Genomic DNA, 139,538 nt, shown 5'->3' with positions numbered 1-139,538 from the left:
CCGGAGAAAAACAAAGTGTGAAGGCTGCTCACAAAGGCTTCGCGCACGCACCAGGGCCCTCTCTATGCACCCCTCTGAGGCGCTCACGACATGTACAAGGCTCTCCCGTGTTAACAGGAGCCCGTGTGACGCAACTCGGGGTGTTCTCATGGCTCAGGCTGCTCCGTGCCCCTATTTGATTGACTGTGTGGATGTCTTGTGGCTCTTGATGCACAAAATAATGAGAACACATGGTGGGACTTTGGACAAGTAAACGGCGCAGCTCGGAAAATGCCCGCTCGGGTGCCTTCCATCTGACCTGGCAGTACGTGCTCGGGCCCGGGGAAGCCAGGGGAGCAGCGACGCCAGGAGAGAGCAATGAGCTGGTTATGCCTCACACTTAGTAGCATGAATCCGAATCAAGGAGCTGAGAGAGGCGTGGAGAGGGAAGCATGTGGGAAAGTTAAAGAAAATCCGCAGCCATACTGTGTGACTCCGTGGTGGGGATTTATCCGGTGGGGACATTTCTGGGGTGGATTTATTGCCTGCACAATGCGCTCGGTGCTAGGCACCGTGGCCGGTACGGCCCCGCTCCTGTGTGCGGAACTTGTCTTTCCAGCTGGGTTTGTTTAGTGGACATTTGCTGAGCACCTACTATGTGCAGGGTGCTGAGGTAAGGAGGATGCTGAGAGGAGCGCAGAAACTGCTCCTGGAGGTCGGGGACGTGGCCTTTGCTTTTTTTGTCCCCTCCCTCTTGTGCTAGAACTCCCCAGGAGCCAATGTTTGCACGAATTAAAGGATTTACACGAATAAAGACCAGTGCTTTTCCTTTGGGCATTTAGGAACACTCGCTCCAGGCACTGTTTCCGGGTGCTTATTTGGGTACCAAGCCTGATCCTCTCATACTCCTTGGGATGCCAGGGCCCTACCTGCGGTGGAAATGTTGAGCCAAGGCCTGTTTCTGATGACCTCGGTGGCCAACCAGGATCAAATGCTGCGAGCGGTTGGCTCACCTCTGTACAGAAGTTGGTGTCTGAAAGCCCAGACCTCCCACCACTTTTCAACCCTGGAGCAGTTGGCCTGGCTGCTTGGGGAGGGAGCCCGCGGGGTGGGGAGCTGAGCCAGCCCTGAGCCAGACGCCCGAGCCCTAGACGCTGCCGGTCCTGGCTGCGTCAGTGCTGGCCAGCACAGGAGGGTGAGAAAGGGGCCTGTTCCATCATGGTTTCCTTACTGCAAGCGGGGGAAGAAGACTCACATAACCTCAGCCGGCTTCTGGCTGAATAGCCACAGGACAGGTGCCGGGAGCCGGTCCATGCTTGCTGTTTCAAGGGACCTGGCATATATGGCATACTGTTCTTAATATATTTGCTCACCTTCTTGGCACTATGTGTTTTAACCAAGGTCTCTGAGAAAGGTTGTTTCCCCAGGTAGGGATTTTCCCTTGAAGTTAGGGAGGGAATAAAACCCCTTAACTAAGTGCCAGGCGGGTAATTAATCACTTTAACTACAAACAATCATGCTTAAGCTACATAATCTTTACTCCCTGGAATGGAGATAAGAAACGCCCTAACCTTTGTAATAGAGATTGATAGGATTGAATCAACTGGTATAAATACAGATGTAACAAGACAGAGAAGACAGAACTTAAGAAGAGAGCCAAGAAGACAGAACCTACAGACAGAAGAACTTCGCTGGAGAGAACATGGCAAAAGATCCTGGACTGAACCTGACTACAGAAATTGGCAAGAGAACCTGACTAGAACCTGGTGACTGAACCTGGCTGGAGATCTGAAGCAGAACCTCTCTGGAGATCCAGACCAGAACTTGGCTAGAGATCCTGGCTAGGCTGCTGATCAACTGAACGCTGTCTCCGTGTCATTCCTTCTTCACTGACTCCGTCTACGCCTTTGGGGACCCCTGGACCTGCTGGGGTTGGACCCCGGCAGACAGGGCCCAGTCTGCTTGAAAACAAAAGAGCCACGGGGCCCATTGCACCTGAGGGCGCAGGGGTCCTCCAGCACCTGCTTCCCGTCTTCCTGCTGAAATGCCAGCGGCTGGCATGGCCGCCTCTCCCACCGGGTTGGCTGTGCCTCTCGGGCCTGCAGCCCAGTGCTCACCCCCTCAACAATTTTACTTTTTCTTAAATACCCCAAACACCCAACACGAAGGTTTCTTTCCCCATTGACCGTTTATCTTACTCGGTTGCCTCTTCGAAGCCGTGCAGGTTGGTTTGGCGAAGGGCTCACGAGCTGGCCGCCTTCCCACCGACTCGGCCCCTGCTCACACGCCAAAATGCTGGGGTCCAGCCCCAGCGGGTCCAGGGGTTCCCAAAGGTGTGGTACATCTATCCCGAGGGGCTCAGTTCCCACCACATTCCCACTTGGAGATAGTTCAGGGTCCAATAGCTGAGTTAGGAGCCCCAGCCCTGAGGAGGTGCGCTGGCTGCAACCCCCACCCCGGGGATGTGTCCTCAGGTCCCGGGGGGTGAGCCTCCCCTGTTGGGAGAGGAGCTGAGAGTGAGTTAGATTTAGAGTTTGGGAGTGATCCCCAGCGCGGATCAGGACAGACATTTTCGTGCTGAGCCCTAACCTGAGAGCGAGGGAGGGTTTGCAGTCACCAGGGAGGGCGAGGGAGGGTGCATTCAGTTCTGGAGCAATGACTGTGGCTTCCAAGAGGATTCACTGAGCCGCAAAGTGGATCCATTTTCCCGCTGTTTTTGTGGGTCCGGCGCGCCTGGGTCTCTCTGCCCCGTGCCGGCCTGGGCACGCTGGCTTTCCTCTGTGCGTGTGTTTGGAATGGGATTTAGCGGCACATTTCTTCTCACTCTCACTCTCTTTGCCACACACTCTCTCCGGAAATGGACTTGCTCGCTCCTGAGCCCCTGAACGCAGGGGCCCTTTGAGTCAGAAGGGCTGTCTCAGTTTAGAGACGAGGAAACGGGGCCATAAGTGACCCACCCGGGCACTCAGGGCCGGGCTGGGCCCTCTGTCCCTCTGCCCCCTCTGACGTCGGTCATTCCAGAGAATGTGTGAGAATGCAGATGGCACAGCATTCCAGAGCCACTGGAGCCCGACCGCACAGCCAGTGCCCTCAACACTAAACCTCACAGCGGATAATGGGGACGGAGGGACACTGGTGATTCGGGCTACAGTCTGGGTATGCTCTGTCTACAACATCAACCCGAAGGAGAGAAACCGAGGCAGGGTTGTACAAAATTAGGGCAAATCAGAGTTTTTAATTTTGTATTGTCTTACCCAGACGTGCTGTCCGTCCCTGTCCCCCCAGGGTAGTTGCGCACCTAAGTCACCTCCCCTTTAACCACGGCCTCCCAGCCTCCAACAAGAAGAGAGGCTCCGTAAACACTGTTGCCGTCTTCCAGCGGGCAAGAGGGAAACGACAGAAACCAAACCCGACAGGACTCCAGGGAGGGCAGGGCCTGGGCGGGTCCCTCATCCACCCCGCTCCGCTCCGCACAGGCGAGGAGGGGAACGCACAGCTGCTGGGGAGCTGGCCTGGAGCCACCGCGGCCCCTGAGTCTGGCTTCTGCGTGGACGGGGTATGGAATGTAACCTCAGACGCTTTTGGCTGCAAACAACGGGCCGCCCAACTCAAAACGGCTTAGACAACAAGGAGCGTCAGTCTCTCAAGGCCAAAGAAGAGCAAGCCGGGCACGGAACAGGAGCAGGTCTGCAGTCGGCCTGTCCCGACTGTGGGGGGCTCTCCCTCCACTGACCGAGTCAGCATCCCCCGGCGGCGGCGGCACGACCCTCCGAAGGGCGCAGCCATTCACGGGGTGGGTGTGACGTGCCGCGTTCCCCTCCCACACGTGAGTCCTTTCTGCATAAACCTGACGGAGAAAGAGCCGAAGGAAATAAAGATGATTGTATGGACTCCCTATTTCCCCGGGGCGCTAATGATTGTCACCGGACAGAACCAGCCTCGGAAAAGGTCTGACACCTGGTGGTCCGCACTCACTGAACATATTCTCTGAGCACATCTCTGCCGCAGAAACCACGCTTTATCAGCTCACACCGAGCAGAGTGGTTTGCCTCTAGGTTCATTCTATTTCTTCATTGTGGAAAGAATATGTAAACAAAACCATGACCCTCCCTGGGGGAGATTCCCTAATGATATTAACTGTCCTCTCTGCCTCCCTCGGATGAATGTCCTAAGACATCATGAGGCCATTGGGAGCAGTGGGAAGGATGAGGTCGAGGGGTGGGGCTGGTGGGTGCTTGGAGGGTGCTGGAGACCAGCCTGCCTCCTAGAGAGCGGCCCCCACCCTGGGCCATTGTTCCCTCGTCTTCAAAGGAGCAGATCGGACTACATCATCTTTTTTCTCTTTTAATTGCGGTGAAATTCACGTAACATAAAAGGAACCATTTTACAGTGTACAATTCAGTGGCATTTAGTACATTCACAATTATGCAGCCGCCACCTCTATCTAGTTCCAGAACATTTTATCACCCCCAAGGAGACCCCCTACCTGTTAAACTGGATTAACCTAATCTTTTAAGGACCCTTTCAATTATATAATTCTGTGGCTCCAAACGAGCAAATTGACTCATTCAACTCTTAAAAATGCCCTCCAGGCCGCAAAGACGCAAAGATTACCCCATAAATGTGGAACATCTAAATATTTGTCCCTAACAAACACAGTGCGGTGGACGGCCTGGGCTGCTGGGGGGCAGATGACTCCTGGGCTGCTCGTCACTCAGCTCCACAGTGTCGGCCGTTTCCACGGCGGGGCCAGCCGAGTGCCCACAGAGCCGGCCGCCCCGGCAGCGGAGATAGCACAGACGTGGGATTTACATTGTTCGTTCCTTGTCGCCTCCGGAAAACCACCGTCCCATCTGTCTCTACCAGAAAGGGGCCACGCTTTTCTAGGAATTCAGATTCCTGAGCCGAGGGGCATTTCTGTGGAATGAGCCCATCCCGTCACCCCCATCGGCGCGGGGAGTACAGTGGGAAGGTGATGCTCTCACCGTGAAGAGCCTTAGCGTGGGAAATGGTCCGGCTGCCTCTCCGGCCCTCGGCTGCCCCCCTCCCCTATGAAAGAATGTGGCCGTCCCATGTTTTCACCCAGTGAGATTCCTATTTCAAGCAAAGATCCAACATGGAAGCCCCGTACATACCACAGGCGGGGAAGTCTGCGAGCTCATCTCCCTGGCCTTCTCCCCTCCTCTGTGAGGGGGCTCCGTGGACTCCCCCTGGGGACTCCCCCCATTCCCTCAAGCACAGGATGGAAACCACCCATCCTGGCCCTAAGGGGCTCCAAGCGCTGGTGCTGATGGTCTTTGGACCATCTGTGAATTTCTGCTTTTTTATTGGCCACCGGGTCGCTAAGAAACGTCCATGTACGTCACAATCAAACTTCCCGAGAGTCCTCGGTGAGACCCCTGCAAGTTCACGGCTTTGCTCTCCATTGCTCACCTGGATCACAGCGCTCCCCGCCCCCCCCCCCCCCCCCCCCGCAACCCCGGCTCACCTGCTCACACCTTTTAAGCCTCAGCAGCCCCGCCCGAGTCTTCAGGCCACCTTTGCTCCATTCAGCGTTGCAATGAAAAGATTAGAGGCGGGCGGTGTGACTCACCGCTCCTACGTGGTAATTGAACTCGCTGGCTTCTCTCGCCGACGGGACATAAACACCTGGAATTTATGAGTGGTGTTTAGAACGGCAAATGAGTGCTGGTTTCACAGTTTTGTTTTCAATTTGTGTGCTCTTGGAGGGAATCAGACCTATGACAGCTTTATCAGCCACACGGGCATCCCTACCCATTAGGCGAGATGAACCGCAGATGCGTGTGTTGTGTCGTCCTGCGTTGGGCTGGGAATTCCACGGATGTCACATGTGGAGAGAGTCCCTCAGCCAGGAGCACTATCACATCCTGGTCACATTTAGACAGGACACAGACTTGTACGTGGCTGGCAATGCCACAGATAATGAATTCTAGTGACCGAAAAAGGGAAATAATATAAAACTAAACAAAACCGCTCACATTGCATTTATACTGAAAGGTTCGATTGGTTGAATAAAAACCCAAGTGAACGAAACAGCAGCGGGGGACAGTTTGGTGGAAGGCGGGAGCGTGTGCACAAACTGCAGTGAGGAGGGAACCCTGTGGACAGGCCACTCAGCACGCCGGGCCTGAGACAGCCATTCCGGGGCCTTCCCCCAGCCGCAGCTCCTACGGGCACCGTCAGGGGGTTGTCAGCACACGCTCCCTGGGGAGGCAGGCGTCCCTACCCGACCTCATTGGAGGGAGGGGGCTCCCCTGAGCCTTGGGGTTGGCCGTGGGGAGTCAGGGCCTGGCCCCCTCTCCTGACTTCTCACCCAATGCTCTCGAAACACCAGCAACCGCTCCATGGTCCATTAAATTGGACCGAAGCTCCGACGGCTTGCAAAGCACATTTTTCTAAAGAGCTGTTATAAAGGTCTCATTGCTCAAGTGTAATCTAGCAAAACCGCCAAGCCCCCCCTCTCCCTCCCCTCCCCCTCCCTAGGTGCTCGGACTTGCCAGGGCAAGGAAAAGGGATAGCTGACTCCAGGAGTGACTGCACCCAGCCCGGAGCTCTTTGGAGGGTACACGGAAGGTTCCAGAAGAGGCAATGGCACCCCACAGGGATCGTCTGGGGTAATACTCCAGAGCCCAGCTCGCCTGTCCTCTAGCTCTCCCTCTGCTGCCCACCAGCCGGGGAGCTGGGAGTAGGGCCCTGCCTCCCGGTGCCTCAGTTTCCTTGTCTGGACATAGGGTTGTGCATGGGCTCTGCCTCAGAGGTTGGTCGTGATGCAAGGCCCTGAGGACAGTGCTTATGGTGTGTCAGTAACTGTACCCACAAAAATGAGCAAAATAGGCAGAAACCCCTGCCTTTATATTGGGGTACAGTGAACACTCAGTAGGGTTATTAGCCCCCAGTTAGGTCAGACCTTTGCCAACAAGTCACCTGTTGGCCGGCATCAGGCACAGCCTTCTGGGGCTTTGAGGGTGGCTGACACCTACCACCCTAATGTTCTGCCAACCGGCAGCCATGGGTACACACAATGTGCTGCCAGCTTGTGCCCTGGACACACTCGACGTCCAGGAGGTGCCCCGCCAGCCTGGGCCCGCCCCTCCCGCCTGTCAACGGAAGGGCCATGTGTTTTGCATCAGCAGTGAACTGGGCCAAAGTTTAGTCAATCAGACGTTGTGTAAGGGCGGCTGGCGAGGGGTCGGAGGCCTCTTGGCATGCCCGCGGCTGGCTGTTCAATGATTATCTCCCTGGGGTGGGTCGTGGGGAGCCGGTCCAAAGCGAAGCTGACCGTGGCCCCGATCCAAAGGCCTGCCCCTGACGTCAGAGACGAGCCTCCGGGGTGGGGCCAGGGGGCAGGACCTTGCTTCTCTGTGGCATTTAAAGCCGGCGCTTCTGCCACCAAACACCAAACACCACCTTCCCACCGGGAAAGCAGGCTCACCAGCGGGAAGAGCCCGGAAGCAGGCCTTGGATCTCTGGTCAAGATCGTCCAGAGAGCAGGAAGGTAGGCCGGGCGTTTGAACTTACGTTGCTAAAAACCACGGAGTAAACGCGAGCTCGCTTCCTTATCCTTACAGCTACGCCGGGCAGGTGCGCCGCCAGACACAGCCCCGGCGTAGGCCAGAGGGCGCCAGTTCTCGCTCATGCTCAGGAAGCCCATGCTTGCCGTTGCAGGGAACCTCGGTGTCTGTGGCCCTCAGCGCGACTCTGCAGAAATGCCTCCTCAGCTCCCCAACGGCCTCAACTACTCTGCCAAGGTCGTCCAGGGCACCCTGGACAGCCTGCCCCAGGCAGTGCGCGAGTTCGTGGAGACCCACGCCAGCCTGTGCCAGCCCGAATGCATCCACATCTGCAATGGCTCCGAGGAGGAGAACCAGCAGCTGCTGCGCGAGATGGAGGAGCAGGGCACCATCAAGAGGCTGAAGAAGTACGACAACTGGTGAGTGCACCCCAGCCCCAGCACCCCCCCCCCACACAAGGTGGAAAGAGGTGGATGAAGATCGAGGGGTGAGGGGTTTGCAGGCCTTTGAAAAATTATGTAATGGCCAGAACCATATAGACTTTAACTTAATGACACTCGTAGCGCCCCAGTCTTCAATGAGCTGGCATATGCAAGCAAATGCTCTTTGCAAATTAGACACCGGGTAAAAACAGAAGTCGACCGTCCCTGTCCTCCCAGACTGGCTCACAGTCTAGCAAATGGCTCCTTGACCCTGCCAGCTGGTGTGGCTGTCACATCTGCAGAACGTCGCCAGTGCTTGGCACCTGCTAGGGGCAGGGAGGACACGAGGATGAGTCAGCGGGTCGATTCCTACAGGATGCTTGGCTCAGAGGACCCAGCACACAGACGCATTCAACATGGCTGCACTTCCCCTCCGACCCTCACCTGTGTTATTGCTTTTGCAGCTGGTTGGCTTTCACTGACCCCAGGGACGTGGCCAGAATCGAAAGCAAGACGGTCATCGTCACCCGAGAGCAAAGAGACACAGTGCCCATCCCCAAAAGCGGCATCAGCCAGCTGGGCCGCTGGATGTCGGAGGGGGACTTTGAGAAAGCATTCAACGCCCGATTTCCGGGGTGCATGAAAGGTGGGCGAAGCACTTATTTGAGGGGCAAAATACCCGCAAGCCTTTTATTATGATGTCTGTCCGAACGGTCACTTTAACCGTAATGGAAACTCCCGTGGCCTCGGAAATCTTTAAATTCCATATGTGAGGTTGGCCACGTCTTGAAAACGTGCATCTTAGGATTCGATTTACAAACTGTCTCCTAGGAACAGGAAAACGATTTCCACGCATGGTGGAACCCCAATTGCACATTTATGAAAACGCCTTTGTTTTGGGGGATTCTCTCCACTTCCCAGTGGACTCTCGTGGACTGGGGAGCCGGTGGCGGGCAGGGAGTGAGGTGATTGGAGGAAACGAGTGTTGGTTGTTATGAGTCCGAGGCCCTCTCTCACGGCTCCCCCCGCCCGCAGGTCGCACCATGTACGTCATCCCCTTCAGCATGGGGCCCCTGAGCTCGCCTCTGGCCAAGGTGGGCATCGAGCTGACGGACTCGCCCTACGTGGTGGCCAGCATGCGCATCATGACGAGAATGGGGACGCCCGTCCTGGAGGCTCTGGGTGACGGGGAATTCGTCAAGTGCCTCCATTCCGTGGGGTGCCCCTTGCCTTTAAAAAGTAAGCACATTGTTTCAAAACCAAAAGCTAGAATTTCTAAACGTAAGCCTAGCTCTAAACCCCGGCGTGTCCTCCCGGCCCTAGGCCGGTGGGGCCACGCTGACCGGACGCGCTGTGTCCTCCGCAGAGCCGCTGGTGAACAACTGGGCCTGCAACCCAGAGCAGACGCTCATCGCCCACCTGCCCGACCGCAGGGAGATCATCTCCTTCGGGAGCGGCTACGGCGGCAACTCGCTGCTGGGGAAGAAGTGCTTCGCCCTCAGGATGGCCAGCCGGCTGGCCAAGGAGGAGGGGTGGCTGGCCGAGCACATGCTGGTAAGATGCAGGGAATCCTGAGCGAGCGGGGTCGGGGCAGAGGTCAGCACAGGGGCGGGTGCTGGCCAGTACCGATGGCCTTCCAGTGCCCACCAGGCCAGGCCCAGGACACCAGGCCAGACAGATTCGGAAATGCCATCAATAGTTATGAATGACTCGCGGCTGCTCCTTTTGAAGGACGCCAAACACAGCCAGGCCCGTAGGCGCCATTATTCAAAATATTTGTTTGGAAACTTGAAGAGATAGAAGCTGGGGTCCCGCCCTTCGGGGGCTTCTAGGCACACCCCGAGGCTGAGGCTGAAGCATGGGCTGGGAAGCAAAGGAAGGAAAAGCGTCAGGAGGAACGTTGTCTCTGCAGATCCTGGGCATAACCAGCCCCCAGGGCCAGAAGAAGTACTTCGCGGCCGCGTTCCCCAGCGCCTGCGGGAAGACCAACCTGGCCATGATGAACCCCAGCCTCCCGGGCTGGAAGATCGAGTGTGTGGGCGACGACATCGCCTGGATGAAGTTCGACCAGCAAGGTGACCCTCAGGCCCACCTGTTGCTCACAGTGGACTTTTGCTTTTCAAACATGTCAAGGGCCCCTGAGCTCACACGGTCCGGATTTTTAATTTAGTGATTTCAGATCTTGCAAAGTCTTAGGAATATGTATTCTCTATAAGCAGTCTCACTTACTATCAAATCTGGGTTGAAATGGGAGCCTATGTGGCTGCTTGTTTATGGAATACATATGTTAAAATAGGATTGATGGAAAACTGAGGGGGAGGAGAGCGTTGTAAATATAATTGCTTGGGTGAGAAAAGGAAAATACGTTCTAAGGAGGAGGGGAAAAGGATTCGAGAGTTTGGTGCAAAACGAGCCTGGCAAGGTCTCAGAGCTCAGGTATGCGTTGCTTGGCGCTCACGTTGACGTCTCGGGTTTAAAACTCTCCAGGTAACTTGAGGGCCATCAACCCAGAAAATGGATTTTTTGGTGTTGCTCCCGGAACCTCTGTGAAGACCAACCCCAACGCCATCAAGACCATCCAGAGGAACACCATCTTCACCAACGTGGCCGAGACCAGCGACGGCGGTGTCTACTGGGAGGGCATCGACCAGCCGCTGGCCGCTGGGGTCAAGGTCACCTCGTGGAAGAACAAGGACTGGACTCCCGAGGACGGTGAGCCCGCTGGAGGCCCCGCCGCCCCCCAACCCCGGGCGCTCTGTGTTTGTTCTGGACACTCAGGGGCCTCTCCTCTCTGCCTGTTGTAGGGGAACCTTGTGCCCACCCCAACTCGCGGTTCTGCACCCCCGCCAGCCAGTGCCCCATCATCGACCCTGCCTGGGAGGCTCCGGAGGGCGTGCCCATCGAGGGCATCATCTTCGGAGGGCGCCGGCCTGCTGGTGAGGCTCCCTGCACCCCGGCTGGGCGGGTCTGTGGAATCGCTCCTTTCCCATGGCCGCGTCAGAGGGTGCCCGCGAGGCCAGCTTGCTTTCCCAGCATCTGGGATGACTGGCAAGCCCAAAGGTAGAAGCCCCGCTGGCCACTAGAGGCTTTCAGGACCCTCAACCTAACAGAGCCTTACCAGTCTCCTTTGGCTGTGGGCCTCGGTGGTGGCGCTGCCGCTCTGGGCACACACCGTGAGCGGAATAAGGGAGATGCTGCTCTGCCTTCTTTCCATTTGTGAGACGACAGTGCCGGCTGGAGGGTCTGAGTGTCAAAGCGTTGAAGGGACATCTTTTCTTTCCTGCCACAGGTGTCCCTCTCGTCTATGAAGCTCTCAGCTGGCAGCATGGAGTGTTTGTGGGGGCGGCCATGAGGTCCGAGGCCACGGCGGCCGCCGAGCACAAAGGTAAATCCAAGTCAAAATCTGCAGCCACAGGGACAGGGTCGGCGCGCTCTCTCCCGTCTCTGTGTCTCTCGTCCTCTCTCCTGTCTCTGTGTCTCTCTTCCTGTCTCTCTCTCCTGTCTCTGTGTCTCTATTCCTGTCTCTCTTCCTGTCTCTGTGTTCCTCTATGTCTCTACGTTTCTCTCTCCTGTCTCTGTGTTCCTCTATGTCTCTACATTTCTCTCTCCTGTCTCTGTGTTCCTCTGTCTCTATGTCTCTCTCTCCTGTGTTTGTTTCTATGTCTCTGTGTCTCTCCTGTTTCTGTCTGTCTGTCTGTCTCTTCTGTCTTTGTCTGTTTCTATGTCTCTGCGTCTCTCTCTGTCTCTGTCTGCCTCTGTGTCTGTGTCTCTGCCTCTCTCTCCGTGTGGAGAGAGGAGCCGAGCATGCTGATGTCAGCAGTCAGCACTGTCCTATGGGGGCCTCACTGACCGACAGGGCCCCTCTGTGTTAACAGGCAAAGTCATCATGCACGACCCCTTTGCCATGCGGCCCTTCTTTGGCTACAACTTTGGCAAGTACCTGGCCCACTGGCTCAGCATGGCCCAGCGCCCCGCGGCCAAGCTGCCCAAGATCTTCCACGTCAACTGGTTCCGGAAGGACAAGGATGGCAAGTTCCTCTGGCCCGGGTTTGGAGAGAACTCCCGGGTGCTGGAGTGGATGTTCAACCGGATCAACGGGAAAGGCGGCGCCAAGCTCACGGCCATCGGCTACATCCCCACAGAGGAGGCCCTGAATCTGAGAGGCCTGGGGAACGTCAACATGAAGGAGCTCTTCGACATCTCCCGGGAGTTCTGGGAGAAGGAGGCGGAGGACATTCAGGCCTACCTGGAGGAGCAAGTGAACGCCGACCTCCCCCCCGAAATCGAGAGGGAGGTCCAGGCGCTGAAGCAGAGAGTCAGCCAGATGTAAGGAGAGCGCGGCCGCACCCTCCACACCCCCTCCCGGTCCGCGAGGTGTGCCGGGAGCAAGAGCCCGGATCCCGACCGCTGCCATCTGCCACCCGCAGTGACCACACCCACGAGCCTTTCCGACAGACACACTTTAATTGTTCAGATACAACCACAGGGTACCGGCTAGTAACTAACGAGATTGGGGAGGGAAATCTTAGCACGTCCCCCAAATTCACGATTCCGTGCACATTTGCTCAATCTTCAGGACACTCAGGCATTTAGTCATTGTCACTGTAGCTATCAGTTAGCAGGAATGTACAGAGAACAATACTTGAGCTGTATATATGTGTGTGTGTGTGAGGTGTGTGCTCGTGTGTGTGTGTGTGTGTGTGAGGTGTGTGTGCATGTGTGTGTGTGTGTGTGTGTGTGTGTGTGTACTGTTATCTAAAATGTATTTAATACCTTTGGAAAAAATCTTGGGCAAGATTACCTACTAGTTGTTGCTAGAAAGAAATGTCGCTTTATTATTAATATGTGTGTTTAAATTATTTTTATATACAGTTGTTCCTTACCTTTGCAGAATTTCACCTTTTCTCTGAACACGTCTTGGAAAATTACAAAATAAACTTTTATAGAAAGGTGGATTTGTCTGCTTGGTTTTTAAAAAACTGAACCACCGCCCTGACCGGTTTGGCTCAGTGGATAGAGCGTTGGCCTGCGGAGTGAAGGGTCCCAGGTTTGATTCCCGTCAAGGGCATGCACCTTGGTTGCGGGCACATCCCCAGTTGGGTGTGTGCAGGAGGCGGCTGATCAATATTTCTTTCATGGATGTTTCTAACTCTCTGTCCCTCTCCCTTCTTCTCTGTAAAAAAAAAAAAAAAATCAATAAAATATATTTTTTAAAAATTGAAACACCAAGGAGAGGGAACTCAAATCTCAAATCCCCTCCAAAGCACATGGGGACGTCAGGATCCCCCATAAAGAGGGGTGATTTGGGGGCTGGAGGGAGCAGAGAATGTCACCCAGAAGGGACAAGGCACCACGCTGGGGCTTTTCTGAATCAACCACTGAGCAGTGTCTGAGCCACTAATCAGTGCCCTGTAGCACTTCCGTAAGCCTGTAGAGGTGGGTCTCGTGTACCTGGAATGGAAGCATTTAAAATGTGCTTTTTGACAAATATGTGGTTCTGGGGGCGTGGCCTCCTGCAAGAATGATACCGGAGCCAGTTTCACAGGCTTGTGAAATAAACTCTCTTCTGAGCAGGGCTTTTCTCAATGTCATGCCCAGGGAAGGAGAGGCGAGAGGAAGGGGTCCCTCTGCAGGAGCAGCCAAGGGTGTCTCCGTGGCACAAGCATTGCCTGAGCCTGCGCACACTGAGATGGCCTCAGCAGTGGGTGTGCAGTGTGGCCCCCTGTCAGCCTCACGCCCCCGGCCCTCTGCTCCCAGCGTTTGCGGGGTGCTGGGGAGCAATCCAGACCAGCCGTGGACGTGGCCTGGAGCATGACTTCCTCCGGTAGTTTCCTTCCTGGGCCCCACAGTTCGGGCGGCTTTGTTCCTGCCAGGTTAATCACAGCTTGCTTTCCTTTCACACACCTGCTCATCCCCCCAAACCGCCTTGCACCCTGCAGTGGCTCCAGTGGACGGTTCAGCCGAGATCTCCCCGATTTATAGATGGGAGCTGAGGCTAGGAGTGTCCCCTGGGGCTGGAAAATAGCAAGCAGGGTTTTCTTTCCCTGAAGGAGCAGAGAGCAGACCCAGCTCTCCTGACAGGGTCAGTTCTAATACCAAGACCACTGGGCCGGGGTGGGGGTGGGGGGGGCGGAGGAACCACACTGAATAGCAGGGCGGTGGGGTGATTGCAGCCTCAGCCCCCTGACACCCCAGCTTATCCAACATCCATCCCAGGTCCTTTCCTGGGCCCCCCAGACCTTCCCGCACAGCAGAGTGCAAAGGTATTACTTTAAGTCAGTGGCTTTCCAACGGACTCTACTTTTCTCTACGCAAGCCTGGTTTCACATGTGCTCTCGCTCAGAAACCGAATGTCCAAGGAAACAAACCCGAAGGCAGCCCACCTGGCCGACAGGGGAGAGTGAGGACCAGGCCATAGTTCCTTGGACTCCCAAGAGGGCTTCCAGGACCGAGTTTGGGCACCATTGTTGAAATTCACGCCCCGGGCCCGTGTCCTAATCTAGGCCCTCAGCAGGTTTTGTCCCTTTGCAGGCAGAGCTGGCCATCTTGGGATTCCTTAGGCTCCCACCCAGCATCACCCCCTCACCCAGCAGACTGTTGTATGACCATGTTGCCACCAGGCCATGAAAGCCTGGAGGACAGCCTAGAGGAGGTGCCTTAAACAGAAATGAGTTTTCAAAGGACCCAAAGGACCCAACACTTGCCACTGATTGGCCCCTGACTTAGTTTCCCAAAACTGTGGTCCCTTGTCTGCCCGTCTAGCTCCAAGCCCTAGTCTCTGTGTGTGAGCTATCCGGATACTACAGCGTTGCCTGCAGTGCCGGTTTGCCGAGGCCACGCTAGGTCCTGGGAGGGTGAGTGGCCCTTGGTTGGGAGAATGAAAACCCAGTGTCCTGATTCCTGGTCAGCCCTCCCCACGTGACCTCAAACCAACATTGGGACTGACGTCTTCCCTGGGAAGCCACGTAGGAGCTGCCCCTGACCTCCATGGTGCCCGGAGCTGTGCTGGAGTCTGGGTTAAAGGCCAGAGCACAGTAGGTACAAGGCAAATATTGGACCAGGACAACAAACCTGCCCTGTGCTCACTGGAGCATCGGGGAGCCTGGTGGGTGGGGTGCGTGGGTGATGGGGCCCTCTCCCTTCTCTCTTTCTCTCTCTCTCTCTCTCTCTCTCTCTCTCTCTCTCTCTCTCTCTCTCCCTCTCTCTCTCTCTCTCTCTCTCGCTTCTCAGGCCCATCCTAACCCAGAACCCCGGTCTGGGTGTCGCACGCATGTTCCTTCTGGAGCTTTAAGAATACAGGGCACGGGCACCCGAGGCTCATGGCCTGCCCCCGCCAGAGGACCAAGCCAGAGCGGCGACCGCTGCTGTGTGGCCGCTGTCATCAGTTGCACCAACAGGGCACCAGGTGAGGGCATCTGAGGGAAAGGGCTGGCCACCTGCCTCCTCCCCCCGCCCCTCCCTCCCCAGGGGGTGGTAAACACTGGTGACCCTGGGCACATTCCAGCCCTGCCTCTGGCCAGCAGGGTCACCGGAGCGACTCCTACCGGGGCCGGCGGTAGTAAGGTCCCTGCCGGGTCCCACGAGGATGCGGGCCACAGCCCAGCCCAGCGCAGACCCCGGGTCTCCCCCTCCGGCATTGGTGGGTGCGCAGGTGACCGCACAGGCTCCTGCCTCAGCTTCCCTGGCTGGAAGATGGGTGTAGGGACCGGCATGAGGGTGCTGGAAAGATCCAGTGAGATGGCGCACGCACGGGACAGGACACAGTGGGGCCTCGAGGACAGCAGTGCTGCTACTTTTCTCCGGGCCTTCAGTGTAGCTGTGATGGTGCAACATCAGGGTCCAACATTCAGTGTGTGTATGGGGGGCGGGGAAGCGGGGGCTGGAGGAGAGAGGCTGCAATCACCCCACCGCCCTGCTGGGGACCCGCTGCCCCAGCCCCCTGACACCCCAGCTTATCCAACATCCATCCCAGGTCCTTTCCCGGGCCCCCCAGACCTTCCCGCACAGCGGAGGGGCTCCAGACTGGCTCTGGGTCGTCTCCGAGTGGTCACTGCCCCATCGGCGGTTAAATATTTTGAATGTCACTCCTGCCCACCCCTCCCCAATGCCTTGATGTCACACAAGCACACCCCCCCCATCCCACACTGAACTTTCTTGTGATCAGGGGTGCTGGGTGGAATGGGGGGGGGGGCGGGATGCCCTTGGACTGAGGAAGCCTGAGGCTACGACCTCACCCCGAGGAAATGGATAGAGTTCCCTCCGCGGGTGAAGTGGGGCTTGGGATGGAGACGCGGTTCGGAGGGGAACAGGCTGTGCCTTTTCTGGGGTTCTCAAGTTCGGCCTGAGTTTTTCCTGTCGGGCTCACACGGGAAGCGGAACCCCGAGGGGCCCGGGCAGAGGCCCGCCTGTGCTCTTGCTAAGGACCAGCTCCCGGGACGCTGCCAGATGACAGGAAGACAGCGGGCGCAGGACAGACGGACGGGGATCTGACCGTCACAGAGCTGCTCCCCCGCCCGAGGGGCTGGCCCCGAGGTTTCTCTGACGGCGGAGCTGGGCTTCAGGGCGCCGCAGAGGAGCCGCGGGCGCCATTGGTCCTCAGTGGCCGGGGGGAACAAGAACCCCGTGGCCTGCCTGACACCGGCCCCGTCCCTCCCTGAGGGAGCTCCCGGGCTCGCTGGTCTGCCACCTGCCTGCGCAGCCGGGCCCCCGGCGATGGGGATGTAAACGTATGAATCAGCCGGGCGCGCCAGCCCCAGCGGCAGAACCTTTCTCTAGGCGAAGCAATTTGCAGCAAAATATGCTGTAAATATTTGCTCAGCTCAGGAAAATGACTTTAATTGCATAATTAAACTTGTTGTCAATGCTGCTTCCGGACAAAATGACTGGGGGGAAGCTGGGACCACAGCTGGCCCCCTGAGTTTGTGGAATAGAGGGGCTGACTGTTCGCAAAGACTTTCTCTGGCCCCGTCTTTCCTCCCCGAAATGGGGGTTTTGAGATCAGTCAGCGGGGAAGGAGGAAGGGGCTCAGAGAGAGGAGAGAGGGGAAAAGTTCCCCAAATCAGAGAAGCAGCTGCAAAGGGACCCCCAGGCGCTGGGGCAGAACTGCCCCTGAGTTTCCGGAATGCCCTGTGCGCGCCCGCCTCCCGTGGGTCACGGGTAACCTGAGCAGATAACCCCTCGCTGAAGTAGAACGCAATCGTAGGTTAAAAGAAATTTGCCTTAGAAGAAAACATTGCATTCCAGCCATTAATGAAAAGCCAGGATTCCTTGATAAGGTGGTTAACACACAAACACGGCGCATAGCCAGGCCCAGAAGGCCGGCCACACGCTGGCAAACCCACAAAGAGACGGGTGGTCCCCGGGGTCCGGGGAAGTGGCACCGGGAGTGACTGCCGATGGGAGCAGGGTTTCTTTTTGGGCTGATGACATGTTCTAAAACTAGATTGTGGCAAAGGCTGCTCATTCCTGTGACTATATTAAAAACCTCCGAATTGTACGTTTTAATTGGGTGAATTTTATGGTATGTCAATGACAGCTCCATCAAGTAGTTTTACAAAAGAATAAAATGGAAAACAAAATTGCCTCTCAGCTTGCATTAGAAGCCAGCTGTTTACCGAAGGCTCTGACCGGGGGGCCTGCACCCATCTTGTCAAACAACAGAGGAGCACAGAAGAGGGCGGCACCGGGCGGGCAGAGAGACCAGGAGGATCCGAGGAAGGGGACTGACTTTCTCACTGTGGGGCTCAATGCCAAGGCCCACGAACATCTCCAAATGGTCACTGAGCATCTTAAAAATCATCTCCCCCACCTAGGGAGGAGAAACAGGCCAGGACAGAAACTGCAAACAATCCTGAGGCCAGCAGGTGGCAGCGCTGAGACCTCCAGGCCCTCAAACTCCAGGCGGATGCTCATCAGCTCTGAGTCCATGTCAGGACCCAGGTGTGGGGGGAGGCGGGGGGCAGGGACCTCCCTCAGCTCTGACAAGAGGAGAGAGGGTTTGCTCATGTCACCCCGCAGCAGAGGGGCTGGACCAGGGGCTCCAGCCACGCAGGCGCCCACTTTCCTTCTCTCCCCGCCCTGGTAGCAGAAGCCAGTGGAATGGAGGCTGGGTTATGGAGTGAGTAACCACTGCAGCCACTAGACTCCTGGTGCAGCCCGAGCCTCAGTTTCCCCAGCTCCCCAGGAGAGGCTTGCCTTGCCCCCCAGAGGTCCTTCCACCTCTAACCTGCCCTGAAGTCGGAGCCATGTGGCTCTTCAGTGGGCCCCTTAGAGTTGGGACTTAGTGACCCCGGGTCCAGGTGTGGGGGCAGTGACAAGACAGACAGCGTGGGGTGGGCTGCCTTCAGGCCATGAGCACCGTCCACTCCCAAATAGTTCACCTGGAGAGCATCGCATGCCGGCCGCCCACCCCCTGACGCCCCACTCCCTGCTTGTTCCAGCGATGACACCATCTGCCCCTCATGTACAACTGAGCTCCTCCAACCTGAGGACCCCGGGAAGGGAGGCCGGAACAGGGACTCAAACTCATGGGCACGCCTGCAGGTCCCCGACCCCCCCTCCCATCCCCCACCCCAGGCTGGTTTTGTCTTTAAGGGCATGGCTGAGCTCAGACAATGGGGTATTAGCTGGCTTTGCGAAGCCCTTGGATCTCCTGGGGAGCCAGAGGGGCCCTTCTCTGTGGCCAGGGGCAGCTCCCACAGGGAAGCCAGCACCTGGAAAACAGTGGCTGCCACTCACAGGCCAGACCCTGGAAGGTGCAAGGGTGCTTTCTGGGCCAAGGTTCCCCCATCAGGGGAGTGGGCATAGGCACCTGGGCTGCCGAGACTGCCCCAGAGCACTCACCCCCCGCCCCGTGGACCCCCTAATAGAACACTCTGCCCTCAGAGGTGAACCCAGGTCTGGCCTCGGTGGGCACGGAGGCTGCGCCTGTCTGTCTGAAGCCTGGGGAGGCCTTCATCACCATTAAGACCAGAGACCGGGAGCCGGAGGCCTGCTGACTCATGCAGCAGCTGCCTCCCCGTTATGTGAAGTGGAGCTCAGAGCCGTTAGCCCAGAGGAGATGAAATTTACATTTTGAATTAAGTCGGATCATCAGACCCAGGAAGATTAAACGTCAGTTGGAGGGATCTGTGGGCTGCAGAGGCAGGGCTCAGCCAAGCATCCCAGGCTGGCGCTTTCTTTTTATTTTTTTCACCGACTGCAGGCAAAGGGGACGGGAGGGCACTGCTGCCAAGTCAGCTGGAGGCACAGGGCGCTGGAACGTTGAGACGCTCCTTCTCTCTTCAACTTGGGCAGAAGTCAACTCTGATCTGTCCGAGTCCCTCCGTCTTACTCTCCGCTAATGGCGGGTGTTTACTGAGCACCCTGATGTGCCCACACACTCACCCCTTCTTTATCCCCCGGCCTCTCGGGGAGGGAGGCTGAGGGAGGAAGTTGACACAGTGGTGTTAACAGCTCAAGGTTCTGAGTTACGTTAGGAGTTTGGTTTGTCTTTTAGGTGTAGCATTCAGGAATCAGAGACGCCCCCTCCCGCCCCCACACACATACACGCACACAATAAAGCTTTGAACCCGTCCCCATGGTCTGTGTGAGCGGCGCCCCCTGCGGTTGTGCAGTGCACACCCCCCAGCCACCCCGGTGGAGTCTGCCCCCCCAAGTTGGAACAGGCCCACAGGCTGGGATGGAGACCCAATGGCAAGTGGAGTGTTTGCACCTTCCTGTGGCCACGGGTGTGTCTGACCCACGCCTACTGAGGTCTGTCCTTCCTGGAACGGGACAGCGCCTCGATGGCCTCCTGGTGGAGGGGAGGGTCCTCTATCAACAGGTCTCCCTGCTTCATGGTGAGTGACTCCCAGGAAGGGGTTTTAACTCGAGTGGCCTTGAATTGACTTGATCCAGCAACCTTTGCGGCTGCCGCAGGAGAGGGCACGCTCTGCAAGCAAACGCTGTGCTCCCCGCCGGCCACGCTTCCCCGATGGCCGCTCTCCAAGACCCATCCGTCTCTTCCCAGTGAATAGCGGTTGGACGCCCTGGCTGCCCGGCATGTGGAGTTGGCCAAAGTGCTTAGAGGACCTGATCCTCTAATGAATGGGTCCCACAGGAGGCCCTGTCCCTTTTCCGGGGTCACTGAAACCTTTAAGCCTCAAGTTATCAGGAACAATATTTCCTGCGGTGAGAACCCACAGGCTCCCGTGCTGGTCCTGGTCTGACCCCCACCCCCAGACTGTAATTCTGCCTGGGGAGCTGGGTGCTTTGCATCCTCCCTCCCTCCCTCCCTCCCTCCCTCCCTCCCTCCCTCCCTCCCTTCCTTCCATTGATCCAGCCCTTTACCCTTCCATGTAGTTATCGATTCTTAGACCTTCCAACCATCCATGCCTCCACACACCTCCATCCATGTACACATCTATCCAGTGGACCATCCGACCTGCTCCCAGGTGCCCGTCTAATCTCTGTAGGCCCAGTCAGCTGTCAACTCAGCACCCATCCTCAGTCCACACCTCCACCTTCCCACCAAGGCCAGGCCGCTGCCGAGCTGGGAGAGCCAGGGTTTGAAGGCGCTGGGCCTGGTTTCCCCCCTATCCCCTGTGTCTCCAGGACAAAGTAAAGGCTGGGCTGACGGAGCAGCAAAGCTGGGCGCTCCCAGAGGTGCGGACAGACTGCCTCAAAGGTTCAGAGGACGGGGGGGGGGGTCAGGATGGGGTGCAGGGCTCATTACATGGCGACCCCTTTGGAAGCCAGAGCTAAAGGGCAAAGTGCAGGACCAGGACCAGGGAGGGTCGAGGGCAGAGCGTGTTTGCGGTGGGTGGGTGGGGGTGGGGTGGCAGGTAGATGCTGTGTAGATGGTCGAAGGATGGAGGTGTGGCTTGGTCAGAGTAAAGGGTGTGGATGAGGGAAAGAGGAGAGAGGGCCCCGCTGGCACAGTGAGGAGAAGCCAGGCCAGGTCGCTCAGCTGGGCCCCGTTCTGCTGGCACAGGGAGGTAGAAAGCTTGTTGGTGATGGAGGTACCCAGTGAGCGCAACTTCCACCCGGAGTAGACCCTGAAATTGTATGCCTTCCATTTTGGGGTGCTGGTTGGCACCGTCCTTCTTAGCCTGGGGAGATGGGCCCAGAGCTGTCAGTGAGAAGAGGCCCAGCCCACTTGGCTGTCTCGGGGTCTCCACCGACGCTCATAGCCAGCGGGGACCTGGGGCCTCCCAGCCCACAGAACGGGCTGGCGTCAGGAGCTTGACTGGCTGCAGCTGGGAAGCCACCGCTCGCCTCACCACGGTCCTTTCATAATGGCCGTTGCTGATGGGCCGGGAATGAGGTGGCGGAGGAAACCAACCAACTTCCCAGGGTCTTGCCTCTGGCAAGGGACAAGTGTAGGCCTCTCTGGTTTCAGACAGAAGTGCTAGCCTGCTGTTATGCTAAAAACTTCAGCATCTGTAAAGTTCTGAGCTAATTTTCAGGGGAGAAATTAGATGAGAAGTGGCTTTTAAAACCCAGAGAATCTCGTGTTTAAAAACTTGGTTGCCAGGGAAACGCTTTCTCCGACACTTCTTCGACACCACATTACAAATTAAATCCCCTAAGTGAAGGGTAATGAAGGTAATAGCTGGCCCTGCTGCAGGGAGAGAATGCAGCAAGACAGTTAGGGGGAAGGCGCCCCAACTTCTTAGGGCACAGCCCCCTTAGCCCCGGGAGAGCGGGCCCATTACTGCACGTGGGGGTCTTGAAAGCACCTCCAGAGGAGAAGGCCAGCCAGCGAGCAGCTGCGCGCCATGTTCTGTGAAAGGCCAAGCAAGTGATTGCTGAAAGGCAATCTTAAATGTCACGCTGCTACCCTGTTGGCTTTGAATAGGTGAAGAGCTCCGCGAGCCAGCTAATGAGCAGATTGCGAAGGCTGCAGTGTTCCGGCCCCCCGCGGCCGTGCTAATGTATGTGGTGCCAGGCAGAGCTGAAGCAATTGTTATCTGCCACCTTCGGGAGGGAAGCAATTTAACATTTAGTGTGTGGCCTCAGCCATCTAGCCATCCATCTGTCCATTCATCTCTCTCCATCTGCTCATTCATCTAATTGTCCATAGGAACATCTATCCACCCATCATCTATGCACCCATTAATTTAATCATCTACCCATCCATCTATCTGTCTAGCTGTCCATCCCACTCTCTATCTGCCTAGCCACATGTGTGTGCATACACACGCGGGGATGGACGGATGGATGGACGGACGGATGGATGGATGGATGGATGGATGGATAAATGGGTAGGTGGCATATAGATGGATAATGATGAAGAAATGGATGGTGGGTGAGCACTGAGCTAGGTACCCATTCACTAATCCAACCATCCATCCTCTGATTCACCCATCCACCCAGTCAGTGGGTAAACATTTACCGAGCAGCATATGATAACAGCAGCTCCCACTCGCTGCGTGCTTACAGTGTGCCAAGCCCTTTCCGGGCACCATCTCCTTAGCTCCTTCTCTCACCGCTGAAACTTGTCCCCCTTCCGTAGGCCAGGCAGTGGAGGAGTTCTAACAGCTAACGAGGTGGGAGCTTGGGCTTCCACCCTTGTCTCCACCCTGAGCGTAAATCCCCAGAGGGGGCCATGGGCTTGGGGCCATCCATCGCCAGGGTTTCAGCCCATGAGCAAAAGGTGAAGGAGGATGGGGACAGAGAGTGGAGGAGGTACCAGGAGGAAACCCACATCTGAGATTCCAGAGGCCAGCTGCCTGTGCTGACCTCCTGCACCGCCCGACAGACATGCACGCATGCATGCACACACACACACACTCACACACACACTCTCACACACACACACACTCTCACACACACACTCTCACTCACACACACTCACACACACACTCACACACTCTCACACACACACAAACACACACGCACACGCGCGCGCGCGCACACACAAACACACACACTCACACAGACACAAACACACACTCACACAAACACACACACACGCACGCACACGCACACACACACTCACACACACACTCTCACATGCACACACTCACATGCACACACACACATACACACACTCAAACACACACACTCACGCACACACACTCACATGCACACACTCACACACATACACACACTCACACACGTACCCCCCCCCCACACACTCACATGCACACACACACATGCACACACTCACACTCACAAACACACACACACTATCACACAAACACACACGCACAAACACACACTCACACACACACACGCGCACACACACTCACATGCGCACACACACATACACACACTCAAACACACACACACTCTCACACTCACACACTCCCCTTCCATGCAGCCCCTTCCCACAGGGTAAAGGCTGCCAGCGTGGCCATGGAGCCAGTGCCAAGGTGAAAAGTCCACGGGTTAGAACCTCAGCAGAGAGGCCAAGCCTCTGGGGAGTCCCATTCCCAGAAGCCGAGACTTTTCCCCTAGTGAGCTTTGGTCTGCGGCCTCCGCCCCTTTCCAGGGAATGCCCAGTAGGCAAACTGATGCTCCAGCGCTGGCCTCTGCCTCCCCCTTCACCTCATTCCAAGGCACCCTCGCCCCCCAGAACTGGGCTGGTGGTGTTTGGACTTCTCAGTCCCCCGTTGCTGACATACAGGGGGTCTGAGGTTCATACTGAAGTCGGCGGGTGCTTGTTGAGCACTGCGCCTGCCCAGCCAATGTGCCAGCTGCGAGGGGCCCACCGTTCTCCTGTGGCAGAGGAGGCGGCTGAGGTTCAGAGCGGCGCAGTGGTCCTCAGGTCAGACACCTCATTTCCACAGAGGAGGGTCTCCTTTTGAACCCTGATACCTGGTGCACACTCATGGGGTGAGCAGCTAGAGCCGCTGCACTGGGCATGGGCGGGGCTGATAGCGGGGGCTTCGGGGTCAGACAGCCCCTCTGAGCTGTGTGACCTTGTGAGTCACGTTAGCTCTCTGGGCCTCAGCTGCTCGTCTGCACAGGGGAATAGTAACAGCGTGGCACCCAGGGAGCTCTCTGGTAACTGTGTCCTTGCACCCCGAGCTGGGCAGGGCGGGGCAGGGCAGACTGTCCGAGAGGGAGCCCTGCGGTAGCCGCTGGGCCTGGGCCGGGGCTGCAGTGTCAGAGGGGCTGAAGCCCCAACTACCTCGGAGCCAGCTGGGACCCTCGTGTCCGGCTGATGGGGTGCAGGAGCTGCGTGACTTGCCGCAGTCCCTGGAGGCTCAGGGGCAGAGAGGGGTTCGAGCCCCAGTGCGTCGGAGCCCAGCCACCTGCTGACCCCTATGGAGCCGGGCACAGGTTTCTCTGGACGCTGCTGCAGACACTGCCGCTGTCTTACTGATTGGCGAGGGTCTGATCACCCAGGCCCATCTGCTGAGTGCTCTCCCCAAGGCAGGCGCTGGGGGGCTTGCGGGAAGCCAGCCGTGGCTCAGGCTTGGGGCAGTAGATTTGCATCTGGGGGCTCCCTGGCCAGGGTGGGTGCTGCAAACACTATGGAGCTGCTTCCTGAGCCCAGAGCCAAGCCTGTGACCTTTGTCCTGCCCGGATAAAATCCTCCCATCTGCTCCCCACGGGCCCACCAGGTGCCGGGCACCCCTCCTCGCGTCCCCCCACACGCCCTCGAGGGCACGGCTGCTTTCATTCCTGGCTGTGTCTGAGCACGCGGGGGTCTTGACTGTGAGCGCCCCTCATCTCCGGGTGTCTCAGGAGCCAGACCCCCGCGTTCACTCGGGCTCCCCGGCCACCCGGCCTCAGCCCCCGCCCCCCCCCCCCCCCGCAGCTAGCACACCAGGTGGTCTGTGGTCTCGACCGACAGGGAGACTGAGGCTGAGCGCGGGGCAGGGGCAGAGCTGAGCTCCCCTTCCTCTCTGCAGACAGCCTGTGAGTCATCCAAGGTCGCCTGGGCTCCGGCGGTGGCGGCGTTTTGACTGCCGGTCAGGTCCGCCTCGTCACGACGCGCCGCGGGGAGGGCAGGCGCGGGGGCGAGGGCCTCTTTAATTCATGAGTTACTGGCAGAAGCACAATCTCCGGGGAAGATTGATGACCGGCTGCAGGTATTGGTGGGTGGATTCATAAAGCTGTCGGCAGCCGGCCGTAAATCAGATGAATATTCAAGATTCCGCCTCGGGAGCAATTCTCCGGCTCTGGCAATAACAAGATGGATTGGACGCAGGAAGCAGGCGCCGTGGCCTCAGGAGCCCCAGCCCCGGAAGCTGGCTTTTTCCACTTGCACAGAACTTCTGCTTTAGCCTGGAAAACTTGGGCAGCTGCAAAGAGAGAGGAGAGGAGGGTGTGGACCCAGGCCCCTGCAGACCCCGTCTCACAGACAGTCTTTGTGGAGGCATGAGTGACATGCAGTGACGCATGCAGGTCTCAGGTAGAAAGTGGGGTGCCCACGGCCGCCGGGTCGGGTCCAGTCCTGCCCGACTGGGAGGAGGCTGCTGTGACCCTGGACCGGCTTCTGGCCTGTCTCCTGGGTAAATACCCGGTGGAACAGGTTCGGATATGTGGGTGCCCACTGCACACAGGAGACAGCGCAGGTCCCCCCGCGTGCGGCCTCGGGCCTGTGTGACCCCACCCCAGACACCTCTGTCACGGTCCCACCTGCTGACAGGCTCCCGCCTACTGTGGGTCAGGCCCCACCCCAGGGCATTTGCACTGGCTTCTGCTCCTGCCTGGAGACAGGTAGAGATGAGCCCCCCACTCCCTGGAGATGGCTGTTTCCTCTTCCCTCATCCCTGTCCTCTGTAGCTGTCCCCTCCTGGGGCCCCACGGGCTCACCCAAGGGAGACCCTGAGGATGCAAAGGCTGCAGGAGGCCCCTCTGCCCTCCCCCCTCCAGTCCCACCCGTCAGCAGATGTGGGTCCCCAGGAGGAGTCACCACGGCCTTTGCGGCAGGGAGCTTGCTTGCTTGGGTTAGGTGCTGGGTGCGGTCACCGCTGGTGGTCCCACCGGGAACCTCCTCTCACAGGCCAGGAGGTCACTGACCGCCCACAGCCCCCCAGTCTCTGCCTGTGGGATCAGCCTTTCCTGGGGGAGCCCTGAGCGGTCTGGCGTCTCGCCTGGTAAGGGAGCACTGTGCTGGCCGCAGGCAGAGGGAGGCCCAGGGACTCCTCCCTTTTGGGGCCCACAGCCTCCCAGTGGGGCCCTCCCTTTGGGAAGGTTGTTCCCCCACTCCCCCTCCCATAGGTGAGTTCTCTCCTCACCTCTGTGGCTTCACGGGCACCAGCCAGCACCACGGGCACGTGTCCCATGGGGTTGGGAGCCTTTAGAAGTCAATGCACGAGACACCCCCCACCCCTGGGTCTCCCCATCCTGGTACAAGGCTGGGCCCCAAGATTCATCAACCTCCCTGAAGTCTGAGCCCCCAGGGTGGGGAAGCCCAAAGCGACCTCTGTCCACAGGAACTGCACCCACTGCACCCCATTCTCTCCTGGGGGGTGTGGACAGAGGACGCAGTCCCCTAATCCTGGCACCTGTCCGCAGCGCTGAGAGGACTCACAGCCCTGGTCCTGGGAGAGGGGAACTGTCCCCAGTATCTGTCAGCCGGTCCACCAGGAGCCTAATTTCCTTTTACAGATATTGGTGCCATCCATCAACCCCCTCAAATCAACTCCCCAAAAGGCAGCTGCCCCCGGTGCCCCCTGTTGAGTTAAAAGTTCCTTGTCCCAGTTTCCAAAGCCCGAGGAAGAGCCTTAGCAACCCCGGCACGGCTGCGGGAGCCGAGCGCGTCATGGAAAAGCGGGAGGCTGGCGATTGGGCGGCCTGTGCTGCAGCGCCGAGTCCCCAAACGCCTGGAAAACAGCGTAATGTATTCCTGCCTGCAGCCCTGAGCAAAAGCTCATTTCGTGTCTTGTGTTTCCATTTCCTGAGGATTAATAAGTGTGGAGGGGGGCTTGGGCTTCATGCCGAATATTTATTTAGTCAATATACACATCAATTTAGCAAATTAGAGCTTGCAAGCCATTCCTAAGCAAAGCTGTAAAAATAATAGCTGTACTTTAAACTTGTAATGGATTTGGTGTGGGGGGCGGCAGCTACGTGCCGGCACTTCGTAAGCATGAAGTTTTGTTGTCCTAAAACTTCGCTGAACGTCTGAGTCACTGTGGGCGTCTGCGACGAGAGCAGGCATCTACCCCGCACCTTCAGGGTCCACGGGAGGGGCCTGGGCCGGGGACTCTGGGAGCCCTTGGAGGAGCTGAAGGGTGGGCTTTGGGGCAGGTGACCGCGTGGAGCCCAGGCCCCCGAGCCTTCCGGCTGCGTGGGGCACAGGGCAGGCTTGTCGGCCGTGGCAGTGCTGACCTTTGGGGCTGGCTGATGCCCTGATGGGGGGGCTGGCTGATGCCCTGATGGGGGGGCTGGCTGATGCCCTGATGGGGGGGCTGGCTGATGCTCTGATGGGGGGGCTGGCTGATGCTCTGATGAGGGGGCTGGCTGATGCTCTGATGGGGGGCTGTCTGGGTGTTGTCAGATGTTCTGGCAGCATCCCTGGCTTCCACCCACCAGGTGCCATCAGCAGCAGCCCCCTCCCCAGCTGTGACAACCAGAAATGTCTCCAGACATTGACACCTGTGCCCTGGGGTGGGGGCAAAATCTCCCCGCCCTTGAGAGTCACTGGTGTGGAACAAGGTTCTCAGCCTCTCTGAGCCTCCGTTTCCTCGTGGAGACCCCGTTCTGTGAGCAAGACACCCCCTCCACTCCAACCCACCGAGATAGTGAGTGGCAACGGATCTGATTGGTGAGAAAGTGGGCTCAGAGGGGGCAGGGACTGGCGCAGGGCACGGTGCCAGCCGAGGCCGAGCTGGGGCGGGCACGGCGTTTCCTGGTTCTTGCAGTGGCTCCCCTGGTTCCTCAGGCCTCGGTCCAAATGTCACCTCCTCAGAAAGGCCTGGTCCCCTGGTCAGGGAGGTTTAACCCTCTCCATGGCTCCTTCCTTCACTGTGTGCTCCCTCCAGGCCCCGCCCAGTGGGCCCCACGCTTGTGTGTGTGCTGTCCCGTTCTTGTCTTGTCTTGTCTGTCTCCCCCTCACCGAGCAGTCACCCAGGGTGCCTCAGGGGGCTTCCTCCATCTTGTCCCTGAGGTGTCGCCGGCGCATGGCGCGCAGTAGAGGAACTAAGCAGAGACAGGGCTTCCAGCTGACCAGACCGCCCGATCTTTTCTTATTCTCTAGCAAGCAGGCCCCCACTTCTTAGCTGCCGGGCACAGGGATGTGGACCAAGCGCTGGCCAATGAGATGTCAGTGGGAGTCCTTTGTGTGGCATTACAGGGAGAGAGCAACCTCTTCCTTATCCCTAGTTCCCTTCTCACGCCTGGAATGGGGACGTGGTGGCTGGAGCACCAGCAGCCACTTTGGACTATGAAGTAGAAGCTCTGTGTTGAGGATGAGGGGCAACAAGGTAGAAGGGACCTGGGCTCTGGTGGCTTCTGGTCTCACCCTGGTTTCTCTGTTCTGGGCACCACACTGACTGCTGACCACTGCTCTGGCCTCGGGGAGTCCCCAGGGTGGAGGAATAAGCAGATGACAGTCATTCTGTGCAGGTGGTTCCCAGATTAACAGGTTTCAAGGGGTCCTTCAGCTAGAAGGAGCTCGCCCCACACTGCTAAGTCCAGGCCCGGCGGTGTCAGTGGCCCCAGGAGAGAGGGGGAGCGCTGCGTGTCGGAAGGAGAACACAGGCCTGGGCGGGCTTCAAGCTCAGGAACCCGGGCTCCTTAGATGGCATTGCTGCTTCTCGACAGTCAGTCAAGTTCATTCATTCATTCATTCATTCATTCATTCATTCACTCAATGAGTGCCAAATCCAGCTCCTAGAGGCTGGGGACCAGATGATAACACCACAGCTTCTGGAATCCTCCGGTGAAACAGACTTGTTGGGAGGACAGACCTTGAACCAGTAAACAGGGAAATGGAAGGTTATGGAGTAGGCGAGCTTGGCTGGGAGTGAGAGGGGTCGAGAGTGGTTGAGTGTGGGGCTGCAGATGGGGAGCGGGACTGAGGCCGTGGTGGTGGTGGTGGTGGTGGGGGGGGGGGGGGGGACATGAGCTGCCTGGCTCTCTCACACCCTTGTCTCTGGTCTGCCCCTGGGAGAACCCAACCTGCAACAGAGCATTAGCTCCTTCAATCTTCTCAGCACTGAAAGGGCACCCATCCTTGCTCCCAGTTTACAGAGAAGAAAACCGAACTGAAGCCCAGAGAAGTGAAGTCTTCAGATGAAGGACACACAGGAAGTGGCAGTCTGGTTCCGGTCTGTGCTAACGCCCTGCCCTGGCTCTGCTTGGTTCCACGGCAGCACAGGGCTGGGGTGGGCCAGAGTTCCCCCACGTGGTCCCTCACAGCAGCTCCTGGCCTTGGTACACACACGGCTGAGTCTGGGGCCCCATTGGACCTGCTGAATCTGAGACCCAGGGTGGGGCCCAGGACCCCCCTCCCCCGTGAGAGCCATGGAGACCAGCGGTTCCCTCTGGCTGCCAGCAGGGGCAGATGGGGGGCCACAGGGTGTGTCTCCGTCGGCTCCGGGGGAGGGACGGGGGCTGTGGGGATGGAAAGAAGGTATCAGATTCAGGCCAAATGACAGCCCCGGATGGATAGGATGTTGGCAGTGAGGCCAAGAAGAACCAAAGATCACCCTGGGTCTGGACTTCGGCTTAAATCAGCGAGTGGGTACAAGTCCTGAGTGGGCACTGGGGGTGAAGCAGGGGTGGAATTGGGGTCCACATGACGACGAGTGGCGGGGACACATCTAACGGGTCTGCCACCTCGCGACCGACTTGATCTCTCAAAGCAAGACTCTGGGACCTGCTGCCTCAGAGGGACGACAAAGCCAACCGGTGCCGCTCAGGCCGCAGGGAGGGCGGGGGTCAGGCCGGTGCTGACGGCCCTCACGCTCCAGCGCAGCCCGTGGCCTGTGAGGGGGCAGGGGCTCCGGCTGGCGGCTCTGCTCAGAGGAGCCCTTTCCACGCCATGGTCCAGCCCAGCAGGGAGGGCAGGCCCCGGTGGGAGGATCTTGGTCCTGATACGCTAACCGCAAAGCGGCCGGTGCTCAGGGGAAGCCGACAGCTGTGCTCCAGGATCACATCTGTGGCTTTGACGCATGGCTGTCCGCCGTCGTGCCCTGCCCCGGAGGCTGCTGGGAGGAGGCAGGGCAGCTGCCTGGCACACAGTAGGCCGTGCCTGACCCTGCACCACCCGCACTCAGGGCTGCGTTCAGATGGGGCGTGGCTCTGGGACCAGAGCTGCAGCTCTGAGCTGGGTCCAAGCTGGGAGCTGCCTCCTGACTCCTGGCCCCCTCGGCCCCCACCTGTGCGCCAGCAGCGCCCTCCCCAGAGATGCCTCCGCTTCCAAACCCGCCAAGAAGCAGCCAGAGCAGCCTGCACCCCGGTGCCTTTGAGAAAGACTGAGCCCCAAACAGCCCTTCCACCCGGGGTGCCACCCAGCTTCGGGGGTTGCTGTTCTGGCAGGTGTGAGGGGGTCTGTCCAGGTCCCCTTCACGGCCCCTCCCTGCTCAGACCGGACTCTGCAGGCCTTGCTCTTGACCAAAACCCTGAGCAGCGGGGCCCGGCCAGATGGGTGGGGCTGCCCCCAAACCAGGGCCTCCGAGCTCTGGGAACGCCCCAGCAGGAGCGCTGGCCTGAGCAGGCGGGTTCATCACTGCCCCTGGGCCAACGCCGCCTGCATGGCTTCTCCCGGCCACTGGAGGGCGCCATCCAGCACGAAGCCGGCCATGATCAGTCCAGCCAGTGCTTGGTGACCTGGAGGTCAGGGTCCCTGGGACGGGTGCTCAGGGGCTGGGCCACACCACTTCCTCGTGCTCCCAGAGCCAAGATGGGGGGTGGGATGAGACAAGATTAGACAAGAAACAGGGACCAGTGCGGTGAAGCTAGGGGGCCCCAGGGATCCCCGACCACCTAGAAGAAGGGGTCTCCTCATGGGCTGGGCGCGGCTGCTGGTTCACGGAGCATCTGCGCCCGGCAGTGCGAGCCACGGTGCCCACGGGAGTGAGGGGACGGAAGTGGGCTGGGCAGACGGTTACAAAGTGCTCATATCTATTGAGCGTTTACTACACGCCAGGCCCTGAGAGCTCACCACCTGCCTGCCTCCCGCCGGCCCCAGCGGCTGGGGACGCCTATCAGCCTCTCCGCCCAGGGAACGGGCCCTGAGGCTCCGTGGGGGCAGCGCATGGCTGAGCTGGCTTGAACCCGGCATCCGGCTCCAGGGCCTGAAACTCAGCCCCTCGGCCACGGCGGAGCGAAGTGTGGGACAGGCCTGGGGTGGTGACAGCGATGGGCGGTCCTTAAGAACCCCAGGCCAATTCTCCACCACACAGTGCCGGGTGGGGACTTGGGGGACATGCACCCCCTGAGGGCTGCCCCCAGGGCAGGACCGAGACCCACTAGCACCAGCTGGAGGGGAGGGGCCCGAGCAGCAGGTGGAGTGTGTGCCCACGAGGGCCTGGCGGGGAGTTGGAACCACCCCATCTGGTCTGTCCCGGGGACCCCCACAGCCTCTGTCACCCCAGGTTCACCTTGGCCCAACTCAGCTGTCTCCAACAGAAACCACTGGGCAGCTAAAGGCCAATTCCAGGGCCACACACAGCCCGGAGGCGGTGCCTGGGGCGGTGGGCCCTCGGGGGGAGAGCAGTGCGAGCCCCCTGCCTGGAAGAGGGACACCCGAGCCGAGGCCTGCAGCCACGTGAAGCGGGAAGGGCGTCCATGAGAGGGAACAGCATATGCAGGGGCTCAGAGGCCAGGGCAGGGCTGAGGGGTGCCCAGTCCCAAATGCAGCGGTGATGTCTGGTGCAGAGCTGGGACGGGGGCAGGGAGAAAAGATGGGGAGATGGAGCGCCGGGGCCGGTAGGCCCGAAAGCCAAGTTCAGGGGCAATGGGGAGCCATGGAAGGTTGCAGCAGGGGAGCGCGGCAGGACTGGCATTGCATTTCCAAGTCCCCTGGATGCTGAGTGGAGAAGGGACAGCGTGGGCAGGAGGGGCGGCTGCTGCCGTGTCTGGAGAAGAATGGCGGTGGCCAGGGGGGTGGCTTTGGAAGGGGGGCAGGGCGGGTGTGCGGGCACTAACGGGTGAGCGTGGTCAGGGCTCCTCTGGAGAGATCTCCCTGGGTGCTGGGAGGACCCGATGAGCAGGGGTTGGGGATACCCGAGCCCCCCAGCTGGGCCCTTCCTGTTCCTGGGACACTGGGAAGGGTCAGGACCCAGAAGGCCTGGTTCTGACTCCGCAGGAGGCAAGGCCACCTCAGAGCACAGGGGAGGCAGGTTGCAGGGGGCCGGGGGCCAGGGTGGGTCACAGTGGGGTGCACAGGTGGTGGGGCTGGGGTTGAACTCCCGGCTGAAGGCAGAGCAGCGGAGGTTTGGTCAGCCCAGGAGAGGGCGAGGGGCCAGGAGGTGAGAGGGCGCCTTCCCCACCCTGGCAGGAACCCCCCAGTGCCTGGCAGGTGCCTTAGATGTCCCCTGCCCGAAGCCAGAATCAGCAAGGAAAATCAATGCTTAACCGGTGCCTCCCGGGGAACAGGGCCGCCACACGTCAGCACCTGGACAGAGACCTGGGCCTTTGGCAGTGCCCCAGTCTGAGTGAGGTCCCTGCCCAAAGTCCGCAGCCGTCAGAGGGTTCAAGTCCATGTGCCTGACTCCGTGTGGGGGCGCTTGGCAGCTGGGACCAAAGGGAAGTGGGTGAGGAGACGGAGGGGTTCATAGGGTACCCCGAACTTCCTGGGGCCCCAGGGTATCTGAGATGCAGCCCTGCTGTGATGGCTTCATGGGGGACCACAGTGGGGAGAGGAGACAGAAGCACCTTGGACGTGCACAGGGACAGGAGGGAGGGACGATGAACTAGGCCCCAAGGAGGGCATGGAGGGGCGGGCACTGCCCTGCCTTCAGGAGCCCTCAGTCTATTGGGAGGAGAGGGCCCTGCACTAAGTTCCTCACTTCTGCCCAGAAACCAGGCACAGAGAGGGTGTGACCGTGCCCACAGTTGCACAGCCTGGGAGAGGGTTTGACCTGCCGAGGCAGCCTGGGGCAGAGCCCCTGCGCTGGGCCAGGTGGACGAGGAGGCCGCGATGAACGGCGCAGCCCTGGTCGGCGAAGGGCCCAGGTGGGGTGCGGCTCCTTCCCGGTTCTGTGCCCCTGAAGGAGCAGCTCAGCCTGGGAGGCGGCTGCTGGATGCTGATTCCTGGGCCACACCCGCCCTGCAGGGCAGCACCCTGGCTGGGGGCCCTGGAGTCGGCATTCGATGGCGCTCACGTGGGGTGCTGCCAACCCCCAGGGTGGTGCTGACCCTGGGAGCACAGCAGGTGCCTCGGGCTGGACCCCGAGGGGCCGACAACGTGTGGGTGGAGCTTATAGGACAGGAAGACAGATGCTGACTCCGGGGAGGGCCAGGAAGCTTCGCGGTGGAGTGGGAGCACCCAGGTGGAGGGAGGGCACTGCCCAGCCAAGGCCGAGGCTGGAAGGCAGCGCTGCCGGGCGGTGGATGGACGGGAGTAATAGGTCTGGGGAGCCGGGGAGGCAGTGGAGACAGGTGGGTGGGGCCAAATCTTAAAAGGTCCCGAATGACAGGCTAACTGTCCAGGTTTCCAGCCCCAGCTGGGCCTCAGTCACCTGCAGGAGTGAGTTCACTTGTCCATTCGTTCATTCATGGAATGTACATTTCTTCCTTACCTCGCGCTTGCACTGAGGGGCAGTGCAGAAACCGCAGACAGATCCCTGCGGGCTGTGCTGAGTGTCATCGGGAAGGGGCTGGAATTGCAAGAACAAGGAAGTAGAATGATGGCCGAGTCCCTGGTGTGGCCCAGAGCGCCTGGGTGAGGTGGACACATTGGAAGTGAGACCCTGAAGATGAGTCAGAGGAAGAAAGGAAGCCAGAGGAAGTGCGTGCAAAGGTCCTGGGGCAGGAAGACTTGACTACGTGCAAGGCTGGCGAGGCTGGGGCTAGTGAGGAGACAGAAAGCCTGGGGCCAACAGGGCTGGGCCAGCCCTCCACACCAGGTCAGGGGTGACTTTGAGCAGTGAGCTACCATGGAGGGTTTCAGCAGGGAAGAGTCTAAGGAAATTCACACACAATGCAGGTTCCTGGGCCTCACACATGCCTGCAGGGGTGGGGCCTGGGAATCTGCCTGAGCAGACGCATTGGGCAATAAGATGTGATCTATGTAGGAGGAGGTGGTGAAAGGCAGAGACAGACGGAGACATGGAGACAGAGAGAGAGAGTCACACAGACACAGGCTGAGAGAGACAGGGGCCAGAGACCAGCTGCCAGGGCGCCGGGCACTGACCAGGAGAGGGGTGGGGGTGTAGCGGGCAGGAGCCCCTTGGGAATGAGGGTGTCAGAGACGGCTGCGAAGGGCCGGGACAGACGGACCGAGAAGCCCCTGCAGGGACTGGATGAAAGGTCACTTGGAGAGCACACCTCTGGGTGGGGGGGGGGTGGATGTGCAGGGTGGTCTCCCCTGCTCTCACAGGAGCTGCCAAGTTGGGGTCCACGGAAATGGAGTAAGAAAGGAGCAGGGGAGGTCTTAGAGCCCAAACGTCCAGTTTTGGAAAGAACCCCAGCGAGTTGAGCTTGACGTGGAGGCAGAGAACTGACCCCCTGTCCCACTGCCCAGGCATCGCCAAGCTTGGGCTGTCTGCAAAAGAAGACCAGGGGCGCCACCTGGTGGTCAAAGCTATGGCTGCGGCCCAGGTCAGGGCCCACAGTGTCCAGGGCACAGGAGGCCTGTCCCTGCAGGTCACCCCTGCTTCTGTAGGTGTTTGTAGCCACCCGATTAACATATGTGCCCTGCAGGTCAGAGAAAAGGCCCAGAGAGAGCGGAAGGAAACCGGCCCCCCGGATTTTCCTGAGCAAGCCTTCTCGATTTCTACCCCCACTCAGCCCCCCATATCTTTTAACCCAAAAAGAGAATCGGACAGAGTTCTGTGACCTGCCAGGCTCCCCGAGCACCTCTCGGTGTGGCCGTCCTGCTGTGTTGGTGGATTTTTTTTTTTTTTTTTTTTACAACATAATCTGAGCGGCTGTGCACACACCAGGTGTGGCCAGGGTTGACTCGGGCGGGCTCACCACCCAGATTGGATTTATAGGAGCGAAGTGCGTTTTCCAGTGTCTGCTTCTGTTTCTGCTTCCCTGGAGGAGACAAACTTTAAAGCCCTCAGCACCGTGAGGGGAAGGGGTGCCAACTAATCCGCATTAGGAGACAAGCACCGTGGCGCTGGGTCCCCCAGGGTCTGCCTGGAAGTGGCCCCTGACCCACCCAGACTTGGAGTTGGGGGTCCTGACTGCCCATAATGGACACACAGGGGTTGGGTGCATGGCAAAGTGCTTGCACCTGGTAAGTGGCTGAGCCCTGATGGGGCCCAGGCCTGGCTGCCCTCGGGCTGGGCTGGAAGAGGGCCTGGCAGCGGCCACGGTGCCATGTGTGTGCGATGGTGGGAAGGGGTCACCCTGTCAGGAGGTCTGTTTACCTCTGCCCCAGGCACTGAGCGTGTGTCCATTGGGAGGTTGGGGTGCTGAGGTCTGAGGTGGGGGGTCACTCAGGGCATGTCACAGCCCAAGGGGTGACTGTGTGTCAGCCACTGCCCACCAGGCCTGGACCAGGGCGAGCTGGGGGTGCTGTGACTCCTGATTCTGTCCTAATCGAGCTAATTTTCAGACTAAGTGCTGGGACTATCCCAAGAGTCAGGGACCGAAGCAGGGGCCGGAGAGGGCACAGTGCAGAGGCGGGGGTGCCTCTGAGACGCGGGCAGCTCAGGACAGGTGTGCCCGGCGCACAGTCAGCCACAGAGCTGACACGGGACTCCTGGAGCAGGCCGGGACCTCGTTCATCCTGAAAGCCATCTTGAGGGGAGGAACAAAGATCCCATTTTACGCACGTGGAAACTGAGGCACAGACAGGTGCCTGCCCAAGGTGGGCCAATGTCAGGGCATGCGGGCCGACTGTGCTCAGATGGGGTTGTCCCCCTTCAGGTCCTGCAGCGCTCACCAGGGGGGCCCAGGTGACCCCACGTCCTCACCTCCCAGCCCAGCGGCATTTTCCAAACATGAGACGGGCCTGCCACACAAGAAGGATTCCTTTCACCCCCACTTTGCCTTCCCACCCACTTTGACCTCTGGGTTTAATCCTGGCTGTGTGACCTTGGGAGAGTAGCTTAACCTCTCTGTGCCTCCGTATTTTCTGCCTGTAAAATAGGGTGAGAGCCCCTTTTTTCGTAAACTGGTGTCCTCGGCCAGGGAAGAAAATTCGCCCTTGCCCAGCATTGCATTTTCGATGTTGGGGTGCTGGTATCAGCGGGAAAGGCGGCCCCCTGGGAGGGCAGTGCAGGAACTCAACCTGAGGTCTGTGGACAGGCTTCGGGTGCTGTGCTCCACCCAAAACCACGGGAGAAATGTCCTGAGTCTGGCTCTTTTTGGCGGGGACCCTGGAAGTTCACTTGCTCTGCCGGTGCCGCAGCCTACGGCCAGCAGAGGGCGCTCGGCCCAAGGCTGTGAAAGGCTGGGAGCTAGTTCAGCTGGTGGCTGGGCGGGAAGATGCCGGCTGGGACTTGGTGAGGCTCCTCTTCCCCAGACATGTTCCTACTACAGAGATCAGCCAGATGGTGGTGCTGGGTGGGGGGCTGCTGGGGTCACGACCATGCGATGGTCCATTTACAAATGCCCCTGCCCAGGCCCCCCTCAGAGACTGTGCTCCGTCGGTCTGGGTGGGTCTGGATGATGTCCCAAGGGTGGAGAATCACGGTGCGGGACCTCTTGGCCCTCCCGTTGAACCCCTGGCCTGGCGAGCACTGTCCTTATTTGTACCCATTTCACAGAGGAGGAGCTGAGGCTCAGAGGTGATGGACTTCCCCAGGTCACTGCGAGGTGGGGCCCCGGCCTTCCTTTACCCCCTGGTGTTCATAGGACGGCGTCGTCTCCTGTGGCCTCTCAACCTGGGCACTGCTGGATGTGGGGGTGACTGTCTGTGATGGGGGCTGGGTAATGCATGCCCCCCCACCCCCTGAATCCCAGCAGCTGCGTGGACCGCACCTTAGACGGAGGAATAGACTTTGCAGATGTGATTCAGCGCCCGAAGTGGGATGTCACCGTGGATTGTCGTGGGGGGGGGGGGACCCAAACAGTGAGGGCCCTTATAAGAGGTGAGCAGGGGGGGAGAAAGAGGAAGGGGGATGGGAAGGTGGAGGGGGAGGATCAGCTGAGGGAGGGGCAGCTCTGGGCGCCGGGCAAGGCCGCAGTCTCCAGAGGAACAGGTGCTGCAGACCCTCCAGCGCCCACTCCCCGGGCGGGACCTCTGGCCTCCAGCCTGGGCTTTTAGGCCTCGTCCCTCTTGGCAATTGGCTGCGGCAGCAACGGGAAAGCACCCTTCCCCTTCCTCACCCACCGGTGACAATCAGACACGCCTCCTGACTCGTCGCATGTGCCCTGGGTGAGCGGGATGTGGGAATGTGGGCCCGGGAGGCCCCACTGAACTGAAGTCATTCTTTACTGAGCTTTTCCCACGTGTGGCCTGGCCGGCTGCTGCCCCGCCAGCTCGTCTGACCCTCGTGGAAAGCTTCCCGTGTGCTTGGTCGCCTCCCGGCCACGGCAGGGGGAGGCTCAGAGCCGCCGGGTGGGCGCTGGGGCTGGGCGCACTGACAGGGAGGGCAGAACCGGGGCCACCTCCAGAGCCTCAGGCCGCCACTCCAGGCCCTCCTCGCCGCGCCCACGCCTCCCACCAGTGGCTGGACTGCGTCTCCAGCATCCGGTGGAGACTCAGCTGACGGTGGCCAAGCCAGAGGTTCCTGGGTGGGGGTGGGGAAGGCCATGAATGAGCAAGTCACAACAAGTGGGGCCAGGTGGCGAGAGCCAGGCTGGCTTTGAGTCCCTAACAGCTTCTTCAGCAACATGGTTAAGAGCCCTGGCCTAGCCCTCGCTGGTTTGGCTCAGTGGATGGAGTGTCGGCCTGTGGACTGAAGGGTCCCAGATTAGATTCCGGTCAAGGGCACATGCCTGGGCTGTGGGCTCCATCCCCAGTGGGGGGTAAGAGGGGGTCGTGCAGGAGGCAGCCAATCAACGATTCTCATCATTGATGTTTCTATCTCTCTCTCCCTCTCCCTTCCTCTCTGAAACCAATAAAAACATTTTAAAGAAAAAAAAAGGCCCCTGGCCTAGAAGCCCAGTAGCTGGGGTTCCAACCCTGTCTTTGCCCCTCGGGCAATTGCCTGCCCTCCCTGAGCCTCAGTTTACCTCTCTGGGCAATGGGCTGCTTGAGGATCACCCAGGGCTGATTTATTTGCCGAGGGAACCCTAAGTTCCCGGGACCCCCTTCTTGCAGGAGGAGGGTTTTCACAGAATACAAAATGCTGGGCCTGCCCGCCCTCTTCTCTGGTGAGCTGGTGGCTCTCTAGTTTCCCCCGTCAGATGGGAGGTGGGCGTGTGCCTCTGGGTGGTGGGTTTATGATCAGGGTTGGGAAAATCTGGTTCAGAATCCGGAAGGCTCAGCCCCAGGCCTGGGCGTCCCTTATCGTCTTGGTCACAGTCACTCACGCTCCCCGGCCTAAGTCACTCTTCTGCTGAAGAGGACAATGACGGCGCTCAGGAAATTCTGGGCGCTCAGTGGGTCTTTAGGAGGCTACGCTCCCCCAACATCAGGGGTGGACCTGGATTTGCTACAGAAAATGCCTTATCACCGTGACCAACTGGAGATGATGAGTCCTGGGACGGTTTGGAACAGCGGTGGCCAACCGGTGGTCTGCGGACCACTGGTGGTCCCTGAGGTCCGAAAGGTTGGCAACCGCTGGTTTAGAAGCTACTTTTGTCCCCAGTGAGTCTGGAGCCACGGCAGCCTCTTTGTTGCCACCAGAGCAGAACTCCTTGGGGCTGGAAGATCGCCGTGTAGTGTCTGAGTCTGTGGGAGGGCAAACTGAGACACCGGGGCGGGGGGGGGGGGGGGGGGCAGCTGGCCGCATTGGTTGGGGTGCTGGACAAGGCCTTACCCGAAGTCTGTTTACAAGAGCGCGCGTGCACGCACAGTTTTCTTAAATGTAAAACTTCTAACAGACAGATCTGCAATATGTCCATCAACACTTAACAAACTCATAAATACATATTTTTAAATCTCAATTTCATTTTTCCACTTGAAATTTCATCCCCACGTTCACCCAGCCTCTTACTCCAGGCACGCCCGGCTGCTCTATGGATTTTCTGCTCAGCACGAGACTTCTCACCGCCCCCCGCCCCCGCTGCTGGGGTCTGCCCCATGGACTTCCCGGCGCCCTGGCTTTAGGGGAGAGGTCGGAGTGGGAAGAAAGTCTACGAGCCATTTCACTCACAGACCCTTTCTCCCAAAGAGAATCCCTCAGGGGACAGCACAGCCGGGCGAAGGGCGAAGGCGTTCTCCCCGAGAACCCTGAAGGCCCCCCCCCCCCCCCCGCCCCAGGTTGCTACAGAGCCAGCCTGTCATTTGAAATGCAACATACTTTTTGGCATGTGATCCTGTTTTGTTTAATCCTCAAAGGCTTTTAGCATCTTCTCTTTATCCCTCGTTTTCCAAAATTTCATTAGAGCAGGTCCCTCGGTTGAGGCTTGTAGTCACTGTGCCAAGTATCAGGAGGGTTTTTCCACTTAAAAATTCAGTCTATCATTTGGGGACTCGTTGTGTTTGATCATTCATGCCTCCTACTTTACCCATATTCTCCACTTAGGAGCAATAGGGCTTATTCAGTTAATCCTGTAAATGTCTCACCTTTGTTATTGTCCATTTTATAAACAAATATTTATCTACTTATCTGGGGCAAATTTTCTTGCTGTCTTCTAATCCTTCTATTGCTTTTTCTTTTTAAATTTCAGCTTTCATACTTATAATGTCAAGGAGTTTCTCTTCATTTTCCTAAACTTCCTTTTTTTTTTTTTTTAAGCAAACCATTTTTGTTTCCTGGTTGTGATATACTTTCTTCTTTGGAGGATGTTAATGACGGAGCTTTGGTGTTTTCTTCTGTTCACTGCGTTTTTGTTTTTTCCATTTTTTAAATTGATTTTAGAGAGAGAGGAAAGGGGGCGGAGGGGGAGGAAGAGAGAGAGAGAGAGAGAGAAAGAGAGGCACTGATTTGTTGCTCCACTTGTTCATGCATTCATTGGCTGCTTCCTGTATGTGCCTGTGCCTGACCTGGGATGGACCTGCAACCATGGCTCTCAGGATGATGCTCTAACCACCGAGTGCCTGGCCAGGGCCGCATTTTCTCTAGTTCCTCATAATTCCTCTCTTAGGTTTGTTTGCTTTTTGTCTGACCTTCAAGTTGGAAGCTTATCTCAAATGTCTTGTGAAATATCTTTTAAAATAAAATCTGAGTAGGTTTTTTTTCTGTAATTTACAGGCCACTAAAGACCCCATACCTGCCCACCATGCGCACTCCCCAATTTAAAGCCACATATGCCCACCGATTGCATCTTGTCCCCCCAAAATTCTGTGAAAGAGGCATTCTTGATGTTGTGCAAAGTAGGAACAGACACACAGAGAGGGTTAAATGACGGGCATCCACACAAATCCACGGAGTGACTCCACTCCATGACCGCCCCTCATGTGAAGTGCTTTCTCTTTCCTTCAATAAAGAAAGCCTTTCCAGGCTCAGGGAATCCTGGGAAGAAGCCCCCACACCCCCTTCCTGAAGTGGATACCTGATTTCTGCCAGCTCAGCACCCTTCCTTCTCCTTTCTGAGGACTAGGTCCACGTGGATGACCTCACTTCCCCCATCACATCAGTCAGAGTACTCCATTCTCCCTGATTGGTCCAAGGATCAGCATGTGACCCATGCTCAACCAATCAGAATCTTCCCTGGGACATTCTACCAGCAGTATTTGGCTTGACGAATTCTCTTTCTAAGTTGTCAGATCATAAGCCTTGGGTGACTGGTGGCCACATAGAGAGAGTCAGAGAGATGGAAAGAGAGGGGCCTAACAGTAATGCCTGAGCTCCTGGACCCAGCCATTCCTGAACTGAGGTATCCCGTGATTTCCCAATTGCACGAGAGAATAGATTCCCTTTAAAAAAAATGTATTTTTAAAAATATATTTTTATTGATTTCAGAGAGGAAGGGAGAGGGAGAGAGAGAGAGAGATAGAAACATCAATGACAAGAGAGAATCATTGATTGGCTGCCTCCTTCACACCCCCTACTGGGATCGAGCCCACAATCCAGGCATGTGCTCTTGACTGGAATTGAACCTGGGACCCTTCAGTCTGCAGGCGGACACTCCATCCACTGAGCCAACCCGGCCAGGGCCAGGCTCCCTTTTAAAAGCCCAGGCGAGCTAAGTTTCTGTCGCTTGCAGCCCAGATGCTCTTGAATCACCGCCCAGACTCTATTTCTGGCCTAAGCCCTCCTGGGCCCACCTGCGATGAGGAGGGAAGCTGGGGTGAGAAAATAGAATTGCCTTTGGGAACAGGCCGTGGTGCTTTTGGAAAAGCACTTCTAACTCATGGGGTAACCCGCGCCCCCCCTTCCCCCCCCCCCACTGTCCAACTTCGGAGGCTGCAAGTTCTGTGCACCTGAAGGGTGAGGGAGGGTGGGCGAGCCAGGGGCAGCGGGTGGGGGATGGACAGGCTTAGCCGCTCTCCGCTGCTGACAGTAGCTAGCTAATTTTCTTCCCGACGAGACCAGAGCTGCCCTTCACCTCCAGTCCCCATTAACTGCCGCACGCTTTGTCAGCATGTTTATGACAAATTAATTACACGGAGAGAAGTCTCGCCGGAGCAGCTCTGGTGTGGGGGCCGGGGCTGGGCTCTGAGATGCTTTCTGATCGTGCTGACAAGGACCTGGTTAACCACAGACCTCGGGCCGACGTGGCAGCAAGCTGTGGGTGTGCCGCTCACCACGGAGGGCAGCCAGAGCCAGGAGCAGTGAGCCGAAGCCCATGTCCTCCCCTGGACCCGGCGGCAGGTTCGCAAACCGGATAGCTAGCGCGAGAGTGATTTGGGGCCCAGGCCACCATGCTGGCCAAGATAACTTTGTCCCCGGAAGGCCGGGCAACACCAGCCCGTGGGAAAGGCCCCGGCCCTAGCGAACCCAGGACCTGCCCGTCTGCCTGGAATCTGTGTGCAGGTGGCTGGGTTCGCTCAGAACGCGGTGTCCCGCCCAAGTCCCAGGCGCACGTGGTCCGCTCGTTTCCTCCCCCCCCCCCCCCCCGCCCCCAGAAGGTCAGGACTTAGTGAGGAGAGAGTGGGACCCGATGCGAAGTGGTCCAGCAGGATGCGGGGAGTGCGGCCTGGGCCCTGCGGCTGCCGGAGCACCCCTCCCATCAGCCCACTGCTCTCTGCACCCGAGGGTCCTGGGGGTCGCACTGCAGACCCAGCCTTGACCCAGCCCCCGTGCTCACTCATGCTGGCCACGGGCAGGAGGCTAGAAGGTCAGCAGTGACGTTTATGGGACACAGCTGTACAGTGCGGGGGTCGTGGCGCCGCTGGCTCCCTCCCGGCCTTGTCCACCTTCGGCTCTTGGTTCGGAACCCCACCTCCCCCCGGACCCTGTGCTGGGGCCAGTCCACTCAGGGGCTGTCCTCTGGGGCCTCTGAATCCCGGTCTTGAAGAGTCATGGCTTCCAGGTGGGAGGTGAACGTGGACATGTCGGGGTCAGCACGACCAGCGCCATCTGGGAACTTGCCTCTGGGCTCCGCAGCTCTGGACCCGGGCGCTGGGAAGAGATGGCGCCAGAGCGCGTGAGCTGCCTCGCCTCAGTGACCAGGCGGTTTGGTTCACTGGGGTCCATGACAGTAGCTCCCTGCTTCCCCAGCCCCTGCTCTGTCCCGACCTGTATCCATGGAGACTCTGAAGCGCAGCTCATGGCCTGCCCCTCCAGGGACCAGCTCACTCCAGCTACGTCCTGACCTTTCCTCGGGGCTTCCTGGCGGGAAGGGATCCCCCCCCCCCCCGCCCCCCTCCCCATCAGGACTCTCCCTCTTGCTCCCTGGGCAGGTCCCCCTTGTTCGCACCCCAGGGCCTTTGCACTGGCTGTTGCCTTCACCTGCAATGCTGCCCTCAGATCTTTGCGTGGCTGGCTCAGGTGCCCCTCCTCCCAGAGCCTGTCCCGCCTGGCGCAGGCCGCCCCTCCCATCACGAGGCCGCCGCCCCCGTGTGCCCCCGTCGGGGTTGTTTTGCACAGCGCCCGTCGCTCTTGGAAACGCTTGCTTGCTTGCTTTGTGAGTTGTCCCTGTTCCTCCTGGCCCCTGATCCCCGTGAGCAGAATTGTTCATCTGTTTTGCTCGTTGCTGTGCCCCGGAAGACAGGGCTAGGACCCGTGAGTGCATGAATGGCCGCTGCCTCTCCTCTCGGGAAGATGGACGAGGGCGGCTACACCACTGCTTCTTGAGAAGAACCAGGGGGCTGAGTGGCTAAGGCCAGGCAGGTGAGGACAGGGGAGGGGCCGTGTTCTGGAAGGCTCCAAGGAGGGCAGCATCACAGGCGTGGGGCTGAGTAGGTCCTCCCTTCCCAGGTGGAGAAAGAGGCTCAGCGCCCAGGGATGGGCTAGGTCTCGGGCTAGAAAGATCTGACCCGCACCTCTAACAGCCTCCTGACTCTGACCCTCTATGCCCCCCTCCCCCCGCCTCCGGGAAATGGGAGGCACTACTGGTGAAGAAATGAATGAGAGAGAGAGAGAGAGAGAGAGAGAGAGAGAGAGAGAGAGAACTTTCAGGGGCCCACCAGGTCCCAGGCTCACCCGCGTCCTCGGCCGGCTCCCCTGGGTCCCCGTGGCTGGCCTCTGGCCCTGCCCCTGCCCCTGCTCGGCAGACACTCAGGCTGTTGCTGTTGCCGATGGCGTCCTCCTCCAAGAAGCAGGGCTTGATGGGGACTCTCTGGGCCGCGTCCCCCTCCCCCTCGGGGTGAGGTCCTGGTGCGGGCATTCGGATTTCTTCTGGGCCAGTAGTGGCGGCAGAGACTGTCAGTCAGCCCGAGAGAGACGGGAGGGGGGCGGTGAGCAGCTGGGCCAGAGCCGGACCCCCAGCCTGGCTCTCCAGCCCTCCCTGCGCTGGCGCCCTGGCCCCCACCTCCCCTGGCGCCTCTGCAGCCTGTCTGGGCTGCAGGTTCTCTGTCCTCTGCCCCTAGGGGGCAGCGTGGGTCCCACCTCCTCCTGCTGCCCAGCTGACCTGGTCCTCCATGCTGTGCCTGGGACTCAACCACCCTCTCCCCTGCCTCCTGCCCCTCCTCCCTCTGCCCAGAAGCTCTAGAACAGCGGTTCTCAACCTTCCTGATGCCGTGACCCTTTAATACAGTTCCTCATGTTGTGGTGACCCCCAATTTCATTGTTACAGATTGAACATAATTAAAGCATAGTGACTAATCACAAAAACAATATGTAATTATATATGCGTTTTCCGATGGTCTTAGGCGACCCCTGTGAAAGGGTCGTTCGATCCTCAAAGGGGTCGCGACCCACAGGTTGAGAACCGCTGCTCTAGAACGACATCTCCAGCTTTGGTTAACATCTTCTCGAGGCCCCCAGCCCGTGCTGTGCTGCTCCTGCCGGTCCCACCCAAACTTCGGAAAAGACTGCCCACACTCAGCCGCCTCCTCTCACTCCCCACACTCCTCTGTCCCCTCAGGTCACCGCTGACCCTGGTGGCTGGACCCCATGGAGCCCCTCAGGCCTCATTGGTCTCCCCGTTCTGGAACCTGCATTCCCTGGCTTCCCCTCCCTCTCAGGCCTCTCTGCTGGCTTTCTCCCCAGCCTGCCTCTGATTACCAGTGACCGGGAGGGTACAGCCTAGGCCTTCTGGTCACCATCGACAGTGCGTAGTAGGGCACCAGGTCCTTCGGCGGCTCCTGCCCTCCACCCTCCTAGATGCCATCCCTGTCGGCCATCTCTTCTGTCCCCCCTTCAGCTGCCCCGACCTCTGCTGCTGCACGCCCGTTGTACAGATGAAAACACTGAGGGTTCCTGAGGGGCGTAGTAGGGCTGGGAGCCTGAGTACTAGCTCTAAAAGCCCCACCTGCTCCACTCTGATGGGTGGAAAGGAATTTCCCATCATGCCTCTCTCTCTCTGCAAAGACTGGCTTAGGTTCCACCCATTGAGGAGCCAAGTGGGGTGGGATGGGCGGATGGCTGCATGACCCCCCGTTACCTGGGGGGCTGTGGCCAGGGCCCGTGGCCGGGGTGCTGTGCACGTTCATCTTGTTGCCTTGTCCCAGCTGCACGGATTTGAGCACAGAACTGTCTATGCGGATGTCCTGTGGCCCCCAGGATCCAGCCGGGGGATCCTGACCCAAGGGACCCGCTGCTGGTGGTGGAAGGAGGTAGCAGGGAGCCGTGGAGCCTGGCAGGAAACACAGCAACATGACCTCTGACCCTCCCAACAGCCACACACACCAAGTGCTGGCTGGACAGGAGACAGGCCTCCGGACCCTTCCTGGCCCCATCGGAAAGGGGGGCCCAGCAGTTACCACGGGGTCCCCAGGAGTCAGAGCGTCACCGGGGCACTCGAAACGCAAACAGCGAGCCCACCCTCCCCCTGCGTCGCCTCAGTGCGCCAGCCCCTCGGCGGGAGGTCCTTCTGGTGTAAGCGCGTCTCTGACCGGCTCAGAGCCTCCGGCACTTCTCTCAGCGCTTCTGTTTATGGTGACCTTCCTGGCTCCCACACGAGGTGATGCTGCACAAATTTACTCTAACATACATTTGAGCAGAATGAAAGGGAAACCCTTTAACATGGAGTCAGCAGTCAGACATGGGCCTGGCTGGAATCGGGGGGCGGGGGGAGGCTCAGAGGATTGACGTTGGGCAAACGTTGATCTAGATTTTCAGACGAAGTTCTGCATTTCACAGCCGGGGAAACGGAGGCCCAGAAGGGGGAAGGGTTCTCTAGAAGTCGCAGGGAGTGCTCCCACGTGAGGGCTGATGCTCTCACTGTTGTCCCTCCCACCACAGTGCCTGCAGGGCCGTATTTCCTCACGACTAGGGTGCCACTGGCGAGATGCATTCCGGTGCTAGAGGTGTGACGACGTGGAGAACACAGTGTGTCTCGGAATAAACAGAATGCTGCAGTGGCCCCTGTGGCATCCTCCTGAGGGGAGCGGCCCGAACTGCTTCTCGTGGGAAGAGATCGGTCCCCTGGGAAATGAGGCGAACGGTAGTGGAATGAAAGGGATTAGGAAGGTTCGAGCCAGGCATGGGAAAGACGCCCTCGCGCTCAGGAGGCCGTGCGGAGGACCGTGGTGATCTGAAGGCCGCCCTTTCTCCTCGGAGGGTTGGCTGCTCCCTGTTCCCTGACCCACCCGGACAGAGCAGCTGCCCCAGGTCCTCCCCGGCGTCTCCCAGGGGACTCACCGCTCTCCGCAGGGGCCGTTAGTTTCACGATGGTGTTCCCGTGTCCAATCTGGACGGCTTCGGAGTTCTGGATGGAGATGTGGCTGTGGGGTCCGTTCTGACAGATCATGACAGGGCTTTGCTGGTAAATGATGCGGGGGGCCCTGGGAGTCCCTGTGGAATAACATGCCACTCAACCCCTCCGCATCCCCCGACGGATCTGGGGCTCCAACTGCCGGCTGGCAGCACCAGGTCTCCTGGCAAGCCTGGACATAGAGTCCCAGTGCCCACCGGGGTGCTGAGTCCGGAGCCCCTAGCCAGGAACGGGCATGTCTGACAAATGCTGCCACCGGCATCTCGGATGACCCTCCCCTGGACATTGTCACGGCAGGTCACCCTGCCTGGGTGTCCTCTGCTGCCCCGAGAGGATCGGGGAGCTTCCTGCTCACCTGCCCTCTGCCCCTCTCCCTTCAGCAGCCACACGCTGACCGTGAGCGCCCCCCAACCAAGGCTGGCGGCTGTCCACAGAGAAGCTTAGCTTGCCTCCCGAGGCATTTTTAAGAATTTGCCTTTGTGACCAGTGTCTAAAATCCGGCTGTTGTCGCAGGGCGTCGCTCCCAGGCTGCTGAGGGCCCTTGGAGCAGGCGTGTCCGCCCACGCGGGCCAGCTGGGCACCTGCCCGGGGCTTTGCCACTGCACACACGGGCCACATTCCCACCTCCGTGGGCCCTGGGCTCTTGTGCCTTTGTGGGCCCACTTCCTCCATTAAAAATATTTTTTAAAATTATATGTTATGTCTGCATTGGGATAAAGACATATAATCTAGGCGAAAGTCGTTATTATGATTATAACGTTCACTGTTTTCTTCTGATTTGAAGAGGAATGAGAACATTTCTGTGGGGCTGTAAAAGGACCGTGGGCTCGAGGCCCTGCGACTGCTGCACCTGGTGGATAAGCCGCCCTGGGACTCCGCCCCCTGCTATCTGAGCCCAGCCCGGTCTCCTTCAGCAATGCCAACTCCAAGCTGGGCAAAGTGCCTACGGACTGTCAGCAACCTCAGGCTGAGCCCTGCGCCCGGGCCAATACAGTCAGGAGCGGGCCGCCCCGCCCAGCCCCTTGCCTTCTGCAACTACAGCCTCAGGCCCTGCCTCCAGGAGGCCCTCCCTGGTTGCTCCCCCGTCACGCTCCTCCCTCCTGGAGCCCCTTCCAGTGACTGGTCAGCAGGACAAGTGCAAGCTTCTGGGAGGTTCTGAAGGCGGAGCAGGCCGAGCGCTCAGCAGGGCGCCCAGAAGGAACACAGGTTGGGCATCAGAGCGTGTCTCTCCCTGCCCTGCCCAGGGAGCATGTAAGGGCCTACCTGGTTGATAAATTGTCCATGTTTTTGAATTCTTATCGAAGTCCAGAAGGTGCTTTTCCTGCATGGCATACAGGTATCGGTTGACATCCTTTGACGTCTTCATCCCCAGGGACCGGGCGATGCTCAAGGCCCTCTGGGGCCCGCTGGCTTCCAGCAACCTTAAGATCTGTCCCTGCAGCTCTGTGGGAGGCAGGAGGGTGGGTGGTTAAGGAGGACTCCGGACTTTGAGTCGGCTCCACTGCTTACTAGCTGTGCGACCCTGGGCAGCCGCAGCCCCTCTGAGCCCATTCCCTCGTCCATCGGACACACATGATCACAGTGCCCACGGAGGCTGTCCCGGGGCCGGGGACGGCACCGAGCCTCCGGGCGCGCCTGGCGCACGGGCTGCACAGTGATGTCAGCTCTCGACCGGAGGGATCGATTCTCAGGCCGTTAGCTTCTTCCACCGCAGAGACTGAGCGCGGCCTGCGGGCGCTTAGTGGGAACCTCCCGTGGGGTGGGAGGGTCACGGCCCTGAACTCTCATAGTCTGTGCTGTGGCGAAGGAAACGGGCCCTTGTCCCAGCAGCTGAAGGGAAGCCAGTGCTCTGCGGTCACCCAGCTGACAGCCAGGTTTCTGGGAACGGCAACTGTGTCTTGCAGGGTCCCGTCTGCTGGAGAGAGGAAGACGGCCAGGGGTGCAGGAGCAGGGAGGGCACGGGACTCTACCAGGCGAGCTCTGGTCCTGCCCTGCCTCTTTCCAGCTGTGCGGCTGCCCTGCTGCCTAACTTCTCTGGGAAGAGGCGGTTGAGTGCCGTCTCCTCGCATCCAGGGAACCCTGGGTGCGGCCTGGCCCGTTGTAAGCGCTTGACCAATGTCAGCTCTTTTGGTCTGTGGGCTACAGACCTGGCTAAGAGGGTCTAGGGCAGCGGTTCTCAACCTGTGGGTCGCGACCCCTTTGGCGGTCAAACGGCCCTTTCACAGGGGTCGCCAAGACCATCCTGCGTATCAGATATTTACATGACGATTCATAACAGTAGCAACATTACAGTTATGAAGTAGCAACGAAAATAATTTTATGGTTGGGTCACAACATGAGGAACTGTGTTTAAAGGGCCAGAAGGTTGAGAACCACTGATCTAGTGTGATGTTAACTTTGTTCTATCATCATCATCATTGTCATCATTACTTTCTGTTATTATTGTACTTTGCTGAGCACCTACTATGTGCTGGCACTAGGCTGAACCCTTTGCATCTAATCCTCTCGAAACCCTGCAAAGCAGCCCTGCTCTCGTCTCCATTGGCCAGAAGAGGAAGTGAAGGCACGAAGAGGGGACATTATGCACCCCCGAGGGGCAGAGCCTGTATTCAAACCCAGGCCCAAACCCAGGCTTGTCCGTTGCCAGGACTGCTGGTGCTGGGTACACCGCCCCCACCCAAGGTTGGCAGGTTACCATGGCTGGGCTGGGCCGGCTCTGCGGGAACCATTTCTCCAGGCCCACCCTCTCTCAAGCGCCATTTCGCAGAGTCATCGCAATCCACTTGCAACTTATCTTTCATCCGGTAGAGAACACGGTTGATGTCCTTCCTGGGCACTTGGCATTCCTTTGCCAGCTGGGCAGCCTTCACAGGGGTGCCAGCGCCCTTCAACACCTGCAGGATCCTCTGCTCAAGGTCTGGGAGAGGAGAGAGGGGCAGGGAGAGAGCTGAGTGCCCAGGCTGGAGCCTGGGCTAGAGGCTCGGGGGAGGGGCCTGGGCAGAGCCCGAGCAGACATCCACCAATGACTCTTCTGTTCAGTGAGAGGCTCATGGGCTGCTCAGAAATGACCTTGACTGGACAGCCTGGTGGCCAGAGGAGGTGTCCGGGCCTTTCACGGGTCCTCCACTTGCTGAGAGTGGCTAGAAGGCAGGTGGATGCTTAGCTCTTAGGTGTCCTCAGAGCAGAGGGGAGTGGAGGTGGCAGGATGCGGAGAGTGAGGGTAGGGGGGCAGGAGGACAGGGGAGAGGGGAGGGGGGAGGGGCAGTGGGCCAGTGGCCCGAGGGAGGCATGCCACTCTGTTCCCAGATCCCAGCCACCTCCTCCCTTCAAAATCTGCCCTCCTCAGGCTCGCTCTCCCTGCCTGTGTGATTTGCCCTGGAAATACTGCTCCCGGCTCCCTTGAGTCCCCTCATCTCCTCTTCTCTGCTTCCACCTCCTCCGGGCAGGACCCCCCCAACCAAGGGGGTATGCGTTCAGGATGCAGGGGGTGCTGTGGGCGGCAGGCCACCCATCAGCAGGAAACCTGGGCCCCAGGAACCCCGAGGGAAATGGACGCGGGGCCTTCTTGGGAAGCCAGGTCCCCTTCCAGGGAGGCGGCCCTAGCGGGTCCTCTGCCCTGGTTTATCCGGCTCCTCGGTGGGGAGGACCCTCCGGCTCCGGTGGGCGCTACAGCCCGGCTGCAGCTCGCCTTTGTCACAGCCTTTGTCACCTGCCGGCAGGTGAAGCGCAGTCAGAGCACCTGGGGGCGCCCACTCCTTCACCCACTGCTACCCAAGCAGTCATCAGCCGCCAGAAACCCTCCTCCAGTCAACCACACACGGGCTCTGCCGTGTCCTAAAAAGAGTTTTGTTCTTGGAAAGCCGGCCCCTGCTCAGCCTCCGCCCGCCCCCTCCACCCTGACTGCAAAGGCAAGTGAAGGGAGCGAGTCCCCAGCAGCTGGGAGGCTGTGAAATGGATGAGGTAAAAGGGGCGCGTGATAAGGAGGGGAAGCCACCGGAGAAGACGTAGCCATGGTTACCGAGTGGCCTCGGCTGGTACCTGCCTGTCCCCTCGACCGGTACCTGCCTGTCCCTTGGGGAGCATGTCAGGACCCTGGGAGCCAATCCACCTAGGCCAGTGGTCAGCAGACTCATTAGTCAACAGAGCCAGATATCAACAGCACTTCTTCAAAATAGACTCGCCCAGGCCGAAAACTGACTTCTGCGCATGGGCCACAAAGTTTCAATCACACTGTACGCGCGCCCGCACGTGGTATTTTGTGGAAGAGCCACACTCAAGGGGCCAAAGAGCCACATGTGGCTCGCGAGCCGCAGTTTGCCGACCACGGGCCTAGGCCACACCTGCCCTCCCCTCCCTGCACCCCCTTTGCCTCCTTTGTGTTCTCCCAGGCCGGTTTCCCAGGTGTGAGCCCGGCTCTGCCACCGCCTGGCTGGGTGACCCTGGGCCTCAGTTTCTCCCTGTGAAGTGGGGTAACAGCTGCTCCTTCAAAGGTTGTGGCGAGGATGGAACGAGCCAATGAGAACAGAAACAGCAACTAGAGACCAAAACCCCACCCCCACCCCCATCCCCAGCCCCCAGCCCCCAGCCCGCAGCCCCCAGCCCCCAGCCCCCAGCCCGCAGCCCCCACAACCACCCCCAGCCCCCAGCCCCCAGCCCGCAGCCCCCACCCCACCCCACCCCCAGCCCCCAGCCCCCAGCCCCCAGCCCCCACCCCACCCCCAGCCCCCAGCCCCCAGCCCCCAGCCCCCAGCCCGCAGCCCCCACCCCCACCCCCAGCCCCCAGCCCCCAGCCTGCAGCCCCCACCCCCACCCCCAGCCCCCAGCCCCCAGCCCCAGCCCGCAGCCCCCAGCCCGCAGCCCCCACCCCCACCCCCAGCCCCCAGCCCGCAGCCCGCAGCCCCCAGCCCGCAGCCCCCACCCCCTAGCCCCCAGCCCCTAGCCCGCAGCCCACAGCCCCCAGCCCCCACCCCCATCCCCCAGCCCCTAGCCCCCAGCCCCTATCCCCCAGCCCCCAGCCCGCAGCCCCCACCCCCCAGCCCCCAGCCCGCAGCCCCCACCCCCCATCCCCCAGCCCCCAGCCCCTATCCCCCAGCCCCCAGCCCACAGCCCGCAGCCAACCCCCAGCCCACAGCCCGCAGCCTCCAGCCCGCAGCCCGCAGCCCGCAGCCCGCAGCCCCCAGCCCCCAGCCCCCAGCCCCCAGCTCCCAGCCCCCAGCCCCCAGCCCCCAGCCCACAGCCTGCAGCCCTCATGGGCACCCTAGAACCCAGCGATTGCTCAGTGCCGGCCCCTCTGCTGGGGCCTCAGGAGTGAAGCCCTCAGAGGGAGAGGGCAGCGGGGGAATGTGTGTCTCTTATCAAAGCGGCCTGTGCTGCTTCTCAAAATGAGTCTGAAGACGGCGCTCAGCCCCCAGCATCAGCCGGATGCCCTGAGGTTTTCGCCTCTCAGAGCCTTGGTGGTCTCAGGTGTGAAATGGGAACGTGGCAGCGCTCACCACTGAGGTGATTGCGAAATGCCTGGGGCGTGTGGCCAGGCACCTAGGGCAGAGCCAGCTCCCAGCCCAGCCCACACTCTCTCCTCTGCTCCTGGGTATGGTCGCTACCATTGCTGTAATCAGTCCCCCCAGGTCCCCACCATCCCCTGGGAGGCAGTACTAGTACCTGTCTCATCGATGTCTGCAGACGCCTGGGCCATGCTGACAGCAGCGGCTAGGAGCCCGGGGAGACTTGGGGGCCCTGAGAAGGTGGGCTGGTCGAGCTGGTGTCCCTGTGTGGCCGAGGCTGGGGCTTCTGGCAGCTGTGACGGGAGGCTGGCTTCACGGGCAGGCACCAGCTGTTTACACCCCGGAAACAGGCCTAGAAAGCCGGGACTGATCAGCATTATGGAGAAAAAGAAAACGAAACTTCCGTGTGTGGCTTTCGAAAGAAACAAAATTGAAAGCAGAATCGATGAGTAAGAGGCAGTGGACTAGATGCTGCAGGGTAGAGCTGAGTAACTTCCAGGTGCCCACTGATGTCCACCCGCCCCCCGCCCCCCCCCCCCCCAGAGGCTAGGACCCTGGGTGCCCATGATCGCGTGCACTTCAAAATGACAACTCTCGTTGATGAGCACCTACCGTGTGCTGTCAAATCTCATGGGCCCTCTACTCACCTACAGGGTCGGGACTAGCACTGGCCTCTTCTCTCAGTGAGGCCACTTGTTCAAGGCCACAGACATGCTTGGGCCCTAACCCAGCCCCTCCCCACATGCACTGGCTCTGTGACCGTGGGCACGTTATTTAAGCGTTCTGTGTCCACAGTCAGTCATGAGCACCACTGGGTGCCCGAATGTGTCAGGTGAAACACCCCATCACTTTCCTGAGTGATCCCCAAGCTGTCCAGAGCCATTGCTCTCTTTCAGGTAATAGAGGGGAAACTGAGGCCCCCAGAAATGCAGGGCGCTGTGTGAGGCAGCCACGAGGATCAAGAACGCAGCCCAGGAAGTCCCTGGGCCCCAGGTCCCAGCTCAGAGGCCTGGGCGGGCTAGGGACATCCCCGCTCCCTCGGGGCACACTCACCGGGCAGCCGTTCTGCAAACGCCGGGGCCCGGGCCGGGGCCGGGGTCCAGAACAACAGCGACAGCAGCGAGGGAGCGGGTCCCGGGCTCGCCCAGAGGCGGCCTTTGCAGAGCAAGCAGAAGGCCTGATGCCCAGTCCACAGCAGATGGACGCGCTCCAACCTCCGGGGCGGGGCCGAGCGTCCCCGGCGATGTCATTGGCAGGGTGCAGTGGTGGAAAGCGAGACTACGCCATAAAACCAGGAAACCACAAGCGTGCTTTTGTTTCCCTTTTATGTAAATCCGAAGAAACCCGAATCTCTATATGCACTGACGAGGTTAACCTTAAAGGCAGGGTGGTTGCGGGTGTGGAGGAAGATTGTGGAAAGGGCTATGGGTAAGCCCCGGTGGATGCTGGGAGGCGCCGTGCCGGGACCGGCCACCAGGTGGCGCCCGCTCACCAACCCGGGCGCTGGCCCACCTCCCCCTGGCCCCTCTGATTGAGGGGGGACCTCCCACCCATCATCTCCCCAGGGAAACCCGAGTCCATCTGGCCCGACATCAGCTTTGCCCCCCCCCCCCCCCCCCCCCGTCCTCTCCTCCTCTGGCTCCTTAGCGCCTCCCAGGGTGCAAGCAGCAAGCCCAGGCCTTGACCCAGGTGCCTGGCCTCTGGGCTTGCAGGCCAGGCTAAGGGCGAGCTTCCTCCTGAGGGTCCAGTTGGCTTCTGGAAGGACCACTTGTGTTTCGGTGGCAACGGCTGGCCACCGGGCAGTGTTTGGATGGCCCTTCCTGTCCCCACTGCCCCATCCCGAAGCCACGTGTGGCCTCCGCCCTGGCTCTCTGAGTGGTCCCGGACCCTGCGGCAGGAGCCACTGGGAAAGGCCAGGCGCCTGGGAGGTGCCGCCTGGACAAGGGTCCTGTCTCGCCGTCTTCTCCAGGGCAGGCCCTGCTTCTCGCTGTGGGTCAGGACCGCTCTGAGCCTTAGTTTCTTCAACTGTAAAACAGATGATAAAGAAGAAGAAGCATGTCTATGTGATACTCGGTAGGTTCTCACAAGTTAGAAAATGTGCTGGGTGCATCTCTACCATATAACTTTGGGCCAAAGAAAAAAAAGGCAAGAGAGAAAGAGAAAGAAAAACAGTTGAACATGGGTGGGTTCCAACTTCCCTAGCATTGCGCAGCACGTCTAGACTTCATGGGAGCCATGAACCTGCTGTGAGCGGGATTCTCACTTTTGAAGATTTGGATTATCTTTTATTTCTCTTCTCAGTTTAAGAGATTTTCAAGGTAATTTTGACTTTAAAGATGGTCTTTAACCCAGATATCAGTGGCTTACGCCATCCAGACCCTTCTTTCTTGTTTTCTCCTCAGTCTGAAAGGTGGGCGGTCCAGGTTTGGTGTGGCACATCATGAGGTTAGGACCCAGGCCCCTTCTATCTTGTTGCTCTGCTATTTGTGGCCTCCATTCCAAGATTGGCCTTGAGCTCTAGAATGGCTGCTTACGCTCCAGCCACCACATCTGCATTCCCTCCAGCAGGAAGAAGGAAGGGGAAGAAGGGCACGTGTCTCCCTCTGAAGAACACTTGCAAGTTGCACGCACAGGCCACTGACATCCCGTTCAGCTCATGTCCCGGCAAGGGAGGCTGGGGAAATGGCTTTTATGCTGGGCTGCAATGCACCCAGCTAAAATTGGGGCTTCTAGTACTTAAAAATACGGGACAACAGATATTGGAGGACACCTAGCTATCCCTTCCATTGAGAGGCTCAGGTGTTCTCCGTGGAAAGAGCGAAGGTACCTCCTCTTTGCCTTTAGGTGTGGCCATTTGTGGGGCCTATTTATCGATAGGTCTGAGTTCAAGGGCAGTTTCCACACTCTCAGAGCCTGCCGCCCAGGGTGGAAGGCAAAAGGGGAGAGGAAGGGAGACAGGGACACCAGTTCCCCCTTACCCACCTAGGAAGGGCCTCAAAGGCCACAGGAGATCCCAGATGGCACCACTAACTGCTGGATCCCAAACCTCCTTTTGCCCTGAAAAGAAGACTCGTTTTCTATGGCTTGTGTTTTTCTAGAAACTGTTAGGAACTCTCTGCCCAAACCAGATGCTGATGACACGTTACTGATCTCGAGTCTTTAGATGTCTCCCTCGCTCTCTTTTCGAAGAGATATGTTTCCCGCACATCGTGTTGTTGAAACCCAGTCTCCTTTCTCCCAGGCAGCCTGGATGTTATCTTCACATTTCCCCTGTGCATTCATGTCGAGGGTCAGAAGGCACCCAATGTGGGAAATGACATGTCTTTGGTCAAGGGCAAAGATCAGAGAGCTGGAGGTGGCCAGAGGGGATTGCACAAGGCCCCAGGAGGTAGAGGAGGAGGGGGAGAAACCTAGACCAAGCAAAGCTGCTGCGTCGAAGGCTCCGCTCGCTGCCCTTCAAGACAGAGCTCGGTCACCCATGTCCCCAGAGTCAGGCGAACCTGGGGTTCTGGTCCTGGCACCCCCACCTTTTAGCTCTGTGCCTGGAGCAAGCCACCACTCATCCTGAGCCTCAGTTGTGGGATTGTTGTTCAATGAGATCATGGCCTGAAGGTGCTAGCGGAGCACTGAGCACATAGCATGTGCTCATTACACAGGAGCTGGTTATGTCATTATAGGATCTGCAGCTGTCCCCCTCTCAGGTGACAGAGCAGTCCCATTTATTCAGCAGGTCATTCACCAAATGATTTCTGTGCCTTCTTAATCCCAGGCCACTCCTTGAGGCCTGCCTGGGGAAGGGGGAGCAGAGAAAGGCCCCCTCACTGGTTCCTGGTTCCGCTTCCCACCCTGGCTGCAGAAGAGGCCACATTGCCCAGTCCAGGGATTGACAGGTGGTTCAGGTTGAGTCCCGGGTCCTCCCATCCCCAACTCTCAGCAGTGGTGGATAGGCGGGTGGATAGGCAGGTGGTACTGAGTTAGGGAGCTGGGCAGGGCTGGGAATTAGCGGTGGTAGTATAACGAGATTTTTCCCAGGGGCAAAGGAAGGGGAACTGGAGGATTTTCACCCCAGGGGAGATGGGGATTTGGAAAGGTGTCCTGGGGCTGAAAGTGGGCAAGGGAGAGGGGTGTGGCCAGCACTGGGCTGCTCGGGCCCTTTCCTCTCCCACCAACTCTTTCCGGAAAGCCAACAAATATACTGGAATAAATTCACATCTAACTTTTATTTTTATAATCAAACTAGAGGCCCGTTGCATGAAGAGATTCATGCAATAGGCCTTCCTTCCCCTGGCTGCCGGCACCAGTTTTCCTCCAGCACCTAGGACCCAGGCCTTCGCTCCAGCCGCAGCGGAGAAGGCAAGCCTCTTCAGTCTTCAGTTGTCTTCAGTCTTCAGTCTGGCTGGAGCCTTTAGTCTTTGCTCTGTGCCTGGATATGTTGAGTTGATTTGCATACTCATCCTGATTGGCTGGTGGGCGTAGCAGAGTGACACCAATTTGCATGTTTCTCTTTTATTAGTGTAGATGATTTCTAAAAATAATTTCATTTCCAAAATTATTTGCCTACAAGAAATTTATTTAATTACAATTGGCCACAAATCCTCCACTGAGTGTCCAGGAGTCTTGGGAATTCTCTCAAAGTGGGGTGACTTCACCTGTAAATTTGTTTCAAACAATTAAGTGTAATGAAATTTTTTTATGATGATTAAATGGAACAATTAGTGAACTTGACATGTTAGGTTTTCTAGGCTTTTAGTTAAACACGTATGGATCCCGAATGTGCGATGCTTCCCCCGCCCCTATATTTTTCAGCTCAAACATTTTCAAAGGCTTCTGGAAGCCAGAGGTGCTAAGGCTGTCATGCCCAGAAGGGAAAATGAAGGAAATGGGGAGACACATCATAAGAGAGAGGAGTCCCCGGGGTTGTGGCCCGGGGTGAGTGCTGGTGGCAGTTTCAGAGGGGCGGATTTGAATCTGGATCAGATAGCCACAGCGCCAGCCAAATGGCTCCGCTGCTTGGTGGCTCCGCTGGCCACCCCTGTGAAGAGCAGGCTGGAGGAGCCAAACACCATGGATCTAAAACAATCCGGTTTTAAACTTGTTCACTCAATCAAGTTAGATGCTTTTAAAGACAAATTTAATTATTCTGAGCTCAATGAAAGCCTTTTAATAAGCTGAACACCATGATTCCAGTCTCTGCCCGCAGGGCCACCAGTCAAGGCAAGGCGGGAGCACAAAGCAGAGGGAGGGGAGGTGGTGGAGGGGAGGTGGGAGGAAATGTGGGGGAGGGGCACAGGGTCGCAGCAGGAGACCCCCATGCACACACACACACACACGCACAGGCACACGCACACGCACACAGACACACATGTGCACACACAGTTGGGCATTTGTTTTAGAAATGTATTTGCACATTTAAACCCATCATTTGTCCCAAAGCATCTGATTGTGAAGCTTTTTATAATATTTTGTTTTATTCTTGGAAGCAGCTCTTGTTCTTCGGGACAACTGTACAGAGTGCGAAGGAAAACCCGAGCCGCTTGGCAGGCGCCCTGTGTGCTCTGCCTCCCTTGCTGGCTCACGCTCTCCTCGCGCTCTGAGCGTCCCGTCGATGCCTGCGACAGGAAGCCAGACACACATGCTGAAACCATTTCAACAAACACCAACTCAGAACCAACTCCCAGGGCTGGTGCAGGCGCGTCTGCCTCCCCGCTGGTGCGAAGGAGACAGCTCGGCTGCCCAGTGCGAGAGTTGCCGTGTTTATAAACAGCTTTCTTTTTCAGCATTAGCGCATCCACTTGTCCAGTGTAATGGCCTCTGCTGTTTTTATTTTTAAAATATATTTTTATTGATTTCAGAAAGGGAGGGAGAGGAAGAGGTAGATAGAAACATCAATAATGAAAGTCATCGATCGGCTGCCTCCTGCATGCCCCCTACTAGGGATTGAGCCCACAACCCAGGCATGAGCCCTGACCAGGAATCGAACTGTAACCTGTGTCATAGGTCAACACTCAACCACTGAGCCATGCCAGCTGGGTGATGGCACTTGCTGTTTTTAGCTACCTAGCACACAACCTCCTACTTCTGGTAAAATTGCCCCAATTTTCCTTTTTTATTGATTGATTTTAGAGGGACAGAAGAAGGGAAAGAGGGGGGGGGGGGGAGAGAGAGAGAGAGAGAGAGAGAGAGAGAGAGAGAGAGAGAGAGAAACATTGATTTGTTATTCCACTTATTCATGCATTAATTGGTTGATTTTGTATGTGCCCTGCTCAGAGATTGAACTCACAACCTTGGCATATGAGGATGACACTCTAACCAACTGAGCTGCCCTGTGAGGACTCTCAGTTTTCCTTTTGAGAATCACTTCTCTCCCTTCTCAATCCATGTGGATGGAAAGGAGCTGACCCCACCTCCAGGTTCAGGACAGGGCATGTGCCCAAACCTGGCCAATCAGAGCACTTGCTTCTGTGGCTCAGTTTAGGGATGGGCATGTGATCTAAGCCAAGCCAATGGGATTTAATTCTGGGACTTTTGGTGGAAGAATTGGAAATCAATTTCTTCTCGTTTGATTTAGAGCTGTCAGAAATGAACTGGGGAGAAGACGCCACCAGGACAGGAGAATCTGCTTGAAAGGAGAACCAGTGACAGGTGAGAAGCTTGATGGTGGGGGACAGACACCTTCCTAACGTTGCATGTGCCCATCTGTACCTGGTGGTGTGTGATCTAGCCCAGCTCTGGCCTGTTGCTTTTCAGTTACAAAAGTCAACAATTCAGACCTAGTAAACATGTTCAACAGGGTTGCAGGATACAATATCCTATCTAAAAGATAAAGAGGGAATATGCAAATTGACCATCATGCCATCACAGATATGGTGGCACCCATAGCCACAAGATGGCGGCGCCCAGTCCCCTCAGCCCTGCCAGAGTCCCCCAGTCCTTTCAACCCAGCTGAGGGGGTAGCAGGTGTGCCATGCAGCTGGACCCACCCTCAGCCCCGCAGCCACCCAGGGCCAGCCCGAGGTGCAGGCAAGCCTCGGATGGTGGCTGCCCAGCTGCCCAGGGCCTCCTGAGGCTCAGGTAACCAGGGCCGGCCAAGGCTTGTGCTACTGGCAGTGGCAGCAGCAGAAGTATGATGGGAGCGTCGCCTTCCCCTGATCACCAGGTCGCCTCCCACCCCTGAGGGCTCCCGGACTGTGAGAGGGGGCAGGCCGGGCTAAGGGACCACCCCTCCAGTGCATGAATTTTCAAGCACTAGGACTCTAATTATCATATAAAAATCAACTGCATTCTTACAGACTAGCAGTGAAAGATTCAAAGTAAAATTTGGAAAAAAAAAAATCCATTTACTAAAGAATCAAAAAAACACCAAATTACTTAGAAATAAATGTAGCAAAAAACCCCACCACCAACCATTCAAGACTTATACTGAAAACAACAGACCATCACCAAAAGGAAGTTGAATAAATTCTACATAAGTGGAAAGGCCTCCTGCACTCATGAGTCAGAAGGTTTAATATCCTGAGGGCAGCCATAGTCCCTAAACTGACCTCTACAGATCCAAGGTCATCCTTATTGATACCCCAGATGGCTGTTGTGCAAAAACTGAAAAGCGATCCTCAAATTCATAAGAATCCTGGTATATGCAAAATGATCTTGAAATATGAGAACAGAATTGGAGGATTCGTGAAAGTTCCTGCAAAGTGACCATAACAAGGACTGGGTAGAGCTGATGTAAGAGACGCAGCTCAGTGAAATCGAATTGAGAGCCCAGAAATAAGCCCTACCATTGTGGTGGGTTGATTTTGACAAGGATGCTGAGACAACTGAACAGGGCCAAGAAGAGTCTTCAGCAGATGATGCAAGGAAACCTGGACACCCATGTGCAGAAGAAAGGATTTGCACTCCTTATGCCAAGTGCAAAAATTAACTCAAAATAGATCAAAGACCTAAATAGAAGGGCTAACCCTAGAAACCTCTTAGAGGAAACAGGTGTAAATTTGCATAACCTTGAGTTTGGGCAATGGTTTCTTCAATATAATATAACACCAAGAAACCAATCTATATAATGAAGAGCCAGGGTCATTACCACCCAAGGCTTGACCAGATCAGAAGTCAGATCAGACCAGACTGTGGGCGCTTTGGGAGCCCCTACCTAGCACTGACTACCAAGGGGGCTGCAGATCAGGCCCAGAGAGAGGCCTGCAAGAGAGAGAGAGGCAGGGTCTGATCCGTAGCCTCTGTGGCAGCTGTTGATCAGAACTCGCTTCTCTTTCCCTCCTGGCCTGGCCAACAGCCCTGTCTCCATTTCTCTCCAGGCCTCCACGGGGCTGCTGACCAGCCCCACCTTTCTGATCAGGCGCCATTGATAGGCCCAGAGATGCTGACTGGCATAGAAACTGATCAGTCAGAACCAAATCTGGGTGAATTTAAGGAGCCAATGGCTGCCTAGGGGGTGGAGCTTTTGACACTGACTGGCATAGAAACTGACCAATTAGAACCAAATATGGGTCAACTGTAAGGAGCCAATGGCTGCCTAGGAGGCAGAGCTTTTGATGCTGACTGGCATAGAAACTCACCAATCAGAACCACATCTGGGTCAACTGTGAGGAGCCAATGGCTGCCTAGGAGGTGGAGCTTTTGACGCTGACTGGCATAGAAACTGACCAATTAGAACCAAATTGGCCATTAGAGGAGGGCAGTTGGGGCGAGATCAGGCTGGCAGGGAAGGGCAGTTGGGGGCGATCAGGGAGGCAGAGGCAGTTAGGGGCTATCAGGCAGGCAGGCAGAGAGGTTAGGGGCGACCAGGCAGGCAGGCAGAGGCAGTTAGGGGTGATCAGGCAGGCAGGTGAGTGGTTAGGAGCCAGCAGTCCCAGATTGTGAGAGGGGTGTCCAACCGGTTGTCAGACATCCCCTGAGGGGTCCCCAATTGGAATGCGTGCAGGCTGGGCTGAGGGAACGCCTCCCCCCCACCCCCTGCCCCGCATGAATTTTGTGCACCGGGCTTCTAGTAAATAAATAATTAAGCTGGACTTCATGAAAATTAAAAACTTTTGTGCTTCAAAGAACACTCTCAAGAAAGTAAAAAGAAAACAAAGAATGGGAGAGTTTTCCTGCAAACTATATCTAGCAGGGATCTAGTATCCAGAATACAGACATATTACAATTCAACAATAGAAGACAGGTCACCCAAATAGGAAATGGGCAAAGGGCCCTGGTGTGGATCAGTTGGCTGGAGCATCATCCCTGTTGGGGCACATACAGGAGGCAATGATCAATGTTTCTCTCTCTCCCTCTCCCTCTCCCTCTCCCTCTCCCTCTCCCTCTCCCTCTCCCTCTCCCCCTCCCTCTCCCCCTCCCTTTCCCTCTCCCTCATCCTCTCCCTCTCCCTCATCCTCTCCCTCTCCCTCTCCCTCTCCCTCTCCCTCTCCCTCTCCCTCTCCCTCTCCCCCTCCCTCTCCCCCTCCCTTTCCCTCTTCCTCTTCCTCATCCTCTCCCTCTCCCTCATCCTCTCCCTCTCCCTCTCCCTCTCCCCCTCCCCCTCTCCCTCTCCCTCTCCCCCTCACCCTCCCTCTCCCCCTCACCCTCTCCCTCTCCCTCTCCCCCTCTCCCTCTCCCTCTCCCTCTCCCCCTCTCCCTCTCCCCCTCTCCCTCTCCCTCTCCCCCTCTCCCTCCCTCTCCCTCCCTCTCCCTCTCCCCCTCCCCCTCCCTCTCCCCCTCTCTCTCTCCCTCTCCCCCCCCTCCCGCGAACCTGTGGGTCACGGCCCCTTTGGGGGTCAAACAACCCTTTCCCAGGGTCACCTAAGACAGTGGTCGGCAAACTGCGGCTTGCGAGCCACATGCGGTTCTTTGGCCCCTTGAATGTGGCCACGAAGTTTCAATCGCACTGTACGTACGAGCCTGCATGTGGTATTTTGTGAAAGAGCCACACTCAAGGGGCCTCAGTTTGCCGACCACTGGCCTAAGACCATCGGAAAACACATATATAATTACGTGTTGTTTTTGTGGTTAATCACTATACTTTAATTATGTTCAATTTGTAACAATGAAATTGGGGGTCACCACAACATGAGGAACTGTATTAAAGGGTCACGGCTTTAGGAAGGTTGAGAACCACTGAATTCGGTGAAAACATGCCCGCCATCATTCATCCCCAGGGAAATGCAAGTCAAAACCACAATGAGATTCCACCTCACCCCCACCAGGACAACCTTAAAAATAATAAAAACTTAAAAAGGGAAAGAGCAGATGCTGGTGAGGGTGTGGGAACTGGGGCCGTCATACATGCTGGTAGGATGCTAATCGGGGCCGCTGATGAGGAAGGCGGTTTGGCAGATCTTCAAAAAGTTAAATATAAAACTGCCATGTGACCCAACAGGCCAGTTCCTCTCCGAGGATGAGAAGTGGAAACATATGTCCGTACAGAAACTCGTACATGAGTATTCAGAGCGGCGTTACTCAGACTAGCCAAGCCTGGAGACTACCCCAAGTTCGTCAACTGAGCAATGGATAAACGACTGTAATAACCCACCCAGACAACGGAGTGGTACTCAACCGAGAAGTGTATCGATGCTTGCGACAGCATGAATGAGCCTTGGAAAACACTAGGCTAAGGAAAAGCAGCCAGACACACAGTATAAGAAAAAGATCACATATTGCTTGACTCCACTTACACGAAATGTTTGAAGTAGGCAAATCCGTGCAAACAGGAAGTGGACTGTGGCTGCCCGGAGCTGGGGAAGGACTGGAATGGAGCGAGGTTTTATTTATTTTTATTTATTTTATTTAATTTTTATATTTTATTGATTTTTTACAGAGAGGAAGGGAGAGGGATAGAGAGTTAGAAACATCGATGTGAGAGAAACATCGATCCGCTGCCTCCTGCACACTCCCCACTGGGGACATGCCCGCAACCAAGGTACATGCCCTTGACTGGAATCGAACCCGGGACCCTTGAGTCCGCAGGCCGACGCTCTATCCACTGAGCCACACCGGTCAGGGCGTGGAGCGAGGTTTTACTGGGGATGATGCGAACGGCCTGGAATTCGATCCTGGGAGGCTGCACAACTTTGTGCCTATACTAAGCCCACTGGATGTTAAAGGTGAATTTCAGAGAACGAAAATTTTATCTCAATTTCTAAAAGCAGAGAACTTTTTTTACAGAGAACTTCTGTTTCCGGTTTGAGGTGCAAACAGTGGGGAAGTCATCACTCTTATTCTCACAAGAAGAAACAGGTGGACCAACTAAAAATCAACAACTTTTCTTTACCCACCAGAGAACGGAGGCCACGGGACAAGCCTCCACCTGAAAGCTGCAGGCGATGGAGTCCAGACGGTCACAGCTGAGCTGCGTCCGGGTGCTGGCGTGGGGCCCTGCTCATTGGACCGGCTCTGAGGGGAAGCTTCGGCCCTTTTCCAGGCGCATTCTGATGGCCTGTGCGATGTTCCTAACCATTTCTCGGTGCCCCACTCTGTACCCACCGCCCTCCCTGGTTGTTGTGCACAGCGAGGCTCAGCCTCCCTCCAGGGCATCACTTTGCCCGTCAGCACCGCCCTGCCAAGCCCCCTGGCGTCCTGTGCTCACGCAGCCGCCTGGCTCACCCCCTCCCTCCTTTCCTTCCTCGTGCCTCTGAGCGCAATAATGCAGCCGTCAGCAACCTCCCTCTCGCTTCTGACAGCCCACTCTCGCCCACTCTCGCCCTCTCGGAGTTGTGCTGTGGTCCCAGGTGAGTTCTTTGAGGTCTGGCGTTGGGCCTGATGCACTGGTACCCCAGGAACCTCCTCAGCGCCCCAACGAGCAGCCACCTTCTGTCATGACTTAGCATCACGCTTGTCATCTAATAGATGCTCCAAAAACATCAGCTGTTCTGAGTTCAGTCATTATTCTGGATGGAGACGGCTGCACTGCTTGGGCTGTTCTCACAAGTGTGTGTGTGGGGTCTCCTTCCCATCGGAACCCAGGGCTCCCCTCCCCGCTGGGGAAGGCTCCTCTGTCCTGACTCCCTGGGGCAGGTGCTGCCTGTGTGCTCAGCCCAGGACCTACAAACCGGCCCAGAAGCTCCAGGGGACTGGGTTACAGGAACCCATCCTGGGAGCCTGTTAGTAATAAAAGCGGCTCACATTTGCACACCCTTCTGAGGACTTATCGTATCAGACACCAAGCGCGACCAGCTCACAGGTTCCGCCGTCAACCCATTCTACAGATGAGGTGGCTGAGGGTCAGCAAGGGAGGCACTGGGGCTCTAGAGCCCCGCTGGGCACTGCGCTGCGATGCCCGCCCTGCTCCTAGCGCTGAAGCATAAATAAGCTCTTAGGTTCCCCCAGTCTTTGTGATCTGAGGTTTGTGTGCACCAGAGAGAGGGAGCAGGCAGTGCAGACACGTGCTGAGTTCTGTCCCCACGCAGTGGGCAGCTCTGTAAGCCTGTGGTCCAAAAGCTTGGGGAACCTTGGGGCTGAGACCAAACTGGTCATCGCTGTAGGTTATGGGCTCTGTTTAGGCCAGGGTTCCTCAAACTACGGCCCGCAGGCTGCATGCAAATACAAATACTGTATTTGTTCCCGTTTTGATTTTTAATTCAAAATAAGGTATGTGCAGTGTGCGTAGGAATTTGTTCATAGTTTTTTTTTTTTAAACTATAGTCCGGCCCTCCAGCGGTCTGAGGGACAGTGAACTGGCCCCCTGTTTAAAAAGTTTGAGGACCCCTGGTTTAGGCTGATTAAACAACAACACTTAGACATGAAAGAGAAATAAGCACGAGTTTCTGTCGTGGGCACTGTGGGGTTCTGTATCCACTTCCTGACTCCCTGGTCTCCCCTGGGAGACGACCGTGATACATCCCTTCAGACAGCGGCACGTCTGAGTTTACTTCTAGAAGAATCCTACCTCAGACAGTTTCTTGCAGACCTTATCAGAGCTTTTGTCATGCGTTGGTGATTTAAAAATTTCCCCAGGAGGAAAGGTAGGTAATGTTTTGGAAATTCCTTTAACCCAAACACCACCTCTCTTGCTAAAACCACCTGCCGGAGCTCGTGTTAGCACTGGGCTCCCTGCCCTAAAGCAGAGGAGCAAGGAACTGGCCAAGGTCTCAGGCTGCTCAGCTCCATGGGGTCCTGGGGTTGTTGCCGAGGGCGGTGGGGGCAGGGGAATGACCAAAGAAACAAACCAGCCTCATTCCAAAGATTGTAAAATTTATTGTGTAAGTATTGCAGCTCTTCAGAACGTCATCCTTGCCACTAACGATTATTGATAACAACAAGCAATTTCATCAGGCCCGTGGACTGGCATCGAATACAACGGCTGCCGCAGCAGCGGCGTGAGCACGGCCTGAGTGGCATGGACAGTTTGCAGTTTAACGAACTCGTTACACAGGGCGGCAAAGGCGAGCAGTTCCGGCGCCAGGGACACCCATGGGCGCCGCCATCCGCACACCACCACGGAGTCAGACGGCAAGGGGAGCGCGCGGCCTTCGCAGCCCCCCAGTCACAGCAACATCTGAAGCACAGGTTCCGGAGGATAACAGTTCTTTCCTTGTCATGGGGATGTTCTATGGACCTGGAAGCTTTGCGCTGCACGCAGGAAAAAGAAACTTCTGAAACGGAGAATTCACAGACAAGACAGACAAGGAAAGGGGCGGCTTCGGTGCTCGCCTGGCCCTGGTGCGCGCTGGACGGGGAAGAGGTCACTCTTAGCTCTTTGCACAAACACTGGGCTTTGAGGGAACGTGGACGGCTCACGGTGGACCTTGCTAAGTCCGTGTGCGTGGACCAGGCTTTGTGGGAACGGGGTGCGGGGGATGTGATGACTGACAAGCAGGTAAACAGTGAGCATTACAGACAGCTGAGCTCCACCGCCTTTTCTGAGCCCAACCTGGTCCCCCTCCAACCAGCCACTTCTAAAGACCCCCAACTCCATGGCAACAGGGGCCTCCTGAGGGGTGCGCAAAGGCTTTTCAAAGATAACAGCCTGACAGTCGACACTTAGAGCAGCGGTTCTCAGCCTGTGGGTTGCGACCCCTTTGGGGGTCGAACGACCCTTTCACAGGGGTCGCCGAAGACCATCGGAAAACACATATATAATTACATATTGTTTTTGTGATTAATCACTATGCTTTAATTATGTTCCATTTGTAACAATGAAATTGGGGGTCACCACAACATGAGGAACTGTATTAAAGGGTCGTGGCATTAGGAAGGTTGAGAACCACTGACCTAGAGGAAATCGTGCCCCCCGCACCCCAGCTCCGGGGTCCACAGAGAAACCCAGAGCTTAGCTACAGCGCCAATTTCTGGAAACACACACCGTGCTCTTGAGATGCACGCCCACAGTGGTCACCTGCTGGGCACGAGCCCAGGGACAGGCCGCACGGCAACCTGGCCAGCAGCCCTGACTGGGGCTGATCAGAGGGGCGAGCTCTGCCCTCCAGCCGGCTGAGGTCGGTCGCCCGGCTTCCCCCTAACTCCAAAAGTACAGTAGATCCAGTAGATCGGACCGCGCCACCCGCAACGAGGTTCAGAGGACCTGGGGGCGCTGCGCACTGGCTTTTGGCTGACGCTGCTCACACCAAGGAGGCCCACTTCCAGGTTTCCACCCAGGGGGCAGTAAGCACACTGCTGGCCAGGAAGGCTGGGGCAGGAGGGGTCGCCCGGCCCAGGGAGGACGTGCAGGGTGGAGGGCAGGTGGGCTGGGACGAGGGAGGACAAAGGGAGGTTTGAGAAGCAGCAGCCCTTTGCGGGCCAGGAGCGGGAGGCGGGTCCGGGCGAGCCAGGCACCGCCAGGAACGCCAGCCTGGCGACCGAGCCCAGTGTTTCCTCAGTAAGGCACTAGGGAGACTCCGTGGAAAGGTTTCCTTTAAAACTGTTCCCTACAAATTGTCCCTGTCCTGTCAGCACAGATTGCAGGGGCTTCTCTGCTCGTCCTTTGAAAAGAACCCTCTTTGAGGGCAGCAAGGTTCAGGCTGAAGACCCACGGAGAGGCAGGTGCTGTGGTCAGGGCGGACACCTCTGCCAGGCTGGCCGAGGGCGCAGTGGCCCCTGCCTGGTGCTCGCCTGTTTGTAAAATTTGTATATAAACAGAGTTCAAATGGTCAGAACTTCAAAACTGTTCCCAGGTTTTCATTTTTCAAGTAATAAAATAGTTGCTTAAAAACAATAGTTATTGCCTCCTATCGTTCTCTTATGTCAGTCGGCTAGTTGGCATTCTGCCGAAAATGAAGACACCTCCGTGGGTGGGGGGCGGGGGGCTGCTCTTCAGGCTGGGGGGTCACCCACCATGGAGATCAGCGAGTCCTCACCCGGAGAAAGGCCTCCAGCTCCAGCCACCGTCCTTGGCAGATGCCGAGACCCCCACTCCACTTCCTGCCACTCATCTCTACTTGCACACACGCGTGCCCACGCACACCCACGAGGGGTCTCCTCACACCCAAATCCACTCAGTGAAACCCCGGTGAACAGTGAACAGGAGTCGTGTCTGAGGAAGATGCTTATGGAAACACAGGGAAAGAAACACACGGAACAGGACTGTTTCCAGGAGGAACGGGGATGGAGAGGAGGCAGAGGACCCGCTTGCAAACAGGGGTGGGGAACCTCTTTCCATTCACGGGCCGTACAGAATCACCACCTTAAAAACCGGGCCGCTGTGTTCGGTCAGACATTTAACTCACTCACCCCTACTGCCGTGGCAGGGCCAGACCCAATGACTTCGCGGGGCTTACAGGGCCCCTGGGCCGACGTCCCCAGCCCTGGCCGAAAGCCTCGAGCGCGGGGTGTGACCGTCTTTCGTCTCAACCCTTCCGCATGTCCTGGGAGTGTTGCTTTCACCTCTGGCCCTCTGTTTTTGGCCCATTAAGTGGGAATCATCCGTAGAGAGCAAGACAGGGACAGGGTCACAGTCCTAGGACTTTGGGCCTTTCCTGTAGCCAGCGGACCGCACCGACCTTAACCGACCAGCTCTGGAGCCACCGTCGAATTCTGCACAACAAGCCGTCTCTACCCCTCGGTGTGTCAATAGCAGCACCTTCGCCCCTGCCTATGGGGACCTTCACGATTAAAAAAAAAATAGGAGGGAAAACTTAAATTCCTTCAGTAACAGTTTATTTTCAGTTGGGGAAGGCAAAGCCACCACCTGGAACTCGGTGCCTCTATGTCATGCGATTCAAAGGCTGCTCTGACCCCGAGGAGGAAACGTGTCCCCTTCGGGCGGGAATGTGTAAGGAGGGAAGAGCCTAGCCCAGGCACAGGGCCCACCGCGGAGCGGAGCGGAGTGCGCCCGGCCCAGCCTCTTCGCCCAGGCGGAGCCCCTCTGCCCGCCGCCGGGCTCGGCATCTCTCCCTTAGAGTCTCGACAAACGTGATAAAAGTTTCCGTCAAACAAGCACTGACATATTTATATTAAAAAATAGTGCAAAAGCTCAACATTTATATAAATAACTCTAGACCCCTGCTTTGTCATTGCTTTCTTTACAAGGTAATACACACGTTCTGAGATGGCACGCCAAAGGGGCCACTTTCTCTTCCAGCTCAGAAAACAACCTGTGTGTGTTTTAATAGGACTCTTCTAATACAAAAATACTCCTGCCCTCGCACATACAGTTTCTCTTACTTTATATATACTTTTATATATAATATTGCAGATCTTTAAACAAAGGTTTTGTGCAAATATGTTTTTAAAGTTAAGTGAAATCATCATCAACAAACGAAAGGAAGCCTTCACGAAGCTGGACTAGCAACAGAAAAAACTAGGGGAGAATTGTTTTTTCTCTTTTGCCTTCAAGACACGGCTCAACAAAGAAACACGTTTGTGTGTGTGTGTGTGTGTGTGTGTGTTCTGTTTTGCAAGCTTTCTTAGCTTGTGCATCCGGACCAGACAGACATGTAACTATTTTTATACACAGGGAGGGGGAGGGGATGGCGACGCGCGTGTCCGGCCCGGCCTCCTCTCTCTTCTTCGAAGTGCGGAGTGTTTTGCCTTTTCACCCACCGCTGCCCTGGCCGCCGCCGGGACCCTAGAGAGGGTGTCCCTTCTGCTTCTCCTTCTCCTGGCTCCAGGCGGCGGCGCTCTCCAGGGCCGCGAGGTGCGCGGGGTGCAGCCGGGCCCCCTCCAGCAGGGAGGCCGGCGCGCTGCTCTGCTGATGCTGGAAGGCGGCGGACCCGGGGTAGTGCCCGATGACCTCGCTGTAGGTGGGGGGCGGCCCCTCCATGCGCCCGCCGCCCCCGTAGCACGTGGCGCTGATGCCCGAGTTGCTGCTGGGGGGACAGGGGCCGCCCAGCATGGCGCTGTCCATCAGGTCGCTGTCGAAGATGGTCCTGTTTGGGGGCGCGCGCACCGACTCGCGGTTGAGCTCCAGCTGCTGCTCGGGGTCCCGCAGCTGGAGGGTGCAGGGGCCCTGGTAGGGCGGCGGCTCCTCCCCGTCCGACAGCGAGATGGTGGGCGGCAGGTCGATCTCATGCTGCAGGTAGGGGTAGGTGGGCTGGAAGCGGTGGAAGCGGTCCCGCTGGGCGAAGGGGGGCACGGCCAGGCGGTCCGTGGGCCTCGGTGGGGCGTAGACCTGAGGCTGGAGGGAGCAGAGCAGAGTGAGGGTCCCCAGAAGCTGGGCCCAAGCAGGGATGGCTGCCTGCGACTCTGCTCTCTGGGGAAAGGGAGGGAAGGGCAGGCCCGAGGCGAGCCTGGAGCCTGGCCTCCATCTGACATGGGCCTGGGATCATCACAGAGCTCAAGGGGGCCGCCTTGGCTGGCCTGGGGCGGACACGGGGCGCTCCCTGGGGTAGGTGCATCCTGTCCGGGCAGGGAGGACCAGCCACTGCACATTTCTTCTGAGAAGGGCAGCGTGTGAGCCCGTAGCAGCCAGTGGTTCAGGCCCGGGAAGGGCACCGCTGGGCTTGGGGGCTTCTGGGTCCACTAAAGCACTTTGGAGGGCAGGTACAGGGCAGGAGGGAAGGGGGGGCAGGCACACTGGGGCTCACCTCTGGGATTCCACTGCCGGACACGGTGCTGTCTGAGGGCCAGAGGCATCCTTCCTGTGTCGGGGAGAGAGGCAGGTCAGGGGATAAAGGACAGCTGAGAGCCAGGGTCCACCCGGTTCTGACCCTGGGACCTTCCACTTGGAATGAGACCTTGCACTATCCACCTCTCTCCTCCCCACCGGGCCTGCACACCTCTCAGACGCCCAGCTCTGTGCTCCCACTCTGTCCCTGAAAACGCACCCTCCACACTTTCGAAAACGTGCAGCTGAATCTCCTCTCTTCGAAACCTCCAGGGCCTCCTGTGGGCCTTAGAAGAAATCCAAAGTAACCCCTGGACTGGCTGCTAAGAAAGCCTGGCCGGACCCAGCCCCCGTGGCCTTGGCCACCCCTGCCTGGCTGTGCCACCGTGGGCGACTGGCTGAATTCCAGCTGAAGGAGTGGAGCGTGCAAACCGCTCCGAGTGCGCCCTCTGCGAGCATATGGACACATCGGACGCCATCACCACGCTGTCTCCAGCCCCGCTGACTGCTATCTAGTGCGTCGAAATGCTAAGTGTGCACCCCAGGGCCTTTGCACTGGCCACCCCACTGCATGACCAACACCTTGTTTTTCTCTCCTTATCCTCACACGAGGATACGTGCATTGCTTTTAGAGACAGGAAGGGAGGGAGAGATGGAGGGAGCAGAGAGAGGGAGATGTGTGAGAGAGAAACATTGATCTGTTGCTTCCAGGTTGTGCCCTGATCGGGAATCAAATCTAAGACCCTTTTTGCACGGGATGATACTCCCACCAATAGAGCCACCCAGCCAGGCTCCTTGCTTTGTAATCCCAGTGTCCCTTGCAGACTTCCTCTGACACCATACCTAGAGGGCCCTCACCCATTACAAATCCTGTCCTCTAATGACTTCCCTCACAAGAACATCTTGTCTACTTGTTTATTTAGCTCTTGACTGTCTTGGCCTCCCACTGTGAGCCCAGGTTACAGGTGAAGAAATACAAGAGTTAGCAAGGGAAGCCCCACCTAGCTGCTCTGCCACGACATGATTCAGTGAGTCAACAAATGTGGATGTGGCCCCACTTCTGTGCCAAGCTCCAGGCCAGGTGCCAGGCATGTCGCTGCCACCTCATGAGGCTTATGCCCTTTGCCCTGAAACTCTGGGTGGGACCTGTGGCTCCCCTGGGGAATGGAGAGGGCTGGCTCTGGACTCCAGTCTGCGCACGGGCAGCCAGGCTGCACCGGCTCTGTGTGAGTTCCAGCCACACTGCTGGCTCCCTCATACCTACTACCCGCTGCGGGCAGCGTCTGCCCTGCTCAGGCCACCCTGACCTTGGCCCGTCAGAGGTTAGTGAGTGAGCCCACCTCACAGAGGGGCCAGGGGACAGGGAACAGCATGCTCTGCAGACATCGGGGCCCTCAGCTCCCACCGAGCTGGAAACCCTGCCTGAGGTTCCCGGGACCTCTATCATCTGACGAAAGACCCCTCCCTCTGTACTGAGACTCCTGTTTCATGCGGAGAGACCCGAGGGCCAGGAAAGTGGGACCCCCACACCAGGATCAGTTCATCTGACGGGCAAAAAAATTAAAAATTAAAACTAGCTTTATTGAGATATACCTGCCATATAATAAACTGCACATATTCAAAGTATATAACGGGGTTAAGCTTTGGCACATGTATATTCCAGGAACCCATCACCACAATCAGAATAACAAACTCATCCATCATCCCATTCATTTCACTGAGGGCACGTTTTCTGGAGGGCTCCCAGTTGAGGATTCCCTGGAGGGCTGCAATTTCGGACATGGCCACTAGGGGGCCCGGTGTCTCTCAAAACTGTCCCGACAGGAATGCACTGACTAAACCAGGAAGACTCATGGGGCCTAGTATGTTCCAGGTGTGGGGAAGCAGAGAGCAGACACACACTGTTACTGTTAATGTGGTCGTCAATGGCCATTTTGGGACTAATATTAATAATGCCATATCAATTGCTGCCTTGGTGTCAGGCACTGTGATAAGCTCTTTTAAGCATCATTTCAATGATCCCAGTCAACCAACCACCTGTTCCCAAGTGGAGTCGGGAGCCCTGGGGAGGGGTGCAAGCAGCCAAGGCGTCTTGGATGAAATGTGGCCCACACAAGCCCCTCTAAAAGCCTCCTGTGAGGCCCTCCAGCCAAGCCCCGGCAGGACATGGCCGCCAACACCTCTTCCCCACCCCCACCCCCACCGGCGGAGCCCTAGCCTGGAGGTTCTCCACCTGGTTGCAAAGCAGCACCACCCAGGGAGGTTACGAAACCCCCGTCAGCGCCTGGGTGCCCCACTGCAGACCCAGAACCACCCACCATCCCTGCCACCGACTACCTCCACCTCCTGCACCTGGAGGTCACCTCCTCCTTCAGGGAGATCCGGGAACCAGCCACGGGGCCAGACGCCTGCCTGGAGGCTCCCGCAGCAGCCCAGCTCCCCCCAGCCGGGCCCCGAGTACAGCAACCCACCACCAGGACGGCACTGCACTCAACCCCTGGCAAGGGCCGGGTCTTCCTGGCCTTGTTCCCCAATTCAGTGAATGGCCCCAACATCTTCCCAGATCAAATGCCAGACCCCAGGGTTGTTCCTGACAGCTCCTTCTTGCCTCCCTCCCATCCCTAACACCCCAGGCTCCATCTGGCTCCTTTTCTTTCTAGAAGCTTCCTTGTGGTGAGCCCGTCCAGCCTGGCATGGCTTCTCCATGTAGAACCAGGGGTCTGCAAATTGGTTCCTAAAGGGCCAGAGAGTGAGCTAGTTCCTGCTTGGTGGGGCGGACGGTCTGTTACATCACTAACAACATTGCTCTGGGGCAAGCACAGCCACCAGGGAAGATTCCATGGGAATGGGCTTGACTGCACGCCAGTGAGGAAACAAACACCCAGAAAGTCACCCCGAAAAGGGGCCACGGCAGGGCAGCCAGGCCGGCTGGGCCCAGCCCCAGGCAGACTGTGGCAGGGTTTGGGTCTCTCTGGGGGGTTGCTGGGCCCAGAGACTCCTCAGACATGCCCTGTCTGGCAGGGGGTCCCCAGGGGAGCTGCCACCCTCACATCAGGCCTAACAAGGCTGTGTTTACCCATCCAGGCATCCCTGGGGACCTGTGCAGGTGGCTGGGTAGAGGGCGGTGGGGGGTGGGGGGGGCGCCTTTCTTTTAGCCCTGGGTCTCCTGAGTCCTAACCTCCGTCTGGGCGTGAAGTCCTAGGTGCTGCCACAGAGCTGCCTCCCTCCCTGGAAGCAGGCACGCCTCCCCCGGGAGCCTCTGCACCTCCACCTCCATACTCTCGCCAACTTCATCCTCATCGGCTGGACCACATGGGGCAGCGGGAGAAAGGCCAGCTCCACCCCTTCCACAGATGCTCACTCGGGCTGGGAGGGAAGGGGACCCACCTGGAGCATGTCTATAGGGCTGGCGTATTCTCCTTTGTGCAAAAGGCCCTCACTTGCTCCAGCCCCGAGGGAGAACAAACAGGGAGGAGAACAAACGGGCTGTGGGCTCTTCAAACCTCTCAAACCACCACTTAAAAGCTGTGAGGCCTCAGGCTAGTGTTCCCACCTCTCTGAGCCTGTTCTCTGTAAAACGGGTAAGTGAAGACCAGACTGTGTGTTGCAGCTGGTGGCCCGTCGCTAGGGTAACAGCAGCAACGACCAAGCACACAGGCGAGCCCTGGCTGCAGAAGCCTGGACCCCTTCCGAGCAGCCGTGCCCTCTGCATACATGGGGGGCTCGGGCTGAGCACCCAGTGTTCCCGCGAAAGGGACCAGAGCGCCGCTCCTTGCCCTGGCAACCTGGTGACACAGAGGCTGCGCCTGACGCAGGCAGAGAGGCCCGAACCTGCCGGGACAGGCCTGCCTGCGGGCTTGGCTCAGCCCGAGACCCGGGAACCGGGAGGCCACACCCAGCACCCAGCACCGCCTCCTGTCCTGTTGCTGTCCTCCAGGTGCCCAAAGAACGCCGACTCAGAGATGTGCGCCGCCCGCAGTCTCGGGGCTGCCAGGTGCCACCTTCCCCGATTCCCAGCTGCCCTTGGACCCCAGCGCCTGCCCCAGCCTTCACACAAGCGGGACTGAAGCCCCGTTTCATGAAGGAGGGACTGGACCGAGGGCACACGGCCAGGATGGTGGAGCTGGGATTAAACTCGGCCCCGGGTGACCTGTTGCCGCCAAGGCGCTGAGTCCCTGCCCGACGCCCGGAGGCGCTGGCTGAGAGGAAGGGCTCGCCCGTGTCTGGGTCACTGCAGGGCTCGGCACCTGAGCCACCACCCGTCTGCCCGGCCTCTGCCTGAACCCGGAGCTCTGTCCCCTGCAGCTCCTGGGAGGCCCCGCCGTGGGGCGCCCCGTCACGTCCCGCGGGCGGCACTTACTGAGGACAGGGCGTCTTCTCTCCTCCTGCCCTGGCTGTGCCGGCCGATGAAGGAGCGCGCGGACAGCTTGTAGTGGCTGAGCAGGCACGTGATCACCACCACCATCACCATCACCACCACCACGATGATGGTGATCTCCACGAACTCCAGCTCCGCTGCAAGAGCAAGGGGACGCGTGAGACCCGGGAGCCCGACACGGCCCCACACACCCGGCCCGTAAACGCCACGGCTCCTGCAGACGCCCCAACTCTCAGAGACGACACGAACACTCACACCACACGCACCACCCTCTGGCCAAGAGGCTCAGAACACCCGTCCCCGCGGCCGCAGACACTGCAATTCTCTTTTCTTATTTCTGGTTCCGTTTCGTTTCCCCTCGAAGACAGAAAAGCTCTCAAGTGCTGGGAAAGGAAGGGTATTTTGATCTGCTGACTTAGCGGGTCCCTGTTGAGGGGCTCGGCAGGTGGCCATGGCTGGTGCCAGCAGAGCCCTTCCCTCCCATCCCCTCCCCCCGCCCCCAGCAGGTGACGCTGGTGCCAGTCCTGCTGGGACTGGGTACTGACATGCAGAGGGGCCACCAGCCAGCAGGTGTCAGCCTCCCCAGCCCGCTGGGCAGAATGCCCTGTCCAACAAGCAGGGGATTGTGCCTCCAGACCCGACGGACAGGGAGACTCCACATGCCACCAGGCACTCCAGAGCCACTCGGCTCAGCTTTCTCTCCTCCAAGACAGAGGAGTGGAGTGGGCGGGGTGGGACGGCTGCAGGTGAGGAGAGGCTGTGGCTGCAGGTGAGGTGTGGCTGTAGGTGAGGTGTGGCTGTGGCTGCAGGTGAGGTGTGGCTGTGGCTGCAGGTGAGGCGTGGCTGTGGCTGCAGGTGAGGCGTGGCTGTGGCTACAGGTCAGGTGTGGCTGTGTTAGCGCTCTGCCCCCAACTGGGTCCACCCAAACTCCAAGCTCTGCAGGGCCAGCCCCTCTTGACTCTGGTCTGTTTTCCGGAGGATTCTAGCAGTGAACGTTACTTTGGTCCAACCACGAAGCCGCTCCACACTGAGCCACATCCTCCGGGAGCCCTGGCCCGTTCATCTGGTTTCCAGGATGCCCACCTTCTCATATATCTGCCCACTTGGCACCATTAGTAAGTCAGGAAGTCTGCCCCGCAGGGGACATGTGGCAATATCTGGGGACAGGAGTGACGGTCACAACAGGGGGTGCTCCTGGCATGTGGTGGGCAGGTGCCAGCAGTGCTATGCAACCTCCTTTCATGTACAGAATGCCCAGCGACAGGAACAGTGGCACAGGCACCCTGTGTGGGGCCAAGAACAGCCCAGACCACTATCGTCAGCCATCTCAGAGGTCAGGTGACAGACTCCTGTAGCCCAAGGGTCCAGAATTGGTGGCTCCTCCCACAGTCATTGACCCAGGAATTTAACTGGAGTACAGGCCTCGGCTCTGGCCCGTGGGTGGGACTGTGTCTCCTTTTCGCTCTGGAGGGGCCCAGCGGGAGGATGGCCGGGGCTTTGGTGAGACACGGAGCCCTGAGAAGGCTGGGGCCCCGCCAGGCAGACACTCGGCAGCCGCCACCACCCTCCGGACACCCTGAGTTCTTGCCAGGAGGGCGGGCCTGGGTTGGGCAAAGGCCAGGCGTCTGGCCTCAACCCAGGAACTATGGCCACACCTCTTGCCTCCCCAGACAGGCTGGTCCCGGGCCTGGCAGCCTGGCTTGATTCCATAGGGCCAGGTCCTGGTGGTTAGGACCCAGGATAAAGCCACCCATTCAGGGACACACAGGCCGTCTGTGTGCAACACCGTGGCCTCCCCGAGGGGCCTGCGACTCCCCGGCCCCTGCCAGGCCCACTCTGCACCCAGCTGGACAGCAGCGGTGGGCACCAGTCTCCCCTCCCCCGCTGTCTCCAGGGGCCCTGCCCACGCTGGGCCTGGAGGGGGGTGTGGGCTGCCTTTGTCCCTGCCCAGGCAGCTCGCAGGACCCAGGCCAGGCTCTGCCCTCCTGCTGGTGTCACCAGGCCCAGATGGCGACAGTGGCTGCAGCACAGGGCTGCCGGCCCCCAGGCCCATGGGGCCTCACAGAGCGAGTGGGTGTGAAGCTCCACGGACAGCCAAGAGGGGCCCCGAGGACCTGGTTTCGGGGGTCCAGAAATGAGCACAGCTCCTGACAGCACTGCTGTACCCTCCCAGGTGCCGGCCACGACCCCACGAAGGCACGGGGGAGGGAGGAACTCAGAAAAAGAAAGTACGGCTGGTTTGGGGTCACATTCTGGAAGCCAAGCTGTGGGGTCTGGCCCAGAGCAGGGAGGAGACTGGCCAGGGTCCCCGAGCCTCTGTGTGGCCTGACGTGGTTCAGTCCATCCCTGCTGCCCCAGCCAAGGGGGGACGAGGGCAGCTGCCCGGGAAGCCTGTGCATGGTGATGTGCTGCACGCAGGGAGCGTGCCCTTAAGGCAGCGGTTCTCAACCTGTGGGTCGCGACCCCTTTGGGGATCGAACGACCCTTTCACAGGGGTCGCCTAAGACCATCGGAAAACACATATATAATTACATATTGTTTTTGTGATTAATCACTGTGCTTTAATTATGTTCAATTTGTAACAATGAAAATACATCCTGCATATCAGATATTTACATTATGATTCATAACAGTAGCAAAATTACAGTTATGAAGTAGCAACAAAAATAATTTTATGGCTGGAGGTCACCACAACATGAGGAACTGTATGAAAGGGTCGCGGCATTGGGAAGGTTGAGAACCACTGACTGAAGGTGACCGTGATTACTGGGGATTCACCAGCACCCCAGCGACAGCAAAACCAGGGCAGCCCAAACCGATTAGCCTGAAGAGAAAGGGGTAACCTGGATGCCACAGGCCACGCCCGGCACAAAGGCTCGGGGGGCACTGAGTGTGCAGGAGCCCAGCAGGGGACTCCCCGGGACAGGAGAGAGCGCCCTGGGCGGGGGCTGGCCTTGGCTGTGGGGCGAGGGGACTCTGGTCCTGCTGACAGCACCCCCATGCACTCTCACAAGCAGAGGACATAAACCCCTTTGCTGGGACGTGCACCCCGAAAGCACCTGCTGGGAAAGGTTGCACACTGGAGGCCTGAGGACATCTGCACCCACAGTCCCCGGAACAGGTGGGTGGCCACCCTCTACACAGGCTGTGCCATCGCTCGGCCCAAGCCCCTCCCAGGTCTGTCACTGGCCTGGCCCCTTGGGAAGCTGGGGCCTCAGCACCATGTGACCCTCACTCCAAAGGGGGGGGAGCACTCACAGCATGAGCCCCTCTCCCCAGGCCACACACCCCTCTGGAAGGCGCTGCTGCTGGAACCCCATGGGCCAAAGGGGACAGTGCCCGGGCAGCTCCCCAGTGGACCCACCAACCCATCTCCCCAGAACCTAGGGACCCTCCGGGAGGCTGCCCCGCCTCTAGTGCCAGCAACTCGCCAAGCGCTCTAAAGGCACTGGGAGGCCAAGCACAGGGCGGGTGGCTTCGGACCTCCAGCCAAGGTGGAGTCCCAGGTCACTCAGCTGCCAATGGCAGATGCAGGGCTCCGCCTCAGTTTCCCCAACCGACAGACCTCCCTTTACCTGGACAGGAGGCCAAGTGGCCTGGATGGTACATGCAGAGGTGGGACCTCACACTGAGCCCCGACCTTAGTCCCCAATCTCTAGTGACCACAGGACTCAATGCCAGAGCTTGGTCGTCACAAAGGGGACAGAGCGAGATGGGGTGGGCGGGCTGGTCCACAGCCCCACTCGCGGTGCTCATGGTAACTACTTGCTGTAACCATGGTGACGGTGCTAACAGCCGCAGCATGTGCTGGCCCAGCGTTGAGCTGTTTCCCCGAGTGATGAGGTGGATGCCATCCCCATCCCCAGTTTGCAGACCAGCAAACTGAGGCTCAGGGAGCAGTTGCCTTGGGCCAAACCTAGAAAAAGCAGGGCCAGGTCCTGAACCCAGAGCCTCCCTGAGAGCTGAAACGGGAAAGGGCCTTATTCTGCGCAGATTTCCTGGCTCTCCCACACCCCGAGCACCTCTGAGGACACCTGCGTCTGCCAGCTACGAGGTGTGACCACACCTTGGGCACATGCACCTCTGTGAGCCCCAGTGACAACCTGGAAAGAGCTCAGAGGACAGGACAGCAGGTGCTCCGCGGTCCCCATCATCACGACTAGCGACACCCCTGTGGGGACCAATGGCACCGCCCCCCCAGGCTGGCGCCCTGGAAATGCTGGCTGTCCCAGGGTTCAGGGTTTGGGCAAGGTCATCCAAAAGGCCATCCAGGCTGGCAGCTGGGTCCGAGGCCACCAGGGACTATGGCCCTGGTCCCTGCTCCGGGGACCCGGCTGTGAGACGGAGCCCTCGGGAAAGACACGGCACGTCCCCTCACTGTGCGGGCATCAGGTCTGCTCCGTGGGTGGGCGAGAGCAGCTGTCCTTGCACTCTGTACGCTCCTTGGGGTGGGGCGCATGGGGCAGGCTCCGGGGGTGACCGGGCCCCTCTCCCACGTGCAGAGTAAGGCCACTCTAGTTTAATTTAGCGTCCTCTTTCCTTGTGAATAATTAATTCCACACGAACAGGTCCCTCCGCCGCCTGGGAGTGGTCGGACCCCCCTGCTTTTGTCTTCTCTGCCACAGACAGACACGGTCGCTGTGAGGTCCGCGCACCGCGGATCCCCTGGGTGTCCGGCGCAGCCCGAATCCCACGGACGTCGCTTTATGGAATCCTCACTGTCATTCCGTGACCTCCCTCCCCCTCGACAGATGAGGACACGGAGGCTCAGAGGTGAGGGCTGGCTGGAGGCACACAGCCCACGGGCCCTGGGGAGGCCGACTGCCCACACCCAGGCCTGAGTCCCATGGCTCCAGGGTCGCAAACAGCCCGGTTCAGGCAAAGGCCTCGTGTTAACGGGACTGGCCACCTGGCTGGAGCGTCACCCGCACGAGGTCCTGGAAGCCAGTGTCTGTGGCCAGTGGTGCCCATCTCTCTCCGCCAACACGGAGGAGAGTGAGGACAGTGAGGAAGGAACCTCTTGCCAGGCACAGGGAGCTGTGGGCACCGCCCAGGGCATTTCGCAAAGACACGAGCAGCTGCCCTCGCCTCTGCCACCGTCTGGGTGCCAAGCGCCTCGCCAGGACAGGATTCCCGCTTTAACTCCCACGACCACCCGGGTGCATGCCAACCCCTCACAACCAGGAGCCGAGGCCACGGCTGCCAGGACGCTCTCTCAGAACCTGGTTGTTAAGATTCCATTAAATCGTGGCTTAAAAAGAAATCAATTATTTCAAATAGTTATGAAACACTCAACCAGATCCGTGACACGGGAAGAATCCGCAGGGTTACATTTTCGACGCGATCGCATGAAATTGGGCCTGGCAGGTTTCAGTGGGTTTCGACCCGTGCTCCCCACTGACCACAGCGCGGGTGTGGCTGGCACCGCTGTGGTCTGGAGCACGTGTTCCCAAGGGGGAGTGGAGGGAAAGATGTGATTCTTTTGAGTCCGAGTTTATGGCCCCCTGTTCTTGGTGACAGAGCTGCCGCCTGAATTATGGGCAGGAGCCTGGGCCACTTCCCAGCTGTAAACGGGGAGGGGCTGGTGTAGGATTGGCTAATCTGTGCCAAGAGCAGGCCTGGCCGTGCAAGTATCTACACTAACAAAAGCCTAGGTGGCCCTCGCGCGACGTTGTCACAAGATGGCCATGCTCACAGCGGAGGCGGGGCCCGGTGGCCGCTCCACACTGTGAGGCCTGGGGGTCCCGTGGCTCCATGTAGCGCGGAGGAGGCAGGTTGCAGCAGGGGAGGGCAGTTGTGGGCGATCGGGCCGGCAGGGGAGGGCAGTTAAGGGTGATCAGGCTGGCAGGGGAGTGGTTAGGGGGTGATCAGGCAGGCAGGCAGAGGGGTTAGGGGCAATCAGGCAGGCGAGCGGTTAGGAGACAGCAGTCCTGGATTGTGAGAGGACAGTGGGACATCCCCCGAGGGGTCCCAGAGTGGAGAGAGGGTGCAAGGCAAGCTGAGGGGACCTTCCTCCCATGCATGAATTTTCTGCACCGGGCCACTGGTTATATATAAGTGGGTGTGATGGCCACTGAGATTTTGGGGAATCATTTGAGTGGAAGTGGGGGGCTGGGGCTCATTTTTCTCTCCTTAGCTGGGGAGCCAGGCCAGAGTTCGCTGGCTCCTGCCAGCCCACGGGAGCTTCCAGACCAGACCAGACAACCCCCCACCACCTGTGTCTGCTCCGGGCGGAGGGGCAGCCAGCACGCTTCCTGGTTGACAAGCAGCCCGTGCAGCTGCCCCTGTCTGGCCTCCCGGCCGCACACTGAGGAATTAGAAACTGGCGCTGTCTGAAACTTATGAAAATCTAATCTTGTTAGGCCTGCCTGGGTGAGACCCACCAGGGAAGGCCTCATTGTCATTCCACGGCACCCCAGCCTGCCTGGGTTCTAGCCACTGCATTTACTGTCCCTCCTCTCTCCCCTACCCTCACTGCATTTGAATGAGAACCAGCCCACCCCCCACCCCCAACTTTCAAATAAAATCAAACCAGACATCAAAGGAATAACTTTCTGATCTCTCCTGGAACCTTTTCTTTTCTTTCTTCCTTTCTTTATTGAATTTATTGGGGTGACATTGGTTAAGAAAATTATGTAAGTTTCAGGTGTGCAATTCTTTAACACGTCATCTGTATACTCCCGGTGCCATTCACTTCAAACACCTCCATGGCACGATAATTTCTTGGGTACGATCATTTATAGTTTACAAAAAAATGGGTATCTTCCTCTTGAGGTTTGGGGGTGAGCAACAAACCTGGCCAGTTTTCTTGTTTTTTTAAAACAAAACGTACCGGCCCTGGCCAGTGTTTCTCGGTGATCAGAGTGGCCCACACACCGAAGGGTCTTGGTTTGATTCCCGGTCCTGGTTAGGGTGCGTTAGGGAGGCAACTAATCAATGTGTCTCTCTCACATTGATGTTTTTCTCTCTCCTTCCTCCTCCCTTCCTCTCTTAAAAAAAAAAAAAGGCAATGGAAAAAATATCCTTGGGTAAGGATTAAAAAAGAACTCCTATATAATAAAAGGGTAATATGCAAATTGACCCTGATGGCAGAACAACCAGAATGACCGCTCGACCAGTCACTATGAGGCGCACTGACCACCTCTTGGTCCCGGCCGGCAGGCTCCGATCACCTGATGGCGAACGGGGAACCGGGGGTGGGTGGTGGGGGATGCGGGTGGCACCAGGCCAAGGCCCCTGCCTCACCAGTCACCTCACACACAGAGGGCAACCCGCGGCGGGGGCGGGGCCGGCGAGCAGGTGGGAACAGACAACCTCCCTGTCCCTTCCCCCAGCCGGCAGGCTCCATCACCCGATGGCGAACGGGGAACCTGGGTGGGTGGGGGGGAGGGGTGGGGCAGGGGGGACCGGCTGCAGGCAGCTGGGGAAGATGGTCACAGGCCAGGCCTAGGGACCATACTGACGCACAAAATTCGTGTGCCAGGCCTCTAGTAATAATAATAAAAAGCAGACTGTTCTGTGTATCGAGTACTCACTCGGCGCCGAGCACGCAGCTGTGCGTCGGGCCCCCATCACCTGAATGCGCAGCCTGAGACACTGCCTGGTGTGCCGGTGTCCGGGAGGGGACAAGTCCGTGCCTGCCGGACCGTGCCTGGCACCAGGGCCCGAGGCTCCCTGCCCTGCTGCTCATGGCAGAACGGAGGGTTCAGGTTCAGAGCATGAGGTTTGCCCCCAAGGTCCATGAGTCTGGATCCCAGCTTTGCCACTTCCTGTGACTTCAGGCAAATCGCGACTGGGGGGGGAATGGAGGGCTGACCCAGTCCCCACTTCACGGCGCTGTGCAAGAAACGCGCGAGCTCCTTTGGAGTCAGTATCTACGGGGAGGAGCCCCAGACGCCCGAATCCGCGTGGCTGGAGAAGGCCCTCAGAGCGGTGTCCTCTGCCAGGGCCGGGCTAACGGGCAGCGTGAGCTGGGGCTCGTCCCCCTGCAGAGCAAAACAACTCCTGGGACCTTTCAAGTGTGAGCCTTGACCAGGGAAAGCAACTTCTGGGCTTCCCCTCCACGTGCATTTCTCCTGGAATTCTCTCCCTTCGCCCCACGCTCTGTGACAGGACCTGGCCCCGGCCGACCTGGGGCCTTTGCCCGTGCCCTTCCTTCCCCTGGAAGCACCTTTCCCCACACCCAAGTGCTCGCTGCCGCCTCCCCCTCAGCCTCTGTCCCAGCGTCACTTCCCCAGGATGTGTCCCTGACTGTCCCCACCCCTGGACCCGCGTCCTGTGCCTGCCCCTCGCTGTCTGTGGCACTAACCTGGAACGCTTCCTGTGACCCGCTAACCGCTCACTTCCTGCCGCCCCTCCTAGAACATCCGTGTCACCTGGAGCGACTCAGTCTCCGCGTCCCCAGCACCTAGGACAGCGCCTCCCCAGGGGCAGGTACACAGCATAAACTGAACAAATAACCAGCTGTTCTTTCGAGCGCACCTGAGTGTCCACAAGGCCCACGCGGGTCTGCATGGAAGGTCAAAATCACCGGGAGCCACGTCAACGTCCCCCCCCGGGGGTGTGGGGGGCGGGCACAGCCAGGGAGACCGTGTGCACCAACTCGAAAACCACCCGGATATGAGAAAGAAGCCACCAAATAGGATGAGCCCACTTTTGTTTAAGAAAATGTAAATATATATATTTTAACATAAAAGTGAATGTTACACACCTACGTCTATGGGTGTGTACGGACTGGGGGCCAGCGGGCACCACCCCTCCACGTGGCACGCAGGCTGCATGCGCATACAATTCCACTGGAAGTAAAAGAGACAAGATGTGAGCAGCACCTGTCAGTGTCCTGAACGGACAGAGGCCTCCCACGTACGCTTCCCAGCACTTTGGGGGGATGGGGCAAAGCTCAGACATCAGGTGACCCTGGCTGGGGAGCCTGAGGTGACATCCAGGTGCCAGGCGGTCCCCGGGACCTGCCCCCTCGCTGGAGGGGAGACGCGTGTGGCCAGACGTGCAGATTGCTGCGAGGCAGTGATGCAGTCTCCTTCCACCGCGAGTTCCTGGAGAGCAAATGTGACAACCGGAGACGGCCCAGAGCACCCCATTCCCTCCACCCCGAGGCCCCTCCTAGCCCCCCCTCGCCTGGCGGGCCGCCTCTGCCCCTCCCGCCTCCCTGGTCAAACACACGCGTGCGCATGTGCACACGATGTACTCCCCTGTGGGCTTGTCCCCGCCCCCCCACCCCCCGGGCTCCAAGCATGTGGGTACCACACTGAATTCTAACTCGTCTCCCCTCTGGTCCTGGCGTCTCGGGATGGGCACCCAGGACTCAGCTCTGTGCTCCCGAGGCCACTAAGAGAGAAGGTGCCACACGAGGCTGCCCCAGCTCAGGTGGAAGCCCAAGGGTCCAGACACAGTCAAGGTGAGTGATGAGCCGACACCATGGGCCCCGTTTAAAGGACTCTCGACAGTAAACCATTCCTCCACCTGTGCTGCCTGCCGCGCCCTCCTCCCACCTGGTGGGACACCTTCCTCGGTGGGGAGGGACCACCCAGAACTGACTGCCGACACCCACGTGGCAGGCAGCTGTGCGGAGCCTCCCTCGTCCCAGGTTATCTTTCGGGAGGGGGTGGAGGGGCGGATGTGGGTCCGAAAGCACTTGTGGGAACTGGCTGGTGGGCTCGAGGGACCGCAAAGGGCTATGCAATCATTTTAGAACCTCATGATTAAAAGCTCCTTCAACAGGGAAGACAAAGCAGTGCTTTTATCTTCTTGCTATTATCCAAATGGAAAGAACTAATGGGATTTTTTTTCTATTGTCACCGACATCGAACATCTTTAAACACCCACTGTCAGCAGGATATCACTCACCAAGCGGGAGCTATCGGCAGAACGGAGTGAACTTGCAGAGAGACACCTGGTTCCGTCAATGGACCCGCTGGGGGTGCAATGGAAAGTTACTTAAAATGCACCAGACAGCCCAGCCGCGTGGCTCACGGGTTGAGCATTGACCTATGAACCAGCAGGTCACAGTTCAATTCCCGGTCAGGGCATATGCCCGGTTGCAACCCTGGCCCCAGTGTGGGGTGTGCAGGAGGCAGCCAATCAATGATTCTCTCTTATCACTGATGTTTCTATCTCTCTCTCTCTCCTTTCCTCTTTGAAATCAATTAAAAAATATTTTTAAAAATAATAAAATTAAAAAATAAAATAAATCAAATGCATTTTAATTCAGGAGAGTAGGGAACAAATGGGAGGGGATGGGTATGGGGGGAGCTGCCTGCCGTTGGCCATAATCATCTTCTTTGGCAGTACCTACCAAAATTGCCCTGGCCAGGTGGCTCAGTGGGTTGGAGCATCGCCTGGTACACCAACAGTCTGCAGGGTTGATTCCTGGTCAGGGCACACACCTAGGTTGCAAGTTCGATCCCCAGTTGGGGCACATGTGGGAGTTTCTCTCTCCCTCTTCTCTCTCTAAAATCAGGAAGAACATATCTTTGGGTGAGGATTAAACATTTTTTTAAAACGCATGCTGCTACCTTTCTAACCCAATGAATTTAACTTCCATGACTGCATCTAACAGGAAATTCACAGCCGGGCTGGGAAGCATGGGTGCATGAGGCCACCACGCAGCGTTTCTTAAGTGAACAACCCGAGGCCACCTCCGTCCCACTAAACACAGTCATCACGTTATGGGGCATGACGGGGCCGCGAAGAACAGACACACATCCACAGCAGGGCTCGCAGCCTGGGCTCTGCTGGCCTCAGGCTGGGCCACTCTCCCCTGGGGAGCCGCCCTGTGATCACAGGGTGCCTGGCAGCACCCTGCGCTCTGCCCACCGGGGCCAGGAGCAGACCCCCCCAAGGCGTGACAGCCCACGTTGTCTTAGACGTCGCCCAGCGTCCCTGGCTGAGAATCGCCCGGCTGGGACCCACGGCCCATAGGGTGGTGGTGGATGTGCTAGGAATTACTGTTGGGCAGAAGCGATGAGACTGGAACAGTGTATGTCATACAGCCCGTTTCTACAGCAAACATGACGATAAAGAGCAAACTGTTAACAGTGGCTACTTCTGGAAGAGGGGGACTGTATTTCTTACTCTCTGTATGTCTATAGTTTGCATATTTTTGGCCACTTTGGTTTTTTTAAAAAAAATCTTAAATAGCATCCCAGAAAGACGCAGGGTGCGCGTGCCTGTGTGTGAGCTCCGAGTGCGGCCGACGGCGCGAGGCACGCTCCCTGCAAACCAGCAGATGTCCCCTCTCTCAATGACCCCTTTCCAAGAGCTGGTGTTTCCCAACATGAGCCAGGAGAGGGGAGGCGGATCGGCTGCGGCTCCAAGCCTCTCGACACAAAGCAAGCGCCGCTCTGAGTCGGACACAATGCGGTCCCTACTCAGCCCCTTTCAATAGCTCCTCAATCACCGGCCACGTGCTGGGCGCCGCCGGGTCGGCCGGGCGGCCACCATCTGCAGGGGCCTCCCCACTGCCCCGGGGCTGCCCTTCCCTTTCAGGACTGAGAGGGGCCCAGTGATTTGGGTCTGAGCCAGGGCAGAAGCCGGGAGGTGGACTGATGGCCAAGGTCATAGGTCAGAAGGCAGGAGAAGGTGGGGAACAGGCTCCCTGGGCCCCAGGAACTGAATTCAATTCTGTACACACAGGGCAGGGTAGTGGGGCCCCAGGCGGGAAGCGAATGTCTCCCTGCCTGTCTGAGCCCGGGTCTGTCCCAGGGCATCTGTGTGTGTCTCCCATCTGCCCGTGAGCGTGTCTCCTTCTCTCGGGGTCTGTTGTTCTGGTGTCTCTGTGTATGCCCGTCCGGGGTCTTTTCCTTATACCCCGTTCGAGTCTCTTCCTCTTCCTTTTCCAGGTGACAGGCAACACGAAATACCCAGAGGGCGGTTACGAGCCTCCCGCCCTGGCGCCTCTCCTGGTCGTAACCACCAAGGCTGAGACTTCCAGCCTCGGTATCTCTTCCTTCGGACACAGCATCTTCCAGAGGCAGGAGAGCATCTTCCAGCATTTTCCAGGCCAAGTGCTGGTAGCCCCCCCGCAAGCCCCCCGGTTCCGCCAACCTCTTCCTGGAGAGAAACAGCAGCTGGCGGGGGAGCTCCGAGAAGGGGACGCGGCAAAGTTGTGGGCTGGAGTGACCCGGCTCCAGATTCAAATGCTGCGCCCCTGCCTTAGTTCCGCATCATAAAGCATGGGTCCCCCACAGTATAACCCCCAAGACTGCCGAGCAGCCACTGAGCTGGTGCACAGCAAGGGCGGAGCAGGCGGCGGCCACCACACGCTAAAGGCAGGCACGGCCGCAGGACACCAACCCACTTCCATTCACCATCGATCGGAGCAGCTGGTGCCGCGCAGGGGGCTCCATTCCTATGCGAACAACTGGTGTGGGCAGAGGGAGAGGAGCAATGCAGCAAGAAAAGTCGAGAAACCGGAAAATCCGTCAGGAGACAGAGCTACTTGGGAATACAAGGTGCAGAGGCAGACGACCAAGGTGGTGGGGGCCGGGGCTCTCTCCCGCCTGGCAGGGCAGAGCCTCGGATGGCAACTCAGGGGCCCCAGCCACAGAGACCTCGTCCTGGACTCTGCTCCAAAGGGACCCCAGCGTGTCCCCAGGCTGAGGCTGGGCAGACGTAGGAGTCACCCTCAAGAGCAAAAGGTTTAGCCGTAGCCGGTTTGGCTCAGTGGATAGAGCGTCGGCCTGCAGACTGGGGGGTCCCGGGTTCAATTCCGGTCAAGGGCATATACCTTGGTTGCAGGCACATCCCCAGTAGGAGGTGTGCAGGAGGCAACTGATCGATGTTTCTCTCTCATCGATGTTTTTAACTCTCTATCCCTCTCCCTTCCTCTCTGTAAAAAAAATCAATAAAGTATATATTTTTTTAAAAAGAACAAAAGGTTTACAGACACAGACAATAGGATGGTGAAGGCCTGGGGGGAGGGGAGATCGGGTGGAGGTAAGGGGGGACATCTGTAATACTCTCAACAATAAAGATTTTTTTTTAAAAAAGAGCAAAAGTTTTGCCTACGTGTCCTCCCTCATCTTCTGATTCCTCCCTGCACACTGGCTCCCCTCCCCCATCTATTCTGCACCTAGCAGCCACAGCATTTTTTGTTAAACATCTATTGAATTACTGACTCATGCTCAGATTAAAACTCTACAAGGCCCACTCAACCTCATTTTTCTATCTTCCACCTCCTTCCCTTGCTCACCACTCTCTGGTGATACTTGCCTTTTTCCTATTCCTACCCCAGGACCTTTGCACATGCAGTTTTATCCTGGTATTGTTGCATGGCCCACCTCAGGGATGCCTCCTGGTCATCCCATCTCAAACGTACTCGCCTCTCACCTCACTGCATCTCCTGCTCGCCTGTCTTGGCCACAAGGGACAACACTGTATTCAGTGAGAAGCCTGGACCATGCTGGCTCTGTATTCTGGCTTTCAACACCTCTGCTTTTTTATATGCGCCATGGGGAAAATGTTAGCCCCATCTCAACGGCCTGGTTGAGGACTTAAAGTACCGAGGAAGTGCCTGGAGTATAGGAAAGCACTGTGTACCTATTGGCTACTCTGAGAAACTATCTTCTTAAGTTGCTTGCCTGTTTATTACCGACTTCACCTCTCCAGTGAGAAACTTCCATGTTTCTCCTGTTCTCACTGCCTCTCGGGTGGTTAGCACCACCCCTGGCACAATATGCTGCCCTCAGTTATTATGTGAAGGCAGAAGCGATCCAAGCCCCAGGTCCACTCACCAGGACTCACATCTCTACCCAGAGGACAGAGAACACAGCAGTGTTGACAAGTGAAGGGTCTTTTCACAAAACCAAACATGCAATGGCCATCTAACCCAGCCACTGCATACCTGGGCTTCCTCCCAGAGAAACGAGACTTACATCCACAGAAACCCGTGTGCGTGCGCACGGCAGCTTCATCCGTGACAGCCCCAGCCGGAAGCAGCCTGGGCTCGTCAACAGGTGAATGGGCACGCTGACGGCACGTCCGCATCACAGCGTGCTGCCTCCCACGGGAGGAATGAACAACCTGGTGGGATCGTCAGTTATGCTGAGAGTAAAAGCCCATCTGAAAAGCTTGCACAGCCTATGATTCCATGTACACAATGTGTGTGAAATGACAAAATTTTATAGAGATGCTGGTCGCCAGGGGTTAGGGAGGGAGTGGGAAGGAGATGGGTGTGGACAGAAAGGAGGGATCCTTGTCATGGGGCTGTTGTGTGTCTAGACCAGGGGTGGGCAAACTTTTTGACTCGAGGGCCACAATGGGTTCTTAAACTGGACCGGAGGGCCGGAACAAAAGCATGGATGGAGTGTTTGTGTGAACTAATATAAATTCAAAATAAACATCCTATCTAATAAAAGAGAAAAATGGTAATTGGCGTACGACGATATCCTTTTCATTGGCTAATCAGGGCTATATGCAAATTAACTGCCAACTAAGATTGGCAGTTAACTGCCAACAAGATGGCGGTTAATTTGCATATGTAGGCACAATGCAGGGAGGCGAAAGGGAAAGCAGGAAGAAGCCCCCTGCCACTGACAGTGATTGGAAACCCAGGGGGGAGCTAAGAGCTGGGGGGCAGGGCAAAGGCGGCCCTGGGGCTGCCTTTGCCCTGCCCCCCAGCCATGATCGGAGAATCAGGTGCCTTTTCCGCCCTGGCCAGTGATAGCAGGAAGTAGGGGTGGAGCCAGCGATGGGAGCTGGGCACGGTCGAAGCTGGCAGTCCCGGGAGCCAGGGGTCCCTTGCCTGGGCCTAAAGCGGAGCCCACGATCGCGGGGCCGCTGCAGCTGCGGGTCCCCGCTGCCCGGGCCGGACGCCTCAGCCAGAGGCGTTAGGCCTGGGCAGGGGCGGAGCCTGCAACCACAGGGAGCTGGGGGTCCCCTGCCCAGGTCTGACACCTCTGCCGAGGCCTCAGGCCTGGTCAAGGGGCCGATCCGGTGATTGGTGATCGGAGGGTGATGAGGGTCAACTCCTCTGGCCGAGGCATCAGGCCTGGGTGGGGGGCAGAGCCGGGGATTGGGGGGATATGATGGTCCCCTTGCCCAGGCCTGAAGCCTGGGTCAGAGGCGTCAGGCTTGGGCGGGGGGTGGAGCAAGCGATCAGAGGGAGATGGGGGTCCCCTGCCCAGGCATGATTCCTGGGCCAGAGGCCTCAGGCCTGGGCGGGGGCCAGAGCCAGTGATCAGGGGGAGATGGGGGTCCCCTGTCCAAGCCTGACACCTCTGGCGGAGGTGTCAGGCCTGGGCAAGGGGCCGATCCTGCGATTGGAGGGTGATGGGGGTCTACGCCTCTGGCGGAGGCGTCAGGCCTGGGCAAGGGGCCGATCCTGTGATTGGAGGGTGATGGGGGTCAACGCCTGAGGGCTCCCAGTATGTGAGAGGGGGCAGGCTGGGCTGAGGGACACTCCCCTCCCCACACACACCCAGTGCACGAATTTCGTGCACCGGGCCCCTAGTCATTACATAAAAGGGTGCGGTTTTTTTTTCAATAGTTTTATTCCTTTCAAACGGGCCGGATTCGGCCCGCGGGCCGTAGTTTGCCCACGGCTGGTCTAGACTGTGGTGGCGTCACATAAACCTGCATGTGATGAAACTGCACAGAACTAAACACACGCACACACACACTCAGTGGGTGCACGTGAAGGGGAAGCCTGAGTGTGGGAGGGGGTGCAGCGAACGTCAATTTGCTGGCTGTGTCTGGGTAACATGTGACCACTGGGGAGGCTGAGTGATATGCACAAAAACTCTTACAACTGCATGCAATGCCACAATCATCCGAAAATAAAGGTGGGTTTTGTTGTGTGTTTTTTTTTTAAACAAAAGTAAAGAGTCTGGAGGGCCCTGTCCCTTGGGGGCCTCGAATCATGCTGGCAGAGGGCACCGCCAGCAGCTTCAAGCGATCCGCGGGGTGCAGCCCAGACCTGGCACCGGGAGGATGGCTTACAGCAGGGGAGGGAAGAGCCGGGACAGAAGCCGCCCCCCTCCCCCCTCCCCCCGCCCCCCGCCAGCCTCCCCCAGCAGCTGCCACCTGGCCACGCAGCCAGCCAAATGAAACCATCTCTCGGCTGTCATCTCTCAACTTGCTGGTCTGGCTCCCAGGTTTGAAAACTAAACATGCCATTTAAAATTTAGAAACGACGAAAGGAGACTTTAAGTGACCTCTAAACATGGTTTCCTATTGGCTCCCCTTTAGCGAAGCACCTATGGCTTCTTTCCCAAGGGCAGGAAGAGCGGCTTGGGTTCCCCAATATAAGATATCATTACATCCCGATACAATCAAATATCCAAATACAATGTACCAACGTGTCCATATCCCTGATACAATCAAACACCTCAGTGCATCCAAGTGTCCTTGCATCCCCAACACAATCAAATATCCCAATACAATGTCCTTATATCATCGTCAAGTATCAATGTGCCGCCAATGATAAAGTGACGACACATTCTGCTGCCAGTGGCCACCGCAGGCCCAGCCGTCAGGAGCCGCACGGGCAGCTGAAGACACCTGAGCGTCCTCCACTTACACACGCACCGCTCACCTGCCTTCTCAGGAAACCTGGGCTGAGCTGGATTTGGTCTGTGACGGGTACTAGTCCCTCTGCATCTGGGGGTCCATGCCAGGGCCTGTGCTAGCTCCGGGGGCACTAACCCTAGAAAATACACAAATAAGCACTAAGTACCAGTAGCTCTCACACTGGAAAGGTGATGCCAGGGGAGCTAAGCAGAGTGCTGCATGGGAGGGCTCCTCAGTGGGCTGTCAGGGTTGGCATGTCTGAGGAGGTACACTCCTGCCAAATGAATGGCCAGTGCAAATGTCCTGAGGTAGGAATGTCGGCCACATTCAAGGGCAAGAAAGAAGACTGATGCCCCGGGATGAGGAATGAGGGTGTGATGAGGAGTTAGCCGCTTCTGGGCAAGTGTACATCCGACGCCTGGGTGCCTGTGTGCGTGCATGCCAGCAGCGGCTGTGCAGAAAAGGTGAGTTTGAAAACGATCCAGGTATCACTTTCCAGTGTGATTTCCAAACAAGGCCACTATCAGAATCGCTGCGGCAGCTCCTTAAACTCAGCACACTGAGCCCACGGCCTCTGCATCCAACAGACTGGCGGCATCTGTCAGTGGCCGGGCCAGGGACCTGCCGGATCTGGTATTTTCTGCAAGCGGCCCGCTGTGGATTAAATGATCTCTAGCAGGCTTTCACTCCTTTAGTGGAGAAATAAACTCTTACGCGCCTAGCCACTCTGGCTCAGTAGACAGAGCATCAGCCTGTGGACTACAGAGTCCTGGGTACTGGCCCCTCCACCCTGGAGTACCTAGTCAGGTCAGGGCGAGAGCCTTTGCGAGGTGGGTCTGGCCTGTGGCGTGGAGCCTGGCTCATGCTCACCTAAAGCCCCAGGAACCCTGGGTGGACAAGTGAACGGAGGAGCGACTTCTGCCCCTCAGACCTCAGCAGGGAGCGTTTCAGCCGCTGTGGCTCAGCCGGGCTGTGCTAAGAGCTCTGAGTGCATCCTATCATTCAAGGCTCCCAACCAGCCACGGTGGGGAGTCCTGTCATCACACACATCTGACAGATGAAGGGGCTGCCAGCCTGCCCACACTCACAGCTACGGAAAAGGCAGGCCCGTGGGGTTGGAGCAGTGTCCTCACCGGGGGCGATTCTGACCACCAGGGGACAGCTAGCAGTGTCTGGAGACATCTGTGGTTGTCCCATCTGGGCGAGGGCTTGACATCAGCTGCCTATCCCCCCCTCCCCCCCCACTAGAGTCTGGGCTCCGTGTGGGCCGGCCCGGGCCTCTCCTTTACCACCATCCATCTCAGCTCCCTGTGGCACAGAGCAGAAGCGTAACTAGTTGATGGACAAAGAGGTGATGGCCAAGTCCCCGAACGCCCAGCCCATCTCCTTCCCTGCATAACTGCAAGTCCCTATACGCACGCGGCTGAAGAGTGCAGCCAGGCAGGTGCCGCTGGGACCAAAGGCTTGAGCAGAACCTGCCGGTCGGGGTTCTTTCTGGGTCCAAGGCAGGAGACCAGCCCTGCCATCAAGTCGTCGCATGACCTTGGGGTTTCTCTTTGAGCCTCGGTTTCTCATCCATAAAATGGGGCAATGACCCCCAGTTCCCTTGCAAACCAAAGCGCAAACACCCCACTGACGAGGGGCCCAGGTCCTGGGTCTTCCTGGAGAGTCAGGGGTGCTACCTGCCTGCCCAGCGGGGTTCCCCCAAGTTCACCCTCCACCTGCCCCTCCTGGCAAAGAGGTGTTAACACGATGGGAAAACAGGGGTCTCTGGCCAGCACCTGACACACTCGGAAGATGAGAAGACCCACTGAGAGGTGAAGCCAGGAACCCCGTATCTCCAGTAAAAAGACTTTTCAGCCCCTTGCAACAGCGCCCGCTGCCTATCAAAGTTCACGTTCTCGTCCCCACAGCAAGCGGCTCCTCCTGGACAGAGGGAAGTGCAATCGACGAGCTATAAATATTTCTGCTAACTGCGGCGGGCCGGGCTTTCCGCATGAGCGGGCCCCACTGAAAGGCAAGGCGGCTCACCAGATTTGTTTCGTATTATGGAAATAGATGTTGTCTCCTGGCCACATCTGTTTTGTCTGACAAACGAGCAGCAATTTGCCTCCTAAAAAAGGCAGCACACCAAGGCCGTCTTGAAAGTCTGGCTTCGCCGACTCTTCAGAAGAGAAAAGCAAGGAGTCCGGGCTCCAGATGGGAGCTGTAGGAAGGAGACGTGTCCCTGCCCACTGGCGGGGCCGCGGGGGCAGCTGTGCTGTGCCCATCCTTGGCGGCTTCAAAGTCACATCTTCCCGGGGAAACCGAAGCCGCTGGATTAGAGGAAACGGGGGTGGGAGGGGGTCCCCCCACTGCTCTCTCGAAAGAAAAAGAACAGCAGGAGATATGCAATCAATGATTTTAAAAAGAAAAAGTCTCCCAAGCTCAGGCTAGGAGCACGTTTTTTATGTGCTGAGAAGGGCCAGCTTTCGGAAGGAAAAATCAGTCCTGGTGCCACTGATTTATTTCTCTGTGCCACACTGGCTTGGTGACGGGTCCCTGTCACCATTTCCTTTAATTACTCCAAGACAGACCAATTAAGGTGCAGCCCGCAGCTCGAGGCGCCACTCCTCAAGGCCCATCACTCCTGCCTGGAACTTGCTAACGGGGCTGGGCCAGCACGTGCCCCATTCAAACTTGGCAATGCTGTTTAGGTCTCTCTTTAAAAAAAAATGTATTTTTTATTGATTTTGGAGAGAAGGTGAGGGAGGGATAGAGAGAGAGAAACATCAGTGAGAGAGAAACATCACTCGGCTGCCTCCTGCACGTCCCTTACTGGGGATCAAGCCTGCAACCCAAGCATGTTCCCTCGCCAGGAATCAGACTGTGACCTCCTGGTTCACAGGCCACACCAGCTGGGCTCTCTCTCCCTCTTTTTAAAAACGATCCTTACCTCCAAATGCTACATTTAGGGTTTTTCTCCTTAAACGTGGGCATTACAGAAATGGGGGGAGGGAGAAACCTTAATGACTGTGTAACTCAAAGTATTACAGACTCAGTCACCGACTTCTCCCCTCGCAGGCCAGGAATTGCAGGTTTTCAGGCTAAAACGATGAAAAGGCTCAGAGCCCCACAGGACCCAGCTCTCGGCCTCAGCTGAGCTGCCTGCACGAAGCCGGTCCTAAGCCTGTGCCCACACACGGGAGGTGCAGGGTTCAGACGGCTCTGCCGGTGGGTTTGGACTGTTTTCGGGGGAGAAACCAAAGGATGAGGCCAAGAAAGCTTCCTCTATCTCCTACTTGTGCAGATGAAATGTCCGGTCCCTCCCGCCTCCAGGAGAGCAGACCCATGTGCCGGGTTTGCTGGGTCGGGCAGAAATGAGATGCAGTGTGGGGATCCCAGGCGACCTCTGGGCCACCCGCCCGCCCTCCCTCCCTCCCCTTTTGTGCCCCCTGCCACGTAAACCCCGGAGGGCAGATTGATGACTTGGGCAGGGGAGGATGGAAGTGTTGGGCTTTGCAGCCGGGTCAACAGCAATGGCTCTGGTGTTCGAGGGGGTGGGAGGAGGTCTGGCTGGGCACAGCGGGCCCGGTCACCCCTCCAGCCGGCAGCTCCCGCTCCAGAAGGCGCTCTGGCGGGCCTGACACACCCCGGACAGCAACAAGTCCGTTCCCTGCTCCCAGGGGAAGGGGAGGGGGACTCCCACACACTGCAGAGCTGGGGAAGCCCAAAGCGGCCCCTTTCCTGGACACTGGCAGAACAGTGCCTACTTGAGGTGGTGAGTGGACTGGGCCCGGTGGGGGCTCTCCACTCCCCCTGCTCACCCCTTTTCATTGGGCAACAGTCACCTACTCACTCCGGCAACAGGTGAATTGACGCATCTACTTCAGTGGTTCTCAACCTTCCTAAGGCCGCGACCCTTTAATACGGGTCCTCATGTGGTGGTGACCCCCAATTTCATTGTTACAAATCGAACATAATTAAAGCATAGTGATTAGTCACAAAAACAATATGTAATCATTTATGTGTTTTCCGATGGTCTTAGGCGACCCCTGTGAAAGGGTCGTTCAACACCCAAAGGGGTCACGACCCACAGGTTGAGAACCGCTGATCTCCTTGGAAGAACGCAAACCTCAGACCCATTCAGGTGGCCCCAATATTTTCATCTTTAAGAAGCCAACCTCTGGTGCCGTATTAGTCTATGTCCGCCACCAAAATAAAAAAATAAAAAGCTTGCAAAAGAGTGACAAGAAGGGGGTAAGTTTGCAGAGGGCCTGGGAGGGCACTCTCTCTCTTTGTTGGTGACCATATACGAGGCGGCTGCCAGGAGGGGAAGCGACTTAACTGAAGGGCGGACAGTTTGGGGAGGGGGAGGGTGGTCTAGTGGCTGGAGGGGCAGCGTCTGCGCCTCCACACTGTGTCCCGTCGGCCGGGAGAGCCCCTGAGAACGCACATCTGCAGGGTGTCTGGACCGGCAGAAAGAGGACAATTAGAGAAGAAAGCTGCAAGCCCCAGTCACCCCGCGTCTGCTCCTCGCAGGGCGCCTGGCTGCAAGCCGCCGGAGGAGACAAGAAAGGCCAGGGTGGGCTGGGGGAGGCCAGGGCGTCTGGGCCGCACAGTTTATGAGCGAGTGTTTTGAAATTCTGCTTTAAATACGCCGGTAAATGAATTCAACCTTGTCAGAGCTTTCTCCCTCGCGCAGACCAAATATCCCGCTGGCGTGCTGTCTAGACACAGATAACAAAGGACTTTTTACAGCGCCCAGAGACTCGCTGACAAAGTAGCCATTTAAAGACGCAGTATTGCTCTCTCCGTCTAGAATGATTTGTCAGATGGACTTAAATGAAAATGCTAAGTTATCGGTCTGGTTTGAGGGCTGCCGGAGGAAGGGGCGGGTGGGGGTGTCGAGGGGCTGGCTGCTGGGGAGACATAGAAAACAGATCATCTTTGATTGGGCCGCACTCCAAGTTGCTCCTAAAATAGGACTGTGCGTGGCTGACCTGCAGATAATTCTCGCTCTTCTTGTTCTAAGAGGTCGACTGTTAAAGCGTTTCTCACACCTCGTGTAGCTTCAGGGTAGCACTGTTCAATTTCAAAGGGGTTAAACTAAAATCCGTGGGGATGAGATGTGTCTCCACCTGCAGGGGGTGGGGGGGGGCACCCAGAGAAATAAGTGGGAGAGCAGGAATTCTGTGCCACCTCCAACGTGCACTGGCAGGAGGGGGCCCTGCTCACAACGGCAGGCTGCAAATGGGCCGTTCTCCCTGGGGGGGTGCTGGTTTCAGGGGTGCACCCTGGGACATACTCACTGTGACCCCAAACATGCCCTGAGCCAGGGGATGTGCCTCTACTCAGCGTGGTCAGGCCAAACGGAGGAGGAAACACACCCGTGAGCTCGTGGGCCACCCCTTGGCCAGGTCACAACTTGGAAAGGCTGACAGGGACGGGTCCCCTCAAAGGGGGTCTCTGTTCTCTCCATTTGGGATTGCCCAGGCCTGATGAGCGCCCACCGGGGTCATTCTTTCCACCCACCTTCACTGCCCGCTCTGCCAGGGTGCGGCCTACACCACCACCTCCTCTCCACGCCCGCCCCCTCCTCGGCCCCTCCCCCAATGCTGTGCAGTCAGACGCTGGAGCCAGACACAGACCACACTCCAGCTCCACCCCTTCCAGGCACCCAAGCCAAGTCACCGCTCTGAGCCTCAGTTTCCCCAACTGTGTAGGGGGTCCCGGCCACTTGCCCTGAGGAGCTGTGGTGAGGAGTCAATGCCTGGGTGGGTCCACCGCAGGCTCGGCATCCTGCAGGCCCCCTTCCCATCCTGCAGCCCCCCTCTGGGCCTCCCTGCCCTCATCCGTGAATGGGCAGCGTGAATGGGCAGCGGCAACAGCTCAGGGGGCAGAGCTGCGCTCGGGCAAACACCAGAGCCGGCAGGACACACACTGTCTGCACCTCGTCAGGGAGGTCATCCTGACGACACGACCTGTCAGAGCCCTCGTTACAATGACCCCAAACCACTCAGGCAGAGGGAGGCTATGGGCCACCTGCCAGGACCAAGGACTCAAGCGCTCCCCCGTGTTCCTTTGCGGTTTCCGCGCTCTCACTTTTAGTAGCCGTGGGTAAAAGGCCGCTCCTCCCGCGGCCACGGTCACAGCCACGGCCACGGCCACGGCTCCAGTCTGGGCACAGCCTCTGGCTTCCCCCGGACACACGCACGTCTGGTTCTGGGAGACAGCGGCCGCGGGACCCGGATTTAGAAGTGTTCTCCGCCCAAGGGGTTCCACCGGCGATGGGAATAGTCCCGCACGGTCCCCTGCGCCCGGGGCAGGGCCGGGAGTGAACTGTGAGATGCTAGAGCCGCAGAGGCCAGTTGGGCCAGGGCTCCTCCTACCAGCCGACCACAGGCCAGAGGGGTGCCACTTGCCCAGGTCACCCAGCAGGAGTGGGAAGCACCCACTGGTGATGGCCTCCGCACACTTGAGGCCGCTCTCCCCGGCAGCCAGCGGGCCCACTCACTGATGAGCGCGCTCCCTCTCGGCCCAGCACGGGCACCCCCACCAGCCAGGGGACGACTGCCCATCAAAGGAGCGAATCTTTTTCTTGCCGGCTCTTCCCCAAACATAGCTGTGGGGCTCTGACCGGAGAGGAAGTGAGCGGAGGAGCCTGAGGAGGGTACTGAAGTCCTGCAGACACGGTCGGGGGCCCGGGCCTCAACGGAAGGGCTGGCTCCGGGGCCGCCCCAACATCCACAACCACGTCCAGCCGCCCACACCCTTGCCCACAGGGGACCCCACCTGCCTGCCTTTCTGGGTCCGGTTCTGCTTTCCCAAACTCACCCAAACCCACAGGGCCTCCGTCCGGACAGCCCAGCTCCGCAGTGTGAGCAGCTCGCTCCGCTCAGGTTCTCTGCCGGCCGGCCCCTCCTCGGCTCCGCTGGCCGCTGGCCTGGCCTTTCCTGGGTTCCGTGTCTGTCTATCTTCCTTCTCGCTGTGAGCGCTGTGAGGTCAGGTCCGTGGGTCCAGGTCCCACTCAACCATCTTCACAACCTCGAACCCACGGTCCCTTCCTGATCTAGCACCATCACCAGTGCCTGGCCCCTGGCAGGGTCACCCCTTGCTGCTCTCCCTGCCTCCAGCCTCATCTCCAGAGTCAATCGGGCCCTGATCCCCCTCCCCCGCTCTACACCCTCACAGGGCTCCCCAGTACCCCAGCACCAACTCCAAACGCCTCCACACCCGGCAGCTGTCTCTGTCGGCCATTCCTCACCCATCAGCGGCAGCCACTGGCGCTTCGACGGCCCCGGAGGCACTGCCCGCTCCCTCTGCCTCCGGGAAGTCTCGGCCCTGAGATGCACTCTGCCTCTCCTCCCGCAAGGCTGGGCCGCAGGCACAGGGGCCTGGTAAGTGCCATAAAGCACCCCATTCTGGGGGCTTTCCCCAGGACAGAATGGGGAGGGGCCTTCTGGTAGGAACTGGCCATTCACAGAGGGCGAGCGACTGGCCATATTGCACAGCAAGTCCTGGGCCGGTCCCCGCCTGGCTGCCCCCTGCACTAGCTGCGGCCCGTGCTCTCTACTGCACTCCGCAGGGAGGGGCGTCTGCCCGTTCCTCTCCTGTCCCAGACCAAACATGCCAGGTATCCACACCAGGAGGGGGGCGCTACCTGTGCCAGGCGGGCTGGCGATTAGCTCAGGAGATCACCCCGGTCATCCCCACGAGGATTTCCTGTCGCCATGAATGTCCCCATTTCACAGATGCGGCGACCGAGGCTCTGAAAGGTGACAGACCTGGAAGCAGAGCGTCCCGGACGGCGCACGGCCTGCCTCTCTCCTTGGTCAGTGCCAGCTCCCAGGCGTGACACCAACGGCCAGGGGAAGGGTGATTTGGGGGTCTCCCGTAGGGACGTTTGTCTGCCTGCCCTTTACAAAGCGCCGGGACATGGCAGGGATTCCTGGGCGCTGGGGTGGGGGATGTGGCACAGCTGCACCCCCTCGCACGGGGTTTCCTGGGCTCCGGCCTGGCTGGGCGCTGCCGCTGGCCCAGACCACTGGCACGGGCGGCGGGTTTTATTTAGACGTGTCAGCTGAGCAGCTCTGGGCACAGGCCTGTGTGGGCGTCAGCCGGATTGGGTTTCACCGGCATTTCTGTCCGGAGCTGCCCGGTCATTACAATCAGCACAGGCTTTGCTGGTCGGGCTGGCCACTGGCCGCCTCCTTTGAGACTGGTGTCCTTTCGCCCACCCCCACCCCATTCTTCTCTCGGGGAGATTTCTTCCTGCTGGGGCCCCAGTCCCACTCTCTGGGGCCACTCCCCAACCCCTGACCCTCCGGCACAAAAGGGAGCGTGAGCGTCTAGACCGCCCGTCTGAACGTGAGAGGGGGCATTGTGTGCGGACCGAGGCCTGGCCTCCGGGGTGGGGAGGTCGGGCGCAGGGGTGGGAGCTGGAGGCGCTGGCTGGGCCCACCGCCCGGTGCCCTGCACTTCCTGTCCCCCTTGGGACAGAGGTGGCCAGCCCAGCACCCAGGATCCAGCCTGGGCCGCAAAGCTGGGCGCATGGTCCCCAACGAAACTCGGGGGCTCCTGAGCCGCCACCACAGGAACGGATGCACAGGAAGCCCTCGGGACGTCCCGGATGCCGGGACCCAGGCGCATCCGTGACCTCGGCTGTTTCCTTGTGACAATCGGTTTAGAAGGTTCGTTTTAGAAGGTTCGTGTGTGTGTTTCCTGTTGATGGGTGTGTGTGTGTGTGTGTGTGTGCACACACAACAAAGCTAAGGCCCTGCTCAAGTGGGTGGCACATTCCAGACACGTGACTGGCTGCTGGCTGTGTGGCCCAGGCCCTGCTCACCCTCTCTGGTCTCAGGGCCCCGCCTGTGAAGAGCGGCTGATCACATCTGTGGTTTTCAGACCTCTTTTACCAGCAGAAGCTTTCCTCGTTGAATGAAATTCGGATTTAGGAGCTCAATATATCAAATGGATGACAGAGCAGCCCTGCCAGGGCTGATGCGGCCAGAGGTCGTGGCACGTGTGTGGGCTGGGCGGGAGGGGGGAGGTTTGCACCCATCTCCCTAACCACTGTGCAGCCTCTATCAGCCTTCAGCTCAGACGCCTGCAGACAGGCCTGCGGGAGTGATCAGCCGAATACCCCACCTCCCGGAGGACTGCAGGCATTTTGACTTGTCTTTAACGTTTATCAAATTCTTTGAATTTTGGTTAAATAAGGAGCACCTATCACTTCTTACAATCAGAAGAGTCGCACTGTTTTCATTGTGACACAAGAGGCTAAAATGCTATTGGTCTCTTTAGGAGTAGTGGCCGGGCCCCTGGGCGTGCTGCAGGGCCCCTGTTAGTCCTGGGGTCCCCGGGCTGGGAACCCACTCTCAGAAACAGAGACCAGGCTTCCAGGGCACCCCCAGGACCATCGCATCACGGGGGCCCCAGCCGACAGGACCCAGGAGCTGGAGCTCTTGAATCCGTTTTCTCCTACAAGAAAACTGCGGAAATGCAGCCCCTGGCCCACCAGGTCCAGGGGTCAGCCCCGCAGAGGAAGCCGCGGGGCCGCCCCGCAGGTGCGCATCCAGCTCAGAGCCGCGGCACCTGGTGAATCCCATGCAGCCACAGCTGGGACCCGGCTCGTTTACAAGGGGCGTCCTGCCACTTCTCCCCACTGTGCGTCTGTCTTTCTCATGGCTGCACTTCCAGAACCCGAGGCCCAGCACAGAGTAGGTGCTTCATGAATGTCATGAGCTCACGAGTGAAGGAGTGAAATATGGAGGAAAACTGTCCATCAGTGAGGTCCCCGAATCAGCATGAACGTACACGGCCCGCCCAGCCTTCCAGCCCCCTGGGCACCTGCTGCAGAGGAAGATGAGCCAGGGAAGGGGGTCTCCGTCCCGTAGTGATGTGTGGGCTGGGGGCCCTGGGCAGGCGGGGAGGGGAAGGGTGCTCAGGGGAGGCCCAAGGGGATGGCAGCAGCTCCCACCCCCAGAACTCCTCTTCTGGTCACTCGGAGTGGGGTGGGGCGAACTTCTCCCCAAGAGAAACCACTGCCCGCTGTGGGAAATTCAGCAGGTTGAGTGGAGAGGGGCAGGAGTCTCCATTCAGCCTCCCAGAGCAGGGGAGGGACGCCGGGGTCGCCTGGGCTGGAGCCCTGCTCACCGTCTCCGGGTCTCAACTTCGTCCACGGCACCTGTACCCACCTCCGGTGCCCTCAGCCTCAGTCACCTGCCCCACCATCTGGGAATGGGGAGAACAGACCCACCCGGCATGTGATGGGGAGGGGCTGGTGCCTGTAACCTCACTCAGCAACCTCTCCCTCCGGGGCCGACTCCTGCTCCAGCCTCAAGGCCCAGCTCCCGTTCCCCCAGGAGCCAGGGGCCCCAGCCCTCCCTCCCCGCCTTCTCCCAGGAGGTCCCCTCCCAGGAGGTCCCAGGGCTTCCGGAGTTGTGGCTCCCTCCCTCGGACCACGTCTTTGTAGCAGAACAGGTGGCATTTCCTGAGCATGTCCGAGGCACCTGGCAGGGAGCCAGGCTCTATTCTCTCATTCGATCCTCACTCTGAGCTATGAAGCAGCTGATTCTCAGGGCGTCCAGCTGACAGACGAAGCAGCAGGCTCAGAGGGGAAGCAGCCCCAAGGACACTCTCCTGGGGTGGGGGGCAGTCTGGCTGCTCGGCTCACGCCCGCCTGCCTACTGCCATCCCCTCTGGGTCCAGGCCCTCAGCGCCCGCTCACTCCCTGCACACAGGGGCTGCCTCTCGGAGGGGGCCACGGGCTGGGCTGGATCCCCATCAGGGCACCCATGAAACCATGGGGTGGGGCAGGGGCAGGAAACCACCGACAGACAGGAGGGGGGAGGGAGCTCCCGGGCTCACTGTCCTGGTGCCTGGTTGTCCCTGGGCCTGGTCCTCTGCCCCAAACCCTCTGCTCTGCTCAGCCCTGTCCCTTCCCAGGAGCCGGATCTCTGGCTGCAGCCACAGGGGATGCACGGTCGCTCTTGACCCCAGGAGGAATTCCTTGAGGGTGAAGGCTGTCAGATGGAGAAGAGGCAGAGCGGCCTGGCGGCCCGCTGGCCCAGCACCCACGGGCAGGGTGGCCTGCAGAAGCAGGAGTCAGTCTGTGGCCCGGGGCCCTCTGTCCACCCCACCTCACCAGACACGCAGGGTGAGCACCCCCTCTCCCAGGGACAGACAGCTGACTGGCCAGGCGGATCAGGTCCGTAAGGCCCCGTAACTGTCCCTGCCAAGTCCACAGCCCACACTCATAAATCAGGGAGCCGGGCAGCCCTCCTCCCGGGGTGGGAGTCTGGGCTGTCACAACAGCCATGAGACCAAGGCAAGCGCCTTCTAAACCTCAGTGTGCACACCTGTACAATGGGACCGACTGTAGTAAGTACCACCAGGGGAGGGGTACCGAGGACTCCATACCATGGGGAGGTTAGTGACACAATGGGACTGCCCTAGGAGCTCACTTTCCTGGCTTTCACACCTCATCATATCAATTGTTGATTCAGTCCCTGCTGTGGGCCAAGGTCTCCGGGAAGTGGCCAAACCCAAATCTAACCAGAACCAACCAGGCAGAATTAAACACAAAGCCCAGACAGTCCCAAAGCAGCGGAACCCCGGCCACCTGCTGGGCCAGGATCCTTCACATTCCAGCGGGGCTGCAAGGCCTCTGTGGGCTGCAATAAAAATTCCCAGACAGGTAGTCAGGCAGGAGGCAGGCCCGGTGAGCTGTGCTCTCCCTTACCCCACAGGGAAGGCCAGTGGGTGGAGGGAGGCAACTCCTGCCCTTTCCTCTCAGTTCCGTAGGACCAGCCCCAGACCAGGAAGGTCTATGAGTCAGCCAGGCCGGCCTCACAGGCTGGGTCCCCCAGGGAGCTCTGCTCCCTCTCTGAGGTTCCATTCCAGTCTCACCATGGGGTCTTCAAACAGCTCTTCCACCCCCCGCCCCCAACCCCTACCCCCATCTCGCGCAAACCATTCTGAAAATAGTAGAAGCAAGCACAGTTCTGCCAACCCCCATGCCAGACAGGTGGCCCGCACTGCCCCCGAGCGCGCAGCCCACGCCCACGCCGGGACATTCCCCAGCAGGACCACCGACGGTGGGGAGCCATCAGAAGGCCTGGAGCCGGAACACACCTTTGCTCACTCGCTTCCCACCATGTCCCATCTCCCCAGAGCCGAAAGGTACATTAGGAAGCCGGCTAATAAGTCACAGATCTATTCTGCGAAATATCAAACCATGTCAGGCACTGAGGCAATTAAATAAAGGAGATTTTTTTCCATTACAAAAAAAGAACGCAGAGATCTTGGTTAAAACAGAGTCCAGCCCTAGCTGATTGGCTCAGGGGATAGAGCGCAGGCCTGCAGACTGAAGGGTCCCAGGTTCGATTCTGGTCAAGGGCACGTACCTCTCAGTTGCAGGCTTGATGGGTGCCCGGCCCTGGTTGGGGCGTGTGGGAGGCAACCAATCAACGTGTCTTTCTCACATCGAAGTTTCTCTCTCTCTGTGTCCCTCCCCTCCTTTCCACTCTCTCTAAAAATGAATGGGAAAAGATCCTCTGATGACAAAGAAACCACACACCGAATCCAGACGACACACAGCTGTGACCGGGCAGGTCACAGACACTCGGAGCCTCAGCCGGGGCCAAAGGGCTGGCGTCTCCATCATCAGCACCGCCCTGGGAATGAAGGTGGACCCCCTCACCTGCGGGAAGCTGCTCCAGGCTGAGCGACTGGAGGAAGCACGGGCGATCCTGCTCCATCCGAACTGCCACCCATGGCCTTTCCCCTTGGGCCCAGGGGGTGACAGGACCCCATCGCCTTGATGCCATTAGAATCGAGTTGACCCTGACCTTCCACGGCTGGGTGACCTAAGAAGGCCGAAGAGTGCAGTGCCTCCATGCTGCAGGAGCTGTGATTGCTCACTCAGGCCCCTGAGGACCCCGTGGAGGCACATTAGACGCTGCTGCCGACCAGCCTTCCCAATGCTGCCCTTTCCAAACCCCCATGAAAGGAATTACAACTCCTCAATATGTTCACTTTAAATTTCCAATAAATATTCAATCAACTCACTTTGACTACTGAGCTCTGTCTTAAACAATAACGTTCAGGAAATCAATGCCTGTTCTGTTTTTTCCTAATGTACATTTAACACTTGAGTGCGGGACTATTAAATGTGAAAGGCCCATGCATGGGCCCTCCAGAACTTTCTCACGGGCTACGGTTTGCTTTGGGTCACTTGATGCCTCCAAACCTACAAGGTAGGGTAGTTATGATGCAGGTGCCAGCTCAGCCAATTACCACTCACGTGCCCTTGGGCGAGTGACTTCTGTCCTCTGAGCCTCAGTTTGCCCATCTGAAAAATGGGCTTGATACAGTAGCTCCCGCAGGGCTGGCGCACAGCAGGCATTCAGCAAGAGCAGTGAACCCTATGTTGTCTCATAAACTTCCAAAGAAGTCAGAACACATGCTAATATCTCCGTTTTATAGATGCAGAAGTGAGGACCGGGGACCACAGAGCTGGGAAGCGAAGGAGCCAGGATTCCAGACAGCCACCTGGCTCCGCAGCCATCTGGCTATCGTGTGTTCTCCAGAGACTTCTAGAGTCGAGGGGACCGGGGCCACAGCCTGCCAGCTCCTCGCATCCCAGATGCAGGCCCCAACCCCCAGGACACACAGCTCCCTTCTGAGGTCCAAGTCGACCGTCAGCCCCAGGAACTCGGCCCCGAGCTCACTGCCTGTGAGTAACCACCTCCCCCAGACATGATTCATACCTGTCTGGAGTCACCCACATCCTCATTCCCCGAAAAGGAATGCAGGCCAGGTGAAGCGACCAGGCGGCGGGCATGAGCAGCTGGCGGGGCCCTGGCCGTGGGCTCTGCCACCACCCTGAAACTCCCAGCTGGGGCTGGACAGACGTCCGGGTCTCGAGTACCTGTGCTTGGGCTCAGAGTCAGGTTACAAAACCTTTCCCCAGAGAAGCGCCTGGATTCCCACCATGAGACAGTCATTCCTCGGGGCCCAGCCCAGCCTGGCCGTGTCACACACGGTCCCTCAGCCCTTGTGAAAACTCAGAAATGAAAAGGGCCACCGCTGGCACGCGGCACGGGGGGGCCTGAGTCGGAGACTGCACAGGGAGGGAGCACAGGGCGACCCCACTTACACAACATCTCCCCCAGGAAACGTGGTCTCTGGTGGGAGGCTCAGGCGCAGGGGCGGACGGAGAGGGGCGGGGGCACACCTGGGCACAGTTGCCTCCCCCCCTCCACAGGCTCGCCACAACCCGTGACAGTACCTATGCCTGCGCACTGCGACTGCAAATTACACCTCAACACACCATCACAGCGCGGAAACACGGGCCCCGAGGACGGCTGACGACTGAAGGGGAGAGAGGGACAGCTGTGAGGCCTTCCTTCTTCTCCCAAGAGCCCTGGGTGCAATTAGGCCCATTTCACAGAGAAGAAAGTTAGGAGGGGGTGGTGGTGAGGGAGACAGAGAGGAGCATGGGCTCGTCGGGGACAAGAAAGCCTTGAGTTCTGACCATTCCGCCTCCCGGCAGCCCTGCTCCTGCCTCTGGGAGTCCCCCTCCGCCCCTGGCCAAGAAAACCTGTGCCTTAGCTGGTTTGGCTCCGTGGATAGAGCGTCGGCCTGCGAACTGAAAGGTCCCAGGTTCGATTCCGGTCAAGGGCATATGCCCGGGTTGTGGGCTCGATCCCCAGTGGGGACTTGCAGGAGGCAGCCGATTCATGATTCTTACTCATCGTGGATGTTTCTATGTCTCTCTCCCTCTCCCTCCCTCTCTGAAATCAATAAAAATATATTTAAAAAAAAAAGAAAAAGAAAAAAAGAAACCCTGCAAGCAGCGGTGAGCCTCCCAGTGGAGCAGAGAGCCAGCGAGGTTGCCGAGAACCCAGAGGGCCACGGTGGGGGCAGCTCCAACAAAGGGCCTGGTTCAGGACCGTGTCCTGCCAGCCACCGGGAGCAGAGCAGGAGGCCAGCATCCAAGTCCGGTCCAGTCCTGGTGGAGCCGTGAGCCCACCCAGGCTGTCCCTGCCATAACAGAACTAAAGACTGAAACCGACAGCCCAGGCTGCCACCTGCCCACCAACCCGTTTCCTCCGCCCCATGCTGGGAGGGCCACCCCGTTACAGCACCTGGTCCGGAACATGAGAACAGCCAGCCCCACGCTGGCCTGGGGCCCTCCTTCCCCTCGAGCCCTCCCTCTGTCCGTGGGCCTCACTCCGCCAAACCCTGGGATCACCAGCGAGTTTTAATTAGTGCGGCTGCCCTGCCCCACGCACAGGACTGGCTCAGGTGCAGCCTGAGGGTTAGGGTTCCCGGTCAGCCAGACCGAGGAGGGGCTGCAGAGGGCTAATGTTCTCAGGGCTCCCCTCACCCCTCTCCGGAGGCACCTCTTGGGGAGCCCAGCCCCCCACAGGTCACGGTGACCCTTTCTCCCCTCAGCTGCAACCCGATGCTGGACACATTCTTGCTCTCTGCAGCTTAAGCCTCAGGACCACAGCCAGGTGACCCTTCCAAGAAGGGGAGTGTGGAGGAGGGACTGGACAGGACACAGGCCCAGCTGGAAAAGCCAGAGGGCAAAGGCGCAGAGGCCTGACAGCAGCCACAGCCTCACCTGGGGGACAGGTGGTTCTGAGGCTCAGGGGACGGTGGACAAAGCACAGACCTTGGGGCCCCGCAGCCCGAGTTCGAATCCTGCTCTGCTCCTGGCGGGGTGATCTTCGCAGCCACATGCTGTGCCTTAGCTCTGCTCCGTGTGCACGAGGCTGCCACGAGACCGACAGGAGGATCCGCTGGGATTCGAAAAGCCTCGCTGTCACCAGCAAACACCCAGAAAGCGGTAAGTAAGCAACAGTGCTGGTGCTGGTGCCTCTCAGCGTCTCCCTTTCTTCTTCCCGAACCCCACCCCCACTTGCCTCAGCCTAATCTGGGGAAAGGGTCCGGAGCTCATTCTCACTAGAGTGTAAAGGAATGCTATACTGGGCTTAGGTAGGGCTCAAGACATTGGGAAAGAGACTGCAAGGTGAAATGGGGGCTTCTGTGGCATTCGAGTTGCTGACTGTGATTCTAAAGACAAATGAAGTGCTGTTGGGGGCTGACTGCAGTAGGTGGGTCTCATTGCCGACCTCCCCACGCGCCAGCCCAGCGGTCCGAGGGGGACCAGGCCTGCCAGCTGAAGGCGGGTTGGGTCCCTCAAGGTGCTAGCACGCCCTTGAACTCACAGAAGGAGCTGTCCCTGGCCGTGACAGGAGAAGTGGCAGACAGGGAGTCCTGGTGGCTGCAAGCAGGAGCCGCTTCTCTCCTCCCAGGAGCCCCGCAGCCCGCCCTCCCGCGGCCAATTCTGCAGACACGGCCCAGCGTTCCCGGCGAGGACCACCTACCCTGTGATTTCCCCGCTGGAGCCCACCCTGGCCTGGCTGGGAGTGGACGAGGGCCCACCACCTCGGAGGGAACGGGAGCCCAGCAGGAGCGGGCGCGGGACGGATGGGCACTGTCTGTCTCAGGCAGGAAGGGGTGTGCTGGACCGAATGCCATGCATTCATTCCCGCTCCACACCTTAAAGTCACAAAGCAGCTCAAGAAACCTTGGCTGGATGTTCCCCCGACTAACGGTTTACGGGAGCCGAGGCCTCACGCGAACGGGAGCCAGACCCCCCCATTCAGTGATGTCGAGGGCAGGACACCTCGGAGCTCATTCTATAGGCGGAGAACCAGCCGGAGGCGACGGCAGGGAGAAGTGGCCGCAGGTGGAAACGTTCAACTAAACACCAGCACCTCTGGCCTGTGATTTGCGGGTCGGGCCTAGATTTACAAGGGATGGGAAGTGGGGCTCATAATTACACCTCGGCCATGCAGCAAGCACTACTAATTACCTCTAGATCGGAGGACGGGGACAATTTTATTTAGAGTCCAAAGTAACTAATAAAATTAGGTAAAACCAGCAGCTCCACGTGTGAGCAAATGAGAGGGGCGAGGGGAGCGGCCCCTGACCCCGAAGCAGAGACATTTAAACTGTTCCAAGGGGGATGCAGTTGGTAGACTTTTTAAAAAGGCAACATCCCTGCCTCAGTGGCTGCGGCCTGAAACTCTGCTCCAGGTTAGACAGGGCATCCCTGCACGCAGCCTGCTTGGAGATCGGGATCCGTCGGTACGGCGAGATGCAGCCGATAGGGGCGTGTTTAGCTGTGGTCTATCTTAACGATCTACAGCAGTAAATGGAGTGGTGTTTAAAGGGCTGGTTGGTGTTATTTAATCGGTTATATTCACTAATGTAATTGACACCCTCTCCATCATCTCAATACACCCACCTCTTTCTCCCATACCATAAATAGATTAGAAAAAAACCGCTTCCTCCGATGGTCATGACCCCACGGGCTGCTGAGCCCAGCCCGGGATGAATCACGCCTGGCTCACCGACGGCATCCCGAAATGACTGAATGATGGCGGGGCGGCGCAGACACCAATAAATGAATCATGCCTCCTGCAAGCCCAAACCTTTGGCTTTTACAGACACCAATTACCAAGTAGAAAAAAAAAAAGAACAAAGAAATTACTCAGGGTGTTTGCGCAAAGTCGATTCATAGGTTTACAGAATTCGTACTGGCTACACTGTTTTTAGGAAGGCAGTCCGCGTTAGACCTGTGAGCGGCTACTGCACAACAGCCGGGTGGTTTGGGAATTTGCAAACTGGGGCGGGGCAGCCACCAAATTCCTGCAGGGCTCCCGGGGCCTGCACAGACCCTCCCACAACCTTCACTTTCTACTTTGCTCCAGATGGTCAAGACCTTCATGAAGTCCTTCTAATGTAGCCACGTGAGCCGCGTAAAGGGGGTAAGCATGGATACACAGAGTTCTGGCGACAGCCTTGGACGAGAACCAAACTCTCACACCACCTTTCCACGGACATCAGCTGCAGGTATAGCATCAGATCAAGGCTATTTCACCTGCTTTAACTTCGGCTGATGAAGACGGAGCGTTTGCTGTGGCCGCATGCAAACTCTGAGCCTCCCTCACGGCAGCGTGGCGGCTGGGATGGATCACCCCCCAGGGCAGGGGCTGACCCCTGTCGGGCAGTGCTAGCCAAGTCTGGGAGCGGCCCTGTCAGGGACGGCCAAGCCCCGTGGGCCAGCGCAATAGGCGAGCCTACACCTGGCGTTCGCTCTCGGGCAGCGGGCCCATGGCCACTCGCTGCCTGCACAGCCTCGGGCAACGCAAGGCAGGCGGGGTGCACAGCAGGCAGGGTGTCGACAGAGGGGAGCGGTGGGCGACCAGACTCCTGGGGCCGAACATTTCTTTGGTGAAAGGGCAGTGGGCTTGCCCCAAACTTTGTTGAAATTGACTCAGTTCCTCACTTATCTTGCTTCTGAGGACAGAGCCTGGGAACCCTGGTGTCACCTTCCTCCAGGAGCCCAGGGCAAAGCCGGGGGAGGGGGGGAGGGCATGGTTCCCGCTTAGTCCCGTCACATCAGCAGGATGCCAGCCTTGGGGAGTGGAACGCACACACTTAAAAACAGTCTACACGTTGGATAATAAAATACATCTTTATGTTTTATATACACAGAGACATGTGGTTTTATATATAAAAGCACACATTTCTATATTCCTAATCGTTGGCCATGATCGGACTTGCCCTCACCTCCCAGGGCAGGATGGAAACCTCGCTCCTGGACACCCTCAGGACCAACAGCGACGCTCCCACCCTTGATGCCCCGTGACCCACACACCAGGAATCGGTGACTCCCCAGCAGAGAAGATAAAGGTGGCAGCCACCCGGACAGACCCCATCCCGTGCCAGCAGTTCGCAGAACATCACTGCAAGCTCCGCTTTTTACCCTCACCTCCCAAGCCACATCATAAACCCTCTTTCACCAACTGTGTCGACGTTTATTGAGCATCTACTCTGTGCCAAGATCATGCAAAAGTTCTATGGATCCCAGCCAGGATCCCAACGCTGCCCCTCCCCCATCACCACCAAAGCCCAGACTAGGGACAATGGCCGTGCAACAATGTCTCCAATTCAGACTTAGGCTGTGTCTGCCGAGCCTGGGGGAGCCCAGCACTGAGCCCTGGAGCCCCAGGAGGCGTCTCTGGGATTGGCTGGTAGAGTCCAGAGGCAAGCGTTACCTAGCACTCAGATCCCAGAGCCACTTTTATACTTGTTACCAAATAATTCAAACTCTCTTTCCTGCCAGGACAGCCATTTCCCAAACCCACTGATACATATGTGAAGGGGAGGGACGTACGGTTCCCAATGGCCTGGCACCCCAGCAAGCTTGTTGCAGGCGAGGAGCCTAAGCCAAGCCATCCAGCCCTTCTCCACCCGCTACCCCGACGGAAACACAGGCATGGAGATCCCATCGCCGCCCGATACCGCCAAAGGTGAGTCCCGCGGCTGCCTAACCCCTTTCAGCATGTGGCGTCTCACCGTCGCATCGGAGCAAATGCAGCTCCACCCAGGGGTGCCCACGGGTCAGAGAGTAAGCGAACGACGCTCCAAGTCCGGGGCAAGTGTGTGTGGAACAGAAACACCAGAAACTCTCCCTGGGGGGCGAGGACGGGCCCTGGCGGTGCCTTTTGGTCACTCTGATGCTCTCACCAACACTGCAGCGATCCTGAGAGGCTGGACCTCTTCCCGCCTCCGGGCTGTGCGCCGCCCCTCAGAGCGCCGCCTCCCACGGGTCCAGAGGCTCAGGCACAGCTTCCTGTCCGAGGAGTGGGGCATCCATGCTACTCCTCTGGGCCCAGGTGCCCTCGGTGCTCAGGCTCCTGGCCCGCAGCCTGTGAGGACCAGTGCACAGAGGGGCAGTGGAGGCCCGGAGGGACCCTCATCCAAACCCAAAAAAGGACGGTTTTCGGAGTCTGGATCTTCACTACCTCCTCTCCTGTCTGGAATCTTCTATGAGCCCATCAGCCTGCCCTGCCCACTTTCTCCCCTCCCCCTACACATTCGAGTTATCTACCAGGCTGGGGGCATCTCATGCTGGGCGACCAGAGGGACGGGTATGGCACACTAATCACATGGTGTTCAACACTGTGCGACAGGTCCCACAGAGAGACTCACGGGGGCTTCGGGGGCCCAAACAGGATGGCCAGTCTGGGAGCTGGGGGTCGCAGCCCCTCCCTGAAACGAGCTCATGTCTTCTGCGTCCTCACCGAACGGCAGCCCTGGGACTGCAGGGCTTTGCCGCCGATGCGCCCGGATGTCCCGGAGCACCTGGAACAGCACTTGAAATAGCCAGGGTGGCATCAGAGGCAACCTCGAGCTCTGAGGTCTGTTGCTGTTCCTCCCTGAGGGCAGGTCCAGCATGGGTTTTGGTCTTAGGCCGAAATCGAAAATACCACTGCAATGTTAAGTCTGACAAAGAAAACGCTGGGCTCGGGGAGGCAGTGTGGCCTCATGGGAAAGACGTCCTGGGAGTAGGGAGCTTAGTCGCAACAGAGCATCAGTTCCTGGCTGTGTGACCTGCAGCAAGTGTCTTACCCTCTCTGATCCTGTTTTTGCATCTGCAAATTGGTGCTAGCAATAGCTCACTGACAGAGGTGTTTTGAAGCTAGAGAAAAACGCTTCACTAGTACCTGGCACATAATAAGCTCTCTGTATCCAACTAGGAAAGGGAGTGGAAGCAAAAACCCATCAGTCACCCTGGAAACAGAAGAGAGAAGCCGTTCTGTGGCGCCCCGAAAGCTTGGCGATGCCCCAAACAGTTCGAGGCACAACCCAGGGTCTGAAGCCCCCGCTCTGTGGGCAAGCCATTCCAGAACTTTCCCAGCTTGACAGGCACTTCTTGCCAGAGGCTGACAAGGCCCTGATGAGAGCCTGAGGTGTCAGGGTTTAGCTTGGTAGTGTCACCCAAAGGGAAGGTGAGGCTGACTGTCAATGCTCGGTTGTCATGACTTCGCAGAGGGGTGTGGCCAGCCCTGAGGGGGAAGGGCAGCAGCACAGACAGACACAGGCGCCCTGAGGCCTGCATACTCACAGCACCCAGCACCCCAGACACGGGCACCCAGAGGCCTGCATACTCACAGCACCCCAGCACCCCAGACACGGGCGCCCAGAGGCCTGCATACTCACAGTACCCAGCACCCCAGACACGGGCGCCCAGAGGCCTGCATACTCACAGCACCCCAGCACCCCAGACACGGGCGCCCAGAGGCCTGCATACTCACAGCACCCAGCACCCCAGACATGGGCGCCCAGAGGCCTGCATACTCACAGCACCCCAGCACCCCAGACACGGGCGCCCAGAGGCCTGCATACTCACAGCACCCAGCACCCCAGACACGGGCGCCCAGAGGCCTGCATACTCACAGCACCCAGCACCCCAGACACGGGTGCCCAGAGGCCTGCATACTCACAGCACCCCAGCAACCGGGCTGCTGCTATCCCGCTTTACAGACTGGACAAGTGACAGCGTAAAGTGATGCAGCCAGTGAGTTTTGGAACTGAGTTGGGCCTTGATCCCACTGGCCCTGGGTCACACTCGTAACTGACTAGCACATGAGCTTCACCGGGTGTGTGGGGCAGGTGTGGGCCATCGTAGTGAGAAAACTAGGCTATTGCCAGTACTTAAAACCCCAGTTTTACATCAAAATCTAGCTGTCCAGGCCCCTGGAGCCGAAAGATCTGGCCACACGAGGCCCAGGTGGCAATGGTAAGCCACGCAGCAGGCCCCTGGGGGCAGACCCTGTCCTCTGCAGCCACCCCAGAGAAAACGGCTGGCACGGGAACATGCTCCCGGCTCGGGGATCCCTGGGCGCACACGCTGTGCCCCGCTGCTCCACAGGCACACACAGGGCAGAGGGCACACCAGCACAGCCCCACGTGTGTCCCTCAATATGTGTGTGCACACACACGCACATACACACATGCGCACACGCGTGCGTGCACACATCTTTTAAAAAGCACAAAATGGGCCCTCAGCTTTGCTCTCCTTCCGTCCGCAGTGCACACAGCTCCCAAATCCAGTGTGAAACGGCGGCTTCTCTTGGGGCAGGGTCCCCACTGCCAAGCTGCCCCCAAACTTATCTCTGGGAGACAGAACCTGAGACAAAAAGCCGCCCGGACCCTCTGGTTTGGGCCCCACCACCAGGACTTTCCTCTCAAACCCTTTCTTAGGTTTGAACAAACCATAACGGTTAAAACCCTGGGGCGCGGCAGCCACCTGGGTGCACCTGAACCAAGGCTCGGGCACTGGGGCATGTGCGTCCTCCTGCACTAAAGGCCAGCAGCCCCCCCGGACCCTCCCAGCAGCCTCCTCTCCAGGCGGCTCCTCCTGTCACTCATTCCCCTTTCTCTTGAAGGGAGAGAGCATACAATGGCAAACTCTTAGGGGAGCTGTGTGTGCATTTCCTCCCCATGTCTTTTACTACATGCCCAGGAGAAGTAACCATCCGCACCCAAACAGAAGCTGGCAGGAAAGGCCGAGGAGTGTGTGTGCATGTATGTGTGCGTGTGTTTGGGTGCAGCAGCGGTGTGTGCACACACGGGTATGCATGTATATGTGGGCGGGCACGTGGGGGCACTTGTGCAGCAGGAGCAATTAGATCTTCTGTCTTAATAAACACTAAGCCCTCCCTGACCCAGGGCCTCGCGGGGCGGTGTTGCTGGCTTAACCCAGACCTCCTGCCCAATCTGAGGTCCCACCAAAACTCAACCCCTAATCACACCTCAAGCTAAGATCAGCCGTAAAATGCTGTGGGTTGAAAAGCCCTGCTGAGAGGGCCCACAGAGGGCACAGCAGGCCCTCGGCGCCAAGATGAACCCAAATCCTGAAATACCCACTCGCCACAGATGCCAGAGCCTCTCCTCCCGAGAAACGCAAACCCAGGATGGGAAGTGGACCTTCACCCAGAGGGAGCCCCAGCCTTTCCCGCACAACAGGTGCCGAACTGGGGAGCCACGCAGTCTTCACAGGGACTGCCTTCTGAGGGGACGGGGATCTGGCAACTCAGATCTGCCCTCCTGCCCCCCAGCCAGCAGAAACCAAGACCAATTAGAGCCTGGGTCTCAGCCAGGGGCCCTGTCCGGGGGCACTGGGCAAAGTCTATAGATAGTTGGGTTGTTACAACTTGGTGGGGGGAGCAGAAGCTACTCTTAATGGCATCCAGTGGGGACCGGCCAGGGATGCTGCTGAACCTCAGCACAGAGGACCACCTCCCCCTCCCGACGGGAATCACCTGGCCCAGGGCGTCCCAGTGCGAGGCTGACACACTGGGACCTCAGTGTTCAGCGGTACAGCGTGTCAGAACCGCCAGAACCCTGGGCGTCCTGAGTTCTGAGAGCTGTGCTGGTTGGACTACTGGTTTGGAACCAGCTGGAGAAGAGGAATCAGAGGCTCAAAGACTCCGATGGTGTTAAAAACCCAAACTGCCAAGCAGACACTGTCCGCAGGGGTGAGGGGCACCTCCCAGGGCCCTTAAGAAATGTTGTCACAAGAGCCAGCAGCTGTAAGCAGATAATTCAGTCCACCCAGAAGGTAGTCAGCTTCTACCTGCCCCTAAGAGCAGAAGCAGGTGGAGAAAGACAGGTCATTTCTAAGAGACACAGAAAAGAGGTCAACAAGAACGCCAAGAAAAATTCGTACCCGGAGAAATCCTACTCTCAAAGGCAGCAGAGCGAACCCCCTCCCTGGCTGCCATCTTGGTGGGTTGTCCCTTGAGCCTGCGGTTTTTAACCTCAAGAGCCCCGCCTTTTAAAGAGTGGCGCGTTTTTCTGTGGAGTGTGTTTTGGGAACAGCGAGCTGCCATCAGACTCTCGACTCTCAGAAAAGATGGAGTGTCTTGTTAAAGTCAAGTCAAGCCCATTCCAGATGTCTGGCCTCAGAGATCCCCCCTCCTGCTCCCCCCCCACCCCTCCCTCCATGCTGCAAAAGGGATGCCACAGATTCCTTCCAGCCCCCCAAGTTCAAGGTGGGCCTACTCTGGAGCCCAAGTTCCAAATTCAAGGGACAGTGTGTGCCCTCCATGAGAAATAAGCCTGGCCGGGTCTAGCGCGGGTGGGGGGCCTGGGGGGAAGCTTTCCAGCGCCGCCTCCCCTCATCTAGAAAATGATGGCATGGGTCCTGAGCGGCCACGGCTCCTCCCAGGTCTGAAAATGGGGCCGCTGCAGACCCCATGGAGGACCCAGGACTACGGGAGCAGGGCCACTTCTCACACGGAAGCCGCCAGCCAGGGTCTGGAGGGCAGAGGCCCATCTTGAAAGATGGTAGAATTTCAACCTCATGGTCACTTTATCAGGTGAGGAAACTGAGGCCCAGGTGACTCAAAGGCCCGAACAAGGGCAATCCCCTCTCATAGAAGAGCCACCTGAATGCTGCCTGGCAGCCTCCTCCGGACGCACCTGGGCTATTGTGTGAACTACCAGGTGGCCACTGCTCAGTTTCCTTCCTTCCTTCCTTCCTTCCTTCCTTCCTTCCTTCCTTCCTTCCTTCCTTCCTCCCTTTCTCCTTTCCTTCCTTCCTCCTTTCCTTCTTTCCTCCCTCCCTCCCTTTCTCCCTCCCTTTCTCCCTTCCTCCCTCCCTTTCTCCTTTCCTTCCTTCCTCCCTCCCTCCCTTTCTCCTTTCCTTCCTTCCTCCCTTCCTTCTTTCCTCCCTCCCTCCCTCCCTCCCTCCCTTTCTCCTTTCCTTCCTTCCTCCCTCCCTCCCTTTCTCCTTTCCTTTCCTTCCTTCCTTCCTTCCTTCCTTCCTTCCTTCCTTCCTTCCTTCCTTCCTTCCTTCCTTCCTTCCTTCCTTCTTCCCTCCCTCTCTTCTTTCCATCTTTTTTGTATAAAGAGACTCCAGGCCCTTGGGCTTCCTCAGCAGACCCTTTACTGAAATCTGATTAGCACTTGCAACAAACTGTTACATTATACCTGGGTTTTAAAGCTGCTTCCTCCTGCCCTGGGCTTTCTCCCAGGAAGTAGGGGGCCCTGTGTAAAAAGTACAGGTGAGTAATGGGCCACCAGGGCCAGCTCAGTGCCACAGGCCAGGGTTCTGAATGCTACCCTCAAGGGTCCCTGCAGGCCATGGGTTTACTGACACCTTAGTGTCAGTCGAAATATTAGCCAAAGAAGGGACAGAAATGAGAATGAGTGTTCTTTAAGTCCTGTACCCAAAGGATGGACAAGGGCAGAAGGTCAGCCACAGCCCAGCCCTCAAGGTGACAAGTTCAAGGCAACGTGGATCCCTTGGGCGGGAGGTCCCCCAAGCAGCTTTACAGAAGGAAGGGGTAAAAACAAGGCATGGAGGGGACGTCAGCAGCAATCCATCTAGCACCGGGAGACTCTCTCCAAACATGTGCAAACACATTTTAATAATATCCTCGTGCATTTCATTAGCCTCCTGAGTTCACAAAGGGCCTTTGGGAAGCAATCTGGTTTAAATGCAACTCAATTCCAAAAACGCTGGCTCCGGGCAGGTCCTCCTGGCACCTAGCTGGCCTGGCGCAAGGCAGCTGGGGGAGGGGGAGCAAGGCTTTCAATTGACTGGAGGGAGTGGGGGGAGGTGAATGGAAGGACCCACCACCCAAGCCCGCCAGCCTGCCCCAGCAGGGCTGGTCATGGGTTATTTTTACCTCTTGAGCCTCACTGTACAGGCTCAGGGGCCGAAAGCCGTGGCAGCCGCCTTCGGAAACTGGCTTATGAGTCACCTAGTGACTGCCCTGGGCTCAGTGGCAGCTGCCTCTTGGATCCTGGTCCCAGCTGGAAGGCTGGCCATGCAGGGGGCTGTGTGCCCCCTCGCCTGAGGTGTCCAGGGGCGAAGATGGGGAAAATGAAGTTCAGAGAGGCAAGAGGTCCTCAAAAGGGTGGCTGGGGGAGGGGTGTTGGCTAGAAAACAGGCCCCAGGGGGTGGCTGTCAATTCCCCATCCAACCATGCCTCCACCTGGGTGGGCTATGGGAGGGAAGTGCAGGGCCAATCAGGCTGAGCATCAAACACCCCCCTCCCTACCCTCCTCTACCTCCCCCTGTCAGGGCAAGGCAGTCCCAAATACAAACAGCCCCAAACTTTGACTCATTTGTAACCATCGTCCCAGTCTGACTGAGCCAAGCTGTCCAGACAGGATATTTATAGGTACGTCGGGGACAGACACTCACACAATGACACACATACTCGGGATCCACCGCTGGGCCAGACCCACCAGCGCGAACCCTGGTTCCAGACACCTGGACACAAATGGTCCCCAGACCCCCGAGAGAGGCACCCAGCCCCAGACAGACCTCAGAAGACTCACAAACACGTACTCCTGGGACAGACCGCGACTCAGACACACAGACACGCACACCCCATAAACGCACAGAAACCCACTTACAGACACCGAGACACACAGTGCCACGCACACTCCAGACACAGCCGCTCGGAGCCCCAGACACCTCGCAGGCCAGACAGTGTCTCACATGCCCGCCACCCCCTCCCAGCCAAAGTTGATATAGAGCCGGCCTAATTGCTCCAACGCGACTGCCCCTTAGGGAAATAAAATGGAAACTTCACGCATCCACCCCAGCTATCTCTCGCCTGGCGCCCCGCCGCCCTCCACTACTCGGTCCCGGGTCCGAGTCCCTGCGGGCAGGGCGCGGGCAGCGGGGGCCGTGCCAGGCTCGCAGCGCCGCGGGACAAAGCCGGGCCGGCCGCCAGCTGCCGCGAGCCGAGAGGGCGCGCCCGGGGCGCGGCGGGCGCAGCCGGGGCGCAGGGCTCACGGCCCGAGGGGGCGCGCACAGCCCGGGTCCCCGCCCGCAGCGGCGCCTTGACTCGGGGTCTGAGCCCGATGGGGCCTCCGGGGAGGGGGGCGCGGGGTCACTCACTGATCTCCATGCTCTGGAACAAAGAGCGTTTGCAGTTGCACGTGCAGGAGACATTGGGCTGCCCAGCGGCGGCGGCGGTGGCGGTGCTGTTGACCCCCATCAAGCGGTGCATGGACGGCGTGGCGGCGCGGCGCGGGGTGCGAGGGGCGCGGGGGCGGCCGGGGGGGGCTCCGGCCGACGCCCGGTGCTCGGGCCCCGCATGCAGGAGGCGTGCGGCGGGGAAGGCGCGCCCCGGCTCGCCGGGCTCGGGACGCCGCCAAGTTTCCGGGGCGCCGCGGGACTCAGTGCGCGGGGCCGCGGTCCCCTGCAACCCCCGGCCACCCCTCCGCAGTCCCGGGAGCGTCGACAGTGCCCGCGGGTGGAGTCCGGGAAATGGGCTGGCAGCCGGGGCGCGCGCTGCCGCCGGAGCTGAGTCTCCGCTGCTGGCTTCCCCCAGCCGAGCGCCTCCTTCGCCGCCGCCGCCTCCTCCTCATTCAAGTCCAAGGAGATCGGGTTTCGCTCCGAGACCGCGGTCGGAGGCAGGCAGACGGTCTGACGTCAGCGCTAGACGGGGCTGCCGGTTCCCACCGCGCGGGGGCCGGGGAGGGGGCGCGCGCTGCGCCAATCCCCGCCGAGGTTCCCCCGCATCCCCTCCCCGGGCCGCGGGGCGGGGTGACGGGGAAGGGGGCGGGTTCTTAAAGGGCCAGAGTGAGGCGGCCCGCAAAGAACCGGGACCCGCGCAGCTGAGGGGCGTTCGGTCCCCTTTCCAACGGGGTCACTTGGAGACCCCTGCCCCGCACACCCCGGCCCGGGGTGCATTGCTCGGCCCCGCGGGTTCTTGACTTGGAGTTTGGGAGGAAGCCTGGGTCCCCCGAAGGAGCATGAGGTTCCTGGGGCTCAGGGCAGGGCAATTAGAGAAGGGGGAGCACTCCAGACCACCCGTTCCCTGATTTCGCAGGAAACTCCCACCTCCAGGTTTGCAGCCCCACGAGGCCCCCCGCCCACTTCGCCCCGGCGCACTTTAACCCGATCCCACGGAGGTCGGCTGGGAAACGGGATCCCGTAGACACGCCCCGGGCGGCTCCGGTAAATGCCCCAGCGCCCTTGTCAGGTAAATACGAGTCGGGGACCGGTGTGAAGTGCCCGCCCGCAGGGGCCCCGGCGAATCCACACCCATTGTCTGCCGCCCCGGGGGCCGCCGGCTGTGGGGAGGCCCGGCCGAGACGCAGAGGTACTTCTGTTTCATTAAGTTTTAATTACTCAAGTGCCAGGAACACCTTCTCCTGGTGTAAAAAAACGTTGAAATATTATGTAAGAGGCCCCCCACACCTTTTGGCAATTTGGGGTGACCCCTCCTAGACGCTTCCCTAAGTCTGTATTTTACATGGAGGGCCTACCCCGTGCCAGAAACTTACCCAGTAGGAACTCAACCTGGCACTTTCTGGGGAGGCAGGGCTGTTATCCCATTTCACAGGCCCGAAACTGACCTGGAGTCCGTGGCTTAATTTAAGCTCACACAATGGTGGAGCCTGAGGAGACCCAGGCCCTGGGGCACCTGCCCCCTCACCTGCCCCCTCCCCCAAACTCTTCCCCCCCACCACCCCTCCCTGGCCCAAAACACACACACATCTAGTTCTTTAAATAGCCACACGCCCCTGTAATGCCTGGAGTGTCAGTAATGAGCAGAGATTATTTTTGTGTTGGGGGGTGGAAGGGGGAAAGGATTCTAAAAGTTATTTCCTTTCCACAGACTGGAACCAACAGTGTTGCAGAGAAAGAGGCCGGGGAGGTGGGCGAGTTCTCTCCCTGCACTGCTCCCCAGGATGCCTCTTGCTCTCTTATCAGGATGAGCAGGAAACTTTGGAGGGGTGATGGACTGGCGGGAGCTTTCTAGGGGAGCCGCAAGTGCAGGTACAGCAGAGGTCAAAGGCACTTACCATGGCTAGTTTGGAGTAGTCCAAGCCCAAGGCCAGGATGGGGAGAGCACTGAGGGCAGACTCAGCCCCCACCTTGAGGAGGGGTCAACTTCACCTGCTGGTCCACAGGGGGGCAGGGGATAGGTTTGCTGCAATTTGGCCTCTGCAGCTTGGAGAAAAGCTGAAGGAGGGAGGACCCTGAAAATGTTGGCTGGGCCTCGGGCCGACCTTGGACCCCACTCATTTCTGAGGCCAAAGGAGACCTCCACCATGGCCCCTCCTTTCAGCCATTCTGCCATTCATTCAATCAACAAACGTTCCCTGAGCTCAGCCCTGAGTGCTGGGAACTCAGCCATGCCAGGCAAAACCCCTGCCCTCCTCCAAGTCCCTGGCAGACATCTGTCCTGTCTGGTAAGCGGAAACACACACATATCGATCGTCTGGGAAATGAGGCAATCCAGGTTAAACCGTCAGCAGGCAAAAATAACCAGTGAATTTAGTAGATTAAAACACGCCCCCCGCCCCCCCCCCCCAAAAAAAAACCCCTACCCACATAGAGCTCTGGTCGATGGGCCTGGGAAGAGCACTGGCCATGTTTATTGGGTACCTACAATGTGACACCACTGTTCCGATGGTGGCACTTGGAACTGGTTAGTGGTCTCAGAACTGAGTTCCAAAGTTGGTTCTGCCCAGAGGCCTAACACAGGGTGTCAGGCACGGTGGTCACAACTGTATCTCCAAAGACCTGTGCCAGGCACCGCCCTGTGTGGTGCTAGGGATCAGCGATGCAGGGGCACACCCACCGTCAGGCCAGGCACACGAGGAGGTGTTACTGGCCCCAATGGGAGAGCCTCACTTTAAGGGGGTTGGGGTGTTGGGGAAGTACGGGTGTTGGCCCACCTCTGCTGAGCCAGCCTGAGCCCATATGGGAGGAAGGCCACACATCAGAAAAAGAAGTTTCCTTCATTCTGTCAGTAAATATTATGCTCCCCATTCAGGGCCAGGTTTCGTGTTGGACACTGGGCACCTGTCCTCATGTGGCATTGTGGGGGGCAGGAGAGCCTATAAGCCCCCATGCAAACTGGTAGCTACACTAGGTCACTTCAGATATGGAGACAATGAGCTAGAGGCCTGGGGGGTGGGGATCAGGAAACACCTGAAGGGGTGTTTTATTCCACTCGTATTTACGGAGCATCTGTCTGGGGCAGCCCAATTCCCTGTCCTCCTGGGACTCATTCTTGTGGGTCTGTAAACACATAGGTCCAAGTGATGGCTTCAGGGAGGGACAAGAGCTGGGAAGAAGACCGAGGGCCCTGGCTGGACCCAGCTGGAGCCCAACGGGTCAGGGTGGCCTCTCTGGGGAAGTGGGACAGCTGAGAGGGAGTCTCATGCCAGGGGGCACAGGTGCCCAGGACAAAGCCCTTGGTGGAGGAGGAATGAAGGAATCCTCAGGGTCCCAGGAAGTCTGGGACTGGGGACACATTGCCCAACCAGGTTGGTTACGGGCCATGGGATTGTGAAAAGCGCATGTGTCCCCAGACGACTGCTGGGGACACGCCTTTCTGGGCCTCCAGACAGCACGTGCCCTGTCTGCCCTGAGTGTGGGTTGGATCTGCCACAGGGGGGCCTTTAGAGAGAGAAAGTCCAGTCTCAGCCAGTCAGGAGGCCTTGCTGGGCTGGGGGCAAGGCCAGCCGGTGCAGGTACCACACCCTGTGCTGTTTAATGCTCTACTGTCACCATCTTGAAATTCTTAATAATTAATCATTTTTTAACAAGGAGACTTGCAGATCCTGTAGTCAATCCTACTGGGATGCCGGCCCTCGTTGGCAGCCTGGCAGCCGGCGGGAAGCTGGGGAAGCCAGCATGGGCTTTGGCCCCTGCTGGGGGTGGCTGGCCACATCGGACTGCGCCTGCTGGGCACTGTGGAAAGTGCTGGACTGAGTCAACGAAGGGCGGCAGTGGGACAAAGCAGATCCCAGCCTCCTCAGGGCCAGCCATGTCCCCTCGCCTCCTGCAGCCCCAGGCCTGAGGACAGAGCTGCTGTTTCAGAAGCAATCCCAGCCCTAGGGTTTAGGGACCTCTCCTGCTGACTTCCCAGCGCTGGAAGTCTGGCCAGCTGACTCATTTCCCCCACCCAAGTCCTGCCTGTGGTTTAATCGGCCTGTCAACGTTCCCAGATTTGCATCTTTGGACTTCATGTTTTATTTTTTTTGTCTTGTTTTGCTTTTAATCAGTAACAAGAGCTAATGTTCATTGGATACTGCCTGGGTGTCAGGCCCTGCCCTAGGCCCTGCATATTCGCATATTGGTCATCTTCATCATTCAACATATATGCCTCGGGTCCTATCTCCAGTCCGCAGTACCTCAGTGCATCCCCACCACAGCCCATGGGACACACGGGGACACTGAGGCATGAGTGAGGTGGTGTGGCATGTGACTGCTGGTACTTTTTCTGTCCTCCTCACCTCTGCTGGGGCCTGCTGGCCTCAGGCAACACTGGCCCTGGGCTTCCTGGAGGTTCCCAGCTGACCTTTGCAGGGAGGGGTCAGGTGGAAGTGGGCTCAGGTGGAGACCAACTCAGAGAGGAAACTGGTATCAGAACCTTGTGTGAGTGACTTTAGCCGGTCACTTTGCCTGGACAATCCTGAATCTCCTCCATGCCAAATGGGGGTGGAAACAGAATTGCACAGTGTGTGTGTGTGTGTGTGTGTGTGTGTGTGTGTTCACTGTCTGTCTGCCCTTTATTGGCAACCCCAAGGGCCAAGACAGCCTGGCTTGTCCCAATGCATCCCAGTGGGTGGGATGATAGGGGCTGCTGTACCGTGGGTGCTCGGCAAACCTCGGGGGAGTAAATGAGCAGCACCCACTCACATGAGCATTTGGGGCTACCTTAATTGCTGATAATTCTGTCTTCCTTGCTTGCTCACTCCCTCCACCCCCATACATCTCCTTTTGTCCTGTCCCTTGAATACCCACCTAATGACAAGCTTCTAAGAAAGTATTGGCAAGCCAGGCACCTGGGCCAGCACCTACCAAGAACAGGTACTTGCCTGGTACCAGAGCAGAGCCAGACAGACTTAACCACGAAGTTGATTCGTGTGTGTGTGTGTGTGTGTGTGTGTGTGTGTGTGTGTGTGTGTGTATGTACTGTGTGTTGAGGGTCCATGGGTGCCCATATGTGTGTTGCATATATATGTGGGGTGTATATGTACTCGTGCTGTGGGGGGTATATGTGCATTGTGTGTTTTGTTGGTTATCTCTGCGTGTTTAGTTGTTGACACAGCTTAGCTCTTGGACAAAGGCCACATGGTTGAGCTCTCCAGCAGCACCAGACAAGCTCTGCCACACGGTCACAGGCCCATACCCCTGCCCTCCCACGGGAGCCATCTTCTTCTCTCCCCTCCAGCTTTTCATTGCCAGCAGGGAACTGGTTTCCACAGAGAACACAGGGCTTTGGGACCGAGGCGGGGAGATGAGGCATAGGCAGAAGGAGAGGACAGTGGAAACATTAGAGCCAAATCCTGTCTTCTGACAGATGGGTAGACTGAGGCCCAGTCAGGGACAAGGCTTAGCCAAGGTCAAGCTGCTGGTGAAGGCAGAGTTGAGCTAGAAGCCTGTTCCTGTTCCTGACTCTCAGCCATGATGCCCCATCAGTCCCTACCAGGGAGTGGCACACAGAAAACACCCTTGCCATCATGTCCAGTCCCCAGCCAGAGTTAAGAGATATGGTCCCCTCCCCTCTGCACAGGGTGCCCTGTGCCCTTATGAGGCTTGGGAACCAACCTCAAAGGTGATGAAATGTCACTGCCCTGTTGAAAGGGCCCTGGGGACCCACAGCTCGGGGGCATCAGCGGCTCAATGCACATCCGCTGAAGGAATGCAGGACCATTTTGCAGTGGGAATGAGGCCCTTAAAGTATGAGTGTCCTCACCCTCTAGTTCCCTTTCTACAACACATTTTCAGGAAATAATGAGAACTGAGTATTAAGGACAAAAATATTGATCCTATCTTCATTTTTGAAAGCAAAAAGGCAATAAAATTAATGAAAGGGGGAGGGGGAGGGTGGTAAACAAAGAAGGTCAAAGATAATCCAGCTGTTAAAAAGGATGCTTTCACAGATTATTTGGTGGGAGAGAGAAAAGTCCTTTATAAAGTTTAAAATAGGCTGCAGACCTGATCCCAATTTTGTACAAATAAAATTATATTTAAAAAGACTGAAGTGATATATGCCAAATATTAACAGTAGTTAGTTTTGTGGAATGTACATTTCTCTTTTACTGTTTGCTGTGTTTTCTGCAATGAACGTTAATTTAAAATTTTTAAAGGTTACTGAAAAGCGCCTCTGAAGCGACACCCGCCCACGTCTTCCCTGTGGTTCCTTTAACTCCAGTCAAGACACAGAGGGGCGGGGGTGCCAGACACGTCTGACATCACGGGCAGCCCGAAATGACACGGCGGACCGGCCAATCCCAAGTTCGGATTCCGGGAGCCGCTATTTGATTGGACACAAGTGCGGGCGGCTTCGCCCAATGACGGGAGAGGGGCAGGAGCCCGGGGGCAGCGTGGGTTTTAAATCCACGTGGTGGCGGGAGGGCGTGGCCGCGGCGGCACCGCTTCTGGGCTGGCGTCCGCCCCCCGCATAGGCGTGCAGATGTGCGGGCTGTCGTGCTCCACGCCTCCTGCCGTCCGGGGCCTGTTTGTCTCGGCAGGTGTCTTACAGGATCGTTCACTGAGCATCTACTCTGTGCCAGGCAGGGTCCGGAGGGATAACAGAATCCAGGACAGACGCTGTGAATGCCACCCTTCTATCTGAGTAACCACGGGCAAATTTCACTCCCCCCCCCCTCCGCCCCCACCCCGTCCCCGCTCACACACCTCTGCTCCACCTTAGTTCGTACTCAGCCTCCCCTCCCTGAGCTCCGCAGGGGAGGAGGTGGGGGGGGGGTACATTGTGCCTTGTGAAGGATCCGCCCCATGGTTCATGCTCTATATATACTTGTTGCATAATTACCTCAAAGACCAAGTCTTAGCACATACTAATACAAAATGACATCTTATAAAACTTAATATTCAAAAAATCGCGCCTTCCTTCTCTAATTCGATATTCACACAAAAACAAGTTAGGTGTTGTCATTATTCCCGTTTTGCAAATGTGGAAAGGGAGGCAGAGGGAGTCCAGGTAACTTTTCTGTGGCTCGAAGGTGGTGGGGCTAGAGTCAAACCAGGCCTGTCTGTTTCCAGAGCCCTTGATCTGAACCACCACTGCACTTCTCCAGCACTCACCCAGAAACTCTCCAGCCAGGCCTGTGCTACTGGGAAGCAAGAGAGGAGGGCGGGCACAGGAATCATGTGGGCAGGGCACAGCCAGGTGAGAGAGGTCAGAGTGGTGAGTAGACTGGCTGCCACTGGGGCATACCAGGCCCCCGCTAGGCTAGGATGGGGGTACACTGGTGACACCACAGGCCCATTCCTGCCTCATGGAGCCGGCCGTCTAAACCAGCAACCACTAAGGTGGCCTGTGGGCACCTGCACAGGTGTTTCCACTGTCACTGACAGGAAGTTGTGGGGGTTTTTGTTTTTTTCTTTTTACATCAAGCTGCGGTCCACCAGCTTCATAGAGTCCATAACTTCATGCTCCCGGCGGCATAACTGTGCTTCAGAAATTGAGGAGCAAGCTAAACATCACGGCTTTCCATTCAAGACAAGCCACGTCATTCGTGCAAACTAAAAACGTAGCTCAAAACCATTGAGTGCCCAGGTGACAACAGCAGAGCTCAGGTCCCCCTTTGAGGGCAGAGTCCCATATGACTGCACACATCCCACCCCGCGAAGCAGGCCCTGCTCCCCACCAGGGGTCCCCGACCCTGCACCGACCTCCGGAACCCCGGAACCTCCCTGGCTGGCTGGGGTCTGCCGGGAGCCCACGGAGAGGGGAGTTTCCGGCTGGGCCCAGGGAAAGGCACCTGCCCGCTGGTCCCTGTCTCTGCAGCTCCCTGGGGGGCCCGGGTTCACAGACCCACCCTGCCGCCTGCCACTCAGCCGCCGGCTCTCCCCTGGACTTCCGGTTGCGCTCACTGCTAAGCCGGAGGCTGGTCTCCCTGCGGCCAAGTGCTTTGTTCCTTTTGCTCTGCAGCGCGGGTGGCCACCTCGACGCACCCTTCACCTTTGATTACCTGATTGATCGGGTGGTTTCCGGCTGTTGATTTTTTCAGACAGGGCTGCCAGGGGGACTCGGGTGCTCACGGCCCTCAGATTCTGGCGTCCTGGGAAGCAGCTCCCACGTGTTGGGCCTCACTCCGTGCCAACAGTTCTGCAATGGGAGCGTCCTCCCCGAGGCGTGGGGAGGAAATTATAACGTACTTAAACCTGCCCGGTTACTATGGGGCCTGGATTTGAATTCAGACCCTTCTGGCCCTGGGGTCCACCCTGTCCGCCCCTGCACTGTCCTGTGACAGGAGGAAGAGAAAGCTAAGCCCTCATCTGTCCTGGAGCCCAGGGGTCTGATTTTTAAAAGCAGCAGCAATATCCTGTGACTTCTTTCTCGAAAATCTTTTATTTTTGGCCTGAGACGGCTAATGCGTGGCCAGGGTATCCACGGAAACCAGGGTGCTGGGAGCAAGCTGCACCAAATCTCCATGCTGAAGCCATCAGTCGGCCAGTCCGGGCCTCTCTGGTTATTTATTTACTTTCCATCCCTCTGTGTCATTTACACTCTCCCGACCAATGAGACCATCAGATGCACGCTTTCAGGGCCTGTGGGGAGGGGCCTGCCCTTTCGGAACGGGGGGGGGGGGGGGGTGGGCGGGGGTGTGCTCGCTGTTCCTACTTGTGAGCTCCCCAGATGAGGCGTGACACCCAGGTCTGCCTCTCACCCCACAGGGCAGATCCCAAGTTTCACCTCCAAGTCTTGCTCTAGGTCAGGATCTCTCAGTGCTGTCACTATTGACATTTGGGGACAGATGACTCTCTGTCTTGGGGGCTGTCCTCATGCTCAGTGGCATCCGTGGTCCCTAGTCCCTACTAGAGGCGAGTGGCGCTGTCCCCGGCCGGAGACAACCCGAATGGCCCCGCACATCACCACACACCTGCTTGGAGTAGGGTTGCCTGATAAATACAGGACACCCCGTTCCATGTGGATGTCAGATGGACAACGAATCATTTTAGTATAATTATGTCCCAAACTGTACTAAATGCAATATTTGAGACATATCTATAGTAAAAAACTGTTTCATTGTTTATTGAAATTCAAATTTAACCTTGTGTCTTGTATTTTTATCTGCTGACTCTGCCAGCCCTAACTAGGGGGCAAAATCACTCCAGGGTGGAAACCATGGCTCTCGAGCTCGGGTCCTTAACCATCATGCCTCAGTTTCCTCACCTGTGAAATGGATGTAGTACTAGCACTGACCTGGTTAAGGAGTTGCAGGCACTGATGGAGCCGAGGCTGGCAGCGGTAGCACATGGGGCAAACGCCCGCTGCTCTTCTTCTCCGGGGGATATTGTGGGGCTTTTGTGATACAAGCCAGGCCTCCCTCTTTCTCCGGCTCTCTGCCCCAGAACTGGGGTGGGGACTGCTACAAAGCAAGCACACAGGAGCAGCCCCCACCCAGGGATGGGCGGTGGGGCCAGGCCCTGCAGCCTACATCATCTTTAGAAGAGAACCTTTCTCCTGGGACCAGCACTCAGCTCACAGCCGGGTCCTTCTTGGTGCCTGGCCCTGTGCTGAGTACCAGGGGGACAATGGTGCCCAAATGCAGGCCCAGGCACTGCCTTCCAGGAGCTGGGGTGGCATGGGCATAAATGACGACCTTGATGCAGGTTCTATCCCCCCTGCCCCAGTTCCTTGTTCCCCGCGGCTGGGGTTGCTCTGAAACCTCCTTGATGTCCCTCACCCCCCACATCCCGGCCAGGGGCCAATCCTGGGGTTCTGCCCTTACATTTAAATATATATTTTATTGATTTTTTACAGAGAGGAAGGGAGAGAGATAGAGAGTTAGAAACATCGATGGGAGAGAAACATCGATCAGCCGCCTCCTGCACATCTCCCACTGGGGATGTGCCCGCAACCCAGGTACATGCCCTTGACCGGAATCGAACCTGGGACCTTTCAGTCCACAGGCCGACGCTCTATCCACTGAGCCAAACCGGTTTCTGCCCTTACATTTAAAGATAGTGTTACTGAGGCGCTGTTGACACACATACTTAACGTGGGCGATGTGGTCAGGTGTGACTTATGTGCACACGGGTGAAGCCATCCTCACAGTCGAGAGACTGCACGTCTCGTCGCCCCAGAAGGGCCCTGTGTCCCCTGGTCATCTCCCTCCGCCTTCCTCACAGCAGCTGCCGATCTGCTCTGTCACTGCAGATGGCTTTACGTGTTCTAGAGTTTGATATAAATGGATTCGCACAGTTCATGCTTTTTTTGGTCCGGCTTTTTTCACTCAATATGATTGTTGTGAGGTTTGTGCGTGTTGTGTGTGGCGTTTATTTCTGGGTGGCATTCTCCGGCATGGACCCACCAGCTTGCTTACCCATTTGCCTGTGATAAATGCGACTATTTATTGAAATATGGCAAGCACACAGAGAAGGGTATCGATCACACCTGAGCACGAAGCGAGCACGCACACACCTGTGTTGCCAGCCAGGCCGAGAAGCGGCATGACCAGTGGAAGCCCCTGTGCCCTGCTGGTCGCTGCCCCCCCTCAGAGGCCGCCCCCACCCTGTTTCCTAAGACAAGGAAGAAGCTGCTGGTTCGGGAACTTTGCACACGTGGGTCAGACAATGTGTCCTTTGTCTGCATCTGGCTTCCTCGCTCACATTCGCCCTGCTCTCCTGTGTGTGGCAGCTTGTTCCTTTAGGGCTTGGTGGTGCTCTTAGGTGTGGCCGTACCGGCCTGTTTACCCAGCCTCCTGCGGAGGGCGGTTGGGCTGCTTCCACTGTTTGGCCATCGTGAATATTGCTGCTATGAACATTTTTGCACAAATCAATCTCTCTCTCTCTCTCTCTCTCCCTCCCCCCCCTCTCTCCCTCCTCCCCTCCCTCCCTCCTGTCTCCTACTGGCCCCTCATCCCCTTGAGGAATGAGACGATCTCTTACCTACCTTTGTAACTTGGTGCCATGAACTGCAGTCACAGGCCCCCGGCGGAGCTCAGTGGATGGACAACTTTATTTCGTTAACCAGAGGAGCACTACGTGTGAGGGCTCCAGCCCCCACCTCCTTGCCGTGTCTGGGTGTGTTCAGGCCCAGGCAAGCCAAATGCAGGGCGCTTCAGCTGAGGGACAGTGACTTGGTGCTGAAAACTTGGTTACAAAAGAGGAGTTTAGGATTTGGCTCCCGTCTTTCCCAAGCTGGCCTTGCCGGGCTGTTTTCAGGGTGCCCCGGGCCTGCCACGCAGACCTCTCCAGCAGAAGGCAAGGATTTGCCCAAGGTCTCTGCTCAGCATCTTTTCCATGAGGTCTAGTAGTGGAGCCGCCGGATGGAAAAAGGACACCCGCTTAAATTTGAATTTCAATCCAACAATGAAGAATTGAAGTATGACTGAGGCTGTGTGTGTTTATTTGCTAAACCCGCAGCCTGTCTAGCAGAGCTGAGTTGGGTGAATGAACGATGAGCTTGTTATAGTTAGCTATCGCTGCGTAACAAATTACCATAAACTAAGCAGCTTAAATAATAGACATTTGTTATCTCGCAGTTTCTATGGGCCAGGAGTCTGGCCTCTGCTTCAAGATCTCACCTGGCTGAGATCCAGGTGCTGATGGGGCTGTGGTCTCACCTGGATGCCAGGTGTGGGGCTGGGAAAAGAATCAGCAACAAGGCCCCTCAGGCTATTGGTAGAATAGGTTCCCTGTGGCTCACATGGGGCTCGCGGCTGCTTCCTTCTTCAAAGCAGTAGAAAGAGCAGAGTCTAGAGGAGTCTACTGGGCAGATGGGGGTCCTTCAACAGAATGTGGTCACAGGAGTGACACCCGCCTCCTTCGCTGTCACCAGGGGACGGTTAAATAAACAGCGGTTCCTCCATACTCCAGAGCAGGTGCAGGAATAGCAACAGGGCTGTGATTTCCCTGCACCTAGAGAAAGCAAACTGCACAGTTTTCCAAATGAAAAACAGCCAAATCACTTTTTACATCTCCACCCGCCCCCAGTTATAAAAACAACCCGTGCTCGTGGCAAAATAGAAAAAAACAAGAAAATTACAAGTGGAAAGAATGCAGAATATTACTGCCCATAAACACTACTTCTAACATTTGGATGCATTTCCTTCCAGTTTCATTTCTGTGCATATTTGCACACATGGGGGGATGTACATGTATATTTAAATAGATATTGAAGCGAAAATAGGATCCCCGCGGGGGCTGCTCAGCGCCTCGCTCTGCCCTCTCGCCTGTCACCGCCCCGAGCTGAGTGCAGATTTATCGTCCTCGCGGCGGCGGAGCACGAGCGACTGGATGCAATCCCCGAAGGGTGGACACACAGGTTGTGTCTGGTTTTCAGAGGACACCCCTGCGTACCGCCCTTTGTGTAACTGGGGGTTCGAGAATCAACGGCATGAAGGTGGATATGGGCTCTTCCCCTCACCCACCGTTTCACCTGGGACACGTCCCTAAACCTCTTGCTGCCTCAGTCTCCTGATCTCTAGAATGGGACAGTAACTGGACGCACCTCCTGGGGCTGCTGAGGAGCGAGTGATTGGAAAGTCTGAGGACTGCTGTCGGCCAGCCCCGGAGGCACTGGGGGTCCAGTTTGGATTTGCTGTGGGGAAGGTGCTGTGGGGACTTGGGGACCTGCTGGGAAGTGGAGAATGGCGATCATGGTGGTGGCTAACACTGTTCACCCTGCCTGGGCTCTGTTCTAACCCTTACTCACCATCCAGTGCTCGGTGAAGCCTAAAATAAATTTTAAAAATAAATAAAATACAAATAAGGCACTACTTGGTGACATTTAAGGGGCACCTCTCCGGTCCCCTGGCAATCCCAGCGGGAGGACTGCATCCCCTGGCTCAAGTGCCCGGACACCTGGTGTGAGACCTGGAAGCAACACTTGGGAGCCAACCTAGATGCCCTGTGGTCAGGACCTGGGCAGTTAATAGCGCAGCTGCACGGACGCCAGGAGCTGCCCGCCAGGGCGGGGCTAGAGCTGGGCTGGGAAGTGCGGCCCGCTGCTTGCTTTTGTAGGTAAAGTTTGATTGGAACAAGCCATTTTGTTTACATTTTGTCTCTGGCTGCTTTCAAGCTGCAAGGGCAGAGTTGAGTAGTTGCGGCAGAGACCAGGTGGCCCACGAAGCCTAAGATATTTACTGTTTGACCCTTTTCTGAAAAATTTCGCTTCATCAGTGCACACCGCGGCGGAAGGCTCTCCTCACTCACTGCTGCCTGAGAAAAACACTGACAGCAGGGGGGACGCCAGCATGGACAGCGTGCTCTCTGCTTTGTGAGGAACAATGGGAGACAAACAACCATGGGAACACGCGTGCAGATGGGTTTTACAGGTGCACAAAAGCCTGAAAGGGCACACCCCGCTCTGCTGTGACTGTTTCCGCTGGAAGTTGAGAGGTCATATCCTTGAGGGAGCGTTAACTAGTTGCTAAGAACTACGCTGCATGCACACATTCTCTCACTTTAAAATATATATATATTTATTAATTAAATTGACTGGGGTGACATTGGTCAACATGAACATACAGGTTGCAGGGGTGGGTTTCTATGTTACAAGATCTGCATATTGCACGGTGTGCCCACCACATGGAGTCAGATCTTCTGCCAGCTTCTATCAGGACTCCCTCCTCCCCACACCTGCCAGATTCGCTCACTTTTACAAGAAGACTATGAGGTTGGTGCTAAAATGATGTTCCTTTTACAGGTAAGACAATAAAGGCACAGAGAGGTGAAGTCACTTGCCTAAGGTAACACAGCTTTCAAGTAGCAGAGCTGGGATTCAGTGTGGGGGAGAAGGGCAAACACTTCCTATTTTACTAATGTCTCTGTTGTTTGACAAACATGGAAAAGAATAAAATGTGACTCGGTTGACACAGTCCCTGTCACTACCTACTTGGTCGCAGGCCCCTCTCAGGCCTGCCACCCAGGGCGTTCTCCAAGTGGGCTCACGGCGACCTCTCAGGAAGGTGTCGGGCAGGACCCTAGACCTGCTCTAGTGATGGGTGAGTGGCCGGGAGGCTGCAGATTCTGAGCCGCAGGTAGGAGGGACCCCCCCCCCTTTAATTCAGGGCCTCCCGAACTGAGGGTGCATTTGCAGGGAAGCTGGGAGCTCCCCTGCCCCGCCCAGATTTTCCAAGGCATTGCGTTTCATGAGCGTTATCAAACGGTGACATTTCGGAGTGCAAGTGGGGTGGTTGTTAATACGGATTTGATGGTGCTAAAATGATTAAGCATGGCAGGCTTTTAAACAATGGGTTCATAAAAGGTGTTAATAACTCCTAAGTGCCTCGGTGATATCATAAACTGCTCCCAATTAGGTCTCTTCACTTCTCTTTACTCAAGGAATGAGCGAGGACTTGCTGGAAGGCTGCCTGAGCCTCGGGAGCCTGGGGGAGCAGCGAGGAGCTGGGCCCAGCTTGGGAAACTCGTTAGTTGGGCCGGGAGTGTGCACGAGCTTTCTAAAGGAGCACCCACTTCAGGCTTTTCAGAAAGAAATGTCCAGGAAACCCCAAGAATGGGGCAAAGGAGTGAGGGTGTGGCTCTGGGCCCTCAAGGCCATTCCGGGTGTCCTGCAGGCTGCCTCCCCACAAAACCCAGGCAGCAGGGATGCGGGGGGCTTAGCGTGGGGGCTGCATTTGAATCTGGCTCTGCTACAGTCTCTGGGTCAGTGTGGGCAGCTGGCCCTCCTCCGTGTGTGCAAAATATAAATGCCCGGCCCCTCGTTCAAGAGTTAGTAAGAATTTCAAGGTGGGACAGCACAGCGCCAAACTAAGCATGGAGCCTTTCTGAGCCTGGGGCCTGTGACTGTACAGGTGCGTGTCCATGATGCTGGTCCTCCTGTGCCCTCGATCTCCCCATCTGTAAAATGGGCTTAGACACAAATGTCATTCAACATTTTCTAATAGTCACATCAAAGAAGTAAAATGAAACAGACACTACTTTTAACAATATATTTAAAAGTTATGTTTAACCCAATATATCCAACATGTTACCATCAGACATGTAATCAAATAAAACATGATCAATGAGATACTTCACATTCTTCGTTTGTTCCTATCAAGCAGTGGAAATCCAGCAAGTATTTTACACTTACGGTTCATCTAATTTCAGACCAACACGTTTCAGGGCCACATGTAGCTGCCACATGGCACAACACCGAGCAAATGAAGGCCCCCCCCCCCCCCCCGTGTGTGTTTGAAACTTAGCAAACACTCATGTAGCATACCCACCCCTCCCCTTGGCCTAGTATGCAGAAGGCATCTACCAACTACCACCTCACGATGGTGGACAGGAAGGGATACAGCACAGTATACAGTTGGTGCTCAATAGAGCTCAGCTGTGTGTCTGTCTTTGGTCTCTCCTCTGCAGTGCCCTTCTCCCCTCCTGGGAACACATTGGATCCCCATCTGAAAATGGGGTGATGACAGTGTCCCCAAGGTGGGGTGGTCTGTTCTCAGAGAGATATGCCAGATGTGCCACTGACATGGCAGTGCTGAGGCTCTTGGGAAGTGTCATTCTCTGTCTTGTGTTTTCAGCTTCCAGAACAACTCCCAGATCGCAGGAGGTGCTCGATAAGTGTTCGTTAAGCAACTGAATGAATGACTCATGAATAACTGAATGCCCATTAGAAGGAGGCATTTTGTTGTTTGGAGTTTGAAACTATAGAGGGAGCCCTGCCTGGAAGGGACCCAAGGGGCCCAAGGTGGAGATTTGGGACTCTGCGGGGGGGGTGGGGGTGGGGGGGGGGCTCTGAGGCCTCTCACACCTTCTTCTGATGGGCTCATGGTCTCTGCTCTGTTAGGTCCCTTTGGCCAACTCCCAAAGCCCTGAGCCTCTCGGGGTCTATCCCAGCTCCACTGTGGGAGCCCCTCCCTGAGTCTGGGCTCTGGGTAGACCAGGAGGCCGGCTACTCCAGCTCCGAGCCTGCGGTCCCCTGGGTGGGCCTGCAGCCAGCCTGGGAGCGACCTGTGAGGAGCCCTCCCCTGAGCCAGGCCTGCTGACTCCTGATGCGTTCGATTTCCAGATGGGAATCTTTTCAGCAATATTGCACTTCTACTCCATTGAAGGAGAAAGATGCAAAGGCAAGGCCCTCTCTCCTGCCCTCCCTCTGAGGGTGGACAAGGATGAAACCAGACCACGGACCTCTCCTGCTCCCCCACCCCCACCCCACCCCAGGCAGCCTGTGGGAAGCCCAGGTGCCAGCGTCTGCGCACCTCACTCATCTGCACCTCACTGGGGTTTTTTCTGCCACATCTGAGTACCTACCACTTTAGACTATGATTTAACCTTTTTCTCAAAACAGATTTATTTTAAAAATGTTTACATAGCAATAAAAGAAACCCCTTTCCAATGGAAAATTACAAAAATAGCCTGAATAACCAAATATAAGTACTCATCACATGTAATATAAAATGTATTGCAATAGAATATATTATGTATAAGTATTTATTATAATACAGTAAAACATATCATTTACACAGTTATATATAATCTACATATATAAAAGCCAAGCGACTGGAATGGTGGAATGACCCGAATGACTGGTCACTATGACACATACTGCGGTGGCCAACTGGCCCGATGGGGGCCCCAATTGGCCCCCCAAACCTCCCATGGCCCCTTCCCCCCACTGGCCTGGCCCCAATCGGCCCCCATCAGGGCCAGCTGGCCAGACCCTACCCATGCACGAATTTGTATACTGGGCCTCTAGTTTATAATATCATATATAAAATGTATTAAAAGTGTATGTAAAATCATACAAATAATTATATATATATATATATATATATATAAACCCATCATTTAGCTTCAAAAAATGTCAGCTCATGGCCAATTCTGTTTTTTCTACATTTCTACTCCCTGTCCCCCCACTCCAGATTATTTTGAAGCAAATCCTAGACATCATGTCATTTCAGCCATAAATATTTCAGTGTCTGTCTCAAAAGACTGACTTTTAAAACCAAGTTTACCTTAAAAGTGAGCTCTGGGTCACTGCCTTGAAAGGAGCCCCGGGCCACTTTCCTTGGAGGCGGGAGAGGACACAGAGAAAGCAGTCCTCTGGCTCCCGGCGGGCGAGCCTGCCCTCTTGGTCTCAGGGGAGCCGGCACGTGCGAGGGGTGTGGAGGGCGAGCAGCCCAGCGGCACTTGCTCCTTGGCAGTCCCCTTGCCAGGCCTGAGGCAGACGGAGAGGGAAGAACCTTTTCTGTGCATTTGCTGTGATTTGATGCTGGGTCCAACGACCCCGAATAGCTCACCCCTGCCCGCACCCCTGCCCACACCCCTGCCCGCACCCCTGCCCTGAGGGAGGCAGGCCCTGCCTTGGCGGCTCTGCAGGGGCTGCTGTGAGGGCTGCCGCTGAGGGGGGCAGGGCCCGGGCTGCACTGTGGCCCCCCTGGACTCCTGTCCTGGGGCGCCCCTTCCTGAGTGTGTGACCTTCGGCACCGGACAAACTCCCCAGGCCTCAGTGTCCTCAGCGGTAGGATGGGGGCGAGCATAACTGGCACCACCAGGTTGTCGGGAGGCCCAGTGAGATATGGATGGACAGAGTGAAGTCGCAGGAACGGTAGCTGTGATTCTGCCTGTTGTTATTTGTTAGTATTAACTAAGTGTGCCACCCCATCGATTCCTCAGTGTCCCCCTGGGAGTGGGGTTCTGCTTTCCTCTTCTCTCTCACTTTCCGGTGGAGGTGGGAGCATCTCTGATGGTAGACTCCCCCCAGCTTTGGCGCCTGAATTCCTGAAGCCTTGGGCCACATCTGGGCTCTCATGAGCCCCCGAGCCCAGCCTGAAAGCCCAGGAGTCCCTCCTGCTGCCTGGGGGAACCGACCGCCGGAAAAGAATCCAGACTCCCATGGGCGTCCCCAGCTGCCAGCGCCTGAGGGCAGCGCCACCCCCCGCTTCCCTGCCAGACAGTCCGGCACGCTGCCAGGTCTGCGATTCACACCCTGGACGCGGCAGACAGCCCTGCCGGCTGGCAGGCAGCGTGCGGCGTGCGGCTTTCCCCTCTCCGGGGCTGGCTTGTTGTGCTCTGGGCTGCACATTCATTTTTAGATCCCAGCCTCCTCCCTCGCCATCTCCCGCTTCTGTTCTCAGAGAGCAAACCGGGATGTGCCCGGCTTCGTGGGGAAGTCAGACAGAAGTGTGCCGCGTGCTCTGGCCGCCTGAGATACGGAGTTAATTAAAAGGGAGGCTCTGAGCAGCAGGGTCACTGGCCGGAAACGCAGCTGGCTGGGACTGGCTGCAGGGGTGATGGCCGCTCTGGCCACCCTGGCCCGCAAGGCCGGGCAGCGTGGTGCTCCTGGGATGGGGCTGCCCTCCCGATCTGCTGGGTTGGCCGTGTGTTGGTTAAATATGAACTCTTCCAGCATGTTGAGCTGCTGAGAGTTTTAATTAGGTAAATAAATTTTAAAGGGCTTGGAAGGAGGGTTTTCCGTCAGGAGCCTGAGCTGCTGAAATGTGCTTTGTCTGCGGAAGGACGGAAGCTGACGTCCCTCAGGGCCAGCCCCGCAGCTGCAGGGCGAGGGCAGAGGTGGGGAGAGAGGAGAAGAAAGAGGGAGAGATGTTGGGGGTGGGGAGGAGAAGGCTGTTGTGGGGGGACTGCTGGAGAGAGGGGACACCTGCAAGGAAAGCAGTCCATTGAGACAGTGAGGTCTGGACAGAGGAGCCGGCCTGCCTGGGTCCAAATCGGCTGTGCCCTTTCCAGCTGTGTGTCCTTGGGAAGTCACTTGCCCGCTCTGTGCCTCCAGATATGTACTGCGCATATGTTCTCTGTAAAGTTAGGACGTTGGTCTTAATAGTACCCTCCCGAAGTGAAGACAAGGCGCTCCTGCAATGCCTGGCATGGAGTGGGGGTTGTTAACCTGAATTTATTGTTGTTATAAAGGAGATGGATGCCCAAGACAGGAAAGGAGAAGCAGGGACTCCGGTGTTTGTGGATAGCGGCTCCCCATTTCTTCCTTGGCCCACCAAATCCTCATGGCATTGGAGGAAAGAGGCAGGTCCTACCAGGACTTCCTCCTCTTGCTACAGAAGCAGGTGAGACCAAGCAGAGGGGCCCTCTTTAGGGCCACTCCTCCGTTGACTCAAGGAAAAGAACATTCTCTGAGAGCTCAAATGCCTCCTCCTCCAGGAAGCCTTCCCTGATGCCAGTTCTTTAGCTGCCCTCCTCTAGCTTCCTAATGACCTGGGCTCCCCCGAGAACACCTCACACTGTTTGATGATGCCTCTTGCTTAAAATGTATGTTTTCTCACCTAAAACATCTTTGTAAATATTTTGCAAACATTCTTATTATGAACAAATGAAAAATTCCAGACGTATGAGAAGTAAAATGAGGTCTTACTCCCCCCAACTCTACACCCCTCCCTACAGCATGGTGCGTGTCCCTCCTGACCTTCTGGAGGGTGATTGTGTATCACTTTGTTTTATCTTTAAATGCGATTGCATTATGCGTATTAAGCAAAACAAGTAAGCATCAGAACAGCATCTTGGCATCTTCCCATGACAACGCTTATCGAACTTATTCTTTTACTAGGGGCCCAGTGCATGAATCTGTGCACCTTGAAAGGAACTGTGGGCCGCGAAGCTATGGTGGGCACAGGGGCGGATCTCAGACCATCCTCTGTTCCCCTGCCTGGCCCCTCCTGCCGCGGCCCCTGGTCCCCTGTTTGCCGGCAGTGGGTGTGAAAGGCGCTGCCAACCCCGATCGCCCCTCAGGAGCAGAGGGAGGTGGAGAAGCCCTGAGGGTTGATCGGGGCCAGCACCAGGCACCAAAGGTGAGTGTGAGCAAGGCCAGCACCGGGCAGCAGGTGCAAGCACTGGGCAGGACCACGGCGCCCAGGAACAAAGAATTTTCAGTAACCACCAGAGGCTCTCCCTGATGACAGCGACTGGCATCCCGCCTTGGTCTGGCACCCCTACTCACCTGCTCCACCATCCCGCCATGGCCGACACCCGCCATGTTCTGCGCGCGCCCCCTGGTGGTCAGTGTACGTCATAGCAGCCAGTGGTTTGGTTGGTTGTTCTGCCATTTGGTCTATTTGAATATTAGGGTTTTATACATAGAGGTTTTTAATTTTTATGAATCTTTTCCTTGAACCTGTGATATAGACACATGGTAAAAACAAAACCGTGCAAAAGAGTAGAAAGTGACAATAAGGTATCTCTCCTTTTCCTGAACTAAGATGGCTGGGGAAGAAGGAAGGGACAATGGTTACATGAAGTCAGCCAGCAGTGTCCACTGTATTATTTTTCATCCTAAGTTTCTCATTAACACGTAAGAATAAAACCAATACCCATTCATCCATTCAATTAATCAATTGAAGTATTAGCATCTGGTGCTATGTAACAATATTATCCCAAACTGAGTGGCTTAAAGCACTGGACATTTATTATCTCAGAGTTTTTGTGGCTCGCCCTTGGCTGGTGGCTCTGGCTCAGGGTCCCTTATGAGGCTCCATCAGGGTGTTAGCGGGAGCTGCACCATCTGAAGGTTGGACCGGGGCCAGGGGTTCCGCTTCCTACACAGCTCACTAGATAGAGGTGGGCATGAGGCCTCAGTTTCTCGCCACGTGGACCCCTCCTTAGGACTATCTGAGTGTCCTTGTGGCAGGCAGCATCTTATCCTAGACCAGTGATCCAAGGGAAAGACCAGGAGGTGGCCGCGTGCCTCCTGTGCCCTAGTTACTTCTGCTCTATTCCGTCTGTTAGAAGCAAGTCACAAAGCCCAGCTGTCACTCGAGGGAGAGGAATGCAGCCCCACCCCTGGAAAGGAGGAGGCTTTGAAGACAGATTTTAAAGCCACCACAAGGCTCGCCACCCCCCACCTCCTTTCGCTGCTGAGGTCTACAGAGCAGACCTGCAGGCACAGGCTCTGTGCACTTGGGGCTGGAACCAGTCTCCACACAGCTCCATGCTTTCCCTCGCTGGAGGACTTTCTGCCACAGGCCATCCCTGCTGAGCTGGAGAGGAAAGCCCAGAGCCTCATGGGTCTCCCTGGAGCCTTCCTCCTGCAAGTCTGCCAGGAGCCAGCTCCCCAGCAGGCAGCTCCTGCTGGCAGGAAAGCTCTGGAGATTTCCCTTTATCCAGCACCGCCCGCTGCCCGGTATCTGCACATCCATCCTCACCCTCCCTCAGGGGCATTGTCACTGCCCCCGAAGAAACTGGGACACACAGGTGAGATGGCCACCCAGGTCACCTGGTCTGTGTGATAAATACCGCCCTTGTCCTCTCTCCTGCATGGTTTCTGTTAGGGAGCATCTTCCTGAGGTTTGACCTTTTTGTTGCTAATCCTCACCTGAGGCATTGTTCCCATTGCTTTTCAGAGAGAGTGGAAGGGAGAGCAGGAGGGAGGGTAGGTAGGAGGGAGGGAGGGAGAGAGAGAGAGAGAGAGAGAGAGAGAGAGAGAGACCCATTGATGTGAGAGACTGGTTGCCTCCCGCACATGCCTGGACAAGAGGCAGGGAGCGAACCTGAGACCCTTAGGTGCGGGGCCAATGTTCTAACCACTGAGCTCGCCGGCCAGGGCTAGAGGGTTTGCTCTATATTCCGGACTTCAGGAGTCCCCTCAGGCCGCACATGAACTACCCTCCACATTTAAACAATGTTGACACACTGTTTACAAGGACTTGCGTTGCTCTGGGTGCTGTGTGACCGTCTTCGCCGCGTCATCTCATCTGGTCCCCACAGCAGTGGTCCGTGAGGTGGTTTTAAAGACACTGAATAAAATGCCCAGGGGTCCCAGCTCCTGAGCAGCCAGGCTGGGTCTCTATCCTGGGCCTTGAGCTCAGTTCCCTTGTCCTAACTGCTGCCTAGTAAACAGATCGGCAAAGGCAGGGGCTCCAGCACAGCTGGTCCCTCATCCAGAGGCAGCCTCATCACCTCAGCTGGAGCTGCACTCTCCGCTGCCAGCCAACAGCCCCAGGTGGGGGCGACGGGGAGCCTTGCTTGTCTGCTTGGGGGTCTGTCCTCAAGCAGCTCGCAGGCAGGAGGAAGGGCTGCCTTCCGGAGCCACATCTCTATTAATGATGTGACTGACAGGCCAAAGGGGGATGAGACTTCTGGCCTCCTGGCTTTCCATTTGTCGCCTG

The 139,538-nt window shown here is 57.7% G+C and overlaps 3 protein-coding genes across 6 annotated transcripts; 1 reads left to right on the top strand and 2 right to left on the bottom strand.

Annotated features, from left to right (window-relative positions):
• The first annotated feature begins 7,349 nt into the window (after positions 1-7,349).
• On the top strand, positions 7,350-12,886 carry PCK1 (phosphoenolpyruvate carboxykinase 1). Its single transcript, XM_059705215.1, has 11 exons — positions 7,350-7,495; positions 7,666-7,930; positions 8,398-8,579; positions 8,969-9,172; positions 9,300-9,487; positions 9,846-10,008; positions 10,421-10,645; positions 10,738-10,869; positions 11,223-11,318; positions 11,809-12,600; positions 12,639-12,886. The coding sequence occupies exons 2-10, from the start codon at positions 7,707-7,709 to the stop codon at positions 12,261-12,263; spliced, it is 1,869 nt and encodes a 622-aa protein (XP_059561198.1). The 5' UTR covers positions 7,350-7,495; positions 7,666-7,706; the 3' UTR covers positions 12,264-12,600; positions 12,639-12,886.
• Positions 12,887-40,971: 28,085 nt separating this feature from the next.
• On the bottom strand, positions 40,972-52,965 carry ZBP1 (Z-DNA binding protein 1). 4 transcript variants are annotated; one of them, XM_059705211.1, is made up of 8 exons: positions 52,810-52,965; positions 51,914-52,122; positions 48,951-49,172; positions 47,519-47,698; positions 46,183-46,335; positions 44,984-45,175; positions 43,582-43,800; positions 40,972-42,558 (listed from the first exon to the last, which is right to left on the bottom strand). In XM_059705211.1, the coding sequence occupies exons 2-8, from the start codon at positions 51,945-51,947 to the stop codon at positions 42,413-42,415; spliced, it is 1,146 nt and encodes a 381-aa protein (XP_059561194.1). In that variant the 5' UTR covers positions 51,948-52,122; positions 52,810-52,965; the 3' UTR covers positions 40,972-42,412. The 4 variants fall into 4 exon arrangements, with proteins under 4 accessions (XP_059561194.1, XP_059561196.1, XP_059561197.1 ...); XM_059705213.1 differs by having other exon boundaries at positions 46,183-46,279; XM_059705214.1 differs by having other exon boundaries at positions 46,183-46,249.
• Positions 52,966-67,819: 14,854 nt separating this feature from the next.
• PMEPA1 (prostate transmembrane protein, androgen induced 1) lies at positions 67,820-118,016 on the bottom strand. The gene is made up of 4 exons (XM_059705210.1): positions 117,406-118,016; positions 74,085-74,239; positions 69,705-69,758; positions 67,820-69,295 (listed from the first exon to the last, which is right to left on the bottom strand). Exons 1-4 carry the CDS (start codon positions 117,515-117,517, stop codon positions 68,747-68,749), a joined length of 870 nt encoding a protein of 289 aa, XP_059561193.1. The 5' UTR covers positions 117,518-118,016; the 3' UTR covers positions 67,820-68,746.
• Between the last annotated feature and the right edge of the window lie 21,522 nt (positions 118,017-139,538).

This window comes from Myotis daubentonii, chromosome 8 (assembly GCF_963259705.1).
Source record: "Myotis daubentonii chromosome 8, mMyoDau2.1, whole genome shotgun sequence".
Lineage (NCBI taxonomy): Eukaryota > Metazoa > Chordata > Mammalia > Chiroptera > Vespertilionidae > Myotis > Myotis daubentonii.
This window is presented reverse-complemented; position numbering and strand designations above follow the sequence as displayed.

Coding starts and splice junctions, on each gene's coding strand:
- PCK1 (XM_059705215.1), top strand. CDS start 7,707: ATGCCTCCTCAGCTCCCCAACGGCCTCAACTACTCTGCCAAGGTCGTC. Junction 9,488..9,845: donor GGCTGGCCGAGCACATGCTG/GTAAGATGCAGG, acceptor TTGTCTCTGCAG/ATCCTGGGCATAACCAGCCC. Junction 11,319..11,808: donor GGCGGCCGCCGAGCACAAAG/GTAAATCCAAGT, acceptor CTGTGTTAACAG/GCAAAGTCATCATGCACGAC.
- ZBP1 (XM_059705211.1), bottom strand. CDS start 51,947: ATGGCCCAGGCGTCTGCAGACATCGATGAGACAG. Junction 46,336..47,518: donor ATGGACAATTTATCAACCAG/GTAGGCCCTTAC, acceptor GTTATTCCACAG/GGACTCCCAGGGCCCCCCGC. Junction 45,176..46,182: donor AACGGCCCCTGCGGAGAGCG/GTGAGTCCCCTG, acceptor GTTTCCTGCCAG/GCTCCACGGCTCCCTGCTAC.
- PMEPA1 (XM_059705210.1), bottom strand. CDS start 117,517: ATGCACCGCTTGATGGGGGTCAACAGCACCGCCACCGCCGCCGCCGCT. Junction 74,240..117,405: donor GTTCCAGAGCATGGAGATCA/GTGAGTGACCCC, acceptor TTGCTCTTGCAG/CGGAGCTGGAGTTCGTGGAG. Junction 69,296..69,704: donor CCGGCAGTGGAATCCCAGAG/GTGAGCCCCAGT, acceptor TGCTCCCTCCAG/CCTCAGGTCTACGCCCCACC.